The 125,305-nt window shown below is 48.1% G+C and overlaps 3 protein-coding genes and 1 pseudogene across 5 annotated transcripts; 2 read left to right on the forward strand and 2 right to left on the reverse strand.

Moving 5' to 3' along the window:
• Positions 1 to 2,820: 2,820 nt before the first annotated feature.
• Positions 2,821 to 12,903, reverse strand: Dyrk3 (dual specificity tyrosine phosphorylation regulated kinase 3). Its single transcript, XM_051147340.1, has 3 exons — positions 12,698 to 12,903; positions 10,809 to 10,920; positions 2,821 to 4,671 (listed from the first exon to the last, which is right to left on the reverse strand). The coding sequence occupies exons 1-3, from the start codon at positions 12,772 to 12,774 to the stop codon at positions 3,094 to 3,096; spliced, it is 1,767 nt and encodes a 588-aa protein (XP_051003297.1). The 5' UTR covers positions 12,775 to 12,903; the 3' UTR covers positions 2,821 to 3,093.
• An 11,365-nt stretch (positions 12,904 to 24,268) lies between these two features.
• Eif2d (eukaryotic translation initiation factor 2D) lies at positions 24,269 to 44,839 on the forward strand. The gene is made up of 15 exons (XM_051147342.1): positions 24,269 to 24,523; positions 25,427 to 25,617; positions 27,120 to 27,203; positions 27,782 to 27,872; positions 29,553 to 29,660; positions 31,289 to 31,509; positions 32,156 to 32,273; positions 35,550 to 35,595; positions 36,197 to 36,300; positions 36,402 to 36,551; positions 36,881 to 36,970; positions 38,056 to 38,151; positions 39,727 to 39,847; positions 42,546 to 42,720; positions 44,689 to 44,839. The coding sequence occupies exons 1-15, from the start codon at positions 24,468 to 24,470 to the stop codon at positions 44,754 to 44,756; spliced, it is 1,719 nt and encodes a 572-aa protein (XP_051003299.1). The 5' UTR covers positions 24,269 to 24,467; the 3' UTR covers positions 44,757 to 44,839.
• LOC127190374 (E3 ubiquitin-protein ligase RNF5-like) lies at positions 32,293 to 33,296 on the forward strand (annotated as a pseudogene).
• Positions 44,840 to 51,880: 7,041 nt separating the features above from the next.
• Positions 51,881 to 117,676, reverse strand: Rassf5 (Ras association domain family member 5). Of its 3 annotated transcripts, XM_051147343.1 has the most exons (6): positions 117,185 to 117,676; positions 86,185 to 86,306; positions 55,224 to 55,334; positions 54,082 to 54,379; positions 53,491 to 53,606; positions 51,881 to 52,248 (listed from the first exon to the last, which is right to left on the reverse strand). In XM_051147343.1, the coding sequence occupies exons 1-6, from the start codon at positions 117,627 to 117,629 to the stop codon at positions 52,096 to 52,098; spliced, it is 1,245 nt and encodes a 414-aa protein (XP_051003300.1). In that variant the 5' UTR covers positions 117,630 to 117,676; the 3' UTR covers positions 51,881 to 52,095. The 3 variants fall into 3 exon arrangements, with proteins under 3 accessions (XP_051003300.1, XP_051003301.1, XP_051003302.1); XM_051147344.1 differs by lacking the exons at positions 86,185 to 86,306; positions 117,185 to 117,676 and adding an exon at positions 70,367 to 70,681; XM_051147345.1 differs by lacking the exon at positions 51,881 to 52,248 and having other exon boundaries at positions 53,517 to 53,606; positions 54,179 to 54,379.
• Positions 117,677 to 125,305: the final 7,629 nt, after the last annotated feature.

The raw sequence follows: 125,305 nt of genomic DNA on the forward strand, positions 1-125,305 counted from the left end.
TCACCAAGGAGTAGGCGAATTAGCTAAGTCCCCAACGTGAGACAAAAAAAAAAAAAGTATTTCGGTAATAGTGAAACAAAAATTTTGACTGGACTCTTACTATGTCGATAACAGTTAGGAGATTCAGTTGATTTTTGTCAATTTAGAAATTAGCAAGGCAACCAACTTGATCTGTTTAGCTGAAATGGCTGTAATGAAAATTGCCAGAGAACAATGTGACAAAGTGAAGACACAGCCCGTCGCCGCTGTGGCTGAGCAGGTCTGGGGGCAGAGTAACAGCTTCTAAAAACACCTTCGGACCTCCTCAAATTCATCAGTACAGCCAGCTTTGTGTTTGAGAAACGACCTACTTTCCCCAAACCTGAGTCACTGCGGGAGGCAGAGCAGCCAATGCGAATGACTGTGCTGTGCGTCAGGCTTGTGGCTGCCAAGTTCAGACAGAAATGGATCTATTCACCTTTTCACAGCTTACTATACTTTTCATAATGCATGGGCCGCCTATAACCTTCCGCTCAGGACGGTTTCGGTGAGCTCACAGCCCTATTCATCATCACACAGGAAAAGTGTGTGACAGCCTTGGCCACAGCATCCTTTCTTAAAGCTCACTGTGTGCTGCCTGGTGACGACTGCCCCTGTAAACAAACATTAAAATCCACTGTGTCACTCAGGGTAGTGACCCTCGCAACTGTCTGCTCGGGAGAGCAGGTCCTCCACACTGATAACAACGGGCAAAATGACCTCAGCGTGTGCTCTGTGTAGATAACACGGGAGACTGAATTCCTCCAGCGAGTCAGAGAATCCAGCTGGAGTTACAAGGAGCTGCCTTCTGTACAGCAGGAGTAAAGTTTGCACCTAGCACCCACAGTACAAAGACTTCCTCCTTTTAAGTGGCTGTGGCCTGTCTGAGCGTTCTGTCTCTGGGACTTGGGGCTGGGAAAAGGAAAAAGTGAACTGGGACATTCCAGTACTGGCAGACAGCAACACTGTGCTCTGAGTGGTTCTCAACCTTCTTAACGCTGTGACCCTTCAGGACGGTTCCTCATGTTGTAGTGACCCCTGGCCATAAAATAATTTTCACTGCTTCTTCGTAACTGTAATGTTGCTACTGCTAAGAATTGTAATATAAACATCTGATATGCAGGATATCTGTTATGTGACCCCTGCGAAAGCCATTTCACCCACAAAGGGGTCTCGACCCCCAAATTGAGAACCAATGCTCTGAGGCCTAATGTTCACAGACATCAGATGCGTATGTTCCCAAAGGCACAAAAATAGAGAGTGTGGAAAAACTAAAACAAAAAAAACAGTAGCAGTAAATTACTTAGCTCCTGTCCCTGTTACGCCTTTCCAGTGAGATGCGTGGCACTACCAGCTCCTGCCACTTAACTTTAAATCAAAGAGAGAAAGGAAGGTCGCTGAAGGGAAGACAGACTTTTGAATCGTCGTCATCTTCCTATAACGAGCGTTCACTGAGAGTCCAGGCAAATATAAGAAGTTCAAAGTGAACACGTGGAACATTAAGGTGTGAGTGGCATTTTATCTGCTGTGAGCGTACCTGATGGCAACCGCCTTCATAAAGCCCAGAGTCCGTGACCTTGGAGCAAGTAGTCTGGACTTGTAAGTTTTCACGCGTGCTCTACCTTTGATGCTCTGGGCCATTTGTGACATAAAGCTAGCTTCTTTTGAGATGGCAGAGGAAGGGTGCATGGGCTGGCTTTAAAGTCAGTATAGGTTAGCTTGTTATTGGTGTAACAAACACCTTATATAGGGGGGAGCCTGATTATGGCCCTCCCTCCGTTCAGAGGGTTCAGTCTGTTGACTGACCAGCCTTGTTGACCTAAGTCTATGACATCACATCATAATGCAGTGTATCGTCGTAGGGCAGGGCCATTCCCTTGCTGGACTGGAGTTCAAAGAGGAAGAGAATGAGACCAGGGCCCCCAGTCCACTTAAGAGCACATTCACAGTGAGTGTGAACCTAACTCTGAAAGACTGCAGCCCTTCCCCACAGTGCCGGGGAGCAGCCTTTAACACACTGGCCAAAGCACAGCAGTAACTACAGGGCTATCTGGTAAAGTGTAAACAAACCACAGAGTAGCCAGGATATAAATCAGAGGCAAAATAATTAAAGACAAAAACCGTAAGACACTAAACGCTATACCCAGAGAACTAAAAACTGAGCAGCAGTGACAGCTGCCCAGGTGACAGCCACCCCATACTCCTCAGAGGAATGAGCCCACAGAATGGCTTGCTGGGGTAAGAATTCTAGCTTTGTCTTACATCCATGCCTACCACACCCCAAACTACCCTCCAGAACAGATGCTGAGGGAGAGAAGAAGTGAGAAATAGCATGGTTTTTTTTTTGTTTTTTGTTTTTTTTTTTTTTTTAAGAACATCTTCTATCTAGGGGCTGGAGAGATGGCTTAGCGGTTAAGAGAATTGAATGCTCTTCCAGAGGACCCGGGGTCCAATTCCCAGCACCCACATGGCAGCTCACGACTGTCTGTGCCTCCAAGAGCTTACACCCTCACCCAGACATACCAAGGCACATAAAACAAAACAAAAAAACACACACACACACACACACATGGGCGGGCCTGGCATGGTGGCACACACCTTTAATTCCAATACTCTGGATGCAGAGGCAGGTGAATCACTGTGAGTTCCAAGGCCAGTCTGGTCTACAAAGTTGAGTCCAGGGCAGCAAAGCTACACAGAGAAACCCTGTCTTGAAAAAGCAAACAAACAAACCAAAAAAAACCAACACACACACACACACACACACACACACACACAATCTTCTATCTTGAAATAGATTTTAACCGAGAGAGAAATACATGGGTTGACGAGAATGACAAAGATGCATTGACCTATAAAAAGTCATTTAATGTACACTCCAGATGGCCAATACAAGCCGGTTAGACAATTAGCCCTTGAAGAGTTCTTTTATAGTCTTATAAAAATGCTCTGCCTTGTTAAAAAAAGTTTAGTCTAACAAAAACATATCCATCGGTGAATGGGCTTCATTTTTTTCCCATTTGCATGTTTTTAAGGTAATCAAAAATACATGCATATGCATCTCTGAGCAGTCCATTAGCTAATTAGCTTTGGCAGCACACTGCACAGAGGTATACTACCACTGGTTTCTGATATTAGGTTAGCTTTAAGCTTACTGGCTATCCCTACGACTGGTGGCAGCTTGGAGCCCAGTTCCTGGAAAGGGTTTGTAGGATTAACTACCCGTTTCCCTGACACCTTGTCCATGGTGAGAGGTCGGGGCGCAGACTTGCTAATCCAAGGGTGTCTCAATGCTTGAGCTGGGGTGAGGCGGGCAGCAGGGTCCCACTGAAGGCATCTTTTCAGAAACTCTATGAATAAGTAGTCATCGCAGCCCTTTAGTGCTGTTGCCCAGTCTTTGCTGCCTGGGGGGCCACGCTTCTTACCCCTGCGTGAGCGACCCCCAAGAAGCACAACCCTCCCATCTGCCTGAGTAGTCACAGAGCAGTATCGGGGAAAGCCCTTGGAGTTAATAAAGTACTTGGCACGTTTGGATTGCTCCAGGAGTTTTGGTGGTGGCATCCCTAGCAACTCCATCATACAGGCCAGCTGGTCTCCTTCGTCCTCTCCAGGGAACAGGGGCTGTCCTGTGAGAAGTTCTGCAAGGATGCAACCGAAACTCCATATGTCGATCGGCGTGCTGTAGCGGCAGCCCAGGATGATCTCTGGGGCTCTGTAGAAGCGTGACTGGATGTACGTGTAAAGCTTCTGATACTCGAAACAGCTGGACCCAAAGTCAATGACCTTGGTTGCGCTGCGCCCGTGATGTTTCAGGAGAATGTTTTCCGGCTTCAGGTCACAGTGAATGATCTTGTTTTTGTGGAGGGCATCCAGGGACTGCAGGATGGATTGGGCAAACTTTCGAACCAACTGGACGCTGAAACCCTGAAACTTGTTTTTTTTAATGAGCTCATACAGGTCGATGCTCAGCAGCTCAAAGGCCATGCACACATGGTTCCGGAAGGTGAAGCTCTCCAGCATGTGGATGACGTTCATGCTGCCAGTTTTGTCCTGCTTTTTAAGATGCTCCAAGATCCGGATCTCCTCGGCTGCCTGGCGGTGAAAGCGCTTCTCGTTGCGGACCATTTTCAGGGCCACGTACTGGCGAAGCTTGTGATCGTAGACTCGGGCCACCTGTCCAAAACTCCCCTTACCGATAATTTTCAGCACCTCGTAGCGGTAAGCTAGGTGGTCTCGGGGTACATGAATATAGGCTCCGTCTGCGTCGTCGTACCCTCCGTTATTGGGACCACCAATAACTCCTTGTCGCTTTTTGGCATTTGGACCCACGAAGTAGATTTCTGGGTAGCTGACGATCTCCAGCTTCTCATAGGCAGTGAGGTGGTGCTTGTATTGCTTCAGGGCTTGCTCAGGAGTCAGCGGCAGAACTTTCGATGGTTTGGATGAACTGCTGGGTTTCACAGTATTGAGGCTTTCTGAGCTTTTCCCCTGAGACACAGGAGGAGAGGACTTCTCGGAGTTGTTGGTGCCATCGGACTGAAGATTACTGGACCTTCTGTTGTTGCCAAATTCTTGAAACAGCTGTTCTACCTTCATCTCAGGGCCACTCACCAAGTGCTGAGTGGAGTCTCTGGTTAACGGCTCAGCAGTAATCTACAAAAGAGAAACACGCACACGTTAAGCCTGGTTAACGGCACTAGAAACACTAGGAGGGCAGACGGGCCTTCTTTCTGACTTAATGATACCAACACACTTCAGTTGCATTTGTCTTACTTAAAGTTTAAAAAAAAAAACAAAAACCCAAACAAGGGACTAGAGAGACGGCTCAGTGCGCTTGCTATGTAAGAAGGGGGACTTAAGTTCAGATCTTAGCACCTAGGTAACACATTGCCCTTGTGCCTGTAAGCCCAGTGCTGCGGGGATAGAGACAGAAAGCCAGACTAGCTCTGGGTTCAGTGAGGAAATGTGTCTCAAAGGAATATGGAGGAGAATACAAGAGCAGGACAGGTGACTTCCTCCTCTGGCCTCTGAGAGTGTATGCACACAGGCTCATATGCTCACAGGTATACACACGTACATATGCACATACGTACACACCATACACACACACACCCTACTCCATACACATACATGCAGAGAGAGGGGAGGGAGGAAAGTAAAGCCCCAAACAGGAAATAAAAAAGTCACAGTCCCTGGAGATGCACTTCATTGATCCTTGGAGTCACTGGATGCACTCGCCCCAGCTCCTACATGTGGCCAGCTTTGTTCAAGGTAGCGTGACTTTCTATTGCCCTTCAATATGCTACACTCCTTCTCGTAAGTCTTTGAACTGAGACCCCTTTAGACTTTGCCGCATCGGTTCACATCCGATGTGCCTTCAAGAACCAATTTCAGTCTTCTCTCTGCAGTGCCCTCCTGATTAGTCTCACACTTTTATTATCTTTTCTATTTCTCGGGGAAAGGAGGGCATGTGCCCCGACACACATGTGGAGGTCAGAGAACAACCTCCCGGTTCTCTCCTTCTACCACACGGCTCCCAGGGGCTGAGAAGGGTTGGTGGTGAGCGCCTTTACCCACAGAGCCAGTTCACTTTTAGAAATGAAAAACCCTAAGTGTAGCCAGGTAGTGGTGTGGGCCTTTAATCCCAACACTCAAGAGGCAGAGGCAGGTGGATTTTTGTAAGTTCGAGGCCAGCCTGGTCTATAGACAGATTCCAGGACAGCCAGCACTACACAAAGAAACCCTGTTTCAAAAAACTAAAAACAAACAAACAAACAAAAGACCAAAACCGAATTCTATCCATCGATCCAATATTCACCAGAATACCTACTGCTCACTACTTGGCCCCTGCACTAAAATACAAGTACTCTTAAGAAGTTTAGTTCACCTAAAAGGCTGAGCCAGGCAAAGAATAATGGCTTGGCGATGGTTAAATGAACATCTGTATGCAACCTGGTCAATTTTTTTTTCTTTTTCTTTTTTTTTTCTGAGACAGGGTTTCTCTGTGTAGCCTTGGCTGTCCTAGATTCACTTTGTAAACCAGGCTGGCCTCAAACGCACAGCAATCCGCCTGCCTCTGCCTCCTGAGTGCTGGGATTAAAGGCGTGCGCCACCACACCCGGCTCAAATTTTCTTAAATCATTTACAATCTAATTTTAATACACCTAAATAGTTACTGCTAAACTCTTTGACTTGGGACTGTCACTTGAAACCCGTTTTCTTGGTCTATAAAATGTGGACGATACCTACTTGCAGCATGTTGTGGGAACCAAACCGTAATCAAAACATGAAAGGCTCTCACAAGCCATAAGTGTATTTGAAACATCGGCTCTTACTAAGTAAAATTCTCAAAATGTGACTGCTTAAGCGGCCCTCCTACACATATTCTCTCTCTCTCTCTCTCTCTCTCTCCCCCCCCTCCGCCTCCCTCTCCCCCGTTGACTTTCTCTCCTTCCTGTGTGGCTTCCTCCACATTACAGGCTCCCTCTATGGACCATCTAGCTGAGCATCTGCCCGAAGAAGAGCCCAGCAGTAAGTTTTTGCGTGGAAACACTTCTTCTTCCCACAGAGCCTACCTTCTGCTTGTCCTTCTGTAGACCCCGTCCTCACTTCCTCCCGTCGCCTCACCTGGGTCTGTCAGGCTCTCTCATCTCCCTGCTCATGCTCTTCAGGGTACAAAGGATGTCCTTCTTGAAGTGTGGCTTCCAGGGCAGTGAATAGCTCAAATGTCACCACTACAGATGACCAAAGTTCAGACCCCAGCAAACCAGAGGAATCCCATCAAGGATTTTTTTCCATATGGGGAGGGGAACCTTTCCTTACTATGCTTCCCTTTCTTATACATTTAAATCTTGACAATGAATCAATTACATAGCAAGTCTTCTGTGCTATAATAAAACATTCATTCCTTCCATTTTTTCCCCCTCAAACTATAGTTGTGGTAGTTTGAATGAAAATGGCCCCCATAGGCCCATAGGGAGTGACACTATTAGGAAGTGTGGCCTTGTGGGAGGAAGTGTGCCATTAGAGGTGGGCTTTGAAGTTTCAGACGCTCAAGCCAGGCCCAGTGTCACTCTCTCTTTCTGCTGCCTCCTGATCCAGATGTAGAACTCTCAGCTACTTCTTCAGCTTCATGTCTGCCTGCCTGTCACCATATCTTCTGCCATGATGGCAATGGACTAAAGCCCTGAAATGTAAGCCAGCCCTAACTGAATGCTTTCCTTTATAAGAGTTGCCATGGTCATGGTGTCTCTTCATAGCCTTCAGACAACTGGGCACAGTGACTCACACCTGTAATCACAGCACTGCAAAAGTAGGCTGATATCTGTAAGTTCAAGGCCAGCCTAGTCTACAAAGTGAGTCCAGTATAGCCAAGGCTACAGAGAAATCCTTTCTTAATAAACCATGGGGGGGGGGGGCAGAAAAGAAACCCAAGGACAACAGTATTCCTATATAAGATGTTAACAGTTATAAAATATTATATATTTCTAGCCTAGGGTTATAATCATGATAATCAGAAAAGTATACAAGCCAGGTGATGCTGGTATACAACCCTAACCCCAGTACTCGGAAGGCAGAGGCAGGCAGATCACTGTAAGAGGCCAGCCTGGTCTATGTAGCAAGTTCTAAGACAGCCAGGGCTACACAGAGAAACACTGTCTCAAAGACAAACAAACCGACAACAAAACCAAAAGAAATGTATACAATGGACTCAACCAAATATTTTGTTAACTAGAGTTACTGTGTTTTACTTAAGAATGCTTCGTGCAACATCATTATTGTGAAAAAGCATATTGTGCTTTAAATAAAATGTGCTGTATTAGTTGAGTCCTAAAAATCCTGCTAGGAAATTCAGAATGAATAATCTACTAATCCAGATATAAAAACCTACCCCTGGGGGGCTGGAGAGATGGTTCAGAGGTTAAAAGGATTGACTGCTCCCTGCTCCTGCAGAGGTCCTGGGTTCAAATCCCAGAAACCACATGGTGGCTCACAACCATCTATAATGTAATCTGATGCCCTCTTCTGGCCTGCAGGTGTACATGTAGCCCACTGCATAAATAATAAATAAATAAATCTTTAAAAAAGGGGGGGCTGGGTGTGGTGGCGCACACTTTTTAATCCCAGCACTCGAGAGGCAAAGGCAGGCAGATCTCTGTGAGATCACAGCCAGCCTGGTCTACAAAGTGAGTCCAGGACAGTCAAGGCTACACAGAGAAACCCTGTCTCAGATAAAAACAAAAAAAACAAAACAAACAACAACAACAAACAAACCTACCCCTGGAAGCAGAGGATGTGCCTCAGTTGGTAGAGTGTCTGCCTAGCATGCATGAGGTCGTGAGTTCAATCCCCACCCACCACTGCCAAAACAAGAAACTCCTATCCTCTACCAGCTCCAGACCCTAAATCTCCGCAATGAGGAATTCAGTCTAATAAAGGCCTTTAGGCAGACGATGTGCAGTTTAGATGTGCGTGTGAAAGTGCCCTGCAAAGCTCTGAGGCTGACTGTGTGGAGCCTAATGGGCACTCTGGGTGGAATCACAGCATTACAGACTTTATGTGTTCCCAGGGGGGTCAAAAAGCACATGTCCAGCCAAGTTTGCAAATAACAGGGGCTGCTGGTTCCAGTGTTTGCATGAGGACCAAAGCTTAGAGCCCATGCCAGCACTGGGTGGGCATAGAGCCCGCCTCTCATTCCAGCTTCGGAAGGCAGAAGCCGAGCAAGCTGGCTAGCAAGGCTAGCCATTTCTGAGCGCTCTTCATCAAGAGACCTCGCCCAAAGAATACGACAGAAGAACATACATGTGTGTCACACAAACAAGAAAAGTGGATAAAGGGGTTAAAAAAAAAATCCTTGCAAATGACATGTTGGATTAGAATCTAAGATCTTAGGGCTCCCCCCCCCCCCATTATTACTCTGAACAACATGCAGTGAGATATTAACGATCCTGGAATACAGTGTGAGTGACGTACAGTACAGAGACCGGCATGGACCAATTCTGACAAAGTTAAAGGAGGTTTGTGTCAGATGCAAGAAGTTTCCAATGCTGTGGTATGCTGGTTGGCAGCAGTGAGCCAGGACATATGATGGTCACCAGAGATGATTCTGGATTTCTCAGACGTGTTCAGACACCACAGAAATAAACTCACAGGGATGGAAAGAGGTCCCCCCCGCCAACACACACACACACACACACACACACACACACACACACACACACACACACACGTTGTGCGCTCCAGAAGAGATTAAAAATAGTGTGACCAGACTTGCAAATATTTTTAGATCACGCTTTGTGATATTATTAGCCTTGAAAGTGGTTAAACAAAACAAAACAAAACAAAAACCAACTAGGGAAGAACTAAGAACAATTACAAGGCTAACAAGATGGCTCAGCTGGTAAAGGGGCTTGCCACCAAGTCTGGCAACACACACATAGACACCACACCACAGAACATGTACAAATAAATAAATGTAATTTTTTGTTTTTCCGGACAGGGTTTCTCTGTGTAGTTTTGGCTGTCCTGGACTCACTTTGTAGACCAGGCTGGCCTCCAACTCACAGATCTGCCTGCCTCTGCCTCCCAGAGTGCTGGGATCACAGGCGTGGGCCACAGCACCTAGCTACTAAATGTAATATTTTTAAAGTAAAGTTACAGAGATTAAAAAAAAAAGAAACAAACGCAGGTTGTAAGCTGAAGCAGGAACCACTAGGAGGACCAGCACAAAGCATCAGCTCAGCTAGTGGGATGATCCTTAGATGATACATCGTAGTGTGTTATCAAGTCACACATGGTGGCTCTTTGCCCTGGAGCTTGTCCAGACTCTGCTCTGCTACTCTACACACACCCTGTGAACTCGTTTCACTATTACCTTAAACAAAAACAGTGTCGCAAGCTAAGGGTCTGAAGTTCGTAAAGGAATTTGAATGCATCAAAACCCAAACTTAATTGATGAGTTTAAAAAAAAAAAAAAAAAAAGCTGGGTGGTGGAGAATGCCTTTAATCCCAGCACTCTGGAGGCAGAGGCAGGTGGATTGCTGTGAGTTTGAGGCCAGCCTGGTCTACAAAGTAAGTCCAGGACAGCCAAGGCTACACAGAGAAACCCTGTCTCAACCCCCCCCCCCCCGCAAAAAAAAGAGCTGTCTTTTCATGCACTAACCTACCAGGACTGCAGGGGAAACTGAGCTGATTGTGAATTCTGACATTTCCCCCCTGTTGCTTCTGTTAAAAGGAGCCTTTGTAATATTCTATGTATATCATCTGCTATAAAAAGAAACATCCTCTAAACAAAAGTACCCACACACACATCAGGTACCATATCTACCCCAGCAAAAAGTATAAGGAAAGGGGGAAAGAGGGTTCAAATCAAAATTCTCCCAAAAATCTGAACTCAAACCACAGGAACTGTTTTTCCCAAATCAGGCGAAAGCAAAAGCAAAGCAGGCAGGCCGTGCTGGCATACCATTTAACATCAGCAGTGTGGAGACAGAGGCAGGTGCATCTCTGAGTTTCAATGCAGCCTGGTTCTATATAGAGTTCCAGGCCAGCCAGGACTACATACTGAGACTGTCCAAAAACAAAACAAAAAACAGTAACTTAAAAATCAAACAAAAGAAATCACTCAAAAACAAGACACCCCCCCCCCCAAAAAAACCCCAAAAACGAATAACCCAGACCAACAAAAGGAAGCACGTGCTGCCAGCGATTCAGAACGGGCGCCTGCGCACGAAGCAGGCACTTCCTCTTTCTCAAGACAATCTTAAGCAAGGACTCCTCCCTTGACTTACGTTCAGCCTTCTGGAGACAGGAGCTTCAGAGGGATTGCAGAGTGTGTTTGAACAGGGTGGGCACTTGGTTTCATCTATCATCATGAAGGTATCATAGACACCATCCCCCAACCTAGGAGAAAGGGTTACAGATAAAACCAGTCAGTGACTGAATAAGATGAACTTGCGGGTTCAAACCACCCTAGGCCTTAACTGTTTCTTACCCAGTCTGACACTGCACGCAGACAAGTGGGGCATTCATTGGGCAGCGAAAGAGGTTTCCAGCCTTTCTTTTCCATCTTTAAAAATTAACTAATTCATTTTTAGAGACAGGGTCTCTTACGTAGCCCTGGCTGTCCTGGAACTATGTAGACCAGACGGGCCTTCAACTCACACAGATCCGCCTACCTCCACTTCTGCATCACCACACCTGTCTCCTTTTTCTTTTTCGAGAAAGGAAAATATTTCTAGACTCAAAATCTAAAATAGTGACAACAGGCTGGTGTGGAGGCACACTCCTTTAATCCCAGCATCCGAGAGGCAGAGGCAGGTGCATTTCTATGAGTCCAAGACCAGCCTGGTCTACAAAGCGAGTTCCAGGACAGCCAAGAGCAAGGTAATAAAGAGAACCTGTCTCTCACAAACAAACAAATTAAAAGCAAAAACAATTCCAACAAATCTTACTTTCTGAAGGTTGTTCCAAAAAAGGAGGGGCCATCAATTAACATATTACTTGAAAATGAAGGCTTATTTGAATAGGAAACCTGATGTCAGAAGGGAATAAACAAAACAGAGGTGTTTGTTTTCCTCACGTCTGGGACCTGGATTCTATTTTCAGCTCCACCTGGCTGTGCTGTCTTTCCCTCTAAGCTGGCTCATAGGTAAATGGGAAAAGAAGGTCCAGTCTACACTCTAACAGAAGACCTTTCAGAGCTCTTTTCTCTTCGTTTACTTATGTACCTACTTAACAGCTAACTTGTGCGTGGGGCGGGGGAAGGCAGCCAAACAGGAACCCGGTGCTGTAAAATTACAAAATGTACCCAATCTCTCTTCTGTTTCCTCTTCATTTCCTAGTAGATGGGGGATGTTTAACGTGCTAATGCAGTACAGCTTGAGTCTGTTCTTAAACTGTGGGTCTTCCCCCTCCCCACCCCCCACCCCCACACACTGTGAAGGCACGCAAACAATAGGCAGGATTGACTAAATCCACAAAATGGCCCTGAATAATGCATTTCATGTGCTATTGAGACTACACATTTCCCTGACGGACACAGTTTCACGCTACCATCTCAGACGATACAATATGAACACAACTATGACTAGGTAACATTTCTTTTTATTGTTTTTAAAGATATCTTGGATTATTTCAGTCACTTTTGAGATCTGTCTTATAAAATTAGTTCTGGAGTTTAACAGAAGTGCTGAAGGAATAAAAGGAGGCTTTAAAAACATACACACAAAGAAACTGAAATATCTTCTAAAAGAGAACATGTTGATGTTCAGACAATATTTCAATAACAGAAGCCAATTTTCTGGATGGGACCCGCCTCTGCCACAGCACGATAAAACACAGGGACCGGCACCGCATCTGCAGAGCAACAGCCAGACACGAATGACCCAAGAGGGTTCCCTTAGCTAGGGCTCGGTGCGGAAAAAGGGACCCCCCCACAAAGCCAGGCGGCTTTGGAGAAGCAAGCTCCCCGGGCTCTGCTCTCTCACTCCAGGGGCAGGACTCGCTCCGCACACTCTCGGAGCAACAGGGCGCGGTTCACAGGTCTTGCGCACAGGTCCCGGCTCCCCGGTGGCCCCGCCGCCTGCTCGCCTTCCCCCGCCCTTCCCGCTCACTGCGCTGATGGACAAGCAGCTCAGACCCGCAAGGAGTCCTGCCGCTCCTACCCGGGCACCGTTACCTCCGCTGCTGCGGCGGGAGCCCGGCCCCCGGCAGCGCCGCGTCCTTCCTCCCGCGCTCGCGGGCTGCACCTCCCATCGCGAGCTCGCCCCGCGGGCACAGCGGCGGCGGTTGGCTGGGACGGTCGCCTCCAGCACCGCACCTCCTTGCTGCGCTACAAGCCGCCGCACCGCTCTCTGCTCGAGACGCCCGCAGGGACACCGCGCGGGAGCGGCCGCGTCGCCTAGCAACCGTGCTGCGCCTGCGCAACGCCGCGGCCGCCGAAGAGGGGGCGGGGAAGGGGCGGAGTGAGGGGCGGGCGTTGCTCACTGTAGTGCTCTCAGATCCTTTTTGCAGAAAGGGAAACTGAGGCCCAAGATGCTGGGCTTCTTCGTACTCATCTAGCACTGAAGCAATGCCTGGGAGTATCAGCAGCGCAGCCTTTCTGTTCGGCAGACCCCTTGGAAAGCTCTGCCCATCTTTAATGTGTGAAAGCGTACCTCACACGTTCAGAAAAGTTCAGTGTGTTAAGCCTATTTCGACAGTTGGAATGGAAGTGAAAAGGAAGGCGGTGAAGCCACAGAAGAGGTAGTGCTTGCGGTGCTGAGCGTGGTACCAGTACCCTAAGATTTCCTAAGGGTGCAAAACGGTAAGTCTGTTGGATCCACTCGAAAAGCCAAAGGTTCATTCACACGTCGGACGCACACGCCACCTAGTGTACACTGGTAGTTATTTCAAAGAGCATAATTCCATAAATCTGCAAAATTTCAACCAAAGAGCCTTTCTGTGTTCCTAAAAGTCGGAGTCCCCTGGACTCGTCTCTGAAGATTCACACTCTCTTCACAGCTGAGAATCTGTCCGTTTAGAACACTTTACTTTCTTATGATCAGTGTTGCTTTAGCCTCTCTGTGATATAAACAACAAAAAAAAATGTTTTCTTCCATGTTGACCTTTTTAGAAGTTTCTAAATAGCTGTTTCTGTCTGCCTCCCCTTCACCCACAACCACTGCAATCTTGCTTTCGTAAGGGTTTTTATTTGGGCTCTTTGAATCTTTTGTTTGAAAAGAGAGTTCCATGGCAACAAAAGGCACCTCCCAGCCCCAGGATTACAACATTCTACTAAAGGATCCTGCACTTAGGACTTCTAAAAGGTGAACACCTCAGGCTACTTGACTTCAGCAAAGAGTTGAATGGGACTAGCCTGCGCATGTTTAATTTGGAATCACTGCATTTTCCCTTCTGTCTTTCTGACAGATCTTCCAGAGCCAAGCTGATGAATTCTTGCTCTGCTTCTTACCCCTAAGGGGGTTGGAAGAGTAGATACAGAGGCTGCCTTTGTATTTAGCCCGTTATTTCCATGGCCAAGGGAGGGAGAACTCCTTGAGGGCTCTAGATCTCATGAGTTTCTGACCTTGGGGACCTAAGTACTTTTCAACATTTCTTCAAAGAACCCCTGTTTTGTTACAACAGCCATACCCTCGCTAAGCAAACTGCCTTGTGCCTTCCAGCTCTTGAGAAGCCCCACTGAAGTGTAGGTCAGTGTCACTTCGGAAGAGCCTGGGCAGAATTTGAAACAAGACAAAGAGAAATCGAGGCTTCCAGGTTTTCACACATGTGAAGAATATTTGACAAGTGTTAACATATGTAAAAAGAGACCTGAAGATAAGAGGACAGAGTTTTGATAGAGTAGGGAGCCGCAAGAGGGGTTTGGGTGGGATAGGATCAGATATAATACATAGGGGCTGGAGAGGTGGCTAAGTGGTTAAGCACACTAGTTCAGAGGACTGGGTTTGAGTCCCAACTGTCCTGACATCTGAGGGTACCAGGCACACATGTGGTGCAGTGACAAACACCCATATACATAAGATAAAGCTAAACTTCTTTATCTAATGGTACATTGGATATATGTGTGAATTTACTGAATAATGAATTAAAGTATTTTTAAATAAATGGAGTGGTTCATAATCACCATTATCAAACTCTGAAAATGTAAAACAAGAATCTTACCAAGTACCAGCCAAGTCATCTGAGATGTCTTCCTGTCTTTTAAAGCCAGTTCTAGTATACAGGAAAACTGAAGGGCCTGCAATAAATGTTTTAAATGCAACTACCCCAGGATCTTAGGGGGAAAAAAATACAAGGACTTGGAATGTTGCTCACTAGTACAATATCTGCACAGCACACAGGCTGCCCTGATTTAGATTTCTGGTGCCACAAAAACAAACAAAGCAAGTGGACATTCAGTAAATGACCACAGTCCTTTCAGAAGGGCATGAAAATGCTCCTGCAATCACTCAGTGGTAATGTCTTGATGAAACTGCTGTTGGAGGGTTGGCTTCAGTTTGAGATCCTTTTGTGGCTCTGAGTTTCTTTGTAGTGGTGCATCTGATAATACATGCATCACAGAACTGAAACAACCCATTCATTCGATACCTGTGACCTTCATTCTGTGAGACTTGGTGTTTCCTGCATTGAGAATGCCTGGACTTGTGTCTCCTAGTCCTTAAGGCTGCTTTAGTACTCCCAATCCCCTTTCCTGAAATTTCCTCCTACTTCTTTTCACATTTTTTGTCCTGTCTACAGCCCTAAGGGGTCTGAGACATTGTGTGTGTGTGTGTGTGTGTGTGTGTGTCTGTGGGTCTGTGTGTGACTGTGTGTGTGTGTGTGTGTATGTGTGGTGTAGGTCTGTGTCTGTAAATGTGGGCATATTTGGGCATCAGTGTGGAGACCAGAGGACAGCCAGTGGAAGTCAGTTCTTTCCACTGTGGGTTCTAGGGACTGAACTCAGAATGTAAGGCTCGCTTGTGTGGAAAGGGCTTTTAGCTGCTGAGCCATCTTGCCGTCCCTTGAGTACAGTTATTGACTTGAAAAGTCCAATATATAGAGAGGCATAGTATAACTCCTTAAAGATACTCCCAAAGTGGGAGGAAATGGATGCACACAGTTGTTGCTGACCTGAGTTTGTATGAAACCCAGCAGGGCCAGTTCCTTGATTACAGGGAAAGGCTGTGAATGATTATTTATGGCTCAGTTCTCTGGGTTCCTGTGGCTTCTGTACTCTGAATCACACTTCCTTTTCAAATGAAAAAGATAGCTTTTGTTAGCATGTGGATTTCTTCTCTCTCTCTCTCTCTCTCTCTCTCTCTCTCTCTCTCTCTCTCTCTCTCTCTCTCTCTGAGACAGGGTTTCTCTGTGTAGCCTTTGCTGTCCTGGACTTGCTTTGTAGACCAGGCTGGCCTCGAACTCACAGTGATCCACCTACCTCTGCCTCCCCAGAGCTGGAATTAAAGGTGTGCGCCATCACACCCAGCATGGATTTTGTTGTTGTTGTTGATGTTTCTTTATAGAGGTTTGGGAACCTAAAGTTTTGTTTGTTGTTTTCAGTTTTTCTAGTGTTTTTGTACTTTTTGGTCCAAATTGGTTACATTTCAATAATATAACTTAAAAACTTTGCAGTTCTTCTGTGAATCTTATTTGGATTTGTATTAGACAAAGCCATGCATACAAATCTCTTCAAAGTAAGCCTTTCTCTACTTTGTGCTTCTGAGGCTCCCGGGGGCAATTGCTGAGGACAATGCCCTTACGATTCTCAGGGGTCCTGTGATACAATGGAGAGTATTGCTGGGACGTACCTTTGTTTGTGGGTTTTTTGTTTTTTGTTTTTAATCTGACTGAGATGCCACTTCAGAGCTTTCTGTTGTATTTCAACAGTCTTTAAGTTCACTGGGCGGTGGTGGCGCATGCCTATAATCCCAGCACTCAGGAGGCAGAGGCAGGCGGATCGCTATGAGTTTGAGGACAGCCTGTTTTACAATGTGAGTCCAGGACAGCCAAGGGTACACAGAGAAACCCTGTCTTGAAAATAAAAACAAAAACAAAAACAAAAAAACAGTCTTTAAATTCATCCTTTATTTTAAATAAAAATTTAGTTGGTGTTTTGTTTTTATGTGTACGAGTGTTTTGTCTGCATTTATGTGTGTGCACCACAAGTGTGCCAGGCGCCACAGGGGCCAGAAGAAAGCTGTGGATTCCCTAAACTGGAGTTATGGATGTTTGGTGAGTTGAACACGGGCTCTCTCTCCATAAGCAGCCAGTGCTCTTAACTACCTTGTCATCTCTCCAGCCTAATGTCATTCACTTTAATGTAACATTTATTAAGACAGGATCTCACTTCGCAGACGGGGCTGATCTGATACCTTATATGTAGCCCAGGCTGAGCTACTTTATAGCAATATTTCTTTAGAGTTTACAGGAATGGGTCACCATGTCCTATAAGTTTTTTAAAATCTCTTTTAAAAATTATATTTATAGGTAGTAAAATTAACTATCCCTTTTCTTCTTATTTTTTTGTAGTTCTGAGAGTTCAGTCCAGAGCCTCATAAATACTGCACAAGCTTATTACCACTGAAGTATTTCCCTAACCCCTAAATTCACTACAGTTCACAGTTGTGTGGGTTGCAACAGATTCACACAGATTATAACTGCCAGTGCTGTCATAGGTAGCGTATTAGGGTTCTTTAGCATAACAGAACTTATAGAATGTCTGTCTACCTATCTGGTTTCAATGGCTCCCATAGATGCATACGGAGTGTATTATTGGAGGCGTGGCCTTGTTGGAGGAAGTGTGTCACTCTGGGTAGGGACAGACTTTGAGGTCTCAGAAGCTCAAGCCAGGCCTAGTGGCTAACTGTCTCTTCCTGCTGCCTGTGGCTCCAAGTGTAGACCTCTCAGCTCCTTCTCCAGCACCGTGTCTGCCTGTGTGCCACCATGCGTCCCACCAAAATGATAATAGACTGAGCCTCGGGAGTGTAAGCCAGTCCCAGTTAAATGCCTTTTCTTTATAAAACTTGCTATGGTCATGGTGTTTCTTCGCAGCAATAGAATCCCTAACTAAGAAGACTATCTCTACCTGTACACGGGGATTTATTAGAATGACTTACAGGCTGTAGTCCAGCTAATCCAACAATGGCTGCCCATGAACAGAAGATCCAAGAATCCAGTTATCATTCAGTCCATGAGGCTGGATGTCTCAGCTGGTCTTCAGGATGTGCAGGGATTCTGAAGAAGTAGGCTCCCATGCCAGTGAAGGAATGACTTGCCAGTGTGTGTGTGTGTGTGGGGGGGGGGCGGGCAAGCATGCAAAGAGCAAAAGCTTACTTCTTCCTTGTTCTTGTATAGATTAAAAGTAGATCTTCAAACTAAGATGGAAAAAAAAAAGCCTTCATGGGCGTGTCCTTCCATTTTGGGGGTATGGGGGGTTCCAGATGTAGTCAAGTTGACAACCAAGAATAGCCATCACAGGTCGAAAAGTCCCATCATCTCCAAACGTCTCCTGTCACCCTTTGTAGTAATCATTTAAACTTACTCATACCACTGACATCCACTGCTGTTTTCTGTTCTCACAGCGTTGCTCACATGCAGTCTTATATAAATATAGTTAGCCTCCAGTCTGGCTTCTTTCACTTAGCTCAGAGATTTAAAAATCTTCCACATTTGTTGTTCAGCATCCGGCAGGCTGGGGGTGGTGGCCTGGGTTCTGCTCCTGGTGGACCAGTCCAGGATGAATCTCAAGGTCAAAGGTCCCGTTTCTCCCTCAGTGGTGACTTAGAGCTCGCAGGGCGAGGCCTTTGCGATAGGCCAAGCTGTGGAAATAGTTTTCCACTGGAGAGTTATTACAGTTTGCCTCTTTTAGGGTGAAATTGCTTGTGTCAGACCGCAGTGGGAACTTGGGAGCTCCAAAGGCCTGTGACGGTATGGCAGTGTTATGGCTGTTTGCTTAAGCTGCTGTGCTGAGCTTGGCAGAGGATGTGGGTGGATGTCCCTGAAGACAGGTTCAGTGAGACACAGGCCCTGTGGGTGCTTCATGGGAGGTCAGCACTGACCTAGTGGTGATGGGGCAGGCTTCACTGGCTGCCAAGGCAGCTCCACCATCACTGCCCCAAATGGGGTTTCCAACCGCGGTAGAGAAATAAGAGCATGAGAGCAAGCCAGCCAACCTTTATTCATGAACCAGGGATTTATAAAGCTTGGGCAGTGGGGAGGGGTTTGAGGGTGAATGTGTCTGATTCCCTGGGGCCAGAGGTTCTAGGATATTTGATTTACATGTAGTGGTACAGTACCTCATTTATGTGCAGTAGCTGGGGGTTTCTTATCACAAGAAGAACACAGTACTTAATTATCCTATGGGTGGGGGAAGAACTTCCAGGTATGGTTAAAGGTCATTTGCTGAAGGCTAGGATCTCCTTAGCATAGGGTGGGGTATCTCCAGCAACCCCCAGGTGCTTGCCGAACAGGTTCTATCAGGAAAAGGTTGGGCCTGTAATCTTCCCTTCTGGCTATGTGATGTCCCTTAGAGTTTCTAGGATTCAGAGGAGACCTCCCTGAGAAAGGGAGTCTGTTACTGTATACTGAACTCAGAGGCTATCTGGAAACACCAGACTATAACCTCTCCAGCAGAGCCTTGCACATATTAGAAATGACTTCTTTTTGTTGTTGATTTTTTTTTTTTTTTTTTTTTTTTTGGTTTTTCGAGACAGGGTCTCTCTGTGTAGCCTTGGCTGCCCTGGACTCACTTTGTAGACCATCTGCTTCTGCCTCCTGAGTGCTGGGATTAAAGGTATGCACCACCACGCCCTGCTCTGTTGAATATTCTATATTTTAGAAGTAGTACATTTTGGGTTTTTGGTCTCTCAATTGAGGGACATTTAACTAATTTCTTGGTTTTAGAAATTACAAAAAGGACTATATCTAGATTTGTATGAATTTCAGTCTTTAGTTCACCAGGTAAATTATTTTTCGGAGACAGACTTTCTCTGTGTAGGCCTGGCTATCTTGGAACTAGCACTGTAGGCCAGGGTGGCCTTGAACTCAGAGATCTGCCTGCCTCTATTTCCCAAGTGCTTGGATTAAAGGTGTGTGCCATCATGTCCAGCTAGCTGGGTAAATTCTTAATTCTGGGAAGTACTGGTTCATAAGGTAAACATGTGTTGACTTTACACAAACTACCACAGAGTTTGCAGAGTATATATAATGTTTTGCACGCCTATGATACACTTTGGCTTTTTATTTTCACCTTTGTAATAAATATAGTTTCTCATTGTGGTAGTGCTTTTTAGAGGTTTATATTTATTTAATTGTGTGTGTGTGTGTGTGTGTGTGTGTGTGTGTGTGTGTGTGTGAAGGTACTCCAGGAAGTCAGAAGAAGGTACCAGATCCCATAGAGCTGGAGTTATAGGTGGTTGTGAACTGGTTAACCTGATATAAGTTCTGGGAACCAAATTCTAGACCTCTAAAGAACAGGAAATGGTCCCCAACTGCTGAGCCATCTCTCCAGCCCCTTATTGCAGTTTTAATTTATATCTCCCTAATAACTAATGATGTTAAGAATCTTCTCATGTGTCTAAAAACCATTTGGATTGTTTTCTTGGAAAAGACGTGTGGTTTAGAAGAGAAATGTTGACCCTATATAAAGGGATGCGTGTTTTTCCTCCAAGCCCCAAGTTCCTGGAGTTATAACTCATGAGACTCAAAATATATTTACAAATACCTAGGCCATATAGCTAGGCTCTTATCTAACTAGTCCATAACTTAAAATAACCCTTTTATTTTATTCTAATTTTATTTATTCTAATCTACATTCTCCCATGTGGCTGGTTACCTCTGCTCAGGTACTATGCGTCTGTCACATCTTCCTGTATCATCTACCGCTGGCTCTTTCCCAGAATCCTTTCTGCCTCCTGGATGTCCCACCTACTATTCTATTCTTTCCTATTGGCTATAGGTTTTTTTAATGGCAGGCAATGCATCCATATAATGCACAAGATAGTCTCTCTACGATTACATAACACATTCTCTCTTCACCTATAGGCTCTCTTATTTAAAAACTTGGTCTCCAATTAGTGGCACTGTTTGGGAGGTTACAGAACCTGTGAGGCGGAGTCTTGTGGGCAGAAGTACATCAGTGGGCATGGGTTTGAGTATTTATAGTCTCATTCCATTTCCTCTTTACTTTCTGCTTCTTGCTTGTGTTTGACCATGTGAGCTCTCAGCTTCCATCCCTATAGCTTGCTGTCCTGTTTTCCTCCCATGATGGACTTTTATCCTGATGGAAACATAAGCCTAAACAAACTCTTCTAAAAGTTGCTTTGTTATGGTATTTTATTATGCAGCAGAAAAGTAACTAACCCAGGGAGATAATCAAATCTTTTGTCCAGATCTTGAGTTATTTATTTTCTTAATATTGAGTGTTTTAAAAAATATTTATTATTCATACAGTATCTGCCTGCATGTGTGCCTGCCGGCCAGAAGAGGGCACCAGATCTCATTATAGATGGTTTTCAGGCACCTTGTAGTTGCTGGGAATTGAACTTAGGACCTCTGGAAGAGCAGCCAATGCTCTTAAACTCTGAACCATCTCTCTAGCCCAATATTGAGTTTTGAGAGTACTTTATATATTGTAGATATAATTATTTTTCTCAGCTTATGGTTTATCTTTTCATTATTTTAATGTGTTTTTAATCCTAAAAATTCTTTCTCCTTTTAATTAACAAAATAAAATGGTACAAATGTTTTGTGTACTAATGTATAAAATGGCTAAATTGGGCTTCCAGGATTTAAAATATTTTTGTGTGTCTGTAGTCCCAGATCCAGCTACTTCTTCTGGGTCGGGGCTATTAGACTGTAGTGCCTGAGATTCAGTCCCAGATTCCTTCTTTCTGGCGGAAATCCTGCCTCCCTCTCTTGTCTTGCCCTGGCTATTAGCCAGTCAGCTCTTTATTTAACCAATAAGAAGGTGAGTGAAGTGTATCTTTCCAAAATATGGTGCAGCCAACGAATAACAATACCAAAATCCGACCTGTAAAATCCGACCAAAATCTGACCTCTGCCATTACAGAAATCAGCATTTGAATAATACATGGACCATCTTTTTACATGGTGCACAAGATCGCTCCAACATCACAATTCAAACTGCCAGTACCCGTTGCTTGGAAAAGAAACTTTGCTCTGCTACAGGATGTCTGTACTGTTTTGTTTGTGTGACTCCAGATGCACCACATACACACACACCACCAGGCAGCCTTTCTTTATGTTAGTTTCCTTTCAGCTTGTTGAAAGTCTGTAACTTTGACCCAAGAGTAGATAATAATCTGGGAGCTCTTCTTTTTTTTTTTTTTTTTTTTTTTGTTTTTTTGTTTTTTTGTTTTTTGTTTTTCGAGACAGGGTCTCTCTGTTATGTTAGCTTTGGCTGTCCTGAACTTGCTTTGTAGACCAGGCTGGCCTCGAACTCACAGTGATCCACCTGCCTCTGCCTCTCGAGTGCTGGGATTAAAGGCGTATGCCACCATGTCCAGCTTAATCTGGGAGCTCTTTGAGGCACACTGGGGTGGCTAAGGGATGTGGATTGTTGGTTTGTTTTCAGCCTGTTGTCCCACCTTAGAGTCATCATAGGCAGACAGCAGAGAATGTGGTATGGTACCCACCTAGGTAAATTAGATACTTTGTGTCACTATGTAAAAACACTGGTAAAGGAGAGATAAACCTGTTTTTTAGGATCCCAAGAGTGGGATCTTAATGGTCTCGTGAGAGAACAGGTGAGGTTAATCCACTAGAAGACCAATCACCTCATGCAGGAGCTTGATTGTTGCCAGCTGAAAAGATCCCGTGAACAGACTCTGGGAGGAGATATATAAATGAGCCCAACACTGGAGGTGGGACTTTTTGGAGACTGGATAATTTTGGCTGTTTATTGCTGCACTTCCAGACGCTCCTAGAGAGAATGCCTGGAGGACGGCTTCAGGGTTCCGGGTTCTGGTTACTCCAGGTTCCAGCAGAAGAAATCCTGCTGATTACGCCAGGAGAATCGCTCCTTGGAACTGATATCCTTATGGTTTTGTTGTTGTGTTCCTTAATCCTTTTTTCCTATTGCTTTGGTTAGTTGGGTTATAAGTGACGTACGCTCGGTTACTAAATTGTTAATAAAATATATTGGTTAAAAAAATTGAGCCTACACACTAGCCAAAAGCAACTTTTGAGAAGAGAGGGTTTATTTGGCTTAACACGTTTCAGTTCACAGTGCAAAGCTGAGAGAAGTCGCAGCAGGAACTGAAGCAGAGCCCATGGGGGAACTGCTAAATACTGGTTTTGATTGGCTTGCTTTCTAACACAACTTGTATTAGAAAGGGAGCTGCACAATCCACAGTGGGCTGGGCCTTTCCACACCAATCATTAATCAATAAAATGCCCTGCAGACCAGTCTGATGGAGGTGTTTTCTCAATTGAGGTTCTCATTCTGCAGATGACTCTAGCTTTTGTTGAATTGGCAGAAGAACTAACCAGCACATAAGCATTTGTGCCCTTCATCTATTTTTTTTTTTCCTTCATCTATTAAGAGGGAGGCTGGATGTGGCAGTGCCTAATTCCCTGAATCTTGGCTCCTACTTATTAACCATTACTTGACTTTTAGGATTACAGTTGACATCTTCAGATCCATTCTACAATAGTTTACCTGGCTTGAAATTTCTAGTATTCCCTTAAAACTTCAGTTCTTCAGACCACAAACATTTGGTACATATCCTAAGTGTGGCTACATAGCAGGTCTAGGGAAGGAGTCTGCAGGGCGTGCCCTCTCAGGCTCCTCTGCCGTTGGTTTGGGGTGGGATGCTTCCAATAAAGCCTAGAGCGTCAGAGGGGTGGAATGTGGGGCTAGCAACTAGGCCTCAGTATATGACAGAGATTGCCAGGTGTATCTTTGGACCACGAATGTGGACTTAGTTAAGAAACTAGGCAGCTGATGATAATGATGGTGGGCGGTGAGAGAGCACCCTGCCCTAAGATTTGAGCGGCCCACGGTAGTTTAACCGAAGCTAATGAATCCAGGTGTTTAAATCCGTGCCCTCACAGTAGCTAGTTTTTCGCTGGGAAGCCCCATCTTTGTTATCTTGACTTCGTGACTAGTCGCGTAGGCAAACCTGGATACAGAGTGGAGTGTATCCCGCTACTATTAGCACCACGTGTAAATGAAACTTCAAGAAGGAGAAAATCCTAGCTGAAGCCTTTAGTTTAGAACAATGTCATATGAAGATATGAATAAATTAAAGCCGCTAAGCATTCTTTTTGTTGTTGTTGTTGTTGTTTTTTCCGAGACAAGGGTTCTCTGCGTAGCCTTGGTTGTCCTGGACTCACTTTGTAGACCAGGTTGACCTCAAACTCACAGAGATCTACCTGCCTCTGCCTTCCCGAGTTCTGGGAATACAGAAGCGCACCACTTCGCCCAGCTTATTAAGCATTCTTTTAAAAAAAAGAAAGAAAGGAAAAACACCCCAGGATTCAATAAAACCTGCAATTTAATAAAACATGAATTCAATTAATATCGGAGGGCTTGAAGCACGCAGAACAGATTGTAAGCTGACAGTTTCTTCTCAGCGCCGAATCTAAAGCAGACAAGACAAAAGGATAGAATTAGGACGCTATTAGCACAACTGGAGACCCTTACTGCAGACAAGCCAGACGCCCAGCTGCACCGGAAAGGGAGTGGCAGACTGAGAGCGGAAGTTCCGGAGTCCGCCCCGCCCCGCCCCGCTCGGCACTGCGTCAGTTCCAGGAGTAGGGCACGTCAGCGCTTCTGCTAGGGCTGTAAAACTACGCTTTGGTTTCCTAGCCGGCTGCTTTTTGGCGCCGGGTCTTCAGCATGGCTGCCTCCAGGGTTGAGGGCCGGCCAGCTGCCACACCTTCGTTTTGCTGACTGTCTCTGGAGTCTGTGCTCTTCTTGTCTTTCCTGGGCTATTCCCGCAGACATGTTCGCTAAGGCCTTCCGGGTCAGATCCAACACAGCCATCAAGGGATCCGACAGGTGAGGGAGAAAATGCTTTTGCTTAGCCTATCGAGGCCCCTGCTCATCTAGGCGTGCACATGGACCAGGGAGCCAAGCAGGGATGGTAGAAACATTTTGAAGATGAGGTGTGGGGGTGTCTCTTTTATCTTCCAGGTGATCTTTTGTACCATAAAGTTTAGTCAGCGTGTAGTGGCCTCAAACTAGGTTTTATGGAGGCTGTAAAAGGAAGGAATGGTGTTATCAAAAACTAAAGTATAGGGAGGAAAGTGCCTTACGGATTACTCCTGATGGAGACCGCTGGAGTCGGGCAGCAGAGCACAAGCAAGCTGTGGTAAGAGCTGTTATCTTTTCAGTCGGTGTCGCAGACACAGGTGCCTCCTCTGGAATTTTGGAACCAGCCTTTTCTATGTATCATTCTTGGTGCCATAGTAGAGCCTTTTATTTTATTTTATTTATTTATTTATTTTTTGAGACAGAGTTTCTGTGTGTGGCCTTGGCTGTCCTAGACGTATTTGGTTAACCAGGCTGGCCTCGAACTCACAGCAGTCCACCTGCCTTTGCCTCCTGAGTGCTGGGGTTAAAGATATGCACCACCATGCCCCGCTAGCCTTTTAATCATAAATTGACAGATTTTCCAACCAGTCTAAGAAAGGAGTAGGAAAGACGTGGGAGGTCAGATGGGTTTCCTATGATTTTTCCAAAGACTAACTCTTGATTGTTCGGATGGAGCAATACGTCCAGGAAGTTGTGAAAACAGGTGAGATAACGAATAAGAAAGATAATCGGAAAGCTGAGAACAGGGCGCCATGAGTCAGGCAGTCTGTCTTCAACCGGTGTGAGTTTTGCTGTTGTTCTGAATTGCTGTACTTATTAATGTCTATCAAGACGTTCATAGGCGTGGTGCTGGTGTTCTCTTTGCAGGAGAAAGCTTCGGGCAGACGTGACAGCTGCTTTCCCCACCCTTGGAACAGATCAGGTCTCTGAATTGGTACCTGCAAAGGAAGAGCTGAACGTTGTGAAGTTGTATGCTCACAAAGGGGATGCAGTGACTGTGTACATGAGCGGGGGTAACCCCATCCTATTTGAACTGGAGAAAAATTTGTATCCAACAGGTATGGCAATGACATAAAATGCCCAGACTGCAGCCTTTATGTAACACTTATATATACTCTCTGTTTATTTAGTTTAGTACTTGTTTTGTTTTTCCCCTATTCACATGCCTTTTCTGATAAAATAAACAGTTTCCCAATGCTATTCCTAAAGCTCTTTTCAGGCCTAGCGTTCTGAGAACTGAGCCTTTCAAAACCAGAAATTGCTGTAAGAGGAAAAAAAAAAAAAAATCAAACAAACAAACAAACAAAAAAACCGTAGAAAGAATGAGAATTGCAAATTTTTGAGACAAAGAAGCTTGGAGTATTGGGAGAGACCTGAGGGGTTAAAGAACAAATTTTACGGCACATAAAGAAAATATCCTAGCAGAGCATGGTGGCACACACCTGTAACCCCAGCATTTGGGGAGCTGAGGCAGGTCTGTGCTCTTCTTGTCTTTCCTGGGCTAAAAAAAAAAAAAAAAAAGAAAGAAAGGAAAATATCTTGTAAACTGTCTGTAAAAGGATTTTTCTTTTTTCTTTTTGGTTTTCTGAGACAGGGTTTCTCTGTGTAGCCTTGGCTGTCCTGGACTCACTTTGTAGACCAGGCTGGCCTCGAACTCACAGAGATTCCCCTGCCTCTGCCTCCCAAGGGCTGGGATTAAAGGAGCACACCACCATGCCTGGCTAGGCTCTGATTCTTTAACTAACACTCTTGCTTTTTTATCTTTGTCACAGATCTCCTTTCTCTTTTCCATAGCAGCTGACATCTACTGTGTCACTTGGGGCTTTTCCTCCAAGATTGTCTGGGTGTAGCGCTTTAGTGCCGTCCACTTAGGCCGCTCCCACTCTCTCCCTCCAGTTTACTTCTGGACCTGAAGACACTTAGGACAAATACCTTTTTTTTTTTTTTCCCCTTTAGGAATTTTACTGGTTGGGGCTGGAGAGATGGCTCAGTGGTTAAGAGCACTGCCTGCTCTTCCAAAGGACCTGGGTTCAATTCCCAGCACCCATATGGCAGCTCACAACTGTCTGTAACTCTAAGATCTGACACCCGCACACCAACACACATAAATTAAAATTAAAAAAAAAAAAAAAAAGAATTTTACTGCTCAATCACTATGAAAATAGGGACTCAAAATATAAATATGAGAAAGTTTCAAATTTTCTTACACACTGGCTGTCTGTTCGGGGCCATTTGCTTCTGAAGTTATGCATTGAAGTCTCTTGCATTGAAGTCTCTTTGGTTTGTGTCCCGAATTTTACCTCATTGTGGCCATTTTCTGCTTGCCGTCCCAAGGAGCAACAGGTGCTGCCAAGTCTCAGTTAGAAACCAGTTCCCAGGTGTCAGTAGATCTCTACTTTCATCCTGAAGGCAGTCTCCCTGGTGAGGCTCTTTTGACCTCTTTAACCTTGGACCGAACGTTTGTTTGTTTCTGAATTCTAATTAAAGTGAATGCATGTTTGGTGGTTCTCCAGCAGGCAGCGCTTGCTAGTAAGCGTCTCCTGGGTCTCTTTTGGTACAGTGTACACGTTGTGGTCCTACCCTGACCTTCTACCAGCCTTTATAACATGGCCCCTGGTACTCGAAAAACTGGTCGGTGGAGCAGGTAAGAGACCTTTTCTGTATTCGAGCTATTGCTTGAAATCTCTTCAGTAATTATCAGTCACCTTAATAAGGCTACTTATGTGTTAAAAATTGTTTCTACCCACTTTGTGTGCATGTGTGCATGCATGTGTATTATTCCTTCCACTTAGCTGATTTCATGAGCTCTCTGGACACCTGATTCTGTTGTAAACCTTTTATAAGTAATAGGAAAGCAGTTTGTGAACTGCCACATGCTATACTTTAAATCAATATGGAAAATAGCAGCCGCTCATGGTGGCGTGCGTCTTTAATCCCAGCACTTGAGAGGTAGAGGCAGGCGGATCTCTGTGAGTTCAAGGCAGCCTGGTCTACAAAGTGAGTCCAAGACAGCCATGGGTACACAGAGAGACCCTGTCTCGAAAAAATAAAATAAAATAAAATAGCGCCTTGGTAGTCTTGTTGTAGAGGGCTGATTCTCAAGTTGTCATTTTCACACGAATAAGGTAGTTGATACTTGTTTCTTTGTCAAGTGGATGGGTGTATGATAAAGTAAAACATGGAAATGACATTAAGTAAGCTGTTCTGTTTTATTTGCTACAGATTTGATGTTGCCAGGGGTAGTGGTACCCCCTACTGGTCTGCCTCAGGTACAGAAAGGTGACCTCTGTGCCATTGCCTTGGTGGGGAACAGGTAGCGTGTCAGACAGCAGTGCCTTTTGTGTGGATGGGGGAGGTGCCGTGCAGAGGAACAGAGGTACAAGGGAGGTGGGGGAAAATGACAACTCCCAAAGCACAGGGACCAAGAACTGAAAGAAAAAAAAAAAAGGTTTTTCTGGAAGAACCGGATAGTAGGCCATTGGTAGATGGCAGCAAGCCTGTGAAGAGCCTACAGATCTGGGTAGGAGATGTTTGCTGCTGTTGAACTTTTAAAACTTGCTTTATATTGGGGCTGGAGAGATGGCTCAGCAGTTAAGAGCACCGACTGTTCTTCCAGAGGGCATGAGTTCAATTCCCAGCAACCGCATCCATCTATAATGTGATCTGATACCCTCCTCTGGCCTACAGATATACATGCAGGCAGAGCCCTGTATACATAATAGTAAATAAATAAATCTTTTTTAAAATTGCTTTATAGATAACTTTAGATTTGTAGAAGAATGTAAGAGTTGGCAGAATTTTTATACATTCTCCAAAGGCCACATTTATGTAACCCATTGTAGTTTCACAGCTAAGGAGCATTGTCCTATACTGGGACAATGCTGTGAACACACTCAAGCCTTTATTTGTATCTCTGCAGTTTTGATTGTTGGGTTTTTTTGTTTGTTTTTGTTTTTCTGTGAGTATCTTTTTCTGTTCAAGGATCCAGTCTAAGATACTAATATTCACTTAGCTTTCCCTTCTGGATCCAGTCTAAGATACTAATATTCACTTAGCTTTCCCTTCTTTGAGCTTCTTCTTTTCTTTTTCTCTTAATTTATTTATTATAATTTATTCCCGTTACATCCTGATTGTTATCCCCTTGCTCTTATCTTACCATTCCCACCCTCCCTCCCTCTTCCACCTTATTCCCCTTCCCTAGGCTGGGGGTGGGGGAGGGGCGGGGGGTGCCTCCCACCACCAAAATCTGATCCCAGTCTATGAGGTCTCATCAGGGTAACCTGCATCCTCTTCCTCTGTGTGCCTGAAAGGCCGCCACGCCAAGGGGCAGTGGTCAAACTGCAGGCACTAGAGTTCATGTCGAGGCCGTCCCCTCTTTCCCGCAGCGTGAGCTGTCCATCAGCTGCATCTGAACAGGGGTCTAGGCACTCTGCATGAATGGTCCCTGGTTGGTGCATCAGTTTGTGCAGGCCCCCTGGGTCCAGAACCCCTGGCCTTTGTGGTCTTCCTGTGGAGCTCCTAACCCCCTGGGTCCTTACATCCCCCACTCGCCCCACCTCCACTCTTCCATACAACCCTTAGCTCTCCACCCAGAGTCGGGCTGCAAGTCCCAGTAACCGAAGCCCTACTGGGTGGGGCCTCTTCTGTCTGTGGCATTCTTTTGTCTTTCCTTGTCTTTCATCATCTTCAGCCCCCCCCCACTGCATTATTACCTATATTTTTAATAACTTTATGGAAACATGGTTTATATACATAAAAAACTTGCCTATCTTAGGTCTGCCGTCAGATGGTTTTGCCCGTTTCCATAGTTACTGAGCCATCATAAGCTTGCTTCTTTTTGATCCCAGGGTGTCATCCATGCCAGGCAGTACTTTACCACTGACTTGCTCCCCCAGCTCCTACGGCTTCTTTAAAAAAGAAACCGAGAGTCATTGTATGGACAGTTCTGAAAATGGAGACTCTGCCTGACCTCCACCTCTGGCTTCCTTCCTAGAGCTCCTGTAGCAGTCGGAGTGGCTGCTATGTCCACAGCTCAGATGCTGGCTTCAGGCCTGAAGGGAAAAGGCTTCACTGTGCTGCACTCTTTCCAGGACCACTTGTGGTAGGTGCATCATTTCTTCTGCATATGGGGAGGAGGGGGAGGTGAATGGACAGAGGATGAACCTGGCATTCAGAAGGACAAGTTTTTGTCTAGGTGCATCCTCATGCGACCTGTTGACCCAGGCTTCCATCCGCTTGCCAGATGTGCGGGAAATACCATTTTATTTGTCCAGAGAAGAAATTAGAGACAACTTTGGTTAGAAGCTCACACCAGCAGATCTCAAGTTCCAGTCAGCCTGAAGTTCGTAATCAGACCCTCTCTCAACCTTCCCCTCCCTCAACCCTCCCAAAACAAGCAAGCAAACAAGCAAACACCTTCAAAAATCCTAGTCCTACTTCTTTTGAGAAAAACGCTATTTACTCTTTGGGAAAAGTGAGATTAAGCAGAGGAGGAGCACTTATGTGGCTCTGAATGCATTGTTACAGCTAGAGTGTGTGTTCACTAAGGAGGTATATCAGTAGCTTCCTTACTCACCAACCTCCACTTAAAAACATTTACCCAGTCAGGACAGCCAACACATACTGTTAAAAATATTAATAAGCCTCGCTGCAACGATTTGTCAAAACTTAGTTTAACTGATGTGATCTTGGGTAAATGACAAACTTTGACGTGTGCTCTGCTGTATGGCACCACCTTTTTCCTGTCTTAAGGTTGAGGAGTAAGCCATGGTAATCTTGACTGCACTCATTTGATTGCATTTGCTTTAACCCAGGATCCATGGGCTTTGTAGTCCAGGTATTTGTATTTTGTTAATAGGCTAAGCCCTAGGTTTGTATTTCACCCAACTGGTAGAATCTTAATCACGCTTTCCTTTCTTTTCATTTCCTTTTTCTTCTTCCTTTCTTTTCCCTCCTTTCTTCCTCTCCCCTTCCCCTTCCCTTTCTTCCTTCCTTCCTTCATTCCTTTACTATAGCCCAGGTTAGCCTCAAATTCACTATGTAGCCAATGATGTTTGAATTTTTGGTCCTCCTCCCTTTACCTGCTGAGAACTGAGATTATAGACATGGGCTTATTTGTTTGTTTTGTTTTTTCGTGTATTGTTTTTTTGAGTCAGGGTTTTTCTGTGTAGCCCTGGCTGTCCTCGAACTTGCTCTGTAGACTAGGTTGGCCTCAAACTTACAGAAATCTGCCTTTTTCTGCCTCCCGAGTGCTGGGATTGAAGGTGTGTGCCACTACCACCCACCTCATACCTGGCTCTCAATCGTGCTATTTAAATCAAGATGGTTTAGTGGTTTTTTGCGCCTATGGGCATTTTCAGTGGTTTTATCTTTAGCTGCCTTCTTTTTCTTTTATATGTTATATGGAGAATTGACTCATGACTTTGCCTGTTAGCAAGCATTTTGTTGCTAAGCAGGCGTGTGTGTGTGTGTGTGTGTGTGTGTGTGTGTGCGCGCGCGCGTGCGTGTGTGTTTGAAGCAGGATCTTTCCTGCTCTGCAGTTCAAGCACAGGCTGGCCTGGACTCAGTGTGGGCTCAGAGTAATTAAATAGAGTTGAGATGAGCACACACTGATAGGCTGTTCTGGTTACTCCTGCCTGTTGGCTTTAAACACCAGACTGACTCTCCCCCGATCAGGGAGGGTGAGTGTTGTAGCTACTGCTTGGTGTTTCTGACATCAGACTTTTCCAGGAAATCTGGAGACAAGTCCTCTCCACCTGCCATTGCCCCACTGGCAGTGGATCCCACAGATAGCAGTGAGGAGAAGGTAGACGTTGGTCTGCATGGAAACCTGAGGAGCCTGACCCTGGAGAGAGAGGAGCAGAGTGAGAAAGGTCCTCACCCAGAAGCCTCTGAAGACACCAGCCCTGGGGCCCTGAGCCAGGATTCCTTGGATGGCAAGCCCCTTCAAGGTATTGCTCTGCAGTGTAAAGCCCAAGCCTGCCTTTTAGATTAGAATGGGTTGATGCTCTGGGAGAGGAGGGAGAACCCTGAGTTGGACTGTGCAGTAATTCAGTACGCCTCCTTACATAAAGCACACCCCTGTTTGCCTGCCTGCCTGCCTGCCTGTCATTTGGATAGTTTCCAGCTATGAGCCCTTGGGCTCTGGTTCTAACTTCTCTGAATGAATGTCCCTGGCTTGGTGGCACTGTGGGTTTGGTCCTTCCTGTGGGCTAGCCCATACAGCATCAGTGCTCAAGAGTCTGGAAGAGGGCAGTGAGATGGCTCAACAAGCAGCAGGTAAAAGCACCTGCTGTGCAAGTCTGACCACCTGACTTCAGTCCCTAGAGCTCACGGGGAAGGGAAGAGCTGACTGCTGAAACCTATTTTCAGACTTCCACACACACTCTAGCACATACACTTGAAATTGCAAGTACACACGTAGGCACGCATGCACGCACACACACACTAAAAAAGTGTGCAGCCTGGGAGCTTCAGTGCCTCGGGATGGCTCCATTTGAGCCAAGGTGATGAGAGGCACAGAGAGTTTGCCGTGCACCAGGCAGCATGTGAGCGAGCGAGCCTCAGGGAGGATGTGGTTCTTTCCTTTCCTTGCAGAGCAAATGGATGAGCTGTTACAGCAGTGCTTCCTGCATGCCTTGAAGAGTCGAATCAAGAAAGCCGACCTCCCTTTGCTCACCAGCACGCTCCTGGGCAGTCACATGTTCTCCTGCTGGTACGGGGGGCCTGCTGGGCGGGACTGCAGACACGGCCTCACTATTGTGATTGGTGGTAAAACAAGATGGGTGCTGGGGGCTTGCTGGGCTGAAAGTTGGTCTAGCAGGTAAATAGGTTCTTGGCTTTAAAACTTTCAGTTTTATACAGTAAAGGGACACTAAGATTAAAATCCCCAAGATCCTCTGACTGCTATTTCTGCCAAGGTGTTTCTGGGCTCTCTCTCATGAATCAGGTTCCATGGTTTGCATTATAAGAATCCCAGAACAACAATGTGGGGACTGCGGGGTACATGAGGGAAGCAGAACTGGCTGTGGCAGCAGCAGAGGAAGAGGACCCCTGCAAGGGCCAAACCTCAAGTGGGGTGGGGTGGGCGAGACCTTTGAATGTAGTATATATGTCTGTAGACCACTCAGGAAGCTTTGGTCAGTGTGTGTGGCCCTGTCTTCATCAGTGGTTGGAGACATGGCTAGACCAGAAAGTGTGCCCGGTGTGTAAAGCTGGCATCAGCCGGGAGAAGATTGTCCCTCTTAATGGGTGAGGGAGCCAGAAACCTCAGGACCCCAGATTGAAAACTCCACCATGCCCTCAGGGCCAAGGGCCACCAGCCAGCTGTAGAGAGCAGAGGGGGGTTCCAGCCATTCAGTTACATGGGGGTGTTCATTTCTCATGTGCTGCTGGTGCTTTCCCCTTTGCCTTTCCTGCCACAGTGTTCAGTGTCCATGAGCCTTTCCGACAGGGGAGCAGATGGGGATCTGGGACAGGGTCACCCGGCCTCCATCTGACAAGATTCCCTCTTCCTGTTTCTCGCCATCTTATTCTTTTTCTGGCTATTCAGTATTTGAGCTGTGTCTCCTCCCTGCACACCTCTAGCTAGAGCAGAATCAGTATTGGGGGTCCCTGCTGGCCCTTCCTCGCTTTTGGACCACCCCCTCACTTCCGAGACCCATCTCTGTTTGCTCAGGCCTCCTTCAGGAGGCTGTGGGGAGGAGTAACCAGTCTGCTTATGACAGGAGTGCCTGGGGCTCTGTCTTCCTGGCCCAGGAGTGAGGTCACTCCCCGCCCTGGATGAAGACAGACTAGACAGGTGTCCAGTCCTCTCTCCAGTCCTTTGCTTTCTCTCAGATGTCTTGATTTGATGTTTAATGGTAGGCTCTCCCACAATGCCTCTACTTGTTGATTTAATTTAATTTTTCTCTCCCCACTGTCTTGAGTTCTGACTCAAGTGTCTCCTTTCCATTCCTCAATATCTCCTTTATTACAAACTCAAAAGAAAAGGAAAAAAGTCCTGGAACAGCTTTTGTCATGGAGTGTTCTGGACCGCTCTACCCTTCCCACTTGTGCTGTGCTGGGAGGAGAATAGGTAGGAAACCCCGCCCACTGAGAGTGTAGCCATTAGGAAAGGGAGTGCTGACTTTAAAGATGGAGCCAGCAAGGCTCAGCTGCCACCTTCTTAGCATATTTAACCAGGGCAAAGTTCAAGTAGTCACAGGGTGTTTCTAAGCCCAAATTTCCGATACTTGTAGGACTGCTGTAAAGTTGCACAGCTGGCATATATCACACTATACTGTGAGAGCAGGGTCTTCTCTGCATAGCACACAACCTGGTACTGTGGCTCACGTCTATAATGCCAGTACTTAAGAGGCTGAGGGAAGCATTTTTGGGTGGCAGAGGCAGGCGGATCACTGTGAGTTCAACCAAGTCCAGGACTGCCAAGGCTAACACAAACCCTTTCTCAAAAACAAACAAACAAACAAACAAACAAAGAGGCTAAGTTAAGAGGATAGCAGTGAATCTAAGGATAGCATGAATTGTTCAGTGAGTTTCAGATCAGCCTGGGTTCAGTGGGACTCTGTCTTTAAAATGAATTGTATGAATGCATGAACTTCCCTCCCCCAGACTCTGCCTTTAATATCAATAAATAAATCAATGCAAAACAAGCCCACCCTACACACACACACACACACACACACACACACACACACACACACACACACACACACACACACACACATCTTCCTGTCTGCGCATGACCTTAGGGCACCCAGGGCAGCTGTGGTTTTCAGATCCTTGGTAATTTGTCTTGCCTATGCCAAGTTGCATGTGACTGGGAAATGGGCTTCTGGAACTTTTTCTTGGGCAGGCTTTAGCCTGGAATGGGTTCTGGGATGGTCTCCCTGACAGTCCTGTTGTTACTGAACGTTAGGTTTTTAGAGAAGAGAGGGAGGAGTCACAGCTTTCATTAGGAACCTCTATCCTTTAACTGCCCTAAAGCTGCTTTATGGCAGGCGTCAGTAGACTGTTTCTTTCTTTTTCTTTATTTCTTTTTTTTCTTTCACTTTCTTTTTTGGTTTTTTGAGACAGGGTCTCTCTGTGTAGCCTTGGCTGTTCTAGACTTGCTTTGTAGACCAGGCTGCCCTCAGACCCACAGCGACCCACTTGCCTCTGCCTCCTGAGTGCTGGGATTAAAGCCGTGCGCCACCACGCCTGGCCAGTAGACTGTTTCCATAATTCAATTTTTTCAGATCATGTGGCTGCAGTTTCAGGTCCACTGCCATTGCACACTGATGTGACCAAAGACAAGAGATAATGATGGGCTGGGTTAGTTAGGCTCCAGGGTGCAGTTTGCTGAGCTCTGGTGTAGACTGGCTCCCCTCGTTGCGAGTTTGCTGCTGGTAACCGTCACTTTGAAGTGGGATTTCTCAGGCCACAGGAGGTTCTCTGCCTTGAGACAACTCTAAAGCTGTGTCTGATTGCAGTAGACACTAATCACATGTGGCCAATGAAATTTAAATTAAAGTTTAAACTCAGGTCCCTGATCACAGTAGGCACTTTTTTTTTTTTTTTTTTTTTTGAGACAGGGTTTCTCTGTGTAGCCTTGACTGTCCTGGACTCGCTTTGTAGACCAGGCTGGCCTCAAACTCACAGAGATCCACCTCCCTCTGCCTCCCGAGTGCTGGGATTAAAGATGTGCGCCACCAACGCCCGGCTCAGTAGGCACATTTTAAGTGTTTTCTGGCCACATAGTCACTAGTAGCTACCATATTAGACACCACAGACAGAGACATCCCATTGCCACAGAAGTGCTATTGGATGTTCTGACTCAGAGTAACCTGTAATCCCTGTCTGTCTCTGATAGCTGGGCAGAGAGCTCTAGACTGGAGACCTCTTGACTGTGGGGGAGGGGACGGTGGCTTGAAGAAATGGTTACTTTGTGCTAGGCAGGTACCAAAATTTATTGTTTTGGTTTACTGTTTTACCTTTTCATCTGTCCTAGCCCTGAAGGACAGCAACTGGATATGAAGAAGTCAAGCTATAAAAAGGTAACCCTTCCTTGCATGTCTACAGAGCCCTGTAGAAGTGCGTGATATGAACGGGAAGCCCTGTAGGCAGGCTCGGCTAGAACTAATGAGCCTTTTGACTCGAGCTGTAATGGGAAATAGTGAAACGCTGTTTGCGTCAAGGCACCCACTCCTTTCTCCTTTGGCCCTTTTCTATCTGATTAGAGTCACCAGTTAGTTTAGCAGCTTCTTTTTAAAATTAGTTTTATATTTTAATTATGTGTAGATGCATGAGTTCTGGGACTCCAGGAAGCCCCTGGAGCTGGAGTTACATGCAGTTGTGAGACACTGAACACGGGTGCTGGGATCCAGACTTGGGTCCTCAGTAAGAGCAGCGCGAGCTCTTGGCCACTGAGCCATCTCTCCAGCCCCCAGTGCGAGCTTGTGACTGTCGAGCCATCTCTCTAGCCCTCTAGTACCTTCTTGCTCCCCAACTTGCAAGAGTTTTGGTCTCTTTGGTTCCTAGTCTAATGACAGTAAAAAGTGGGTCACAGTTCTTCAGTCCCCACCTCGCCCTGACCTGGCCCTCGCAGGTGCTCCATGGTGGAGTCCACAAGTCCCCTATCTTGGCCTCTCTCCCCAGCTCTCTAAGTTCCTGCAGCACATGCAGCGGGAACAGATTGTCCAGGTCAAGGAGCTGAGCAAAGGGGTGGAGAGCATCGTGGCCGTGGACTGGAGGCACCCGAGGTAAGCGTAGTGCCATTGGTTTGGGAGCACTGGACCATATACTGGGGACTGCCAGGGCTCTGGTATAACACATGCCTTTTCTTTTCTTTGCTGGGTTTTAGGATCACATCTTTCGTCATCCCTGAACCTTCCCTGACTGCACAGACTCTGCAGGAAGGTAGCAGGGAACAGCCCTATCACCCTCCAGATATAAAACCCCTCTACTGTGTCCCAGCCAGCATGACCCAGCTCTTCCTGGGCTCTGGCCACAAGTGAGTTTCGGAGAACAGCCCCTGTCTGCCTACATGGTCCGCCTGCACTTCCCCACATGCTGAGGAGCACTTTCCTGTGACTGACAAGCCTGCTCTGCCCGTCTCCCTGCTTCTAAGTGCAGTATCATACCTCCCTTCCGGGGGGCTGGGCAGAGGTGGTAGCCTTTTGGGTCAGGTAAATGAGAGTAGGCCTCTCCATCTGCAGTTGCACTCCATGTAGCCCTGCTTCCCTCCCATAGGGAAAGAAAAAGGCGAGAGCCAAGGACAGTGCTGAGCAGGGAGTCTGAATGTTTGCAGCTGGAACTAATCTCTAGTTACGTGTCTCCTAGGAAGGGGAGCACCCTTGAGGGCAGTGAGGTCCGAAGGATCGTCACTGACTATGCCAAGAGAAACAACCTGGTGGATGCAGACAACAGGAAGTAAGTGGGCACCAAGGATGGAGTCTGTCTTGTCAAGTCTTCGTTTTTATCAGATAGACACTAAAAGACGATGGGAATGGGCTGGCAAGATAGCTCAGTGAGTAAAGGTGCTTTCTGCCAAGCCTGTGCCTGAGTTCAACCGTCAAGGCCCACATGGTAGAGAACCAACTGCAAATTGTCCCACATGTCCACTTAGCATTGTGTCCTTGAGACACACAGAGACAGGTAAATAAGTGCAAGAACTTTAAACACTAGGGCTGGGAAACACTCTGGAATGGAGAGTAGAGCACCACAGCAGCTTAGAAACAGGCAAGCCCAGTGTTGCAGACCATGGCCTCTGCCTGGGGTTCAGGCCAGTTGCATGGTGTCAGCGTGGTCCATAAGCTGAGTACATATATCTCACATATGCCCACCGCAGTTGTTCAAGTGCATATGGCTGTTGTCAGGAAAATGCAGCCTTAAAAAAACTACCTAATCAAGTCATTGTGGACGTTTGCTGTAATTTTTCTTATAAATGGATACAAATGGAACGTTACTAATGATTTTCAGAGAGAGAGAGAGAGAGAGATTGATTGATTGATTAATTTACAAACTAATATAGTGCCTTACTTTAAAAAAAATTGTTTATTTAAAATTACTATTATTTTGCAGTATAGGGACCAGAACCCAGGGCTTCTAGAAAGCTAAGTATGTGCTCTGACACCACACCTACAGCCCTGTTACCCCTCTAACTATGTGGATCTCTGGGATATTATGTAACAGCTCAGTCCATGCACACATTTAATGACCATAGCATTTCGTATTTACATCATTCCTTCCTTGCCAGCTTGTTGACTGAAGTCAAGCTTTGAAAGCTATGTTCACATAGCAGGACTGGGCCAAGAATCCTGGTGCTCCTTCCCACATTTCCCAGCCTTTTGCTTCTCTTCTTCGCCCTCCCATCAGTGGGCTTTCCTGACTGATGGCCTCTGGTCCCGCACAGCTCAGTGACCTGGACGGCAGAGAAGGCACAGGCTGTGGATGCTCCCGGTTTGGTTGGAATGGTCGAGTCTTAAGTTGCCCTTATGCCTCTTGTTTCCCTTTAGTCTTGTGAAGTTGGATCCTATCTTATGTGACTGCATCTTAGAGAAAAACGAACAGCATGTGGTCATGACGCTTCCATGGGACTGTCTCCTGACCAGGTAACAGGGACTGGTAGTCCTTTTCAGCTTGCCTACAGCACTGCCCTTAGTATCTACTGCAGAGCTTCAGAATGGTCACTGTCTTTAGCCTGGACCCGTGGCAGGGACATGAGTGCTTGAGTTCAGGTCTCCGGTACCCACATAAAAGCCAGGTTGCGTCACACATCTCTAACCGCATGTTGGGGAACGGAGTTCATCGGCCTGCCAGCCCAGCCAGGTGGTGAGCTTCAGGTGCAATGACAGTGTCTGTCTCAAAAACTAAGGCAGAGGGAGATTGAGGACCCCAAAACTGACCTCTGGATGCCACAGGCATCTGCATGCACCACACCAACAAGCACATACCCTCCCTCACATTCAGATCGTCACTATTTTAGTCTGTGACTTTGTCTTCATAAGCATAAGCTTGGATGATTCTGATAAGGAGAACTTTGGTAACAGTTTGAGCCACTATAACATAGAGGAACTTGACAGAGAAAAGAAACATCAACTAGAAACAAGATCTTTAATAAAAGAGCCACTTAAGGCTGGGGAGCTGCCTTCAAAGGAAAGATTCTTGGTACTTTTTTTCTATAGAACCATACCTGAAAAGAATTGCTTTTGGGGTCCAGCAAACTGTATGGCTCATGCCGACTATCCTGTCTCGGGTTCTTGTGAGTTTATTTGGATGGAGCACAGCCCTGTGTATTAAGGTTTGTCTGGGTGTGTTCTGGGCTATGATGGCAGAGCTGAGTTGGCTTTCCTCAGTTGTTTTGTTTTGAGACAAGCTTCACTATGCACCTTAGGCTGTCCATGAATTTACACCTCCGGGTGCCATAGAGTTGAGTACGCTATAAGATACATTAATATTACTGCAGGGTGCTGGGAGGCGCTCAGTAGGTAAAACCACTTACCTTGCAAGCACCTGAGTATCTGGGTGAATCCCCAGAACCAGACGATGCCAGGTGCACCTCTGGAATCTCCATCCTCCTATGACGAGACGGAGACGGACACAAGAATCCCTGCAAGGTCAGATAACCTAGTGTATGCAGCTGTCAAAGGCGAAGGGACTGGGTTCCAATTGGTGGAAGTTGAGGACTGAGTCCTGAGACTGTTCTTTGACCTCCACACATGCACCATGCCGTGCAGATGCCTGCACTTACTCACACAAGCACATGCACTCACTCCACACACACACAAAAATTAAAGTAAGTAAAAAAAAATGCATTGCTGGAACACGTGAGAAACGTGAAACAGCACACGGAGGCAGTAAGCTGGTAAGGCACATTTTTGAGACAGGTAGACAAAGCAGACGGCAGATTCCCAGGAGGCCAAGCAAGTGGAGGGTTCCCAGGCACTCACCATTGTTCCCATCTCTGCATCAGAGAATGTCAGCCTTGTCCACAGCGTAGGGAGTTTTGAGACGTTGAGTTCATTGGTCTGTGGTTTAGTTCCCCAGGTGATCTCAGTGCATCTAACGTGCAGCCAGGCTGCAAATCAGTGTGCTACAAATGCTTGCACTCAGTGCTGATGGCAGCAGGACGCAGAGAGCAGCTGTCTGCTGCCTTGATCTGTTTATAGCGCAAACTCTCATTTTAGGTGTTTGAAAAATCTGCAGCCTGCCTACCAAGTGACGTTTCCTGGACAGGAACCCATTCTGAAGAAAGGGAAACTCTGTCCAGTTGATATCACCCTTGCACAGAAGACTTATAATAAAAAGGTAATTTTTAAACCCCCGGGGCTGGAGCTGTGCCGCTGAGTGGTGGAGCATTTGCTTCATGTATGCTTAGGCCCTGGGCTCCATCCCGACCACCACCCGAAAGAGGAGGATCCAGGGTTGGAGAATGGCGACTTAGTTTCCCTGCCAAGGGCTGGTTTCCTGATATGGGGAGGCTTTTGGATTGGAAGCACCCGTGCTGTGTGCCTGCACTGGCCTGGGTGGGAGGTGTCATTAAACCACTCCCTCCTGCCCTCTGGGATTCTGTGCTAAGAAACTTGCTAGAGCCTGTTTCAAAAGTGAATAATACTTTAGTTTAGTTTGAGTTTTCCCATGGTACTACTTTGTAGGCTTTCATCTCTTACACAATCTACCTCTTTTTCTTTGCCCTTGCTCAATGAAAATAGCTTGTAAAACTTTGAGCTTGGCAACACAAGTTCTGAGGGAAACACTGTAACTGCCCTCAACATGGGTGAATGCTGTTACCTGCTGCATCTGGAGGAAAAAGACAGAGAGAGAAATCCTGAGCGCCCAGGGGGCTCAAAATGTGTGGTTCTCTGCTGAAGCTTTGGAATTCCAGTGTGGCCTTTTCTCATTTCTTGATCTTGAGCACCTTACTGACCTTCCTGGAGCCTCAGTTTTCTTCTGTGAAGAATGGGTTAATACCGCCATGTGACTGACTTCAGTGACCAAATGAAGGCTGTGCGTCTGCTAAGCACTTATAGCAGGAAGCTGTCCCGAAATGAGAACCTGCCAGGCATTATACCAAACACCCTCTCGTATATTAAGCATGAATCTTTTTTTTTTTTTTTCCTTTCTTTTTCTTTTTTTTGTTTTTTGAGACAGGGTTTCTCTGTGTAGCCTTAGCTGTCCTGGACTCACTTTGTAGACCAGGCTGGCCTCGAACTCACAGCAATCTACCAACCTCTGCCTCCCAAGTGCTGGAATTACAGGTGTGCGCCCCACACCTGGTTCTGTTTTTTTTTTTTTTTTTTTTTTCTTTCTTTCTTTCTATTTTTTGTATGTGGGTTGTTTATTTGTTTTTTAACTCTAAACGTGTGACTGGGGACCACGCGTGTGCAGTTCCCATGGAGGCCAGTGAGGGCATTAGATCTCCCAGAACCGAGTTACAGGAGTTGTAAACTGCCCCATGGGTGCTGGGAATGAACATAAGGTTCTCTGGAAGAGCAGCAAGTGCTGTTAACCACTGAGCCATCTAACCCTGACAGTGATTTTTAAAATCCTTTTTTTGTCCAGAAGTAACAGTCTTCTCATTTGTTGCTAATAATGGAAAAGTACCATGTTATTGACTAGTGTGATCTTAAGGAACTATTGTCAAGTACAAAATATTTTATTATTATCAACATCATCATTATTTTTGGGATTGGGAACAGGGTGTTTGCATGATACAGTGCATGTCTGGAGGTCAGAGGTCAACTCTGTAGGTTTATTCTCTCCATCTTCCATTAAGTGCGACCCAGCACTGAGCTCAGGTTGTCAGGCTTGTGCAGCAAGCATCTGCACTCACAGAGCCATCTTACCGGCTTGCCAGGTTCTTTTTTAGTTGTGATAATGACTTTGCTTTTATGTTTAAATTAGTACTTACCTCACAGGGCCTAGTGGTACCTGCTTCTAATCCTAGCACTCAGGAAGAAGAGGCAGGGGAATCTGAGTTAGAGGCCAGCCTGCTCTATACAGAGAGTTTGAAGCCAACCGAGAGGCATAGTAGAAAATCTGTCTCTAAAAAAAAAAAAAAAGGAAGAAAAAGCCAGGCATGGTGGCACATGCCTGTAATCCCAGCACTCGGGAGGCAGAGGCAGGCAGATCACTGTGAGTTCAAGGCCAGCCTGGTCTACAAAGCATGTCCAGGACAGCCGAGGCTAACACAGAGAGACCCTGTCTTGAAAAATACAAACAAACAAACAAACAAACAAAAGGAAAGAGAGAAAGAATAACCAATTCTTAACCATTTGAAATATATATATTGAGCTGAAGTGTAGGAGGCTTTATTGTAACATACTGTAGGAGCAGATGGGGTGCCGGTAAACCTAGACTGCCCATGTGTTGACAGCTGTTGAAATCGGTAATGAGTATGTAGGAGTCCATCATGCCGCTCTATTGTTTTGAGACTGCGTCTCATGATGAAGTCTTGGCTGGCCTGTAACTTGCTATGTAGAACAGGCTGGCCTATCTACAGTTAGAGTTTGAGCTCTAACTCACAGAGATCCATCTGCCTCTGCCTCCTGAATGCTGAGATTAAAGGTGTATATCACCATGCTTGGCACCATATTATAGTCCTTATGTTTTAAATTCTCCATGGTTAAAAAACCCTTAAACATATCTTATAGGTAGGATGCATATATTGGATGAGGTAGAGGTGGTCATTTTGGAAGCATGAAGTATAAACTATTTGGACAGAAGGGCACTAGTTACAGGGGTAGAGAACCATCAGGGAACATGGGTGAGGTGGCTGCCAAAAGACCCTTTAGTTTTTAAATTTTTTTATTTTGAGACAAGGTTTCTCTGTGTAGTTTTGGCTGTCCTGGACTCACTTTTGTAGACTAGGATGGCCTCGAACTCCCAGAGATCCACCTGCCTCTGCTTCCCGAGGGCTTGGATTAAAGGCGTGCACCACCCTGCCCGGCCCAAAAGACCCTTTAGAGGAAAGAGCAAACACCCACTGTGAGCTTGCCATCCCCAGGTGACTGTGGTCCGGAACTTGGAGATCTATGGTCTAGATCCATACTCAGTGGCTGCCATTCTCCAGCAGCGATGTCAGGCCAGCACCGTCGTCTCTCCTGCCCCTGGGGCCAAAGACAGTCTACAGGTGCAGGTCCAGGGGAACCAGATCCACCACCTTGGACAGCTACTGCTTGGTGAGTAGCCCTTCTGAGAAGACCTTAGGCTGGCTCAGCAAAGACCTTGCTGCTGACTCCCGTGGGTCTAGTCATCTTACCTGTATCTATGTATACAGTATTTATAGACGTTCCACCCCACAGTGGTGCAGAAGAGATAGACATCCCATAGAAGCTGTAATTCAGGCTTTGAAGTTTGAACTCTTTCAGAACTGACATTGGCTAGACTGTTGAAATGCTAGGTAGTAGCCAGAGCTGCCCCCGCCGCCAACAGACATGTGACCATGGTGGGGAAACAACCACAGCGCCATACTGTGCTGAGCCACTTAGCTAAGGTGCACTGCAGCTTAGCTGGACTGTGTGCCTTCTCAGTTTCCCATATTTTATCTTTCTCTCTTTTTTAATTAAAATAATTTTATATGAATTTGGGTGTTTTGCCTGCATGTATGTCTATGCATTGTGTGTGCCTGGTGCCCTTAGTGGCCAGAAGAGGGTGTCGAATGCCCTGAAACTGGAGTTGTGGATGGGAGCTGCAGTTCTGAGCTGCCGTGCGGATTCTGGGAACTGAGTCTGGCTCCTCTGGAAGAGCAGCAAATGCCCTTAACTGCTGAGCCCTCTCTGCAGCCCCTCATTTTACCTCATGCAACTCAGAATGCGTGTGTAAGGAGACACAGCCCCATCAAGGAGCAGTAGTCCTGCATTCATGTGTGCCCAGCTGTGCTCTGACGGGCATCTCCTCCCTTATAACGAGGCTGCAGGACTGCTGCCTTTTCTGCAGATGGGGAAACTGAGGTCCAGAGAAACTCAGTGCCTGCCTGGAGCTCCCCTGACTTTGAATACTGTAGCTTAGCTCTGAGTTTTTTTATTCTTTAGAGCCAAAGTTCTTCTGATTGTCTTTGGGTCTCTCGCTCTACTCTGTCCTTCTCTTAGCCCTCCTCCCCAGTGCTGCCTGAGTCACCTCCCTAAAATAAATATACTTCTGTCACTCCCCCTACAAGGCCAGGCCCTTTGTCCTATCTGCCATGAGGAACAAGCCCCTACCTGCCCTGGGTTTCCTACAGGGTCTCTCCATAGCTCCCTGACACATCCTCACTACCCTAGCCAGTGTCTACTGTTCACTAGTACACTGGGCACTTGACGTCTACCTGCGTTTACCTAGCTATCCCCTGGCCTTGTGTGCCCTCCCTTGGGCCTGGGCTTGTCTGTCCTCACAGGCTCACTGGCTCGGCTCAGGGGTAGTGCCCATTTCTCTTTGAACATGATAGAAATGACCAGCATCAGTGCTTCTCTGACTGGTATTTGGGGCTTGGCTAGTCTTTAATGTCTGAACCCTCTGCAAAATAGTCTGCTTCACAGTTGACGCATATAGCACATGCGTAGTAAGTAGAGTTATCTCGTGGCCTATGGCATCCACAGCACTTAACTTCCAGCGTTGAGCCCTATGGTGAAATGGGACTAAAGGGATAGAAGAAAACAGACGAGGACACACCTGAACAGACACACACCTTCTTAGTACATCTAGATCAGCGGCTCTCAGCCTGGGCGTGGTGACTCCTTTGGTGGGTTGACTGACCCTGTAACACGAGCTGGCTAAGACCATCAGAGAGAGCATGTTTACATTATGATTCCTAACAGGAGAAAAATTAGTTATGAAGTGGCAATGAAAGTTTTCTGGTTGGGGGTGACCACAACATGAGGACCTCTATGAAAGGGTCGCCGCAGTAGGAAGGTTGAGAACCACAGATCTAGATGGTAGCTAGCAGGGCGTAAACAACCAAACACAGCCTTCAGCCTCAGTGCGTGGTGAATGAAGAGGATGTAGACGGTGGGCCATGTGCTGCAATGATGGGCCCCCGACAGCAGGGATGAGCACACGGGGCTTAGTGGACAGCGAGGGGCAGGAGGTCACAGGGTCCAAGGGACATGGGAAGCAGGGAGGGCAGTAGGGACTGGAGACCAAGGGCTGAAGATTTTCTGTTTGGATTGTAGAAGAGTATCGGCTCCCTGGAAAATACATCCAAGGCCTAGAAAAGGCCCCCAAGCCTGGCAAGAAGTGACAGACTCATTTTATGCAGTGGATCCCATGGGAACCCAGGTTCTGAGCTGGTAACTGATATGAGCATTTTTGACTTTTACAAATAAAAACTGTAATTCTTTACCGGAAGCTTTTATTCTAATCTAAATGTGAATCCCCTCCTGTCTTTCACTTAGTGAAAGTGTTCACTGGTTTCTGTGATTTAGCTCATGCTCCGTGTTAAGAGGCAGGGCAGCTGGCCGAACCCACCAGTTTCTAATGCCCTCTACCAGCTTCCTACTTACTGCTCCGGAGACCCGATTACCCTCCTAGGCCTGCCAGTCTCTGTAGTGTTAGTCTCATAGAAAACAGCCTGGCTGTTCTTTGCCATCAGTCACAGCAAGAGAAAGAGTTAACTCTAAGCTGCAGCAGAACTTAAGCCAATGGACATCAAACGATAGCAACCAACGCACAGCATGGGCTCTGTGCGGCCATGCTTCTTTCCCGGCTGTACATGGCACCCGGCACTGACGGCTCACTCTGTGTATGAAGGAAATGCCTGCCTGCCTTAGCCCCAGCTCCCTAAGCTTGGGCTCATGGCGGGGCTCTTCAGTCAGTCTGCGGAGGATTCAACTCCCTAAAGGAACTGCACAGGGAGGGGCTGTGTGTTCTGACTACAAAGGAGTCATGGAGCTGGGCGTGGTGGCACACACCTGTAATCTCAGCACACGGGAGGCAGAGGCAGGTGGGTCGCTGTGAGTTCAAGGCCAAGCCTGGTCTACAATGTGAGTCCAGGACAGCCAAGGCTACACAGAGAAACCCTGTCTTGAAAAACCAAAACAACAGCAGCAATAATAACAACAACAACAAAAAAACCCAAAGGAGTCACCGGATGCCTGAAATGTTCAAAACCATCCCTTATGCCGCCTTGGTTTGTGCAGGTCAGCTCTCTATCTAGGGCTGTCAGTGGAGATAGCAGTAAGAGCTGTGTGATAATTCCTTAAGAGTTCTTGGGTGGTACCATTAAGAAAGAATTACTTATGTGTGTGTTAACTCCCACTTTTTGCTGTGAAACCAAGAACAAATCTTTTCACTGGGAAGTAAATTTTTTCCTTTTCCCCTCCTGAGACAGGGTTTCTCTGTGTAACAGCCCAGGCTGGCCTTGAACTCACAGAAATCCACCTGCCTCTGCCTGCTGGGATAAAAAGCACATACCACTGCCCTGACTGGAAGTAGCCTCCTTAACCTTACTCATCCTGTCTGTACCGAAATGCACTTATGGAACCTGACGTGCTGCCTTCTAGACCTGACTCCAGTGGGGTCCAGTGAAGCCTTTGCACAGGCACGTCTGCTTCTGAGGAGTGGAGCATGGGCGGTACTCACGAGTGTCCTCGCATGCACACAGACAGCGTGCAGCGCTGTGCTGTGTTCTCACAGGGTTCTCACAGGCCTCATCTGTTTGGCACGCTCTTTGAATGGTTGGTACTGAATAAGCTATGACTCCCTCCTAAACACACAGAGCCTGTGAAGGGCATGTGTTCCCCACCGTGGCTCAGCTGGCACTCTGCTCTTCTGGTGTGCTGTCCAGGCCTGTGCTGCAGTGTTTTTTCCAGGAACATTGATACATTTGCACTGAATCATCTTCCTCTCCCCGCTGTGAGTGGTGTGGGGGTGTGGAAAAGGGTGGAGCAGAGTCAGACGGAATGGATTCTCTCTCTATGCTAAGCCAGGTAAGTGTAGATCAAGGTGAGACTTTGAGCTGTGAACTTACTAATGCTGCGCTACAGTGAAGTGAGTCCAGTGAAAAGCAGAACCTACTTTGTTTGCATGCACCTTCTGATAGGTAGACAGAAGTTACAGACTTACATAGTGATTACTGAGTTCTCTTAATTTCTGGGGGCTGGAGGGTGGGGCATCTACCTGCTTTCCTTCCTCTAAGGTCTTCTTTAACTCGCCTTCCTCTCAAATTCATGGCCTTTTTCTTTCTGTGTGTGTGTGTGTGTGTTCGCATGCATGTTTACTGTATGTATGCATACACACACTTGCACATTTATGCAAATACTATAACAAGTGTAAATTCAATGTGCTCAGCTTGTTTAGTGTTACTTGAATGTATGAGCTCAGGGCTGACCACTTGGTATTGGATAGTCAGTTAAGGGGCCCATGCCTGCGGAGGACTATCTTCCACTCTCCACATTCCTAAATTGCTCTAGTTCTGTCTAGCAGTGGGGCCCCATACAATTCCCTCTTCCATGTTAGCAGGACTAGTGGTGGTGTGCTTGTTTAGGCCGCCATATTGTTGAGCTATCATGAGGTGAGTGAAGCTTCTGTCATTTCTAGGAGACACAATCTTACAGCAGATTTCTTGGTCCTCTGGCTCTTGGCATATTTCTTTTTTTCTTTTTAATTTGTTCACTTTACATCCCAATTGTAGCCACCTCCCTCCTGTTGCCACCCTCTTGGTGTATTTCTGCCTCCCTCTTCTATAATGATTCCTGAGCCTTTTTATTTCTTGACTTTTGTAGTTTGTTTTGAGACAAGGTCTCACTACGTAGCCCTGGTTGGCCTGGAACTTGTTTTGTAGACCAAGGTGGCTTTGAATTCAGAGATCCACCTGCTCTGCCTCCCAATTAATTAAAGGTATGTGCCACTACCCCGGGGTAGGTGCAGGAGTTTTGTTTAGATTCACCCATTGGGGATGGGCAGCCCAGGATCAGTTCCTCTCTGCATTTTGACCGGCTGTGGTTTTCTGCAGAGGTCTGTTTCAAAGAGACATTTCTTTGATGATGGGTCTTGGGAACTACGCTGGTTTAGTAAAGTGGTGATAGTAGTTTCTCCTTTAAGACCCAGACCTCACAAGTGCTGGGGAGTTGATGGGGTTTGCAACACCAGACATGATTTCCCTCTTGTTGAGTGGGCCGTAAGTCAAATTAATCATTGGTTATTGCCAAGATAAAAGAGTGCTACTACTGTACCCTTAGGGATATTCCACCATACTGTTCCTTGTGGCTCATAGGCGCTGGCACTGGGTAGGGCTGTGGGCTGCCTCCCTCCTTTGGAAGCTTGAGTTAGCCGCCCCGCCCAGCCTGTCCACCTTCACTTTCCTGGTTTTTGGTTTCTGCAATTGTTCCAGATCAGGTAATCACATCTGAAGATTTGGAGCTGGGAACCCTGAGTGAGAGAGAAAGAACACGTGACGCTTGTCTTGCTGGATATGGGTTGCCAGTCAATGTGACCTTTTCTCAGTCTACCCATTTCCCTCAAATTTCCTTTTTCTTTACAGCTGAATAATATACATAGTGGATTAGAGTATATGTTTTACTTATCCATTGATCAGTTGAAAAACAGTTAAGTTGTTTCCATTTCCTAGCTATTGTGAGGACCCCCAGTGAACATGGCTGAGCATGGATCTGTGTCATAGGATGTTGAGTCCTTTGGGCAAATGCCAAGGATTGCTATAGCTGGACAATATGGTAGACTGACATGTGTTTTTTTTTTAAATAATTTATTTATTTTTATTTTTTATGTGCACTGATGTTTTGCCTGCATGTATGTCTGTATGAGGGTATCAGATCTTGGAATTGTAGACAGTTGTGAGCTGCCATGTGGGTGCTGGGAGTTGAACCTGGATCCTTTGGAAGAACAGTCAGTGCTCTTAACCGCTGAACCACCTCTCTAGCCCCCCTGACTTGTGTTTTTAAAAAAGTTCTCCACACTGATTTTCAGAGTGGCTGTACCAGTTCGTAATCCATCAACAATGAATGGAGAGTCCCTTTCCCCTACATGCTCTCCAGTATTTGTTGCCTGCCTGACTGGGTAAGTGGTTTTGACTTTTATTTCCCTAAATGTTAGCAATAATAAAACATGTTTTTGACATATTTCTTAGCTTTTTTTTTTTAGAAATCTCTAGTTTTTTAGTTAATTGTTTTTGTTGTTGTTTGTTTTGTTTTGGAGTGGGTTGTTTGCTTGTTTAACTTTTTGCTTTTTGAGTTCTTTGTATATTCTGGATGTTAGTCCTCTGAGGAATAGCTAGCAAAGATTCTCTCCCATTCTGTGGGCTTCCTCTTCACTTGATTTGTTTCCTTAGCTGTCGGCCCTAATTTCTGGACATATGTCCTTATTCAGGAAGTCCTTTCCCTATACCTAGCTCTTCTAGGCTCTGGCCTATGTTTCTTCTAGCAGTTTCAGTGTTTCAGGTTTCACATTTAGGTCTTTGGTCCATTTAGGTTAGCTTTTGTGCAAGAGGATGGAGTCAGGTAATAGGAAGCAAGTCTGGGCAGGTAGACAAGATGTCTATCCTCAGCAAAGCCAGGAGGCTGGAGGATGTATGGCTGGGATGACCAAACTAGGCTGGTACATGGGATGTGGGGCCCAGGCTAGATCTGGGGACTGGTACATTAAGTTGGGGACAAGGCAGACCTACTTGGTTGGACCCTAGTACAAGATATGCAGGACCAGGCTAGGCAGTTTGGATGCCAGCTAATTCATGAGTATAATCCAGGTGAAATGGCAGACATCTTTAATCTCAACACATAGGAGGCAGAGGCAGGTGAATTTCTGATTTGAGGGTAGCTTGGTCTACATAGTGAGTTAGTTCCAGGACAGTCATGGCTACATAAAGAGCCTCTCTGCCTTCTTCCCTCCCCTCCTCCCCTCTGCATAGGTGCATATTTGCCATAGACTCAGGTTGACAGGCTTGGCAGCAAGCACCTTTACCCACTAAGCCATCTCATCAGCCCTGGGATTGGCTAATTTAAGGGTTCCTGGTGGAGAGGGGCAGAATTGGATAGACTTTGGAGAGCCCATGAGGGCCCCATGCATTGAATGGTACATGAGCAACACTGGAAGGTAGGCAGTGTTCTCCCTGGCAAACTTTATGAGGCTATGTCTGTGACTTTAAAGATATTTCTTTGTTAGAAATCAGAGGGTGCCAAATGAGGGCTGCTTGGGTACCCGCTCATCCCTGTCTGCAGTTGAAATCAGCAATGACATCTTAGTTGTAAGTAATTCCGGAGTAAAGTGTTTACCTTTGTATCCAGAAAGCCCTGGCCTTTCCTAACTCAGCATGTGGCTTGCTGTGAGTCCTCCCCGCTCTCCAGCACTGCGGATGGAGAAGAGGCAGTCCCCTCGGTGTTTGCACAGGTTTCTCAAAAGCATTTGAATGGTAGCCTTCATTCCCAAGCCTACTGTAGAAGAAAACTCTCTCCCCCCCACTCTCCATTAAGATGGTGACGCTCAGGGAGGATGTTTCCACTGTGAACTGTTTTTACAGTGAGCTTTTATTACTCATTTAAAAAAAAAACATATAAGACATTTAGAAAGAAAATAGCCTCAAAACAAACACCCACACACAAAGCAGTACAACCATAGAAGGCACTACCAGCAGTTACACCCAGCGCTGAGACACACTTTCCAGACACTCAGCCTCAGTAGAGGTCCCGGGTCTAACTGTGCTTTAAAGTCAGAATTTTACCATAATTTTCTGAATAAACACCTTTTCTTTATATATAGCTATATGCCTCTATGTGTATATACACATGTATATATTTGTATATATATATACATATACACATGACTTTTTTTCTTCTCAAAAATAAAAGAGTCCCCCATGGAGGGAGGTTCTCAGCAGCATTCACAGTGTTTACAGCAGGAGCCATGCCTTCTCCTAATGCTACAGACATGCAGGATGAAGGGAATGACTTTCCACGTGCCCCTGTAATACACAGCAGGAGGGGGCTTCTTAGGTGAGGGCAGTGCTAAGGCTGAGCAGGAGATGACAGCCAGCCAGGGGTTTGATGGATGCACAACTGCATAGACTCGCTAGCTCACGTTGCTTTTGCAGCTCTGAGGAAGATGACACACAGTGTGAATGACAAGGACTTGGCATTCTTCTGGGACAGCAGCAGTGCAGACTCAGCTTGAGCTGGGGAGGGAACTCTTGAGGCTACACAAGCAAGTTTGGGCTTCAAACAACCCGAGGGGTATGGTAAGGCGAGGGCAACAAGAAAGAGGTCTCTTCTGGGCGCTAGACTGGAACACTGGCCCTCTTTGAAAAGGGCAAGTTTTCTTCCTCTGTATGGAGTGTCTTTGCAGTCCTGGCTCTGGTTGGTATGGTCTGGCTAATTGGCTTTCAGTTTGAACTAGTCAAGAGCTGGAGTCCTAGTCTGACACTGTCAGTGTGGTCTAATGATATCACATCTCCAAAGTAAAAGCCTGATTTAGAAGCTTGATGGGAAAGCGGTGTGAGAGCATCACCCCATGCTTTGGGGAATCGCCTGTCCTTGGCTCTGTACCATCATTGTCCACTTTCTACCAGGGGCAAGCCAGCAGGAGAGCTTCAGGCGAACATGTCCTGCTCTTACCTCTGAGGTCAGCAGGAAGGCCAGGCCCACAAGTTTGCCCAGTGCTGTGCTGCAAGCAGACCAGGCCTCGCACCAGCAAGGACTCAAGTTGTAGGACCTGTTGCTGTAATCAAGGCCTGTGCTCAGGGAGCAGCTGCAGAGCCCCAAGCCTCGGTGCGAGGATTGAGGTGGAGCTGAAGGCCGAAGAGTCAACAAGGCTGTCCAGGCCCCACTGCTTTCTCCATAGACGCAGGCTGGAAGACAGCTTGGATGTGTGGCTGTGCAACACTGCCTGCTGACTTGGCAGGAAACTAAAGTTGCTAGGTGGCGGGTTTCTCTCTGGTAGAAACCCATGAGGGTGACAACAACATTAAATTCAAAATGTAACAGCAAACATTGGACAGAGTTGGGCTGAAATACCACACAAATGGACGTATATGCCTTTGGGTTTGCATGCACACAGCCTGTTGGGTGATGGGAGACTTCTCGGTCAGGCTGTAGCCTCTGGAAATCTCAGGCTGACCCTGAGTGTCTAGGACTAGTGAAGAGGAGGCACCTTGGGGCAAAGAGGACAGTCCTTTCATGAGCATTTTCTTGCTGTCGAGGACTTAGCTAAATGAATATGGCAGTTGACCCATAAATAAAGATACTATAGGTGGGAAAAGGACGGCCTGAAGAACTAGACCCAGAGAAAGAACACAGGCTCTAAAAGCTCTCCGTTGCAGGCTGGAGTGATTGGTTGCAGTTTGGTGGCCAGAGAGGCAACTATTTGGTTTGTGAAAGGCCAGCAGATTGAGCAGGACAAACACTGGTCGTTCCACACACGACTTGATCGCAGGGGAATCTCTCCAGAGCCATGGTGCGGTGGGTGGCAGGAATCGAACCCTGCACAGACACTTTGGAAGGAGACTTTGTTCCATATCTGTTAACTGCTGGGCAGGCACAAGTGGACCCACCAGAGGTGTCTTGAGAATAACTGTCCATCGCAAAATAATTAACAAAATAAATCGGAGGGCACTGAGAGGGCAGGAAGTACGCTGGTTACCCAGGCTTCCCTTGGGACTCTCGCAATGCTTCCTCCAGTTTCTGTCGGAATTTGTTGTACTTGTTCTGCAGCTGGTGGATTTTGTCCTGCTCCTCTTTTTCCAGGATAGTTAAGAAGTTCTGGAGTTCAGGGATGGAAAAGGCATCCCACTGTGAGGCATGGAGGAGGAGGTGGAGAAAACAAGGGGAAATGGTTAGAACTTGACATCACTCAAGGGCTCTGCTGCCGCCTCCACAGCTTATATCAGTGAGGAGCCACACAGTTTTCAACTGAACAGGCAGGTGCCATGAATGACATTTGCACTGTACATAAGTCACATCAGCCACAGGCGGTCAAGCTCCCAGCCTGTGTACCCAGTTTTCATGGGGAGAGTCAGCAGCAGCTGAGGTCTTCATTCTGGGGCTGGATGTATTCTCTGACACCTCTCACCAGCTGTGCGACAACAGGTACCAAACTCCACCCTGTTGCCCATCTTCCCATGACGGTGCACTATGCATGCCCTGGACACCTCTCCGTTGGCTCTGGCTGGTCAGGCCAACGGCTCCACATGGGAGAAAGGAAAAGGACCCTAAGCTCCCTAAGCTCCTTGAGCACGAGGGGATGTCTTAGGGTGTGTCTGCTTTAATCCCCATGCTCGATAGAAATAAACCTGTGGTCCACAAGAGAGACTGTGAGAAAAGCAGTCGTGGAGCTGACAGAGGCAGAGTGCAGCCTCGAACGGCTCCAGCCCCCTACCCCCATGCCCAAGGCCGGCAGTGGCCTCAACTCAAGACCATACTGAGTGGTCCTGACTGAAATGAGTGCAGAGCCCTGTCTGCTTCTGTCTGCTCAGATCCTCCAAATCTCCACTGACTCCACCAAAACAACAAACACAACTCTGCTCTGAACTGTGTGACAGCACTCGGCCCTCTTTCTATCACTCCTCAAAGACCACATCCCAAGTGTTCTAGGCTTGGAGGATTACTGCCTGATTTGACCCCATTTTTGCCAGGAGACCGACCCTGGTTAGTCCCCCTTGGAGAAAGGAAGTCAGTATTTTAGGAGAGAAGAATGTTTCAGAAATATCTACCCACTACCTAGAGCTTGCTGGGCCTTAGGGCAAAACCAGATGGGGCCTGAACACAGTTTCTCAGTATGACCCCACACCATACCCTCTACCCCATTTTCACAAACGAAGCAAATGAAATCCTTTCCATAGGCTTTGCCATGTGTGGGTTGTAACATGCTTTGCTGTGATGTGCCCAGCTGACGAGCCTGGGTTAAACACAGAGCCTCTGGCAGTCCTGCTGCCCCCACCTACACTCTGCAGTTAGGACACAGCACCGTCTGTCCTCGCCCAGTTGGTTCTGCCTGCCCACCCAGGGCTGGTGTTGCAAAGGGTGCAGACATACCTCAACCTCTCCAGTTTCATTCTCCTTCAGCACAAAGCTGAGGACGTCAGTGTCAGGCCCAGCGAGCAGGCGCAGGTGGAGAGGGCACTCCGCAATGGAGAGTTTCTGGAAGAGCACTGCAAACACAGAATGGAGGGCTGGGTGCTCATCTCGGAAGACAAGGGCGGGACATGGTTCTAGGGGCCGTGAACCTGACCAGACAGTGGCAGCTCAGAGCCTCCCACTCATTCCTGCCATTCAGAAAGCCCTGTCTCCATTTCCAGGATAGCAGAGTTTAGCCATGTTTCCATTTACATCATCTTCCAAAGGAAGAGGAGCAGTGGGTGGACTCCTTCCCATTGTACAGATGAGGAGCCCAGAGCCCAGGGTGTGTCTCTCCTGTGCATGCATGGCGCTGGCCACAGTGGTAGGCGTGAGCTGCCTAGTCAGGCGCTCTGCTGGTTTTCCTGCTCAGGTCCCATGCCTGGCTCTTCCATGAATCCTAACACCATAGATGGCTATAGCCCTGCTGCCTGGAACATCCGGGGCTGACAGGGAAGATTAATGACAGTGTGGATATTGGCAGACTGGGGAAAGTTTGGAAACCCATACCTTGTCCATCTTTGTATATCCGCTTAAAAAGTGCAAACTTCTGTGGGTTGTCCACAACCATGAATTTCTTGAGCAGCCCCTGGATGACCTCACTGACGGTGGTGGTGCTACTGATATGCAGCTGCTTGATGGCATCGAGTGGCAGGTAGAAGGATGTCCGCTTATCTGTGGTGGCTGCGGGGTTCACTTCCTTGATGGCATCATAGATAGACTGGGGCCGAATCCCAGCAGGCACCGTCACTGGCCGTCGGAGTTTCAAATGCACTTTGATGAAACCTGTGTAGGTGCCGTCTTCACTCTGCAAGGAGGAGGCGCATCTTGCACGGTTCTGTCTGCCACTGTAGGTTGTGAACTACAGAGGATCTGACAGGGGCCTCTCCAGTCAGCCTGCCTGAGTCCCTTCCTGGATCCCATGTCTAGAGGTGTTGGAGATAATACACTCTCCTTATTGCCCAGGAGCTCTGGCACCCAGTTACCAGAAAAGATTGGTGGGGCTACTCACAGGAAATTTAGACCGGCTGCCCCATCCCTCTACCAGACAGGTATTATTACCAATTGCCATGCTGGGCCCTCACACTAAAGGCAGAGTCTGAAGTCACCCCTCTACCTCTGAACATCAAGGTCCTCAGAGATCCAGCCCAACAAACCTGACCTGACTGGCTTCTGCATTTTCTGAGGCCCCTGTGTGACTTGGAAGCTCCAGAGAGCCAGTTGCTGCCAGTCACCAGCAGGGGGCAGGGCTCTCCTACCATCGCCCCTTAAAGACAGACACCTTAGTGCTTAGTGTGAGCACTAAGGAACAGGAGTTGCAAATTCCCCTGGTCAAGGGCTTCCCGGGGATCAAGCTCCCAAACCCTCCATCAGTCACTGTCATATAATTCCCCCAAGATCTCTTATATATCAATATGGAGATCTCTATTTTACACTGAAGCAAGGAGAGGTTAAACTTTCCCAAAGTTGCCAGAGTAAATGGAACACATTGTACTTGGAGTCTCTTCTAAAGCCCACTGTATTTCTCTGAGTCTCTGAGGCCACAGAAAGCTGGGCCTGAACAAATGAGTATGAACTGCAAGGGAGTGGCTGCTTCTGTGGAGAGCAGGGACAGAAGGGATGCTGGGTAGGGATGGATAGGCCCTGCTTACCAACTTCATGCCCAGGCAGTGCTTCTCCCGGCTGTTATAACTGTCGATCTTCTGCTTGATCTCCTGTAGCGTGGGTGGGTGCTGTGTCGCCTCCACTTCCTTACAGACATTCTGCAACAGAGAAGTGGGAGTGTGTACAGTGGCTCTCGGGGCATGAAGGGCCGTGAGCATACCTCCACAGCTGCTGCTTCGGCTAAGAAATAAATGCCAACATAAGAGGCCAGGTGTGGTGGCGTACGCCTTTATTCCCAGCACTCGGGAGGCAGAGGCAGGCAGATCGCTGTGGGTTTGAGGCCAGCCTGGTCTACAGAGTGAGTCCAGGACAGGCAAGGCAGAGACACCTTGTCTAGAAAAACAAAATAAAGAGGCCAGCCACTCAAACTCTTCTCAGCCTTGGGCTTCCTCACCTCTGAAATGGGAATAATGCTGCCCCCCCCACACTGGCCGAGACCCCAGCGTCGGAGTGCCCCACACTGACCGAAACCAAGGTCGGAATGCCCCCACAGTGGCCAAGACACCAGCGTTGGAATGCCCCACATCAGAGCACTGAAGATGAAGTTGGTGAGTGGGTAGGACTCATGTAATCATGGTTTGCTGTGGAAAAGGTGCTCTCACACATGAAGCCATGGTCTGTCCATCTCAAAGAAATAATGATAAAGTTACAAAGGTGTAAGTGCATGCTAGCAGAAGCTGATAACACTCGGAACCAAAGAACAAGGGCACATGCCCACCAGCTGGAGCTCATGTCACTGACAATAAGCTGTGCTCATCTCAAGTGAGGATATATCTGTCAAATAAATGAACTGGTAGGGACAGGGGTCCTGTAGTCCCCTCTGCTAGGGACAGTCTGCATTTGCTGAGCACCTCCTCTGTACAGTAAGGATTCAGCTGTCTCCGCACCTCAGACCTGAACTGTGATGACTCATTACCCCTGCTTTGCAGGTGAGAAACATGGAGACTAAGAGGCACTTACCAGCTTGCCTGAAATACCCTCATCATCACGTGCGGAGGGAACCAGAAACCTCACACCTGCCTGCCACGTTCTCCCTGCATCACCAAGAGTCCTCCTCCTCACATAGTCCCCGGATGTCCCCTCTGCAGCCCCCAGGAAAACAGAATGATGTGAAAGTGGATGTCAGTTTCCCTGGCAGCATGGTACACTGTGGTCCTGAGATCTACACAGTTCTTTTTTACAGTAGATTTCTCTTATGTTCATGGTCACTTCCTGATTTTGTATTCATGTTGTCCTGAGCGGCTTGGAGTATAGGAGCTGCTAGGTAGAAATTCTCCCAGAAGTTCCTGATCTTAGCAATCCGGCAGCTGTAGAGCAGATGCACAGGGAGGGGTGATATGACACCGCTTGTGGGTTTGGTTTGGTTTTTTTGTTTGTTTGTTTGTTTTTTGGGTTTTGTTTTGTTTTGTTTTGTTTCGAGACAGGATCTCTCTATGTTAGCCTTGGCTGTCCTGGACTCGCTTTGTAGACCAGGCTGGCCTTGAACTCACAGCGATCCACCTGTCTGCCTCCCAAGTGCTGGGATTAAAGGCATGTGCCACCATGCCCAGCAGTTTGGGGGTTTTTACAACAGGTCCCACATCACATTGCCACCGCCACCAAGTGAAGCGCAGTCGAGCACCTACCAACAGAGCTCACCCCTGACCTCTCCCTTCGACCTACCCATTTTGGGGACTTCATCACACTGACAGCATGCCAATGCTTCCTCCTCCCACTCCAGTCCTACAGAGCACAGGGAAAGTGCGATTCCATGACTGTCAGGAGGAGTGGACATTGCGGGTCTGTAGAGCCCCTCCTTCCCTGACCACCACAGAGACGAGATAACATCCTCTTTCATTGGAGGTTCTTGCCGGGGTCTGCTCCCTGTGCACTTTTCACCCACAGCTCCTGATGGGATCATCACTGTGTTGGTGTTTCAGATGCCTTCTCCAACATACTACCTATGTCATTTCTATCGTAAAATAGCAAACATAAAAAAAATAATAAAAATACTGTGCCGGTATCCCACTCGTAGTGAGTGGCCAAGTAGGAGTGAGAAGGAAGTCCACTAAGCCTGGAGCCCAGTTCTCAATGGACCATGTGGTCACCCTAGGGTAGCCTCTTCTGCTGCAGTACCCCACCACACCAGTAGTGGTCCTCGAATTTTAACATCTCAGGCCTGAGATGAACAGCTCGTTAAACAAGACCCAACCTGTGGAACATGCATCGAAAATGGCCTAATGTCCAGCTCTAGGGTCACAGTGGGCCTTGCATTGTCTGTGAAGCTGACACTGAAGGGCTCCCAACATCTGCAGTGGGAGGCAGCGGGTAGCACGTAGGAGCCTACCAGGATGCCCTCTTAGATTCCTGAGTTGGACCTTAAGAAAACTGTTGTTAGGACATCTCCTGTTTGCTGGAGGTTTTTAAAAAAAAAAAAGTGATGTGCGCCTCACCGGCTGGCTTCATTTGCTATTGACTCATGAATCTGGGGACTTTCAAATGGCCCTCTTGTTTGTCTTCACGTCTGGGACTCTCCCTCCCAGTCTCCATAGGCTGGATAGATCTCTGTGGATCAGATGTGCCTGGCTATGGCCTTGCCTTGCTTCCTGGCCATTTCCAGTCAGAATGAGCAGCATGGCTGCTCTTTTATACTTCCTTCTGCCCATCTCTAAGGCAGGCTGACTGTCGTTCCTGGGACAGTCTCATGTTCATCTACCAAAAAAAAAAAAAAAAAAACAGAGTTTTAAGTTGTAGAAAACTCTAGACGTCCCTGGAAGATCTCACTTTCCAGTCAAACTCTAGCCATTTCCTTGTTGAAAAAGCAGCTATGTTTTGGCTGGCGAAGGCCTGTTTCCACGCCTACTTTGAGCCACAGTGAGTCACAGCTGCCTTGGCCTTAGGTTTCTTCCTGTTCCACTTTTTTATTCATTACATCAACCCATCTCTTCCCTCCCCACAAGCCTGGGAAATGATGCAAGTAGCCATGGGTACCTTCCAGACAGAGGCAGAAGACGGTGTCCCTGACCTCAACATTGGAAGGGCTGGTCTTCCAGGTGCATAGGTGAGCTCCATTTACCTAGGAGTGTCAACAGCCTGTGTGTGGCCAACACCGTGAACCTTGCTTCCATAGAATGTCAGCGCCAAATGTCAGCACCCAGCACCCAGTTGAGTCTGGCTGCTGCCCACACTGAACCTGCCAGGCAAGATCTAACCTACAAATGAAATGAGTCACTCACCAAAGTAGGCCAACCAGCAAGCCCTATCCAAGAGCTCAGAGTCCACCATCAGCCTGGGCAGCACCATAGGATCTAGACTATGGGATCTTAAACTTCCAAGCACATTGGAGTCATCTGGGGATTTTCTAGAAATATGGTTTCCTGAACTTTCTCCTCAGAGGGTGCCAATTTCATTGATCAGGGATGCAGCCTGGGGAACAGGAATTGTAGAAATCTCCAAGATGATTTCACCACGTTGAAGAATTTAGACCCTGAGCGAGACCCTTGTAACAATTCCATCCAGATACAGAGCTAATATTTTGGGGCGAACAGGTAAAAGCTGCCCCCATGCTTCACCTAAAAGGCAGTATTCACCGTGTGAACAAGTCAGGAACGCAGTAACCTTCCCAAGGGTGAAGCAGACTCTGGTTTCTGTTCACCTGGTAGATTCTCAAGCCCTCAAAGTGAAAGATTTGTCTCTCTGATGACAGGCACAAAGTTAGAAGCCAGGAAGATAGCATTTGTGCCTTGGGGTGCCCTGATGTCCAGACAGGATGGGGGTTGGGCTCTTATGATTTAGGTACATCTAGTATCCTGTCAGGTGTCTCTCTGAGAGCTTGCCCTCCTCAGGCCATGTGACAAGGAACTAATTGGCTCTGCTGAGAGATCTACTGGTGGCTGAGGTATTGTCAGCATGCCTGGCTCCTCCCGGCACTGCTGAACAGCTGGTTTGTCTCCTGTCCTAAACCACATGAAAGGCTGTAACCACTCTGAGCTCTGGAGATAATGGCAGTTACGAAGTTATAAAGTGGGGCCATGACAGCCAAGTGAAAGGCTGTGTGTGAGCAGGTAGTGAGAGCACAGGTGCCCCTCCCTAAAATGATTCTCTAATTTCTTTATTAAACTGCCCTTAATGGGCTGGGGGTGGTGTCATGCACCTATCATCGTAGCTCAGGAGACAGAGGCAGGAGGACCACTGCCAATTCAAGGCCAGCTTGGTCTATATGAGCTAGCAAGACTATTACCTCAAAAAACTAAGTAAAATAAAAATACCTTTAATAACCCCAACACAGAACAGCTTTATGCCATGTCAGATTTTGCTGTATGACACCACCACACTGGCCAGTTCTGCATGGTAATCAATGACATATAGGAAGTCTTCATTTTGGCTGTTCCACTCTACAAAAGACAGCTCTGAGTGACACCTGTAGCTTCTAATCCCCAAATGGGCCGGCGGGGGGGGGGGGGGTAGGGGTGCGGGGGCAGAACAAGAAATCTCCAGCAAGGTTTGCAGAGTGACAAGTAGGCAAAAGACAGTGTCCCCACCCTCAGCGTTGGCTTTGTCTTGACCTAAATCACACAACCCTCAGCTCTGCTAAAAAACATGTCACTCTCCTTCTAAAATATGTCAGCATGTTCTCCTCACTCAGGACTTTCATCGTCTCACTCCTGTCTTCTTCCCACCTGCAGTCTCTTCACCTGGCAAGGCTTCCCTAACCAGTCTCACTCCTGTCTTCCCACCTGCAGTCTCTTCACCTGGCAAGGCTTCCCTAACCACTCAACCCTGGGTGATGGTGGTGGTGATGGCACTCCTTCAGCACTGCCTCTTCCACACCGTGTACTGTTCTCAGCATTTCTCAGCTCACTGACCCCACAGCACACACATGAAGAAAGTCACCATCTTTGCGCCCACCTACAGTTGAAGAAAGCGAATCACAGCCAGACCAAAGCTAAGCTTAGGGAAAGCCAGCCTTATGTCATTTTGAGTTTATCTACAACCCTGCTTCCACCCACCTCCCAGGAAGCTATCAGTGCTGGCTTCCCCTCTCTCCCGGATAGAAGCTCAGTCATGACCAGAGCCACATGACCTTCTATTTCTTCTGTGTCCATCATCAGCACTGGGCATGAAGAAGATAATGGACACTTGCTCAACAACTGTCACTGACCCCTCCCTGACGGCAGGGGGAAGGGGTCTCAGCTTCTCAAAGGAGCTGTGGTGGGCCTTGGGTTTAAATGTGAGTGAAGTAACTATGCCTGTCTCATCCAAGGCATAGAGGTATCCTGGAGCCTCGCTCCTACTTAGCACCCAGTAGGGCTCAGTAAATACTGGGGAAATGGGCAGCATGTACTTGGCTTTTGACCCCACTACTAGTTGTATGACCTTGAGAGAATCAGAGAACCTCCAAACCTTGGTTTCTTCTATAAAATTGGGATCAAATTTCATCACTGATTGATGTAAAAGTAAAAATAAGCGAGACAATGGGTTCAAAGGTATTTTAGAGATAAACCGAACCAGAGGTTTCCCAGGAAAACCCAGCCCTACCCCTCTAAACCAGCTTCATTTCTCACTGTCCTTGTTCACTTGTTGTAGATTAGACAAACAGCCTTAAAGTCCATCCATCCCCTTCTCAACACAGGCAGCGGGCAGACTTTCTGTGAAGGTTCGGGTAGTAAAGGCTAGGCTTCCGAGGCCACAGTCTGTTGCATCTCCTCACCTCCATCCTATAACACAGAGGCAGCCACAGAGTGGGGGTAGCTGTGGCCCAATAAAACGTGTTTGTGCAATGTACCCATGAGCAGTGAAACTGGCTTTGTGCAATGTGCCCATGGGTAGCAGTTTGCTCCACGGTGGTGTTTGTGCAATTTCCCTGCCTAGAGTTCACATGCCTCTTCCCTCAGCTCCAGCTCCTCCATATGGGGCCTAGAGAAACTCAGCCCACAGTCGTCTCCCATCCTCGGGACCCTCCCTGTATCAGTTGTGTGGCATTGTAATTCTCAAAGGAAGGAAGGGGTATACACTTCTATCCAGTCTCTTTCTCCCAAGTCACACTTTGCATTTTAGTGTTTTCTTCCTGCTCCTGTGATAAAACAGCCAGACAAAAGCAACTTAGGGAAAAAAGAGTCTGTTTTGGCTTGAAGTTCCAGGTTACAGTGGGTCACAGTGGGAAGTCATGGTGGCAGGAGTTTGAGGGACATAAGCGTGTTGCAGCATCCATGATGGAAACAGAGCAATGAATGCAGGCTTACTGCTCAGCTGGCTTTCTCTATCATCATCATCACTGTTATTGTTGTTGTTGTTATTATTATTATTAATTAGTAGTAGTGGTTGTTGTTGTATTGAGAAAGGGTAGCCCTGGCTAGGCTGGAACTCACTATGTTGACTAGGCTGACCTCAAACTCACAGAAATCCACCTGCTTCTGCCTCCTGGGTTTAGGATTCAAGGTGTGCACTTCCCAGAGACCCCAGAGTCCTTTGATAAGGGAATAATGCCACCCAGTGATGGGTCTTAAGGTGATCAAGATATAGAGCCCCCCCTACCCCAGGTATGCCCCAAAGCTCATCTCCCAGGTGATGCTCACTTCTGTCAAGTTCATGCTGCCCCACGGTTTCTGTGTTTCCTCCCACCACCGGCTAGCGGGCTGTTGTAAGTCCACTCACAGTGAATGGGAACGCCGAAGGCAAAGGCTTGGCCATGTCTCCGGAGTTGTTCTCTCTCCCTCCCTGACAGGAGGCAACACAGTTGGCTGACGCTAGGATGAGAGTGGGTGGCTGGACCCACGGGCTCAGGGGAGTCCTCTTGCAGCAAAGCTGCACATTACCACACATCATAGACCCCTGCAGCTGCTTGTGAACATTAAATCCATGCTGCAAGGACCAGTGGAGGAACATTCTGAGCCTGTATGGCTTCATCTAGCCCTTGACTAAGTCCTCTGTTGTCTAAAGATGATCTCACATCTATTAACCCAGCATCCCCAGGTAGATTTTCCCTGGATAGAACAGACTCTATGTTGGATGCCTAAGCTTCTTTGGTAACCACTGCTGGGCGCAGCTAACATGGCTCAGCTAACTAGCTCAGCTAACATGGCCTCTAAGGAGGTATCAGGAAAATTCCTGTTGGTTAGTTGTCAGGGAGGGTAAAGCAGCTGGGGTAGATTCCCAGCACAGAGCTCACTCTCCCTGGATCCCACTCAGCCAGGTCCAAGAGCACCTGCCTTGTACCCTAAGGGTTCACAGCCAGGAACACATGGCTGTATGGAACTTGGGCTGGCCTACTTTTTGGTTGTCTTTTGTTTGGGTTTCTCTGTGTTGCCTTGGACTTGCTTTGTAGACCAGGCTGGTGTCAGATCCTCCTGCCTCTGCCTCCCAGGGTGCTGGGATCATAGGTGTGCACCACTGCGCTGCTGGCTGGCCTGCTTCTTTCTTGCTTGCTGATAAGAATGACTGCATGCCATCGAATGACCTGTGACCTATGGCAAGTCACTTCCTCTCTCAGACTCTTAGTTTCCTCATCTGTCAAATCATGAAGTGACACCAGAGAAACTCTAAGGCCCACCACAGGGCTAAGATTGGACACAAAAGGCAAGGCTTTCATCACTACTTCCCCCTCTCTTTCAGAGAACTGGGTGTGGAGCTGAGGACCTGGGGCACAGCTGGGCCCATCTGAATTGTGTCAGTAACCATGGCCCAGAGGAGCAAGAGCTACCCCTCCCGTCTCTGCTTTGCTCAGTGCTTGCCACCTGCTTTCCCTTTGTGTCAGCAAGACTTTGCCTCAGCCAGGCTCAAGTAGGTCATGATTTCCTTTCTCGCTCTTAGCACATCTGTCAGCGGCAATTTTCAGGCCCCTTGAGTGGAAGCTTTCTGTAAGCCCAAGCCAGAGAGAGCCGCAGCCATGTACTCAACAAATGACTATGCAGGGGCCCTCCAGGCCCCAACTCCTTCTGTTGGGCTTGCCGTCCTAGCTCCAAAGTGCCCGTGTTCTGGGATGGCTCCTCTGTGCTACCCAATGGCAGTGAAAGGGTTCATTCTCATCCATTTGTGACATGTCTATGGGTCCCCAAATAACAGGACTAGAACTTCCTAAATGATGTTCTCCAGTTGTCACCTACAGCAGAGTGGGAAGGGACTCTGTCACAGAGCCACGTGGGACCCGAGTGGATCTAGAGTGCTCAGTGGAGATACAGCATAAAGAAAGTGGGTGAGAAACTGGAAAGAGACGACGTCCCCAGAGACAAAAATGCAGAGCAGACGGTTAGTGGCAACAGGCAGTCAGTCAACAGGAACTGACTGAGATGGGTTGAAGACTATGAGAGGTACCTTGGGAGATGAAACAGACCGATGTAGCCCCTATCCCCGGGAGCCCACAGGTCACCCGAGGAAGACAGGCGGAAGTACATGCACTATGACACAAACAGGCTCAGAATGATTAGTCATCAATGACTGGCTTTCAGGCAGCATCATGTGATGGAGGTCATCTTGGTGAAGACCCCAGAGCACAGTGTTCTCCCTTGACTCATTTTTTTTTTTTTTTTTTTTTTTAACTTTCGAGTCTGTAGGAACAACTTAGCTGCTTGTTCAGGACCAGAGGACAGTATCTCTATACAGGGGCCCAGGGAACCCTAGCCCCAGGCACTGTTCTGAGGGCTTTGTGGTATCACTGACCCCTCAAAATAACTAGACTTGGGACATGGTGTTATACCCAAAGCACCTGAGCTTTGCCACTGGGTCACACTGTCCACGTTATGCCGCAGACTGGCCTTTGCTTTCAGCTCCATGGATACCACAAAGTCAGTCTCATGGAGGCTGACGGCATGCAGTTTGTGCCTTTGTTGAGCAGAGTAATGGAGAGGCGTGCCTTGAAAAGCCTCAGCTGGTCTGTGGCCACAGAACCCGCTGTAGCAATAGTTACTGTCTGGCAAGGTAAGAGAATGCTGGGTCAGTGGGGACTGGCCCAATATGAGAGTTCTCTTTCCTTTAACCTGGACCCCTGACAGGCTATATTATGATTTTTTCAAAAGTCCTAAGTACTTTTGCCACAGGTCCTATCTGTCGTAAAAATCTGTTGAAAGCTATAATTTATGATTTTATCAGCGTAACAACTCGGTTAATATCTTGTGTTAAAATGGCCTGGGCTGGAAGATGGCTTGATCGGTAAAGTGCCTGCTGTGCAAGCATGAGATCACCCAGCACCTGCAGATCACCTGCAGAGACAGGCGATGCCTGGAGCTCAGAGTGGCCAGCCCCGCCACTGACCTGACCTCCACATGCACACATTCGCATGTGTACTTATACATGCATGTACACACACCTACATCAGTCAGTCAGTTAATTAATCAGTTAATTGATTAATTAAATCATAATGGGGAACATGAGACCCCATTGCAAAATAAGTAAGAAATAATCCACTGTAGGTGACTGATCAAGGTTGGAATGCAGATACATAAAGAACTCCAGTAACTCAACAAACACATGAACAATCTGGCCAGAAATGGAAAAGGCTTGAATAGGCATGTCCTCAAGAAAATATAAATGTTGAGTAAGATGTCCAGTATCATTGTGGGTATCTTTTAGTTATGGAAAGCCATAGAAATCACAACAAAACTCCACTTAATTCCCATTTAACTGTTTGGGATATGCATTGTTGGCTGTGGAGGGCATCCAGTATTAAATAGGTGTCTTTGCTTACTTTCTGTTACTGTAATAAAGCACTGACCAAAACAACTTGGGGAGGAAAGGGTTTATTTTGTCTTACAGGTTACAGCCCATCATTGAGGCACCCAAGACAGAGGAGGAAACAGAAACCACAGAGGAACACTGTTGATTGGGTTCTTTCTAGGCTCGTGCTCAGTGGCCCTCCTTATATAGCCTAGACCCACCTGCCTAGAGACGGCACCACCCACAGTGGGCAACGTCAATAGCAATGAAGGAAATGCCCCACAGCCATGTCTGCAGCCAATCTGACGGGGGCAGTTCTTCATCTGGGGGGGTCCCTCTTCCCAGGTGGGTCAGGTTGACAAATAAGATCAGCGCTGTCACTGGCCAGTATAAACTGGTGAATGTTTCATAGCGAGAGTATGCTGATTCTTCACAAGATTAACCTGGACTAACCTAGGATTTAGCAGTTCCAATTCTGGACACACATCCAAAATAATGAAAGCGGGCTACACAGCGTAGGAAGAAGCAACCCGAGTGTCCACTGATGGGAGAATGGGTCTGTAAACTGTGGTGCATACCTACAGTGCAATACTGTTTAGCCTTGAAAAGGAAAAAAAAAAAAAAAAAAACCTCTGGCAATGCTGTTCCCTTGAAAACACTATGCATTGGAGTAGGATGGACCCAAGGACACATGCGCTGGGAGAGTCCACACTTACTTGGTCCCTGGAGTAATTAAACAGGCAAGGAGTTTCAGTTTGGGAAAGTGAAAAAGTCCTAGGGATTGGGACTGCAGACCCAGCAGCAAAGCACCTGCTTATCATGCCCAAGGCCCTAGGTTCAAACCCCAGTGCCCCCAAGTTCTAGAAATGAGTGTGGTTATGGTTGGACAACAGTATATCATATGTCTTGCTTCAGAACTGGATGTACACTTAGTAACAGTTGAAATGGTAAGTTGTGTGTGTGTGTAACTTCCTGGTAGAGTTCCTGCCTTGTGCGCACAGGCGCTGGGTTTGCTGTCTCAAAATATGGCTACCTGAATAAGACCTGTACAACTGCAAAGCCAACTGATGTGCCAACATGAATGGGGGAAATATTACAAGGCCCCATCCCTACGTGAAGGCAATTAGTGGTTGTTGAGAGAAGAAAAAACTGTCTTCTCCAGGCACAAGCTCCCATAGGCTAGCCAATCCCAAGTGGTCAGGCCTAAGCAAATACACATATGAACAATACTAAATGGACTCAGCAGGCTATATTAGTGTGTGTGTGTGTGTGTGTGTGTGTGTGTGTGTGTGTGACAACAAAGAAGAGGTCATGAATTTGAGAGGGAATGGGCAATTACAGGAGGAGTAAGAGGAGGGTGCAGGGAAGGGTAAAAACTGAAAGTTATATACATATAGTGCTCATGTATGAAATTATTATTTTTTAAATAAAACATTATCAGACCTGGCTCACAAGAACTTCCCATGTGCTATTCTGAGTCCCCCAGTCCCTTGACTGCTACCACTTTAGTTCTCTGTAAAGGGAAATAAACTTATACTCAGTGACTAAAGTGTCACAAGAGTTAATCCTTCCTGATTTCACTAGATGAGAGAAGATGTAGCAACTACAGTCAGCTACTGGTAGTCTACACCTGCCTCTGTAACCAAGGCCACACCACTGCCTTGGCCTGAAGGGCAAATCCCTGGTCTCACAGGACTGGCATCCTCTCAGGGAAAAGCACAGCTGGCACAGGCTGGAGGAGGCCACAACCTGAAGGGTTAGAGCAGAGGCCACATTCCTAAACACCAGTATCAAGAACCATTTGCGGCTGGCCCTGGCCAGGGCGAGCCTCTGGGACAGAGTCCCTGGGAGCAGCTGAGTGTTTTCTCAAATGCCAAGATGCTCAAGGGCAGCTACTGTGCCTGAGGCTGCTGATGGCAGGGAGACGGGCATCTCTCTGACTGGTCTCAGGGTTGTCAGGGATGCCTGCTGTTCTTGGAGTACCACAGACCCTGTTGCAGGCAACGAGCAATGGAAGAAAGCAGGCATGGAACCAGGAGTTATATACAGCCCTGTACCGTACCATGTACCCTGCTTCCTTCTGGTGTTTTCCTTAAACAAAAAGAATTTAAGGGCTTCAAGGCAGTCCAGAGAAAGCCCGGTATGGGGGCACTGGGGAGCAGTGTGTGCTCAAATATAGTCCTGATCATACAGAGAGCCCGCCTTCTGCTCTCCATGTCCGCAGAGAAAAACACACGAGGAGAGTTTTTCAGCAAGTAAGGTCTTCCCATTAAAGGATAAAACCGGGCGATGGTGGCGCACACCTTTAATCCCAGCACTCGGGAGGCAGAGGTAGGCAGATCGCTGTGAGTTCGAGGCCAGCCTGGTCTACAGAATGAGTCCAGGACAGCCAAAGCTACACAGAGAAACCCTGTCTTGAAAAACAAACAAACAAACAAAAAGGACGAAACCCGAAAGTAAGTTTTAAACAATAGATTGCAGTGACCTCCTGCCACTGTGCATAGAGTCAAGGTCCACTGGGCTAGAGTGCCTCAGGTGCCCTGGGGAGATGGCAAAGGTCTTTCAGTGCTGTGTCCAGCCAATGGCTGTTTAGGACTTTTCAGAGAAGACAAAGCCTAACTGTTCTAGTCACCCACCCAGCAGGAAGAGTGTTTGGACAGGAGTCTGAGATGGTTAGTGCAAGCCCCACCTCACCAGATACACGCTGGTGAAGCCCTCCCACCTTTCTCTCTTCATTTTCTCCATCTGCCAAGCGCGGCACTGTTCAAGAAGAGGCCCTAGGTCTCCCCAGAACCCCCACCTTGATGCCCTGCTGGGGTCCCAGAGTCCTGAGGACCTAGATCTGTTGACCATGCAGACACTCCAGCATCCCAAATACTGCAAACTCCCTGAATTCTCAGGCCAGTTCTCCTTCAACCCATCAGAAGTTCCATTTAACATGTATGACCCAGAAAACATGGGGGTATCCATGAAGTACCACTTCAGCACCCTGAGACTTGACTAGTGTGACTCAAAAGGTCCCCAGCCTGATTGAGATCTAACACGTTGCCGCAGGAAGCCACCATCTCTGCAGAGGAAAGAGCAGGTGGGCCCAGGGCTGGCCCCTTCCCTCCTTGCTGTGCTTTTCCCACTCCCACCAAAGAGGCTGAAAAAACTCCCGGGGGATGGCACCAAATTGTAGTGGCTTTTCCCTGCAGTTCTGTTCCACCAGGCACAGACTGAGCAGCTGACACAGGTAGTCCTGACAGGGCTATTTATAGAAGAATCTTGGCCTTTCCCAAGGGGATCCAAGTCTCCAACTGTCAAGGAAACACGCACCCCTTCCCTTTGAGACAAAGGGAACAATTCTCGTAGGAGCTCAAATGCAATTTCTCTTCAAGCAGGAGAGAAAGATTGCTTAGGGGGGTCACAGTGGGGTCAGGATATGGCAGTCAACTCTGAAATCCTTTCCAGAATGACTCCAAGAGAGAAGGCAGAGCTGAGAAATTTAGTAAAGGAAAAAAACAGAATACCACTGAGATAAGAAAAAAAAAAATCATAAAGTTTGGAGGAAGCAGTCTCCGCTGTAAGTTGGCCCCACACACCTCTTCAGAGCCAGGGGGCCACTTTAGATCCCAGTCACCTCGCCACTGGGTGCGCTGGGAGCGAAAGGCAAGGCTAGTATTGAGCAAAGCTGTCCCTTACCACAGTCCTGACTGCTCAAGGATAAGTTGGGTCATGCCCTCTCCCCTCCCTTCCATAGGCTAGTTACCCCTGACTGTCTTGTCTAGCATCGTGTTTCCTATCAAATGAGTTTCTTAGAGGAGATTCCTATCCTTATGAAGAATACAGACACTGACAAAATGGTAAAGGAACATTCAAAGGACCCAAGACACATAATGGAGTCAAGGTACAAAGTTAAGGAGAGCCTCTTCTGGGAAATTGCTACAAAGGGATGGAGACTGGAAAGAGGAGGATGTCTGGGCTTGGAACAGGCCATCTCCCCACAGGGAGAGGTGGGAGGAATGGGGAGAGAAAACCAGTGCCCTTCCTAGACCCTTCTCAGTAGTAAGGCTATTTCCATTTCTCCCCAAGAATACCAGAAACAATCGCCCTTTCCAACGTCCAAGGAGAAAGACACTCTTGCAGTGCCCCCTTTTCTCACACCAGTTATGCAAAACTTTCACCCTCCGGGACCAGCCTGGTAGTGAGAAGCAAGCCAGCAGCTAAACTTTGTTTTAAAAACAGGAACCATTTCTTCCCAGGCAGCAACAAAACTTGCTAAAGCAATGAAACGTCAGTTGTACATTAGAATGGCCTAGAAAGCTTTTCAAATTCCCCATGCCCTCGTCAGTATTTCCCATGACTCCTCACAATTCCACTTGTAGTTACAATTGTGGACATATTCAAGACTGGAGAAGGGGTTCACAAGCCAGAACCCCAAGAGAGGGTGGGACACTTCCCCTCTGCAATGATGTTTTTCTGTCTAGGACCTACCTATCCATAGCAGGAACTACTGTCTCCCTGGTCCTCTACCCACAAAAGCAAGTACTTGGCTCTATGTGTCTGAGTTGCTTACTTTAAATATAGAATCACAAGCCATCTTTGGGTTCGGGGGCACCATCTCATCAAGGGAAGGCTCAGTGCATTTACCTAAACTCAGAACTCGGCAAATGCAGGGCTTCCAGGCAAGATGAATTATTCACAAAGGAGGCTCCCAGATAGGCTTGGGGAAGTTTTGGGGGAGGGTAAGTCTAAGTGATAAAGGCCCACTCGCCCTAATGATGAGCTTGCTATACACCTGTGAAACTCAGCCATTCACGTCTGTCTACAAATGGGCCCTAGTAGGAGGCCTCTCGAGTGCTGAGTCCTGGCTTGGATCTGGCTGCCTAAGCAGTCCAGTAAACTTGACACTTGCCCCTGCCAATACATGTGGCAGTGAGTGAGGCTCTGTGGGCATCCATGAGAGAACAGCCAGAGGGCCAGCCTGGCTGGCTATCTTAAGGCCAGCATGTTTAAGAAACACACAACCCCTTTTAATTGCCCAAGCCTACTCAGGAGCTAAAACGGTAGTGTGACGGCAGCCTAGGCAAGAAGGCTGTTTCTCAAAACACAGCCCGGACTTCTGCAAAGTTGCTAGACTAGGCTTTAAAAATGGTTTCTAGCCACACACAACACGGAAGTCTCAACTTGTATCTGCTGAGGGCCTGGGCGCCATCTCCTTCACATGTACAAGTGGTAAACTCAAACTGGGAGGGGACTGAGACAGAGAAGGTGCCCAGTTACCCATTAAGTACAAACGAGCTCGCAGCCTTCCACGGATCAGTGTGGTGCCCAGCTCCTAGAGAGCCATTCCGACCCGTCTAAGGGTTTATCAGGGTACTGCGGGCCATTCTGCGCAACACCCCCCAAACCACTTTGCTGGCACATGGCTCTGCCTGGGGGAGGGAGGATGCCACAGTTTTCCAGATAGACCACAGAGCTTATTTCCTCCCTTGAAGGCGCTTGTAATCATCCGGTTTACCTTTGAAGGCTGTTTGCTCTGGAGGTTCCTGAAAAAGGTGGTCTTGGCCGTAAAGAAGCAATCTTCCAGTTCCTCGTCCAGGCTGCAGTACCCACTGCTCATGCTGCTGTCCACAGTCATTGGGCCCCGCCCGAGTCTGAGCTCATCGGCATGCAGGGATAGAGCTGTGCCAGGGACCCTTCCGGTTCTGTGCTCAGATGCTGGTGCTAGTGGGCAATGGCCAGACAGGCAGCCTGCGCTTCCTTCCCTGGGGCTCCTGGCACCTGCAGAGCTTGGGGCCCCGGGTCCATGCGCTCCTCCCTCTAGCACCGCTGCATCTGCGGTCCTGAGCTGTTGTGCCTGCCTGCTGGCTCCCCGCCCTGTGTGCTGACGACTGAGCCACCCCTACACCTCCCTCCTAGCTCCTTTCCTGTACTGCTTGGTGCAGCTCTAAAGCCACTTCCTCTCGCAAGGTTCCCCAAAACCTTGCTAGCTGTCAATCATCCCACTCCCCCAGCTGAGTGCCAAGGATCCCTGGTACGGATGCCAGGATAGGGACCGACCAGCATAGACCTGAGGGGGACAGTTCCCTCTGCCTTTTCCTCCTCCTTCGGGAAGCAGCCTTTCTTACTTGCTGTGGTGACAGCTATGGAGTGAAGGTGCATCCCTCCACTGTCTTTCTTTCCCATCTACTCCCCCCCCCTCCCGCCTCCACCTCACTGTCCTCCCCCCACCTCCCCTTTCCGGGAGCTAGGACAGCCAGTGGTTGGAGAAGCAACTGGAGAGGGAAATCATTATCTGGCCTGCCTGGAGAAGAAGTAATATTTTAACTTGAAAAGGCCAGAGGAAACCGCACGGGCTAATAAGCACTTGCAAGTCCCAAGCGAAGTGATGCTGCGTGGAGCAGACCCAGCCTTCCATCTGTAGAACCCCACCTTCAAAGAGGCGGCAGACAGCACCAGGTTATTTACACATTTTCCTGGCAGTCTGGTGAAGGAGGCTCTTTGCCAGGTCAAGTCATTCCTATATTTAATTCTCCAGTGACTAGGAGGGCTGAAGGAACACTTTTTTTAAATTTGGGACTGGATCCTTCCAGGCCACAGTGGTCTGACAGCAGTTTGGGTTACCATTGTCTGAGCAACAACTAAATGTGCTGGGTGATGGCACACAGTCTGCCATTAATTTTAAACATTAACTAGAGACCGTTACTTTTATTTCATGGATGAGGAAACCAAAGCTTAGAGCCATACAAATAGGCCATGTATGATAAGGTCAGATCAGATTTGTGACCCTATGATCTATTTGCTCTGAGTCACCGTGATATTCCATCCATCAGCTGTGATGAGACTGGCTGGTGGGCATTCTGCCATCTTTAAATGCAGAGGAATCTGAAGCCACAGCAAATGAAAGCACAGCCTTTGGAAGCAGATGCTTTGAAGAGCACCAACCACGCTTAAGGATCTGATGGTCTGTGGACCCCAGGGATGGCCTGGAGAGGGATAGAGGGATAGAGGAGGCTATCAGGACCCTAGACTCTGTGGCTGTTCTTAGAGTTCTGAAATAATACAGTGTTCAGGAAGCTCAGGCCTGCAGAGGGCTAGACTCCCCCACCTCAGATGCAGAGCTGCAGACTCTGCTTTAAGCAGTGGTTACTTTGTGAGGAGCCTTCTTCCCCATCCCTAGCCTCATCTGTAGGTGCTCAGGGCTTCAACCCTGCAGCCTAGTTAGGTTCTGTCCTCCCGTAGAGAAGCCAGTAGATAAACAGCACCCTGGGCTGGTGCCGTCAACCCAGAACCTTCAATGTTACTAGCTCCCTCTCCCTCGAAAGAAGATAAAGTAAAGGCAGACAGACAGAAGGCTAGGGAGTGGGGTAGGGTGAGGGGACTAAGGAAAAGTTGCTAGGAGTCAGAGGAGGCCCCTCCCCCTGGAATGGGCTGGAAGGTAGGCTTGGCTCTGCTCACAAAGATCTTCACGGGGCTGGGAGGCTTTTGCCAGAGACAGTGAGTGGTTCAAGCCAAGGAGGTCGGGATCCACTTCCAAGTCTGATGTTGGCAGGATGAAGGCTCAGAGGGCTCCTTCCTTCTTTGCCCAGCTAGAAAACACCTCACAGTTTTTAATAAGCCAATCCCCAGGTTCAACGGAGCAACCTAACACTCGCGGGGAGACACAGGCCTCAGATCCTCTGTGACCCACATGGTGTCCTCCGGGTCCCCTCAGAGAGCTCTGCAGTACCACTGTGGAGGCACAACATTCACACGGCGTGATCTCAAACACAGCTAATAACAAGGTTCTCAAATAGCAGGTGCAAGCCTCCCAGGAGCCGGCACAAGCCCCTTCTTGTGCACAGTGCTGCATGGGATGGCAGAGCTGAGGGGAAATGCTCAGTCAGCGGACGCTGGCTTCTTAGACAGTGTTGCTCCATGCGGCTCCATAGGCTGTGAAAGCTGAGGTTCACTGGGCCGTCAGAGGACCTTTGATACCCACACTTCCCACTTAGGCTGCTCTATAATCTTGAGAGCAGGTAGTGCGCCCATGTTACAGGTGAAAAGAAATGGAAGCACTTTGTCCATTCACAGCGCACTTTACTTCCAAACCCTCCTGACTCCTAGTTACACTATTGATCCCATTTGCCCACTCCTCTTCACCCCCCCGCCCCAGCAGACCCAGGCTTGGAAGGAGGCCAGGAGTAAGAAGTCAGCAAAGGAGAGACTGAAGGCAGGCTCCCAGGGGATGAAAAGAAACCTGCAATGATCATACCAAATAGAGCATGCTGAGCAGCTTCTACCGCAGGCGGGGTGAGGGAATCGTGATGGAGGCCTTAGAGTCTGAAAGGGAGGAAGCCTGTCTGTTGTGAGCATCTAGTTGGAGCCATGACATCGAATGATGAACCGTAGTGACATCGATTGGCTCTGGGAACAGAAGGGACGTGAAAGAGCTTGGGTGGCAGGATTTAAGCTTCTAATGGGCTAGCCACAAAGCATGGAAACTGCCTGCTCTTGCCCCCAGGGCCAGGAACAGGGCCTGGACCCAAAGTGTTCTGTACAGAGCCCCCACTGCACCGTGCAGGTTATGAAAGTCTCAGTGAAGTGATGAACGGCCCCACTTCCCTGACTCAGTGTCAGGTGATGAGCGACATGATGCTAAGCTTTCCTCACGTCTCACCTGTCACCCTGACAGGAGGCCAGAGCCCTTGGCAGCTCCACGCTGCAGTTCTGCATGTTCTAGAAAAGCAAGGGCACTAGGAGGCAGGAACTGGCGTGCTCTGGGTGTGTTGGGTGTGCACACTACCTACACGCCTGGAAGAGCCTTCTCTCTAGCCCCAGGAGCTGGTATTTTTTTTTCCCTAGCCCCAACTCCACTTGATAAAGCATCTTGAACTGTGGGCCTCCAGTTTCTGCCCAGGTGAGGGGTATGAGAGCTATTTAAGACCCACCATTGCCAACAGAAGCCAGGAACTGGGGTAATGTGCTCTCACGCCCCAAACGCACACTTTGAAGTGAACGTTTTATTAATACTGCACCTGCGAGATGTACATCATTTCACTGAGTCCCTCCAACGAACACACAAGGGAGCTCTGCTAGTAGCTGGTTTACGGAGGGGAGGAGAATCAGGCAGTTTAATAATTTGCCATTTAGTCATATATGCTGGTTAGCTAATGGTGGAGACAAATCAACCCTCTGGAGTTCGGTGCCACCCTCTGCCCTCCAACTCTACACTCCACCCTGTGGGCTAGCCCCACGATTATTGTCATGGTAGCAGCACTGACTGAAACTGTCCCTCATGAACAAGGTGGGGCTGCTGTCCCCATCGGCCTATCTTACCTTCCACTGTGTCTCTTCAGTTGTCTCTTCGCTCCCAGTGTGTGTGGGGGAGTGTACTAGTGTCTCATCTATGCCAATGGTTTCAATCACCTTTTTTTTTTTTTTTTAAGATTTATTTATTATTTATACAATGTTCTGCCTGCATGTGAGCTTGCACGCCAGGCCAGAAGAGGGCACCAGATCTCAGTATAGGTGGTTGTGAGCCACATGTGGTTGCTGGGAATTGAACTCAGGACCTTTGGAAGAGCAGACAGGGCTCTTAAACCACTGAGCCATCTCTCCAGCCCTCAATCACCTTTGACAGACATATCACTTGTACTTTTCTCTCCCAAGCAGCTCTGGGCAGAAACATGCAGCAGCCTTGTGTATACCCAGAAATACCTATTTATCTTAGTTGCCTTTCTACTATTGTGACAAGACACCAACAACCAGAGCAACTTTGGAAGAAAGCATTTATAGCTTTATAGCCCATCGCAGAGGGAGCCAGGACAGAACCTGGAGGCAGGGACCGGGAGGCAGGGACCTAGAGACAGGGACCTAAAGGCAGGGACCTAGAGACAGGGACCTGGAGACAGGGACCTAAAGGCAGGGACCTGGAGGCAGGAACTTGGAGGGAGGGACCTAAAGGCAGGGACTTGAAGGTGGAAACCTAGAGGCGGGGACCTGGAGGCAGGAACTGAAGCATAGATCACGAAGGAGCACTGCTTACTGGCTTGCCTTCATTAGTTTGCTCAGCCCTTTATTTTAAACAACCTAGGCCCAGTGTGACACCATCCACAGTGGGCGGGGCTCTCCCATGTCAATCATTAATCAAGAAAACAGCCCCACAGATTTGCCAACAGGCCAATCTGATGAAGGCATTTTCTCAGTTGAGGGTTCCTCTTCCTTAAGTGACTCCAATTTGTGTCAGGTTGACAAAGAACTAACCAGCCCATCACTGGAGGGTTTCTCTGTGTAGCTTTGGTTGTCTTGGACTCACTTTGTAGACCAGGCTGGCCTTGATCTCAGAGATCCATCTGCCTCTGCCTCCTGAGTGCTGGGATTACAGGCGTGCGCCACTGCTCCTGGCTTTGTAGCCTTACTCTTGGTTTTTGTTTGTTTGTTTGTTTGTTTGTGACAATGTCTCTCTGTGTAGCCTTGGCTGTCCTAGACTCGCTTTATAGACCAGGCTGTCCTCGAACTAACAGCGATCCACTTGCTTCTGCCTACTGAGTGCTGGGATTACAGGCGTGCGCCACCGCTCCTGGCTTTGTAGCCTCACTTTTAACAAGGCTGAAACTGAGCTCATTATTTCTTACTTGACCCTCCACCTGCTCATCTCTTCCACCCTGCATAGTTTCACAGCCTTCTAAAAGTTTCCTTGGTCACCACCCCCTCCTCCTCCACACTCCCCACCCCTCCTTACTGTCACAGTTGCTCTCTCAAGATCAAGCTCAACCCACCGTGTTCTCCATCACGAAACCTTCCACTCAAACATCAACTCCCGGTGAGTCCATTCATGCATTTAACAACGATTTCTCCCAAGTGTCTGGGTTTGGACATAAATTAGATGGGTCCTGCTTCTAGCAGTAAAATCTAGGAAGAGTGCTATGTGTCATGTTACTGTGTCCTTACACATCTTGTGGTCTCGCTTAATCCTTGCTGCTCTAAAGGTTTTCCAAGACAAGCTTTCCCTGTGGAGCCCTGGCTGTCCTGGACTCACTTTGTAGACCAGGCTGGCCTCAAACTCACAGAGATCCACCTGCCTCTGCTTCCCAAGTGCTGGGGTCAAAGGTGTGTGCCACCACGCCCGACTCCTCTAAAGTATTTTAAAGACACATAAACTGAGGCGGAGATTTCAAACCTAGTAACATCCTGTTACCATTGCTGTCTTCCCTCCACCGATGACACTGTATTCCGAACTCTAGAGTGGGTCCCTCAAGGCCCTTCCCGCTGATGCCTGGCCTGCAAGTTATCTGCAGCCACAGCCAAGTTCCCTCATCACAGCCGTGCAAAATTTGACTTGCAGCCATCCCTCCCTCTCATCCTTTCACTTTTGCTATTTTATCTATTTGTCAACATCTTCTTCTAGGGGCTGGAGAGACAGTTCAGTCAATGAAGGGCTTGCCACATGAGCACGAGAGCCTATGTTCAAACTCCAACACCCAAAGAACAAGTCAGGTGTGATGTCATGCACCTGTGATTCCTGAGCTGGAGAGACAGAACCAGGAGGGTCTCTGGGGCTTGCTGGCCAGCCGGTCCACTGAATCAGTGAGCTCCGGGTTTAGTGAGAGACCTTGTCTCAAAATTTAAGGTAGAAAATGACCTTAAGAGATCTGATGCCGTCCCCAGACTTCCAAGTACACGCACACACATGCATGGGCTCTCCACATACCGTTCTACACATGTCATCCCCAACACACAGAAATAAGGCAAATAGCATTCTTGAAGAATGGCCCTTGGGACTGGAGAGATGGCTCAGAGGTTAAGAGCACTGCTTCCTGTTCCAGAGGTCCTCAGTTCAATTCCCAGCAACCACATGATGGCTCACAACCATCTATAATGTGATCTGATGCCCTCTTCTGGCCTGCAGCTATACATGCAGGCAGAGAACTGTATATATAATAATAAATAAATCTTTAAAAAAAGAATGGCCCTTGAAGCTGTCCTCTGGCCACCACATGAATGCATATATAGGTGTATGTATTAAACACACACACACACACACACACACACACACACCCCTCTTCCTCTGTTCTCTACTTCCTGTTCCCCAGTGATGACCGCACATCCCACACCTTCCTCAGAAGCATCATTTCCCAGATGTCTTATTTAGGTTGAATCTTAAGACCACTATCTACGGTCCCCGGGGTGGCATTTCTGAGCATGACATGGCTGTGTAAGGCAGAGAGCTCAGTTTTTTCCACAGATGACTTCCTGTCTTACAAGATAAGCATCTGTACACCATTTAGCTTAGACTCACACGAGATTCACTTTCTCAGAGACACTAGCCCACACCACACTTCTCTTACTTGACTGCCGGGCTAACAGCTCTGACAGAGCCTGGATGCATATCAACACTGAGTATGGTTGTGTTAACTTAGTCACCCATACCAAGAGGCAGACACCCTGAAGAATTCAAGATCAGGTTGGGGTCAGGTCTAAGGTCTGTGCCCTCTGCTGTCCTTTTATGAGACTAGAGACCAGTGGCTATTTCTCTTCAGCAAACTTCTCCCTCAGGTGCCTCTCAGGTGCAGCGCTAATCTTTTAGCATCTGGGGTGATGTGGCTTTCTGTGAGACAACAACTCTCATGGTGCTATCTCTGACCCACAGGAAGGTCCTGCTGCCGTGCACCTCAGCACTTGCGGAATGACCTGCCATCTTGAAAATGCATTGTTCAGAGGCTGCGAGGAGAAAATGCCTCCAGGGCTCCCAAGCTTTGAGGGAAGCAGAACTGGAGTTCCATCCTGCTCTAGAGGCAGGCTCCTGGCACAGGCACAGCGGCCTTGGGAAGTCCTCGAGGGAAGGCTCTGGGTGCAGGTGAATTGCTGACAGGCTAGGTAGCGCTTCTTCTTCTGAAGTGGCAGGGGATCTATACAGGCGCCACGGCACAGGGTATGCCAAATGCAGCCAGAGTGGGGTAGAGAGAATTGGCTTTCCTTCAGCACACGGATGGGCTGGCACTCAGTGGCTATTTCTGAAACTCCCTTGGAGAAGCACTCACTTCCTTCTCTAGGAAAGGAGTCAGGACAGAAACTGAGGCTAAATTATGAACATGGAGACCAAGGAAACAGTTGCTGAAAGAACAGGTAGGTCTAACATACCCTGCTCCCTCATTTTCCAAGTCTGCCAGGAGAGACTGGGTTGGATCTTGGACCCCACTCTCTCCATTTTCCAACAGTCATGCTAGTGTCCACAAACTACAGGTGGTGAACCACCTCCATCCTATGGTGGACAGGGCATGGCAGAAGATGCCATCTATATCAACTTATTGCTTGGTCACTAACTCATTAAGCTACTCTAGTCAGGTTATAGGACATTAACTCGTTCCAAGATGAATCACTTTCCCCTAATTTCAGAATGAACTAGAGAGGAGCATTAAGGATTGGGCACAGATGGAGGTGCTGGGTCTCTCACTACTATTTCCCCCGTGTGTTCAAGTATGTATGATAAGGTATGCAGTGTGTGTGTGTGTGTGTGTGTGTGTGTGCATGCCACAGTGCATGTGTGGAGGTCAACCTCCGGTGTCTATCCTGTCCTCCCAAACTCTTTGAGACAGGGTCTCTCTGATCCACTGCTGCATGTGATGCTTGCTGTCAGCTTCTGCGGACTCGCTGCCTCACCATAGGTGCACAGGATTACACTACCATGTCCATCTTTCTGTGGCCTCTATGGATTTAAACTCAAATCTTCAAGCTTGTGCAACAAACACTCGACCCACTAGGCTATCTCTCCAGCATGACACACTGGACTTTAAAGCAAGACCCAAAAGGGTCAAGCTATTTTCAAGTGCCCAGAGTACATACATACCGGGACAAAGCTCAAAAATATTTATGAGTATATGAAAATATCACTTTTAGCTAAGGTCAAGCATAGAAACACAGCGCTATGAAAATATCAGCACCCAACAAAGCATAATTTGACATGTCTGGTATCCAATAAGACATTACTAGAAGTACAAACAAGCAGTGTGGTATTTTCTTTAATGGAGAGGAAATGCAATCAGTTGAAACCAATCTATACCTTAGATGCTAGGATTAGTCAAAAACACTAAAAACCACTATATGTTTTTGTATTTATTCATAAAATTAAGTAGAGACATGAAATATATCTAAAAATACCAAGTCTATCTTCTTTTTTTTTTTTTTAAGATTTATTTATTGTATTTTTTATTGTATATGAGAGCTTTATCTGCAGAAGAGGGCATCAGATAACATTACAGATGGTTATGAGCCACCATGTGGTTGCTGGGAATTGAACTCAGGACCTCTGGAAGAGCAGGTGGTGCCCTTAACCACTGAGCCATTTCTTCAGCCCCCAAGTCTATCTTCTAGCAATGATATTTATAGTAACTTGGATGAGGAAAATACTGAATGGAATTAATGAAAGCTAGATATTGTTAAAGAAAAGATTGGTGAACTTGAGGACACGGCAGTAGCAACTGCCCTAAGGAAATGGACAGAAAAAGAAATCCAAAAAGACCAAGGCAGTAAGTTGTAGGACAAACACGAAAAGCCAAATGATGCATATGTAACTGGAATCCTCCAGGGAAAAGGAGTCAAAGCGCACAAAAAACCCCGAAGAATTAATGCCTGCACTTTCCCCAACTTTGATGAAGACATGAGCCCACACAACCAACAATGTGAATGAGCCTCAGGCAAAAGAAACACACAGCAACAAAGGGCACATTATATTCAAATCATTCAAAAGTTAAAGAGCTAGCCAGGTGGTGGCGGTGGTGCACACCTTTAGTCCCAGCACTTGGGAGACAGAGGCAGGTGGATCCCTGAGTTCGAGTCTAGCCTGGTCTACAAAGCAAATTCCAGGACAGCCAGAGCTACACAGAGAGACCCTGTCTCAAAAACCAAAACAACAAAACCAAAACAAGAGAGAACCATGCACACAGCAAGAGAAGGCGAGTGTGTCACATACAGATGTCTCAGGACACAGAACAGAAGGTTTACAGGTGAAACCCACAAGAGAGAAAATAGTGGCATAATGTCACTGAAGTAATAAAAGAAAAACACCTTTCAGTTTAGAATTTTCAACTGAAAAACAAAGATGAAATATGGACTTTTTCAGACATGGGACGCAGAAGGAATGTGTATACACATACACACACACACACACACACACACACACACACACACACACACACACACACACCACAAGCCAAGCTACGCCAACAAGGTTTGAGTCAGCACAGACCATGACCTTGACAGACTTACAAGTCCCTTTTCTCAAAACATGTCCTTCTTGCTATACAATGCATGGCTGTGGAAGACACAAGCAGTGTTAAGATGGCTCAGTGGGTAAGAATACTGGCCCTGCAAGCATAAGGGGCTGAGTCTGAACCCCCAGCATGAGTGGAAAAAGCTAGGCATATCTGTGCACACTAGAACCGCAGCATTAAAAAGTGGAGGCCAATAGATCCCCCTGATCAGTCACCCCAGCATCCATGGCTAGCTTCAGGTGGAGAGTGGGAAAGGAAGCTACCAAACACCCTACACTAGCCTCATATGTATGCATGGGTGTGGACCCAGACACTCTAGCTCATGCAGCACACACATACACACACACACACACACCCCACATATGCATGCATGCGCACACTCATGCACAAAAAGTAAACAGCTTAAAAAAAGTAAACAGTTAAAAAAATTACTAAGCTTACAGTAATTCAAAGAAAGTGTACGGCTGGGAATATTAGCTCAGAGGTAAAGCACTTGCCTGCTCTGTGGGAGGCCCTAAGTTCAATTTCCAGCACCTTACAACAAAACAACAACAAAGGTTTCGTAACTATGTAGTATCAGAAAGTATTTCAGTTTACAGATTGTTACCTGGGTCATGGTGATTAAGTGGCCAATTATAAGGACATAATAACCTAAAAATATATGCACCCAGCAATGGGGCTTCAAAACACAGTAGTATAGCCAGGTAAGGTGCCACAGTCAATTGTTCCAGGACTCAGGAGGCTGAGGCAGGAGGATTTTGAGTTTCAGGTCAGTGGGATTCTGTATCAAGGCCCTGCCTCAAAAACAAACAAACAAATCAAGGGTTGGGTGTGTAGCTCAGTGATGGAGCCATTGCCCAGCATGCTTAAGGCCCATTACTTGCACAGAAAGACACCAGGAAAAACATGCACGCACACACACACACACACACACACACACACACACACACACACACACACACACTCCAATTGATTGAGAAAATCCACGAGGTATCTTTGTGACAGAGCCAAGACCTTAAGTAGGACACACAAGTTTGGAGGAAGACAAAGAATATAATCAAAATCTATTGTATGAAAAAAAAAAATTAGCTGAGCAGTGGTGGCGCAAGCCTTTAATCCCAGCACTCGGGAGGCAGAGGCAGGTGGATCTCTTGAGTTTGAGGCCAGCCTGCTCTACAGAGTGATTCAGGATAGCTAAGGCTACACAGAGAAACCCTGACTCAAAAAAAAGAAAAGAAAAGAAAGAAATCTAAAAAATAAAATAAATTAAATAACCTCAAACAAAAACAAAAAACTGTTGTCCTTTCAGACACTTTTCCTCCTCCTCTCTGGCTCCCCCGTGTGGTAGTCCTGAGCTCAACACAGACAGCGGCACCTGCTCTTCAGAAGAGCCTGGGAAGGCAAGGCCTGGAATGGAGACAGCATGCTATGGGAGGTAGTTTAAACCCAGGAGTCAGGAGATTGGGGACTCCCACAAACAAAGTCGGCTCTCAGCTGCTGCAGGGCGCTAATAAGGAACGACAGTGGTGAGGGGTATGTCTGTCAGTGTTTGCAGTTGGAATGGAAGCAGAAAGGGAACAGAAGCCTGCTAGGTTGAAAGGCCATCAGGCAGGTCGATCCACTCTGGAGATTTGAAAGGCATTTGTCTGTTGGGTGAAAGGGAACAGGGTCACCTACACAGAGGCACAATGACTTAGGCCTCTTTGGCTAATCAAATGAATGCAAGTGTTTGCGTGGAGATAGCTCAGCTGTATTTATGCACCCAACAATGGAGTTTGCCACACAAACATGAGAACATGAGCTATGGTTTTTGTCTTGGATCTAATACTTGGGATCTCTGTGTACCTTCCTCTAGAACAGCAGGTCACCAAAGGACGCGATTTACCCCATCCCTTAGGACATCTGACTATATCTAGGTATAGTTTTGGTTGTCATAAGAGTGGGTGGACTTTTACCCACTTGAAAGGTTTGATCCCCAAAACCCATGTAAGTAGCCGGGTGTGGCGGCACGTGCTTGTGATCGCACCACTGAGGATGTGGACCCCTGGAGCTCACAGGCCAGCCGGCCAGCCTAGCGTAGCCAGCGAGCCTCAGGTTCCAGTGAAACTGTCTCAGAAAGCAAGGTGGACAGCTCCTGAGAAGCAATGCTCAAAGTTGCCTCCACTTATGCACGTTATGTACCTGTGTGCACATACACATGCACACACACATGCACATATATGGCACACATACATTTGCACATATATGGTACACAAGCACACACACACAAATAAATAGGAAGAAATGTTAAAATGCTTTTATGCAAAGAGAACTGTGAAATAAACAGCAGTCATGTGGAACAGCGCTGGGGCCAGGAAAAGCCCCAGCAGGAATGTACCAAGAGAGGTCCTGTGGCTTGGGAGCTGCCGCGGGAGGGGCTGGCCTCTGCAGAAGGGGACTCGGGAGTCTATTGGGTAGAAGAAATGAGGAAAGGGATTTGAGTGACGGGGGCGGGGGTGCTTAGATTTGTCTCTTTAATGTGTGTATTCTGCACCCAAGAAAAGTGTGTCAACAGCCAGAGGGCCAGAGCTGTCTGGTTCTGGAGAGCACGGTAGGATGAAAATCAAAGCGTATCCAAGCACAGCGTTTTCTCTTGAGCCTTTCACAGAAGCAATGGAGGGGTTAGGATGCTTCATTGTGGGCACACTGGGGTGCCCCTGAGGGCTTTCATCTCCAGGGTTACATAGTGAGAACACTTTTAAAGCCACCAGAAATATAGAACACTACAGGGCACACCCCCTCCCCCCAAATGAAAGAACTGCAGCTGCTCCAGCAATGTGCCCTGCTCCTCATCGGGCAGCATTTGGCATTCTCTGGCAAACAGGCTGAGTCTGAAGCCAGGACCTGGGTAGGCATGCAGGAGGGGTGTCTGCTCACACTGAGGTGCCCAAGGAAAAGGCACCCAAGGCTTCACGATTCCCCAAGAAAGACTTGGAAACTACTAACTTTTTGGCTGGCAAAGGCAGGCCTTTACCATGCCTTCCCAGGGAGGGATGGGGACCACACGGCCTCAGGAGTTTGCAGGCGAGGGCAGTGAGCCATCCCGCCCCTCCCGCCTCTGCCTTCCCTTCTTCCTTTCTCTGCTGCGGTAGTCAGAAACTGGCCATTACTGCTCTTAAAAGGCGAAGGCCAAATACTATCTGTAGGATGCTCTCAGTCATATTTTGAAAACTGAAGGAAGGGTTGGGAGTTGCAGCTTCGAGGTGGATTGTGAGTGCCTGTGTGAGTACACAAAGCTTCAATTATCAGTACCACACATGCACACGCACACACACACACACATATACACACACACATGTACACGCACACACACACACATACACACACACATGCACAAACATATACATCTGTACATGTGTGTACAGGGGGATACATGAAAATTCATGTAAGACTGCCTTTCTCCAGCTGTTGAAAAACCTATGCACTTTTCCCCCTTACATAGCAAAAAGGAGAAATGCCACCAGGATGAGACCTCACAATAGACACAGCCCCCACCCCACCACCCCACCTCATTGGACTCAGGCCCAGGCCTCTGCCTCAATAAATCCTTCGGAAGATGGCAAGAAGTTAGTTTGGCCAGGTGACAACAGCCAGGTGAAGAAAAGCCCCATGCCACCCTCATATGTAACAGAATCCAAGCCAAGGCAGCGTGAACAGGCATCTTAGAAGGGGCAGAGAACCCGGATCAGGGCCTGGCTCTCCCCACAGAGCCTGGCTCTCCCCACAGAGCCTGATGGGGGTACTCTACTGAAGGCTAGGGCCACGCCAGCCAAGGCACATGCCACAGCTCCCAGCAACCTGGACCCACACAAGCTGTTTGCTGCTGGTACCGCGAGGTTTCCTACGGCTCTGTGACATTGCAGGGCTGTTTCTGTGATACACAGATGTGACTCCGTTAGCCAGACGAGGACAGAGCTCTGCTGTCTGGTGCACCACTGGGAAGTGCCCTTCCTGGTCATCGTTCTAAGAAAGAGACTGTGTGTGTGCTGTAAACCCAGGCCTTTCCCAGCCTTCTGTCCACAGCCCTGGGAGTTGGCCCACAGCCTACAGAGGCTTTCCCGCCTCAGCAGAGCTGACATTTGGAGCCAGCTGCAGTCATACTGCCTTTCTGTGGGTCATACTGCAACATGCAGAACGCTTAGCAGAACCCCTGGCCTCTATGCACTACATCCTAGCTGATGAGCCAAACCATCTCCAGATATGGCCAGATGTCTTGGGGGAGGGGCGCAAATCACTTTCTTCTGCAGCTTGGATTCTATTACATATGAAGACAGCATGGGGCTTTCCTTCACCTGGCTGTTGTCGCCTGGATAAACTAACTAACTTCTTGCCATCTTCCTAAGGATCTATTAAGGCAGAGGCCTGGGCCTGAGCTCAGCCATGTGGGGGCTGTGTCTATTAAGTGTCTACCTAGGTGAAGTCATGAGAGACCCCTAAAAGCAGATCCAGGTAGTGGGGAACTGGAGTTCAGGATGGGGTGCGGTCAGGGCTGGGAGTAAAATGAAGAGATTTGACAGTGCCCAAAGAGAAAGGAAAAACTGCAGTAAATAGTTGTTTAAACGTGTTTTTAGGGTAGGGCGGTGATGGCACATACCTTTAATCCTAGCACTAAGGAGGCAGAGACAGGCAGATCTCTGAGGTCAAGGCTAGCTTGGTCTACAGGGTGAGTTCTAGGACAGCCAGGGCTACACAGAGAAACCCTGTCTCAAAAAACAAAAACAAAAACAATCCAAAAAAATACTCTTTTAGAAATATTGCACTATTCGCCCTGTCCACCGCCTTTTAAGAGTGTCATCCCTTGACTGCCTAGGGTAGGGCACAGTCAAAGCGCTGGCCTAGCAAATGTCAGGTTCCATTGCCAACACCAGAAAAAAACCACAAGACAGAAATCTGCACCACTCATTGCTTCCCAAGTCTCACGTGTAGACCTGGTGGTACCCAGAGGCCTGACTACAGGCTATGCTGGACTAGCCAAGATTCCAAAGACTGAGGGTGGAATCTCAATTTTTTTCAGTGTACAACTTAGCACTGGTTTGTGAAAGCACATAGCATGCTTGTTTCCTAGGAATGCTTCTCATGGAGAAGGCACGGAGACAACAAGGGGACCGGGAACGCCGCATTTTGGAGCACCGTGGAGCACACGCAGGGAGACCGTGGGGACGTGAGACCGCTCACGAGTTCTCCATAATGCCTGGGTGCCTTCTCTCTTTGGATTCAGAGTTCGTCCCTTCCTTTTGCTGTAAGCACAGGACAGGAAAGAGCCATATTTTTTAGCTATATCACTCGGTCACCAGTGTTCCTGGGCCTGGATGGGTAATGTCCTAGGATGCTCTTTACTTCCCTGACCAGCAAGCCCTCAACCAGCAGGAAAAGGCTCATGTCAAATGTCACCTCCTTGATTTTCTTTTTCTCTTGACAGAAACAATGACATACCTGTCCCAGTATCTACCAGTCAGTTGTGTTTTGGTGGCCCTTGACAGAATGTAAGCCCTCTGTAGATCATTTTGATGTTATCATTTATTATGCCTCCCCTCAATGGCACTTGATACATAATAGATAGTCTATAAACATTTAATGCAATAATCGATCCGCAGCCCTCTGTTTGCATCCCGCACTCTAAACACTATAGTTCAGATCCACTGTCATCTGTGTGCTTTGCAAAGCTCAGAATCATGAGCCTCCGAGGACTCCACACTCCCAGTGGTTCAAGCAGAGAAAGAACCACACCCAGCCCCTCTGAAGGTTGGTCTGAGAAGTCTGGAAGGATCTATGGTCTAAAGGCAAGACGACGCATGGAGCTTCAGGCCCATCAAGGCCGTTCAGACCTCCTAGAAGCTTCTCTAGGATTCATCACATTCCCACCGTTCCTGGATCAGAGCCCAGGGCCAAACAGACTGCATGGAGAAATCTACAGGGCAGACTTTCCCCAGAGCCCCGTGGAAGGGTGTGTCTGAGGCTCCGGCCGGCCAGGAAACAGCTGTGTACATGGAATTGTGTCACCCACAGGGGCTGCTCTGCAGCCTGGCCCATGAGCTCCCCTGTTTACCTGGTTGAAGGTCGGGGTGAGGGTGCTTTCTGGAGAGCGTCTATCCAGGGCAGGGCCCTCCTTCTGTCTGCAGTCCAGCTGGATCAGGCTGCGGCACTCTGGATGGCAGGTGAATTTACAGTCTAGAGGGAGAATCAAAGGGATGGGGCGTCAGGCGAGTGTCTACTCCTTCTACCCAGAGAAGTTAGGGGTTGCATTTAGCTCTGACAGGAAGAGAGAGGGGCAGGGGACTGTGACGCATGATCTTTGTGGCAGCAAGTGCTTCACACCTGTGCAAATTGCTTCCACCTGCATTATCTGCGTAACCCTACATTCAAGTATTGGGATCTGGAGTCTTCAGTGATTTTGCCACAGTCAGACCATCTGGCTATATACTGTGCCCCAGTCTACCAACTCATATTGATAACCAGAGGCCACATATCCCAAGGAGGGCCTTGCTTTGTCAGTCTATAAAACAGGTATCACCCAGCCTGTGGGGCAAGAGGGTATGCCTGGAAGGACTAAAAGCACTCCAAAGGCAGAGTCATCATCATAACCATCACCTTTCTAGCCCTGTCCAGACCAGAAATGTTGCGGAGGTTCTTTGACCCCATTGGAATAGTCTACTGACAATATCCCAAATTGGGGGAAAGGCACACATTCCAGAGGTGGCGTTCTCTTCCATGGCAGTAGAGACATAACGTCCAGAATTGAAAGAAACCTTTAGACTTTGAACTAGGGACTTCCTTAGAGATGGGAAACTCCCAGAGATTGAAAGCGCAGCATCCAGTGATACACATCTCGAGTGGCAGTGCACAGGCTGCTCTGTCTCCTACATCTGGGGCTTCCTTGGCAAAAGGGAAGGGAAGTCAAAGCAGCCAGGAAGCAGAGAGACTCAGCCAGGGGGCAGGAGGAGAAAAGGACAGGAGGGTAGGGCTGCGGGAAGAGAGGGTAGAAACAAAAGAAATGAATGCCAGTGATCAGCAGACAGGACAGTTGCCACAGATGGTTGCTGGGCCAGCTGAGGTCCCTTGTCCTGGAGATGCCACAGCTCAGTCAGAGCATAGCCTTCCACATAATGGCTTCCCTGACTGGGAAGCCAGGTGCCTGAGGTGACCGAGAGCAGGTGAGTTTTGTGGCAGGGACCTTTGCATGGATAATTTGGAGGTTGGAGGATCTCTTTTGGAGGATAATGGTTCAGGCATCCCGAGAATCCCCTTCCATCTAACAAACTTCAAAAGTTGGCACATTTGGCCTCTTTTTCTCCACGCTGCCAAGCGGTATACTCTATCCTGGGGTCCCAAGGCAGCTGCTTTTCTTCCCACTCACTTGAGGAATTCCAGAACATTATTCCCCCATCCCCCTGCCTCTGCCTCCTTAAATCTCCCCAGATGAGCCGCCAGGCTAGCCCTTATATAGAGATCCTGACAAAGACAGGGATGCAGAGATTACAGAACCTTGTATCCTCCTTCCTCCATGATCTAACTTCCTGTCCTCCTTTCTGGGGTGGCAGTTAGAACCTTAGTGTGCACATCTCTCAGGCCTGGAGGTAAAGCCGCCAGCATGCCATTCTTTTAGGCCCGAGTTCTTGCCTGGAGTCATCCTAGTTTGCTTTGCATTGGTGTGATTAAACACCAGAAGCAGCTTGGGGAGGAAAGAGTTTATTTTAGTTTATAGTTTATAGTCTATCAGGAAGGGAAGTCAAGGCAGGAACCTGGAGCCAAGGACCGAAGCAGACATCATAGAGGAATGCTGCTTACTGGGCTTGCTCCCTGTGTCAGTACGATTGGCAGTGACCTCCACAGATGCACATATTTGCATGCTTGGTACTCAGTCAATGAGCCCTTTGGAAGGACTAGGGGGTGTGGCCATGTTGGAGTGGATGTGGCCTTGTTGGAGGAGGTGTATCATTGGTCTTCCAGGTTTAAAAAGCCCATGACAGGCCAGGTGCCTCCCTCTCTCTGCAGATCAGGATGCCAAGCTCTCAGCTACCACTCCAGTACAATGCCTTCCTGATCGCTGCCACACTCCCTGTCATGATGATAGTGGACTAACCCTCTGAAACTGTAAGCAAACCCCTAACTAAATGCTTTCCTTTACAAGGTTGAAAAGGACGATGTCTTGGTCATGGTGTGTTTTCATAGCAATAGAACGCTAGCCAAGGCTCTCTCCACAGCTTACTCGTCTTGCTTTGTTATACAACCCTGGACCACCTGCCCTGAGGTGAGGTGGCACCACACAGAACTGGGCTAGGCTCTCCCACATCAATCATCAACCAAAAAAAAAAAATACCCCGACAGACTTGCCCACAGACCAATCTAATGCAGGCATTTCTCTCAAATTGAAGTTCCAGCTGGGTGTGGTGGCGCAGGCCTTTAATCCCAGCACTTGGGAAGCAGAGGCAGGTGGATTGATGTGAGTTTGAGGCCAGCCTGGTCTACAAAGGGAGTGCAGGACAACCAAAAATAAAAAAATAAAAAATAAAAATTCAAGTTCCCTCTTCCCAGATGACCCTAGCTTATGTCAACCAACAGAAGTTGTACTGGGTAAGGTCAGTCCTCTAAGGCCACATCATGTACCTACAAGGTCTGTCCCAAAGGTATCTTAGAGCTCCAGTGGCCGACACACAGCTCAATGGAGATAGCTCACCCTCAGTGGGTAAACGGTACAGAGGGCTGTATGGACCAAGTTCCTCCACAGCTTCTAGAAATGTCAGGATTCTCTGATAATACGACACTGAGAACAGAGCCCATAAAGGGTGGCGCTGTTTTGGGCTCAGCTCTGGAACACACCTGTGTGGCTCCTGGTCACGCTCTGAATGTCAAAGAATGCTCCAGAGCCAAGAACTGGGGACATGGAGACAAGGGAAAGCTAGAAGCTTTGCCAGCTCCAAGGCAGGTGAGAGCCACCATCTTCACAGGGGGAGATCTCTGGAGACCACAAGGTTTCCACTCTTCCCTTTGCAGTAGCTTGCATAGTCGGCACATTCTGCCCATCTATGCACTCAGGCTGCTCTCTTTTACAGCCTCTCTTGGACACACACACACAACCTCAGAAAGATCTTTTTATAGTCCTGGAATGGAACTGGTCAATCTGGGAATGGAAGACTCCAGAGCAGGTTTGGAATTTCAGAAAACATGTATACCACCCACCACACCTTTTAGAAAAGTGTGTGATGGCACATACCTTTAATCCTAGCACTCAGAAGGTAGACTGCCTAGCATGTCTACATAGTGAGCTCCAGACCAATCGGAGTTACACATAAGACCCTTTCTCAAAAAACAAAAAAACAAAACAACAACAACAACAACAAAAAACAGAGCAACAACAAAAGAAAAACAAGAAATGCACAAGAGTGCCAACAGCTTTATCTAATAAGACCATGTAGTCATGGCTGCAGCGAAGCTCCTGGAATAATTCATACTTCCCAGCCCCTGGAAATAGCAAGTGCAGGAATTCCAGGCCAGCACTGGTGACATCTTAACCCCTGTACCACTAGTACACACTGGAAGTGTCCTGCATGACTAGGGTAGGATAACGCTTCATGTTACAAAGCCTTGGCCGTGTCCCACGGGACTCCTAGGACTAACACCACAGGCTTCCTTCTCTCAGGGCAGCTCATCACTGCTACTCAGCCCCTGGCCCTCGTATCCTATTATATCTTATAACCTTCACCTGGTGTTCATTTTGGACACAGGAAGACAGATCCTGGCTAGAACCGGGCCACGTAGATGCCACCATCTCTGCTAAAGCAACCGTGTGCTAGGCCTGAACTGTGACATATATACTCTGTGCTAGCCTGTGGGTAAGTACAAGTAAGACAGGATGCTCAGCCGGGTATGGTAGTATTACAACTTGAATCCCAGCACTTGGGAGGCAGAGGCAGGCAGGTCTCTGAGTTCAAGACCAGCCTGGTCTACAGAGTGAATTTCAGGACAGCCAGGGCTATGCACGCTATATTGAAAACAAACAAACAAACAAACAAACAAGCACAGGATTCTAAGGAACCAGGGAGCAGTCAGGAGACAGGAAAACAACTAATGAGAAAAACAGCTGAAAGCCAGGCCCCACTTGGCACAGATCTAGGAAGCTGGTTCAGACAGATACCTGTGAGCCAGGGAAGCCAAGGCAGGCTTGGGATGAAGGAGCCTACAAGATATGGAAAGAAAAGGGTGACTACAGCCAGCTCAGCTACCCTCATTAGAGGGAACAGGGGAGCCTGGGGCCTGCCATCACTGAATAGCTAGGACAAAGGTCTCACCACCAAGAGGCAACACAAGATTAGGGAGCAACATTCCCCAGCTCTAGCCAGTTTCTTGGCGTCTTAAGTAGTGTATATTGGTTGTACAAAATGAAGGATTTTATTGCAACGCTTTCATACACGCCCATCACGTTCTGTCTTCTTGCTCCCTCTGGAGAATCCTTCCCCCTTATTTCTTCCCACTTTCTTCTCTGTGTGAGCTAGACTCTACCCATGACAGAGAACACGATATTTATTTGAGATGGACTCAGTTCACTCAGAGTGATTTCCAGTTCCATCCATTTTCTTACAAATGACATCATTTTGTTCTTCCTTGAAGCTGAGTAAAACCCCCCTTGTGTGCAGACACCACCCATCTGTTGATTGGCATCTACGTTGAATCCGTTACCTGCCTACTGAGAGCAGAGGAGCAATAAACATGGAGGTGCTGGCATTTCTGACATCAGTGTTATCAGCCGTAAAACAGTGGTTATTGTTAGAGCCAGTGAGATGGCTCATTGGGGCAAAAGGCCCAGAACCCACATGGTGTAAGAGCACTGATGGGCAGGTTTTCTCTTATCTCCACAAGCTCACCATTGCCTACAGAAGGAATTGATCTCCCCCTCAAATTGTTCATGGGGATCTTGCTCCCTCTGATGTCTGAATGGGGAGCTTGCCTTTTCTGGGCTTCTGAGGTCTCGTAGACAGTCGAACATTTGGCGGCTTCTAGCTGTACACTTCTAAAGTCTGTTGGTGTCTTCTTATGGGACCCTTCTCATGTTTCTTTCCTCTTTAAAATAATTCTGCTGAATCGGCAGAAGGACCCTCATCATCATGAATTAGACCCACAACGGCCCTGTTTCCACATAGGGCCTCATTCTGATGTCCTGGGAGTTAGGTGTTTGGCAGAAAGTATGGATCAACCCTGACACAGATCCCAGGCCATCCTGGGAAAACAGAGTGCGTAAGCCCAAACAGATGGAGGTTCCCACAGACACCAGCTTCAGAGATCAGCAGCAGGCTAGAAGGCCAGGGGCCATGTGCTGCCGCCCAGTGTCTTCTTCCCCCTTGGGGTAGCCTGGTCTATTGAGCGCCACACTGGGCTGGAGGGAGGGGAGCTCATGAGAATTGGACTGACTGGGCCCACCTACCTACCCCAAGAGCAGCCAGTGGCCCAGCTCTTGGATTTGGCACACAGGTTACCATCCCAAACAACTGAGTCAGGCTCAGATGCCATCAGACACCTGTGTGTAGCAACAGCGTTCCATTTACTAACTGAACTTAGGAGGAGGAAAAGTCAGCAGAAGAGAACATACACTAGGAGACAAGTTTCCCCAAATGACGGGACTGCAAATGTCCTCTTAATCCCCAGAGCCCCTCCCCAGTTTTCTTTTTTTTTTTCTTTTTCTTTCTTTCTTCTTTCTTCTTCTTCCTCCTCCTCCTCATTATTATTATTATTATTATTATTATTATTATTATTATTATTATTATTTTGGTTTTTCGAGACAGGGTTTCTCTGTGTAGCCTTGGCTGTCCTGGACTCTTTTTGTAGACCAGGCTGGCCTCGAACTCACATCGATCCACTTGTCTCTGCCTCCCGAGTGCTGGGATTAAAGGTGTATGCCACCACACCCGGCTCCTCCAAGTTTTCAAATGCACAATATGTGAAGTGCTCACACACACACACACACACACACACACTGCTGTGTAATGGCGAGACCCAAGTGGCTCATTTTTCCGAACCAGATGTGCTGCATTGAGAAGACTGCCTCCCACAAAGGAGCTGTACACTAGATGCAGACAGAGGTGATACAGTGCTCTCTCTTTAGCCCTCAGCTCCTGCTGGCCAGGCAGAGACATGGAGTGAGGGACTGGCGGGGCCCTGAAGAGCCTCCTCTCACCTGTGTGGACAGCCTCTGACTTCAGAAGCCACTGCCAACCTCCCAGCATCCTGGGCCTTCTGAGAGATCAACCACACTGTCCCCTACTTTCTACTCTATATGTCAGGACCGGCCCTACCTGGCCTATACATGGCATACCAGAGCCAGAAGAGACTTTTGTGGCCTCTGGTCTCTCCTCAATAGCTCTGTGACAGGGCGTAAGCTGAAATTCTCTGAGCATTAACCTCAACTATAAAATAAGAACCACCATAGGCCGTTCACAGAGCCATCCTGAGGATTAAAGGGAGTTCTGATGTCTAGAATTAGCCCGGATGCTGGAGAGATGGCTCAGTGGTTAAGAGCACCGACTGCTCTTCCAGAGGTCCTGAGTTCAATTCCCAACAACCACATGGTGGCTCACAACCATCTGTAATGTGATCGGATGTGCACTGTACACATAATAAATAAACAAATCTTAAAAAAAAAAAAGAAAAAAAAAATAGAATTAGCCCGGAACCTGAAAGGCCCAACCTAAATATCCCCTCCCCACCCCCACCCCACCCCCACCCAGCTCCTCCTTCCTCTGCTCCGCTGTGTGAACTTCCTTCTCACCCTACCAGGCTATGGGTGGGCAATCCAGCCTGACCAACACTTCGCCAGACACACGGGGAGCTTTTAGTTTTAAAATAATGTATCCGGCACTCCAGGGAAACCTGAAGAAATAGCAGGCTGCGGGAACTCTGAGTTACAGAAGGTCTTAAGTGAGCGAGGGTTGTCTTGGTTCCCTGAACAGGTCGGGGTGGCTGTCTTGGCTACCACGCCCGGCCGCAAAGGAGTCTTATATAAATTGGTAGTGCCAGCAGAGGAATGGAATGCTTTGCTCTTAGCTGGAGTGGAGAGCCTAGAGTGCCAGCTTCTGTGCTAACTCCTGCATGCCTCAGTTTCCCTATCTGTTAAGCGGTGGTGGCAGCAGTACTTACCTCATAGCGTGGCTGAACTCGGTGAGACTGTACGTGAGTAGCACCCTACCAATATACACCGAGGCTCTATAAATGCCAGCTGTCCTTATTAGCAGGCTAAAACCCGAGGCCAGTGTGGCCAGCGGCCATGGCATCCATCCAAAAGCCTGTCTATACATATCCCATCAGTGTTGCCAACCTCCAGGCCTCTACTGAGGCCTGAAGCAACAGGTCCTGACGCCTCCTCAGAGCCCCTGCCGTTCCCCCACCCCCAAGTCTAGGCAAGCTGCCCAGGTCTCAGCTCCTCAGGAGGATACATCAGGTGCCTGCTAAAGCCAGATGAGGTCACCTTCCTGGAGAGGCACCTCTGCTGTCCTGGGGCTGCCTTTCTAATCTCTCACCCCCACCCACCCCCCTGTGGACTTTATTTTCTAAAATTCTGTTCTAGTTTTGAAAAAGAAAGTTGTTGGTCACAGTCACGATCACAGGAGAGGTGCTATTTCCTCTGAATTGAAACGTTCCCTCCAGGAGGGAGGGCTGCGGTGCCCATGAGACTTAGCAGGATCTTGCCCCTGTGTTATAGAAGCAGAAAACTGGCCAGGGCAGGAGACTGATCACCCTCTGACAGAGAGGAGATTCCTAGCCAGCTGGCTGCCTGGAAGCTGGACCCAGAGTTTAAGGACGCAGCTTTCTTAACCTGTCACCTGCGTCAGGGGAGGCTTCTCAGCGAGCCTGCTGCATCTGAGTCATCACCGCTCCTGTTAAAGCAGCCCCCCATCCATATTCTTACTAGTGGCCCCAATAAAAACTCAGTGGTCCACCAAGCTTGCCTCTGGTGATGCTGTCATGCTGTGGGTTCCCTTTCTGGGGTGCTAGACTGTCGTATCTCCCCAGGAAATGTCGCAAAAACTGGTGTGGGGATGTGAGGGAACATTCTATTGGCATGGGAGGTACCAGCTCCTGCAATGCTCCTGGGAGCACCAATGTCTTTGCACCCACAGATAGCTTTAGGAAACCAGGAATCTTAAACACACAGGTTGTCTTTCCAAGGGAAAAGATGTGCTACATGTTTTCCCACCCAGGAGGTTGGGGATGGCCATGGCTAATAGCCTGGCGGATGTGTGCTATCTGTAGGGCCAGGCTATAGCAAGCTCCCACAACCAGGACCGGAGATACCTGATAGTCTAGATGACCGCTATGCTCTCTGTATACCAAGACCACACCAGACCCTCCCCTGGGCCTTTAAGAAAACACATGCAACCTGCTTCTAGAACCCAATCTTCATAGAAGAAGCGACATGCAGTTTGAGAAGAGTTTCGATGTAATTATACCTCCTTGTGCACATGGGATTGTATTTCACCCCCAAATTTTACCGTACTTAAATATGCCTAAAATAAACTGTCTGGTATCAGACTCTAGAAGTTTGAACCAGCACCAGTTACTAAGTTGTGCTGAACTAATTTTCCTTCTTCTTCTTTTTTTTTTTTTAAAGCCTTATTTTAAGTATACAGTATTTCCCTTTCTTGTATGCCTGCCCACCAGAAGAGGGCACCATATCTCACTGTAGATGGTTGTGAGCCACCATGTGGTTGCTGGGAATTGAACTCAGGACGTTTGGAAGAGCAGGCAGCGCTCTTAACCACTGAGCCATCTCTCCAGCACCCAGTTTCCCTTCTTGCCTCATGCAGATGTTACTCTGCCAGCTGTGGCTTTTGCAGAGCACAACCCCTGCCCCTGCCCACCCCACAAAAAGTGACCCTAACCAGGACACCGGGAAGAAGGAAAAACCAGGTGGCCACAACGTAGTGATGGCTGGTACCACTACTCACTGCCAGAGAGTGCTTCTGTACAACCTACACAGTCCATACTGTGCTGCACAATGTACTTTCCGTAGTTTTAAAAGCAGGGTATCTTGGAGCAGTTGTAGGTTTGTGGTAAAGTTAAATGGGAAGTACGGCTTCTTTATAACCCTCCCCTGCATATGCATGGCCTCCTCATGATGAATACCTCCCCCCCCCCCACCACACACACACACATAGGGCGTTTGTTACATCTGATGAACCTACACTCATATTTCTCACCACCCAGAGGCCCCGTTCATGCTGCCCATTCTGTGGCTCTGGACATGCACTCATGGTTATGGCAAAGTAGTTTTTCTGCCCCAAATTTCTATGCTCTGACTATTTACCCATCCCCTAATTTCTAACAGTCTTGTCTTTTCCAGACGGTCACAAAATTGTCATAATATGTAAACCCATCAGATTGGCTTTTTTTTTTTTTCCCCACAAGCTGCATTTAAGTCTCCTCTGTTTATATGGCCTTGACAGCTGCATGTCTTTTACTGTCTAATGATAGACACTCCATCATCTGGATGTACCATGTTTATTTTTCACCTGCTTGAAGAATATCTTCGTTGCTTCCAAGTTCTAGTAGTTCTAAGTAAAGCTGCTAGAAGCTTCCATGTTCAGGTTTTTGTACAGACATGAGTTTTCAGCTCCTTTGGTCAACCCCTACTTTCAAGTTAGAGCAACTGTGAAGCAAAGAGTGTCACAGTCACACGCTGTCAGCCTCACTGGCAGCAGGTGACAGCTGGGGTGTACAGATCCATCATGCGTGGCTTCTGTGCGGCAGTCCTGTTCGGTCATGCGGTAATATACTCATCATTATCACTTCCTCCACATTCCTCTCCTCCTGGAGGCCAGGGGTGGGATCCATCCTGCATGGGACCGTACAGGGAGGGGTGGCTGGGGGAAAGGCAAGGAGTCAGGAGTGCTTTGTAGTCTGGCCTAACAGGAGGTAGCCCTCTGCACCCTGCCTCTAGTGGCATCAGGATGGACGGGTGGGGGGGGGCTCCCCAGTGCAATCACTCATCCGCTGTTGATCGGGTGGAAGCCTTTGGAACACTTAGGGGGTGGATGTGACTGGAGTTGCCCTTGGAGTCACGTGAGTCAGATTTGAACTTGAAGCCTACCTCTACCCGGGTATGAGATGTCTGCACAGTTCCTCTTAAAATTTAACTCACTTAGCCTCAATATCCTTGTGAGAAATTAGGATAATAGCTTCTTTGCTGGGAAATTTTCTGAAAAAGTAGAGAAAGTTTAAATAAAACACCCAATGGCACCTGGTACTTACTAGGTGCTCAATAAACCACAGGAGGTGTTATCAGCTCTGTAGAAGGCTGTATACTCAGATTTTTACATATTTTGGTATGTAGTCCATGCTGGGCCTGATTGAACTCACACTATCCCTGCTTCAGCTTGCTCGGTGCTGAGATTACAGACATGTGTAACCATGTCCAGCTCTAACTATGACTTCCTTGGGTGTCAGGTCCTCTTCTGCTAAATTAAAGTGTTCAGAGGAGTTTTGCTAACTCCCCATTCATCAGTGTACACTAACTAACTCCCCATTCATCAGTGTACACTAACTAACTAACTAACTCCCATTCATCAGTGTACACTAACTAACTAACTCCCCTTCATCAGCGTACACTAACTAAACTACCCCCATTCATCAGTGTACACTAACTAACTACTCCCCATTCATCAGTGTACACTAACTAACTAACTCCCCATTCATCAGTGTACACTAACTAACTAACTCCCCATTCATCAGTGTACACTAACTAACTAACTCCCCATTCATCAGTGTACACTAACTAACTAACTAACTCCCCATTCATCAGTGTACACTAACTAACTAACTAACTCCCCATTCATCAGTGTACACTAACTAACTAACTAACTCCCCATTCATCAGTGTACACTAACTAACTAACTCCCCATTCATCAGTGTACACTAACTAACTAACTCCCCATTCATCAGTGTACACTAACTAACTAACTAACTCCTCATTCATCAGTGTACACTAACTAACTAACTAACTCCTCATTCATCAGTGTACACTAACTAACTACTCCCCATTCATCAGTGTACACTAACTAACCAACTACCCATTCATCAGTGTACACTACTAACTAACTCCCCATTCATCAGTGTACACTAACTAACTAACGAACTCCCATTCCATCAGTGTACACTAACTAACTAACTAACTCCTCATTCATCAGTGTACACTAACTAAACTAACTAACGCCTCATTCATCAGTGTACACGAACTAACTAAACTCCCATTCATCAGTGTACACTACTAACCAACTCCCCATTCATCAGTGTACACTAACGTAACTAACTCCCCATTCATCAGTGTACACTAACTAACTAACTCCCCATTCATCAGTGTACACTACTAACTAACTAACTCCTCATTCATCAGTGTACACTAACTAACTAACTAACTCCTCATTCATCAGTGTACACTAACTAACTAACTCCCATTCATCAGTGTACACTAACTAACTAACTCCCCATTCATCAGTGTACACTAACTAACTAACTCCCCATTCATCAGTGTACACTAACTAACTAACTCCCCATTCATCAGTGTACACTAACTAACTAACTCCCCATTCATCAGTGTACACTAACTAACCAACTCCCCATTCATCAGTGTACACTAACTAACTAACCAACTCCCCATTCATCAGTGTACACTAACTAACCAACTCCCCATTCATCAGTGTACACTAACTAACTAACTCCCCATTCATCAGTGTACACTAACTAACTAACTAACTCCCCATTCATCAGTGTACACTAACTAACTAACTCCCCATTCATCAGTGTACACTAACTAACTAACTCCCCATTCATCAGTGTACACTAACTAACTAACCAACTCCCCATTCATCAGTGTACACTAACTAACCAACTCCCCATTCATCAGTGTACACTAACTAACTAACTCCCCATTCATCAGTGTACACTAACTAACTAACTAACTCCCCATTCATCAGTGTACACTAACTAACTAAACTCCCCATTCATCAGTGTACACTACTAACTAACTCCTCATTCATCAGTGTACACTAACTAACTAACTAACTTCCCCATTCATCAGTGTACACTAACTAACTCCCCATTCATCAGTGTACACTAACTAACTAACTCCCCATTCATCAGTGTACACTAACTAACCAACTCCCCATTCATCAGTGTACACTAACTAACCAACTCCCCATTCATCAGTGTACACTAACTAACTAACTCCCCATTCATCAGTGTACACTAACTAACTAACTCCCCATTCATCAGTGTACACTAACTAACTAACTCCCCATTCATCAGTGTACACTAACTAACTAACTAACTCCCCATTCATCAGTGTACACTAACTAACTAACTCCCCATTCATCAGTGTACACTAACTAACCAACTCCCCATTCATCAGTGTACACTAACTAACTAACTCCCCATTCATCAGTGTACACTAACTAACTCCCCATTCATCATGGTATACTGTCTGCTCCTTCTGTCTGTGGCTGGTCAAAAGGAGTGAGGCAGGAGGATAGAAGAATCGGTCTTTTGGGTGAGTAGAAAGGTAGGCATGCTACAGCGGCCAGGCCTGGAGTGTCTGCAACCCCAGCCAAAATCAACAGAGCCTCTATACATTTTTCACATACCTAGTTAAAGTCCTCATGAGGTCAGCAACAAGAGGATGGAATCTTCCTACTCCCAGGGTCAGACAGCTAGTCTGGGACACCTACATCTCAGCCTTTCCAGGAAGGAGCATGAGGCCCCGTCTTCCACATACTGTACCTCCTTGTTTCGGAAGACAGATCACCCCCAACAAGCCCATTAAATACCCCAAGCATGGGACAGACTGACAGACGGACATATCACACACATACACACACACACACATGCATGCACACATGGTAGGGATATGGGGGTCAGGGATCCCACAGTAAACATTAGTTGCTGAATGTCTCACAGATAGGCAAGACGGCAACTGGCTGAAGAGCCATGCTATCTCTGTAAATAAGCAAGGCCTGGTTCAGCTCTGCTGCCCAGCGGCTATGTAAAGCAGAAAGACTGTGGACTTTGTTGAAGCAGATCATAAGGACCACGCTTTAGGAGGGAGAGTAAGCAGGGTGCTGCTGGGGAGCATGTGGAAACTAAGGCACAAAGAGGGCTCCAAGGCCTCCTCCAAGACCATGGCTGCTATTCACTCCCAATGACTCCATTTTGCTTGGGCAGCACTAGGTGAGGTTGACATGTATACTCTTTCGTAAGGAACCTTTTTGCATAAAAAAGCAGAGGCAAAAGATCTCCTGGGTTGTTGCTCAGCAGATATTAAAGCAGATATCTGGGCCGGCTGTGGTGCTGTTAGCCTCTAATCCTAAAAAGGGCGATGTGTAGAGGCCAGCCCTGGGCTATGTGGTGAATTCAGACAGCTTTGGTTATACATACAGTAAGACGCGTCTCAAAAAAAAAACAAAACAAAACAAAAAACTAGATATCAAGATTCCTCAGACACTGTCCTACATTTGACATCTGTTCCTAACTCCTCGTGAGGGCCTCTTGCCACACTGCCAGGCATGCTGGATGTATCTCTCCTGTACCTTTGTCCCAGATACACACAATTGGCCTGGCAGAAGCCGGCTTCGCAGGCAGGCCTACAGAGGCAGAGTCTTGCCCTGCTGGTGGGTGTGAGTGGGTGTGGGCGAATGGGTGTGCCTCTCAGCCTGCGCATTCATCATCTATCACCAACGCAACTGCATGTTCCCAGACTGACACCACCAATAGAGGGCAGGCACCACCTTAGGCCAGGCTGGAGATGGGGGGGGGGGTTGGTAGGATGGACTAAAAAAGAGGAGAGAGCTCAGCCCACAGCAAGTTCAGACAGGAGATGCAAAGAGCTGAAGGGACTCAGCAGTATCTACCGTGTGTCAGTGACTTGCGGGCAGAGGGACCACAGGTCACCTTGACTTCACTCCAGTCCTGTGCTCCTTTGCTACCGAGTACTCTACCCTGAAGCATGCCGTGTGTGTGTGTGTGTGTTTTCATGTGTATGTATGTATGTATGTATGCATGTGCACATGTGTGTGCATGTATGTGTGTGTGCACATGTATGTGCATGCCTATGTGCATGTGTGTGTAGGTATGTATATGCCTGTGAATATGTGTGTGTACAATTATAAACAGATTTGGTAGAGTAGATAACTTTCTGGTGATCCAGGTGTCCTACTTCAGAGAGTCCTAACTGCTAGGAGAATTCCAGGAGTCTCATTCTCATCCCCTGATTTTTTTCTGTATTTTATGGGTGCTTCTAAATTTCATAACATTGACACAGATTTAACTGTAATGCTCACAAGTTGTCTAAAATTAGCTCCAGCTTTAGCTCATGGGTCGAGTGCTTGGGCTTAATGCATAGACTCAAAGTAAAGCAGACAAATCAATCTGTAATGGAGTCAGCCCTCTTAGAGTTGCTAAACTATTTCCAATTTTACTTAATCTCTGAATTGGCTATATGTGGGGAGTATATTTATATTTTTCACATGCTGCTGCAGTGTTTCCTAATGGAATCTTAAAGAGACGTGACCCTATTCACTGGTCTCCCGATGCTGTGGCGCTGTGGCCTCATGAAGTGCACTGTTGTGACAGTGGCCATTAGATGCAGTGCTGGGGTAAGGACAGGTAGGTCTGAAGGTCCAGATGTTTATAGTGCGATCATGCGGAGAGAAGGGCAGCGATATAGAACAGTGCTTGAACAAGGCAGCGCCAGTGCGCACCCATCAGGACACACGTCCTCAGGAAGAATATTAAGCCTTTTTATGCAGTTCTGTCTTCCGTGTTCCCAACCTGACTAGTTTTTTAACCTGCTTTCCGTTTGTGTGTCTACTTACTGACAGCCTGCCACAGACCAAGGCTGCCACAGAAGGCAGCGCATGACATCCAAAGATTCTGTGTAACAGGAAGAAGTGTATGAAAAGGTTTCATAGAGAGAGAGAGAGAACAAAAGAAAGAGTTCAGTACAGACACATCCTGCTTGGGTTGTCATACAAAAAGGAGATCCAGTTACCAGAGCACCTTGAAAAGAAAATATTTTTGCACTGCAGTAGACAAGTTTAAAGAACAGAGCAAAAAGTAACCAGTGCATGGTCTCTAAAGCCAGTGTGGAGCGGGTTAGCTGTTCTCTCAGTCTATGGACTACAACCTCTTCGGGGGTCAAGCAAGCCTTTCACAGGGGTTGCATACCAGATATCCTGCATGTAAGATATTAACAACTCATAACAGTGGCAAAATTTCAGTTATGTAGTGGCAACAAAAATAACTTTATGGTTGAGGGCTCAGTACAACATGAGGAGCTGTAATTAGGGGTATCACGGCGTTAAAAAGGTTGAGAACCACTGCTCTAGCTGCTCTCTCTGCCCCGGCCCCTCCCAGGGCCTCCCTTGTTCTAGTATATGTCACCCTACTGCAGGTGTAAGTGAGACAAAGCAGCAGAGGTCCCACCCAAGCTCTGGATCCTCACTGCCTTCCCCGGGGCCCCCAAGAAGACAGAGGGGATGCATGGGGGAGTTGAGAGAGAAGGAGTGAGGGGTATGAATGGAAAGAGGAAAAAAGCAAGGGGCATTTTGTTCTACTTTGTCTTTCTCTCTAAAGCAGATACCATCTCTGAGAGGGAGCAGAGGGTAGCCTAACCCTCCGGTAACCTGCAGCACATTTTTGGTAGTGACCCACCAACCTCAGCCAACCAAGTTTGATTTGAAAGGAATCTGGTCTGGTACATGCAGCTTTCAGGACACCAGAAGAAACAGGTACAGATGTGCAGGCATTGAGTGTCCCCAGAAGCACATGTGTACAGGCAAGCCTGGCCTGAGAGTCAGGGGGCTACTCATAGTCAGGAACAGACAGAGCCAGTCCCTTTATGGGACAGCCAAGTTACTATACCCAACTGGCTTTTCTTCCTTCCTTCTTTCCTTCCTTCCTTTCTTTCTTAAAAGATTTCTTTATTATGTATATAGTGTTTTACTTGCATGTACACCTGCATACTCTAAGAGGGCACTCAAACTCGCTATAAATGGTTGTGAGTGACCATGTGGTTGCTGGGAATTGAACTCGGGACCTTTGGAAGAGCAGGCAATGCTCTTAACCTCTGAGCCATCTTTCCAGTCCCAACTGTTTTTTTTTCTTTTTCCATGCCTGCTTTTATGTCACTTATAGACACTCAAGTGCTGATTGCCAGAGGGTGCCGCACACTTCTGCAGTGAAGAGAAAAGTAAATAGATGGCATCTGTGGCCAGCCTCTCTGCTGGAGACAGAAGCTTCCTTGCAGCTACTCACTGTAGCCAGGACCACAAGGGCTTCTACAGAGACCAGGCTCTGCTCCTCTCTAGCCCCTCACTCAACCCCCCCCCCACTTTAGCAGGCCATTCAAATGATAGATTTGTTGCACACTGACACACTTGCTCAGTTTCTGATCTTGCACCACGGGCCCGTCTAGTTCTGTCTGTTGATTCTCTGCTGTAGTTAACACACCAACAGGAATTTTTCTAGAAAAGATGCCTTCGGATTTTGCTGCCACTCTTGCAATTCTGCCGGGGCAACCTTCAAAATGCTATGCCTACTACCCCTGAGACGCAGATGTCCACACTGACCTGTATGCAAAGACAGAGCAGACAGCCATGTCGGAGGCTTGTCCAGAGTGCTTGTCTGAGAACATTAATGACAGGAGTGCCCAAGGAGACTTGGAAAAACCAAAGCTCAGGGAAATCACTTTGCTTAAGAAAAGGCCTGACAGCCAGGAAGTGGCTTTAGCAACTACGTGTGAGTTCACCTGAGTCTGTATCTGTTTTCTTCAGTGCTAAAGCCCCAGCTGCTCAGGAAGTCCTGTGAGGAAGGCAGAGACAGAAGTCCACGGCTCCCACATCTCTAAGCACCCTTCTCTCAACAGTCAAGTAGAAATGCTGACAAAAATGAAAGCAGATCATTATGGGTGAGGTGTAACACTGGCGCTGAACTTCATGCTGCCATGATAACCCTGAATGATTTTTATTCAGTTGGTAATTCCCTGGGCTGAATAACAAAGAAACAAGGGAACAAGGGTGTGTGTATGTGTGTGTGTGTGTGTGTGTGTGTGTGTGTGTGTGTGTGTGTAAGGAGAGAGAGAGAGAGAGAGAGAGAGAGAGAGAGAGAGAGAGAGAGACTGCTCATTGAAGTCAAGAAACTCAGTAGCCATTTTTCTTATCACAGAGTATGTATTTGGCTGTTGATGAGGATAAAATTCCCATTTCTCAAAAGATAAAGCCTTAGCCAGAAAAATTGTTTGCCATGGTCAAGACCATATTACTTAAACAATTTTGATTTCAAAATTTTGGTCCTGATATGGCATTTAGTTTTAGTTCCACTTCTAAGATATGCTGTGACTACCTGGAATCTCCACTTATCTCTGAACATATTGAGAAATATAGAGAAATGGGGCAGGGCGCCCTGAGGAAAGGCAGTGTACTCCACAGGCTTCCAACCACCGAAGGAAACCGCTACAGAGCAGTGCAACCAGCAGAATCCAGGGGCAAAGGGTCCCAGCCACAGCCAACAGGCCATTACCTTTGACAAGGGCCTTACTTCTCTGTACTGCCTCACTCTGAAAGACTAATTCGTCTGCCATTCCTTCAAACAGGGATCTGGAGCAAGTGACAGATACAATAAAATAAAATAAAATAAAATAAAATAAAATAAAATAAACGTGAATGCTTCTGCTTTTCTGCAGATGGCCCCCACAACAGTATCAGATGCTAGAGAAAATGTGACCTAGCAGGAAGAGGCTTGGCTAGAAAGCGGAGCCTCCATCAGATCCATCCCTGGTCCTCTGCTGCCACAGACAGCCTTTGTGGGCCCCAGAAAATAGTGGAGGGTGAATGAATTACTATTGCCTCTCTTGCTCACCTTCATCCACTTCTCTATCCCTCTATTCCAGCTAAGGACTATTCTCATCCTAATTAGTAGTCAGGAAAGGAAAGGAACTGACCAGTCACTGCCTGAAGGCAGGCTTTTTCCAGAACAGCTCCACCCAGCAGCTTCCAGCCCAGCACACCATTCACTGGCTGCGGTTTCACTAGCCACACAGGTGGGAAAAGCTTGGCCCAGGACCAGTTCCTACCCTTAGGTCCTCACTCCTGCTTCACAATTTACCCTACAAACTACAAGACAGGCAGAATGGGAGACAGCAGCCCTCCAAGGAGCCAGGCTCTGCTGGATCAGGAATCCTGGTCCCAATGGCTACTCAGGCCTAATTCAAAGCCGCACTAAAACCCACAGCTGAAACAGGGCCTCTGAACCAGGATGACTGTGCCCATCCGGCATGCCTGCTAAGCTTCCTTCAGGCAAGGTGACAGCACCCCTTGCTCTCTGCAGAGTCGGGGGAGCAAGAAATGGTGCTGAGCTCGGTAATAAGGGCCAGGCTGCCTGAAGGATCCCACATTCCTTTTCCATGAGAAAAGCCACTCGACAGAGGCCTGGAAACCCAAATATCTATTCCTTTCTGGTCTGGAGTGTCTCCAGATAGAGGGGCAGGCACCTACCGTGAGCCAAGGTCTTGCTGCAGAGCCTCTGTGGAGTCTGGAGCTTTTCTGACAGCTCGTGGCTCCTCGGGAGCCTTTGGAAGAGCCGCTGGAGACACACGGTGACTGTGCTGAAGCAGGCAGCCACCACCTCCTCATCTGGGCCCTCCCTCATTCTAAGATGTCTGCAGATCAATAGCTCTTTTCTAGGTCTGGCGCCAAGGTGGGGTTGCCAAGAGAGGGAGTCACTGGTCCAGTGGAAGGCTCTAGGCTTCCTGTGACCAGAAACAGGCAGGTACCATGAGACCTCATGGATGTCGCCTCCTTAGCTGAGATCCTGTCCCCGCCACCTCCTCCAATGGAAAACTTTCTATTCCTGGGCTTTTAGCTTGATAAGATAAAAGTGCCCCCACCAACCAGGCTGCAGGAGAGCCTGCCCCAGCCTCACTCATGCCTGCGAGTCTGAGAAATCAATGTCTTCAAAGTTCCTAGCGACGACCAAAGTCATCGGTTACCTCATACCACATGCCCAGCCTAGGATCTCACTAATGGATTGCTTTTGGGGGTGGTGGGTTAATAGTGCTTTACCAGCTGAATATCAGGGCTCCCAAGGGACCACCCAAAGCTAATTCATATTGCTAAATTCATATCGCTTAGCAGAGGGTGGGGAGGGAGGTCGTGAGAGAGCTGTGTGGCTTTGAGGAGGTCAGAGCGTTTATCTTAGACCAGATACCTGGGAAGAGGGAAAAGACAGGCAGAAAAATGTGGTCCTGTGAGCTACGGGGGGGGGGGGGGGATTGGGGGGTGAAGCGAAAGAGAAAACGATGGGTTCCCACTTAAGGACAGAAATGTTCCCTGGGCCTACAATGGAGCTCAAGGGATATCCCTCACTCTGACCCAAAAGAAACCAAAACTCATGAAGGAGTTTCTGAAGACCTAGCTGCCCAGGTCAAGTCAGAGAGCTGGTACCAGGGTGGCAGCAGTCTTCTGGGAAGCCCACTGGACCCATCCTCCCCAGGCAGAGGCAGGGAAAGACAAAGACTTGTCCTTTAGTCAGAGAATGAACTTCAGAAGATTGGGCCTGTGTGGAACCACCCTGGTCATCTTGTGCTAGGCCAGGCAGCGGGCACTGGGCTCCAGGTGTCCTCTATGGTTCAACTTCTTTGTACTGTCATCTCCCCCAACGTGACACACATAGGTCATAGGCCAAAGGTCATATCCTCTGACCTACTCAAAGAAGAAAACCTTGACTCTGAACCTTAAGGAACCTGCCCATCCTCCACCATCCTCACAGAAATCCAGCTAGGAGGGTCTGTCTGGCCCACGTGTCCTACAGAGGGCCTCCGTACTCTGCACAGAACAGCAGCAGGTAGTTACAAGTCCTTATTTAATATAGAAACCCCATGCCGCATGCCTGCAATCGCCGCTACTCAGGAGGCTGGGCCAGGAGGATCTAAGTTCAAGGCCAGCCTAGGCAATTAAGCAAGACGGTCTTCCTGGGACCCAGAGTGTGGCTCTGTGGCAGAATATTTGACTAACATTCAGGGGCTCTGAAATCAATCTTTAATAACTCCAAGAAAGTATTTTTCCCAGACTTTGAGTTCGTTGGTTTTGAACAAACACCAACCCTTGTTTTATGTGTCTCCTCGTGGTTTTAATGCTCTCTGGGGAGGGGGGTCTGCGTTCCTCCCTTCTGAAGCCTGCCTCATTCTGTCTTTCATCATTTTGTATGGCTTGAGGAAGAATACAGAAAATTAACAATTGTATATACTTTAAGGAAAATATATTTTTGTCCCTTCTTAAGAGAGAAGAGCTTGGACTAACTGCTCATCCAGTCAAGCTTCCTTAATCTAGCTAAAGCCTGTGGCAAAGGGCTGCCCTTTTCTGGCTGCTCTGAGATGCAGCCAAGCGCTGTTGTACACAGGTATGCAGTATGTGGGAGGGGCTAAGTATCCTTGTTAAGTTTGGGGGGATCATTTTTTTGTTTTGATTTGTTTTGTTGAGACAGGGTTTCTCTGTGGAGCCTCAGCTGTCCTGGACTCACTTTGTAGACCAAGCTGGGCTTGAACTCACAGCGATCCACCTACCTCTGCCTCATGAGTGCTGGGAGAGGGGGATTGTGGGGAGTGCGGGGATCACCCAGCAGGGGTGTCTCTTCCATGAAATTTTGGAAATTGTGTTTTAAAGAACAACCTTGGAAATAATTAGAGTTTCGCCCGTGTTTGGATGGTGTGTACTAAGACTTACTTTGGCACTTCCCCTCACATGGGCACCCTTCCTCAGGCCTGGACACTGAGCCTTTTTCTCTGTTAGCAGGTCAAGCAGTCTCTGTACCAGAAAAAGGCTGTGAGTCCAGGTCTTCTGTGACATCTCAAGATATCACTTGGGACCATCAAGAGCTGGTTCTGAGGCCCTCTATCCCTCTGGAGGGTCTGGGAACTCTGGCCTTGGCCAGCACAGTGAGGGCAGCATTGCCACTACTGAGCTGGGAAAGGTGGGCACCTGAGGCTGGGAGTTTTAATATATGTAAAAGGAGAAGTCCTTCCCATTCTGCTTTAGGATGGCTTCACTTCTCTTAGCACAAAGTTTTGTTTTGGTTTGGGATTTTCTTTTGCTGCTTTCAGCATTCTGGATGAAATCTGGGGCCCACACACAAGTTCTAAAATCTTTATGCCTGGTCCTTTGGAAATGAGACAGGTGTCCTACAGCTGGCCTGGGAGGTCTACCTGGAGCAGGGGAGTGTCTATGATGACCTCTTGCTGCCCCTAACGTCCAAGCTTGGGCTAAAGATCTCCATCCACGCTGAAAGTAAAGTCCAGCCAAGGGTCAACAAAAGTAGGCACAACAGCCTACACCGTCTTACAGGTTTAGGGTAGGGTGTAGCCGCCCCTGAAACAGCTACTTATATAAAAAGGGATTGCTCTCGAAGCAGTCATCGCCAGAGCAGGCAGACACTCTGGGAGAGCACCCGAGCTCTCAGGTTACAGCAGGAGCCTGTGGTTGGACAAGGCAGCACAGAGGCTCTCTGGGTTTTTAATACTTTCCACTGTTACAGAAAGGACATGATTACGACAACAGAAACCACCAAACCTCCAGCTTCTACTGAGCTTGCATGGAAAACTCATCCAAGTGAATGAGGAAAGTGGGCGGCAGACCCGCTGTCTGGGGTTCAAGCCAGAGGTCTGCATAGCAGCCATGGCTAACTTTCCAGTCTTTATTCAGCCCTGTTCTGCTGCCACTGTCTCTACAGGATTCTGTTTGCATAATTTCACCTTGGTTATTGGCTGGTCTGTGTCATGAACTCCGACAGCTACAACACACAAAAGATGTGCCTGTGTGCCCACACCCACCCCATGCACATGCCTATGTGTGTCCACACCCACCCCATGTACATGCCTATGTGTGTCCACACCCACCCCATGCACATGCCTATGTGTGTCCACACCCACCCCATGCACATGCCTATGTGTGTCCACACCCACCCCATGCACATGCCTATGTGTGTCCACACCCACCCCATGTACATGCCTATGTGTGTCTATATCCATCAAATGCACATGCCTATGTGTGTCTATACCCACCCCATGCACATGCCTATGTGTGTTCACACCCACCCCATGCACATGCCTATGTGTGTCCACACCCACCCATTCACACGCCTCTGTGTCCACACCCACCCCATGCACATGCCTATGTGTGTCCACACCCACCCCATGTACATGCCTATGTGTGTCCACACCCACCCCATGTACATTCCTATGTGTGTCCACACCCACCCCATGTACATGCCTATGTGTGTCCACACTCACCCCATGTATATGCCTATGTGTGTCCACACCCACCCCATGTACATGCCTATGTGTGTCTATGCCATCCCATGCACACACCTATCACCACATGTGTGCTGGAGTGGGAGGACACTCGTCTCTACTCTAGGATTTAAAGATCTCATGATTTGCACATGATAAAGACCAACTTAGAAACTAAGTGGGAAGACAGGCTGTGTACAGCCAACCCTCAACTACCCAGGCACCGATGGAAACTGCAGCTTGCGCATAGTTTACTCTCCTTTTATTTTTTAAACCTCCTGTAGCTATTACTAGAAATAGTGTTTTGGACATGTCAACATTTATTAAGAAAGAGAGACACACAAATAAGAAAACTTAATAAACTATGTGACCAATGATACTAGTTTGGAAGTCAAAAGGCTGTGTTAGATTCTGGGTCATCCTGTAGAATGTCATGGCCCTTCATTTGTGAGATAGCCTCCTCACAGCAGAACTTAGCGCCCAACACAGGCTGAACATGAACAGCCTTCAGACACAGCCAAGTTCGACTCAAGTCCCTTCTGCTCCTGAACTCTCCGCCACCTTCTCTAAGATAGGTTCCCCGAACTCATGTCACGATTCGGCAAATTCAGTGAGGATGGCTTCCCAGGGCCAGCTCGCAGCAGACAACCCTGGGAGGACCTAAGTTTTCCTGTTCTTTTGCAGGGCTAAGGCTCTTGGCTTCCAGGTGTGCGCATACTGCAGTACTGTTGTGGCAGTGGTGACAATCCATCTAATTCACGGCCCTATATGTGTTAGGCAAGCCCTCTACCACAACTCTTCAAAAATTTTGGTTTTGTTTTTATTTTTTAAACCACCAGCTGGAAAGATGGCTCAGAGGTTAAGAGCACTGCCTGCTCTTCCAAAGGACCCAGGTACAATTCCCAGCACCCACATGGCAGCTCACAACTGTCTGTAACTCCAAGATCTGACACCCTTACACCAATGCACATAAATTAAAATTAAATAAAATATTTAAAATTTTAATTTAATTATTTAATTTCAAAAACCACAAACAACACTGCTTTAGTTTTAGAGCCATCTTTTCTGAGCCTGTTTCATCAAAGTTCGTGTACGATCAGTTTTCATTCTCTTTTCTTCATGTGTGTGTTTGTATGTGTCATATACATGTATGTCTATGTTTCTGTGTATGTAAGCACATGTGCACGTGCATATAGAAGCCAAAGAACAACCTTAGGCATTGTTCCTTAGGAACCATCCACCTTGTCTTTTGAGACAGGGTCTCACACTGAGACCCAGGATTCACCGATTAGGCTCTGCTGGCTGGCCAGCATCTCCAGGACTCTGCCTGTCTCTGTCCCCACAGTGCTGGAATTACAAACATGTGCCACCTGGGGCCTGGAGTGAAGGCTCAGTGGTTAAGAGCTGTAAACACTCTTCCAGAGGTCTTGAGTTCACTTCCCAGCAACCACATGGCGGCTCACAACCGTCTGTAATGGGATCTGATTCGTCTGGTGTGCATGAAGACAGAGCACTCATATACATAAAATACATACATAAATAAATCTTTGAGAAAAAAAAAAAAAGCCACGCCTGGTGGCACACGCCTTTAATCCCAGCACTTTGTGAGGCAGAAGCAGGTGGATCTCTGTGAGTTCGAGGCCAGTCTGGTCTACAAAGCAAGTCCAGGACAGCCGAAGGCTACACAGAGAAACCATGTCTAACAAAACCAATAAAACCATACCAAAACAACAACAAAAACAAATGTGTGCCCCATGCCTAGCTTTTTCTGTGGGTTCCAGAAATCAAACTCTCATCAGCATGCTCGTAGAACAAATAGTTTACATAGTAAACTATCTGACCAGCTCCAAGCTTTCATTTTTCTCCAGCCAACATCCACTGAAGACCTGGAAATGTGTTCATTCAAGAAACAGGGAGTTGGGAATGGCAGAGGTCACCTACCAAAGAATAACTATGACCTAGCCTCCTGTCACTGTTGAGTGTCATACATACACCACCCACCTGTCCAGTGACCCATGGAAATGCATAGCCTAAATATTAAACACCCCTTGACCGGCCCTCTGTGTAATGCTACCTCATGCTTTTTCTGTTGATGTCCTCAACTGCAGCCAAGGCATTGGATATAGGTATGAACATCCTTATGAAAACATGTGACACTTCAACTCCATCGGTCACCCAGACCCCGAGCCTCAGCCCATCATTCTGCATTGAGAATGTGCCATGGTTCCAAGAGACACCTCACTGTACTTCCTCCTTCCCCAACTAAAGTGAAAAAAGGAGACACAACTTCAGATTTCCCAGCGGATGCGTCTCCTGACCTTCCTCCACTCCAGCAGCCACAAGCAGGCTAGGACAGGCCCAGCACAAACCGTGCTGCCCACTCTGCCAATGAACATACCATGAAGAGGTCTTGAGATAGGCCAGGCTCTGCCTATGTCTCCTCAGCACAGTGTCTGTATGCTTCAGAGAAGACCCACATAGTACTGGCATGGGTCTGAGATAAGAAACCCTTGGCCTTGGGGCAAGGCATGCTGGACTATTCCCAGCACAGACTTGATTCCACTGGACCAGTGCCACCAGGGAAAGTAGCCCGTGACAAACCTGGCATCATCTCCTTAGTCACCTCCTTCTCTCCCCAAAGTCCCAAGTCTGGCTCCGCTCCCCTCTCAACCTGGAGCTCCTACTCAGAACATGAGGGGAGAGAGGAACTTGCCAGAATGCCTGGAAAAAAATCGAATATGACTAAATATAAAGCCATCTCCCAAGTCGGGGCTGGCCTTTGCAGAGTCAGCCGCAGCGAGCACTTCCTGACCCAGTGGGGGAGAGCTGGAACAGAGCCCTGTGGGAGGGCTGGGTGGCTCCAGACAGCAGGGACCAAGAGTAAGACCGTGCATCTGAGAAGGCAGAAGTAGCCTGCAGCAGTACAGACCAGGATCTGTCAACTGGGAAGAGGCGCCTGTCACTGACTAAAGCCAGGGCCAAGAACAGAATGGCCAGGGCGTTTACATGCTTTGCACACCCACAACTACTCACCCTCCAAAGAGCCTTGCCATTTCTGGAATGCGAACAGGAAGGGCTTGAGATGTTTACAGGCCCATCACCAGTCTAAATGATACCCCAGGCAGGGCAAGAGAGGCAAGCAGCCACCCTCTATGGGAAACTGAGGAGTGAGGACTTAGTATGGAGAGCCAGTGAGGTTCCTGGGAGGCGGGGTAGGACACACACACCACCTTGTCATGTCTGGTGGCTGCCTGTGAGAGAGGTGCTAGGCACTGGGCCCAAAGTGGGGGACCGCGTTGAGGGCCTGAGATGGTCTCAAAGCCTTGGAGGCCGGTCAGGTTCTTGCTAGCAGGCTGGCCAAGAAAGCCCCAGGCAGGTAACTGCTTGGCAGAAACATCCCACATTCCAGCCTCGTGAGGCTATTTTGAGGATGAGTGTGGCAGCAGGCATGGAAGTGAGGTTCCTCAGGACAGAGGCATTGCTGGCACGTGAAACGTCCTGTGTGCATTCTCAGACCTCAGCTGGCCTGGCCCAAGCCTGACCAGCACACCCTCCCAGGATTCAGTCTGCCAGCCAGGCAGGGTCCTTCCGGCTGGCTGAGGCTGGTTTTCCTTGTCACTCAGGGCTTACCTGCCAAGCTTGGCACTGGCTGGCTCAAGAGTGAGTCTGGAGAAAGGGAAAGATCCCAGCCCCAGACCTCATCAAATCCCTGCCATTCGAATAACCCACGGCTTCGGCAGACGAATGCACACATTCATTACCAAGTCTAATTAGGCTGTAGACAAGCGCCATTAATCATCTTTGACTATACCTGGAATTCAAGCCCCTGTATTCCATAATTATTGAATTTCATGCTCTGATGAATGGGGGTTGAAACTGGCCCACATTTAATCCCCTTGTTTTCATCTTTGGAGAAAGCGGGAAGAATGGAAAACTAGGGGTGCCGGCTGGAGGAGTCAGGGTACCCTGTTGCCCGCTCCCAGTCTTTTAACACGCACTCCAAAAGGGCCTTTCCTAGGAAGACTTTAATTCGAGCCAGGATGGGAGAAAACTGGGTGTTTTCCTTGTCATCTTCAACAACAAAACATCAATTTTAGTGCCTAAGCTTCTTAGCTCCCCAAACAAAATATGAGTCTAAACTAAGGAAAACACAAGCTACTTCCAAGCACCACTGAGTACCCTGGCAAACAGCCGCCATGTACCCTGAGGAGACACGGAAGCCATCAGCAAGGGGCACTTGTGAAGATGCTTTCTACGAAGATCTTTATCCGCCACAGTGGGGTAGGGGTGGGTGGGGGTGGCCAAAGACAGGGTCCTAGGAGTCTGGCAAAGAGTCCCAGGGAGGGCCCCCCTTTCAGACCTATCATCCCAGTGACTTTACACTCATGGCCACCCATCCCCTTTTTCAGAGGGTCTCTTTCCTGGATGCAGCAGTGTAGTAGAGATTCCGGTGTCTTTAAAACCTCAGTTATGTTATGTAAACCTGTCTTTGTTTTATTTATTTATTTTTAGTTTTTCGAGACAGCGTTTCTCTTTTGTTATCTTGGCTGTCCTGGACTCACTTTGTAGACCAGGCTGGCCTTGAACTCACAGCGATCCGCCTGCCTCCGCCCTCCCTGAGTGCTGGGATTAAAGGCCATGTTTTTGTTTTAATCCCAGGTGTAGGATACGGGGCTGCTTTAGGCCTGTCCACAGCAGTTCTGAGAAGGGGCATGATCTTTTCCAGATGCAGATAGTTTAATTCTAAGGATTCCGGAGAAGGACTAAATGCCAGAACCTAGGCAGGGTGGGCGTGGGGGGGGGGGTTTAGGTGCTCCGAGAGAGAAGATGGCAGCTGACACTTCCTCACCTGCTGCTGCTGGTTGCTGTGTTACATGTGATGAGAAGCTGGAGATATTTTGACTATAAAGATTGGACTTGCCCCAAGGAACCTGACAACCCTAGCCAGCAGGAAGTAGCTAATGAGATCTAGGCCCTCTCTACCCACTAACCTTCTTTCTCTCCTACCTGGTATTTAGGGTCGGAAGGGAGGTAGAGACTTAAGAACCAAATAAAATAGATTAAAAAGTAGCGCTAACAAACCAGGGGCACCCATGTATCAACAGCTTTCAGCAGACCCCTAAAATCTCTCCTCCCTGGCTGAGAATTACATTTGGTTTCTCCAACTGCCAGGCCAGGCCCTGGCCCAGGATGGTTCACACACCCACTCAAATGAGACAAGTGGCAGAAGGCCATCTTTATGTGCCTTCTACACAAGAAAGGGCAAGAGGCGGCTGGAGAAATTCCCAGGTTATTTGCTGTTGACGGTTCTCTCTGGGAATGTTGGAGTTAGTGCCTCACCATTACCACCCCACCCCAAAAACAAAGCACCTCCGTTCTGCAGACTCTTACCTCTGCTGTTTCCCTCTGTTTGCACCTTCTCTATCTGACAAATTTGATTTTGTGTGTGCATGTGTTGTGGGTGTTAAGCCAGGGGTCAACACAGGGTCTCTTCCCGACTGCTCACTATTTTTTTTTTTTTTTTTTTTTTTTGAGACAGGATCTCTCACTGATCCTAGAATTTATCAATACAGCTAGAGTGGCTGGCCAGCGAGGCACCTCCCCAGCACTGCCTTACCAGTGAGCACTATAGGGTTAGGCTTTTTACGTGAATGCCGGGGATCTGAACTCACGTCCTTAGGCTTGCTTGCTTGCTTGCTCGGCAAGCACTTTATCAGCTGAGCCATCTTTCCATCCCTCAGACTTAATCTTGAGAGTCAGCTTTGATTTTTGCAGTGTTAACCAGCTGCAGACCCTGAAGTGGGACTAAGCTTAAGCTAGGCAATGCAATTCTCTAAAACGTCCCTTATCGAAGCCTGTTTGCCACGCAGGCTCCCACCCAGTGTCAGCCTCCTGAGCATACATGCCATTCACAGCCCCACTGCCCTCTGTGTCTTATTAACATCATAGACAAACCTCTGTTTCCAACCACTGTCGACGGAAACCATCATGGCGCTCTGCTACCCGGAAAGCGACCTCTGAGCCAGGTACAGGAGAGACTCAGCCAGTGGACTGTGGGTTTCATCAAAGCTGACTCCCCCCCGCCCCCCGCCACACACACACAAAGATGCTAGGCAGAGGTGTCACCACCTCTAGAGGACACTTCATACCGGAACTTCCAAGATGTGCTACCAACTTCCCCCTTTTGGCTCCAAAACCAAGCAAAGCTGGAAAACTATACTCCACACTATGAGGTATAGTGAGCCCCAGCTAGCCATTAAAACTCTTAAAGGGGAGGAGACAATAGCAACACTTATATTTAATTGGATGTTCATTGTGCACCCTGCCAAGCACTTTTCTAATCAGCTTACATGTCTATGATTAATACATTGGATTCTCACATTAACACAATGCAGTAGATGAGATTGTTATGATTAATATATTGGATTCTCACATTAACACGATGCAGTAGATGAGATTGTTATCCCCAATTGTTTTAAAGAGAAGTAAAGGCAACACACACATTCATGGGGCCACACAGAGACTAACAGCTTGGATTCAGCTTTGGTTCCAATATGAGTGTGTGTGTGTGTGTGTGTGTGTGTGCGTGCGCCTGCATGTGTGTCTATGTGTACAGTAGGCAAAAGTTGGCCACCAAAGGCCAGGAATCTGCCTGTCTCCACTCCCCGCCCAGCACAGAGATTACAAGCATGTACCATGGGTTCTAAGGACCAAGTTCAGGTCCTCACGCTTGCTTTGCCAGTTGAGCCACGTCCCCCAGCTGGAGGGCCCCTTTTAAAAGTTCCTTCTCCGACCTGTGCTTTTCAAAATAAAAATGAAACAAACAAACCGATCTCAGGGACCTGGACCGCAGCTTCACGGCAGATGCCTGGTGAATCTGTCCTGCACACCAAAAATTTCTCAACCTTCTCCTGGTCAGCCGAACACTCACAGTTAGTTAAATATTAAAAACGACAAACAGAGATTCCTTTCTGTGGCTTCTTGACTCCAGTTAGGCAGCCTCTCTAGTGTTCAGACATCTCTGGCTGGCACAAAACCACAGCACAGGGGCCACAGAAACCCAAGAGGGTGAGAGCACCTCAGCAAGGCGCAGGTCAGAGGTCCTGCCTGTGGTCTCTATTTTCCAACTGCTGGAAACTATTTAGGGACGGAGCAAGGGAAGTAAACAATGCTAATGAGGCCTGAGGATGCTCATTTAGTCATGGATTACTGCACAGACACCCGCCACCACACCATTGTGGCTAGCTAGGAGAAAATCACAAACTCGGTGGAGAACTCGTGGTCCGGCAAAGGCTAAACACAAAGCAAGAAAGTGCAGCAAGCTCATTTTCACAGACAGTGCAGCTTCTGGAATTTGAGCAGAAGTAAATCCATAACAAGGAAGGCACTGCCTCTCTCCCTGTGTACAGAGTTAGTGGGTCCTGCAAGGCACCCAGGAACACTGTGGGAGGGAACACTAGCCGCATAGCCAAAGGTAAGTTGCATTGGCTTTTCCTGCAGGTCAGCAGCACCTACAAGGGACAGCAGCGCATCCATGCAGGGCCGCAGGGCTGTATGCGCCCAGCTCTCTCCTGAACAGGCACCTGAATGTGGGAGGGGGAGGGGTGCTGATGGTGGGAAGACCACACCCACTTTTCCCTTTCAGTCTTGGCAGCTGCTGAGAGGGGGTCTGCTGTGGAGTGCAGTAAGAGAAAAGGTAGGGAGAGCTAGCTGCTGCTGTCCAGGGGTGCACTCTGTGGGCCTTACAGTTGGGGAAGGCCCGTCACCAAGAGATGTGACCAGAACCACCATCCACTTCCACAGATGATTGCTGCAGACTGTCATGGTGCTGTGTGCTTCACATGTTTAAAGAAGCTACACACATGCATGGCTGTGAGTATCCATACTCTCGCAACAGCAAGATACATGGGCAAGGACATATTAAAGGAATACACACAGTCGCATCGTTGGAGAGAAGTAGTAATAGGCTAAGAGTGTGAATTCGCTCAGAAACGCTATACTGGCGCCCAGTGTTTCAGTCAGGATTGAGAGAAACCAGCAGGTAACTAGGGATGCCTTGGGGAAGGAGCCAGCAGGAAGGTTAGTGATTTTAGCGATGGAAGACTGACACAGCGGCCCAGGAGAAGGAAGAGGAGGAGGAGGAGGCTGGGTGAAGCCAACCACTGAAAGCAGAGTGCCAAGGGTTAAGGGGCCAGGTGTGGAGGGCAGAAGGGGCCTCAGGTGCAGGTGTTCTTGGCATCTTTCAACCTCACAGCCTGCTCCCATTCAAAGCCCTAACCCGGCTTCCTGTGCTAACATCTACCCTAGGAGGAAGGGCCCGGGCAAAACCAGAGGTGACCAACAAGCCGTTTCCCCCATCGACTCGAAGTAAGGGTCACATATTAACTTCATTATCAACATCCCTACCCAATTCTAACAACTTACAACTAAAGGAAGAAGAAAGTGTAAGGAAGACGACCGAATGACCTTGTGGAGACCCATCAATACTAACCTGCAAACAAGCTTGCCTGCACTCAGGGGAGAAGGCACAACCACACACCCCCACTCCAAGATATTCAACTGTACACGTATAACTACATCTGGTCAGTGGGCACCTACTAAAGGATACCAGGCGGTGGACAGCAGCTGTCCCCAAAGGTTGCCTGCCTAAAGTTGGCTACAAGAGAGGCAATGGCCTCCTCTCCCAGGCTCAGAGCTCTTCACCCCGCGCACCTCCCCTGCCCTCACTCACTAGCACAGCGCAGCGCCTGCCTCAGCACCTCTCGTCCGCACAGGTCACACCAGCCGGGGCCACCCCGCAGCGCCAGTTCCACGAAACGGTGCCCCTCGCCTCTCTCGGCCAGGACGCGGGGATCCTGCGGCTGCTCGAAGATGCTCCGCACGTCGCGGGGTCGGTGCGACCCAGGCCGCCGCCGCAGTCTCTGCTGCAGACCCGGCCGGACAGGGCGAGCGGGTCGGCAGTCCCGGGGCGTAGGCTCGGGGTCCCCCCGGGCACTCCTCCGGCCGCCGCGACCGTCGGACGCCCCGGCCGCAGAGACCAGGGCCGTGGGGATGTAGCGGCGCGGCCGGGCGGGCGGTGGCGGTGGCTCGGTTCCACCCAGGCTCTGCAGATATCTCGGCGGCTCGGGATCTAGGAGCAGCGGGTAGGGACGCTGCCCGATGGCCGGGGACGCCATGGCCAAGGCTGGCAGGAGGCTGCAGCTCCCGAGCCTGGCGGACAGAAGGGGCGGCTCCCGCGGAGAGCGCTTTTAAAGGGCCCGCAGCGGGAGGGGCGGGGCGGGGCGGGGCCCACGGAGAGGCCGGAAGGGCAACACGCGTGACTGCGGGCCGGAGCCGAGTGGATTTACCGGCTACTCCGTGACTGGGGCGGCGAAGGTCCCAGCGTCCGTGAGGCTTCGCGAGGCTCCTGGGCCTCTGCCTCTAGCTCTGCCTCGTCCACTCCTGCGTCTCCCACGCCCTGACACCGGCAGGGCGGGGAGCAGGTGGGAGGGGGAGGGCTTTGGAACCCGGGTGGGGTCCGGGGGGCGGGAGCTAGCCAGCCGCTGTCACTAAGGCGCACCGAGGACTCTAGGAGCTGGCTGTGGGAAGCTGGCTAGATCCCTTCGCACCCCTGCGGCATAGGCTGCCCATCCCCGAAGACTGGGGTTAGAGCGGCTGGTGATCTGGATGACCCTTGGTGATGCGTGATCGTGAGAGAGATCTGTGCCCCATGGGTGGAGGAGAGCTTTCCTCCCGAACTAAACCCCCTTCTTAGGGCCGGAGTAATCGCCTGCGGAAATGCCAATCCCCTAAACACCTCCTTTATTCCTGGCATGGAAGGTTCACCTGAGCGGGGTTAGGAGGTAGAGACGCCCGCATCCTACCAGCACCAAGGGCTGCTCCATAGGTTCCTGTGTGGCTTAAGGTTCTGCTGCCACCATCTTGAAAGTCGTAATGAGAGAGAGAGAGAGAGAGAGAGAGAGAGAGAGAGAGAGAGAGAGAGAGAGAGAGAGAGAGAGAGAGATGGGGAGGGAGGGAGACAGACAGACAGACCTAATTCTTGAACAAGTGACCAGACCTATTCCTCCCCTCCCCGCTCCGCGCCCCCCCCCCCAAACACACTGGGTCTGGTGGCAGGGCTGGAGAGAGGAGAGATAGTGGTAGGGCTCAGTGGTTAAGAGCACTGGCTGTTCTTCCAGAGGTCCTGAGTTCAATTTCCAGCAACCACATGGTGGTTCACAACCATCTAATGCCCTCTTCTGGTGTGCATGAAGACAGTGCACTCATATACATAAACAAATAAATCTTTAAAAAAAAAAAAAAAGAAAGTTATGTGGTATAATGACTAGTGGGCCTGTCCATAGCCCTATCTCAAGGGAGAGACAGCAGGTGGGGCTGTGGGCTTTTTGGGTTTTTGAACCTGTGTCCTATGGAAGGCTAGCAAGGGTCCTTGGCCCTCTACAGTCTGTGTTTGTAGCTGCAGGTGCCATTGTATTATCCAGTCCAGCCGTTCTGACTGAGGCCTCACACTTTCCCACTTAAATAACAGGTTTGAACTAGTTGATTTAGCGGCAGTCCCCAGCAGGCAACTTTGGGGATAGAGTCACCGCACCATATCCCAAAATTCTGTATTTTGGGTTTCAACAAACCACTGATAGACATATCTGAGGGAAATGCACGACCATGTCTGTACAGAACAGGTACACATTTTTCTTGTTATTACTCATTAAATAATACTGGCTAGCAATGATTCATATGCACTTACACAATACCGGCGTTATAATATAGACATGATTGAAAATGCATAAGTTCTTTGTGCACACTAAGCTGCTTTTAAGAAGGGACGACCGTCCTTAGGTTGCAGTATTAGGGGCAGTGGGGTGTGTGGGGATTCTGAAACCAGACCTGGAATTGTCTATAAACTCGGCAGGGCCTTAATCCTCAGGGTTCTTTCCAAGTCAGAGATGGGTCTCCCCCTAGTGTCTGGCTGGGGAATCCTCACTTTCGCTTTCCCCCTTGAAGGTAATTTTCTGGGCAATTCCTAAAAGTCTGGCGGCCAGGGAATTCCCAGCCTTCCTTGCTCCACAGCCTCTCTCACCCAAGGTAGTGGTAATCAGAATCCTCTTCCCTCCAAGTTGGTGGCAGGGGACAAGGTCCTGGTCTGTGGGCCTCGCCTCATTCATTGGTTCCTGGGTAGTGTTAAGGACTACTTACTGCCAAACAGGGAGAGGGAAGATGGGGCAGGTTGGCCACAGCGGTCCCGGCTCCACTCTTCCGCCCTTGCTCTTGCTCTCACTATACCAGTGCTTCAGGCTTGGAGGCCACCCAACCCTAGAGGGCTTGTTAAATCACAGCTTGCTGGCTGCACCCAGATTCCTGGGTCGGTAGGTCGGGGCTAGGATACTACAGTTGTATTTCTAGCACGGTCCTGCACGGTGTTGGCACTGATGGTTCACGCTGAGAAGTGCTGCTCCAGGACGGTGGTAGCACAGAGGAAATGGACCTCTCTGTTCCATGTGCCAGCATCTTTGGGGGTTGGATGGTTGTAACTGAGAGAACCCCAGCAGGGGCTGTTTCTTGCCACTTTCTGTGGATGCGTGGAAGAGGAAGTACAACCTGCCTCTATGGCCTCTTCTTCTTCCTCCTCTCCAGGGTTTCTGCAGGCAGCTCGAAGCAGAAACCTGTATTGCATATAAATATTTGCTTGTTTCCACACAGTGCATCTCCCTCTCAGGCAGACTATGTTCTGGGTGAGATCCAGGACAAAGACCCAGCTTGAGTTTGGGGTGACAGTTTAGTGTGTAATTAACATGATTCTGGTAAGAAATGCAGATTAGAAGGCCAGTTTTGAAACACTATTTATGAATAATTTCCAACAACTGTCATCTCTGACTTCCCTGTGCCAAGGCCCTCCAAGGGTGGTTTGGGACTGACCTCAATTCCCTGTGTTGACTGTGAGTGACTGAGGCTGGGTGGGACAGTCAGGTGTGCAGTCTTCCCAGCTGGGACAGTCAGGTGTGCAGTCTTCCCAGCTGGGGCAGTCAGGTGTGCAGCCTTCCTTCCCAGCTGGGACAGTCAGGTGTGCAACCTTCCCGGATGCCAGGCTACATGGAAGACATTCTGGTCTTGTTTTCCTGTGGCTCTGATTTGGTGAGGTAATGCTGACTGCCTCCAGAGCTGGTGGGTAAGTTATATGAGATGGAGATAGTATCACTTCATGTGACCCACCCAAAACTTTATCTAGTTTATATTCAGATTCATCTCCCTGAGAGCCCCCCAAAAATGAGGTCAAGTAGGGTAGTAGCCATACCCAACCTTAATAGGTGTGGGACTCACTTCCTCAATCTTTCCCAATCCAGTCCCCTTCGATGTCCCAATAAAGATCATCCTCTCCTTCCAAACAACAACAACAACAACAACAACACACACACACACACACACACACACACACACACATTCCTCTTTCCATTCCTCCTTCTCCAGTGGAAAAAAAAGACCCTCTAGTTCTAGGGGAGGGACGTCACCTGGGGTGTTGGGTGCCTGGGCAGCAGAATTGTTTACTTTGTCACTGGTCACCAGGCTGCAAGGTCTCACCACATCTGCTGAAACATCTACTGGTTAGGGTTTTGTGTGTGTGTGTGTGTGTGTGTGTGTGTGTGTGTGTGTGTGTGTGTTTTGTTTTTCCTGCTTAGCAGATCATCTTGGCTCAGAGCTTGTCACTTTCCCCAGCTGTGACTCATTCCAGCAGAGAGGACACACTGCTCTTCATTTTTTTTTTACCAAGGGGAAGGATTGTGGTGAATTGGAGTGTGGTCAAGGCCGCCTCAGAGGTGATCCCAAAACATGATGCTTCCCCTACTGGGTGAGATATTTCAAGACTATCCCCCAATCCCCACCATCCCACCCCACCCATCCACTAGCAGGAAAGGAAAGGGAAGAGCAGATGTGGCCTGATTTTCTGAAGGGATTTTATCTGACTTTGAGGTGTTTGAAGTTTCTTTAAAAATCTCTGAAGGTTTTGGGGAACTCTGGGGATGTTGGTAGTGGTGCATAGGATTGTTATGCCAGTCAAGATAAGTTATGTTGCAAATATAGCCCCATATTTTGGTGCATTTAAACAATAGAGACTTCTTTCTCACTCATGCTACATGCTCTGCGCAGGGTGGCAGGGCACTCACACAAGTGTCACTCAGAGGCTCATGCAGATGCCAGACACTGTATCTAATCTGGCCAGTCACTGTGCCAGTAGGAATTCAAGAAAGCCCCAGTGATCCTCACTGGCACTTAAAAATCTTAGTCACTTCCATTCAGAAGTCACAGAGCAGCCTGCACAAGGAGAGACAGTGGCACAGGCTCACCATGAGCTCAGAGTCGCAGAAGAGCTGGGGAGCAGCTGGCAGTCAGCACTGATGACCACTGTACTCCTCAAGGACACAGAACAGTGGTTAATTTCTAAAACCACGTACTCCTCTCACAGAGATACACATATTCACCAAGCTCGCATTTTAGTACGAAAGGCACACAGCAAACCATATGTGTAAGATATACATCATGTCTGCAGTGCTTTGAAAACAAACCCAGCATTTTTTAGGAGAGATAAAGGGAGGAGGTTTTGTATTAGATTAGACCAGTGGTGCTCAACCTTCCTAATGCTGCAACCCTTTAATACAGTTCCTCATGCTATGGTGACTCCCCAACCATAAAATTATTATTTATTTTTGTTTGTTTCAGTTTTGCTTTTTTTTTTTTGAGGTAGGGCTTCTCTATGTAGCCTTGGCGGTCCTGGACTTGCTTTGTAGACCAGGCTGGCCTCAAACTTACAGAGATCTGCCTGCCTTTGCCTCTGAGAGAGCCATAAAATTATTTTTGTTGCTACCTCATAACTGTAATTTTGCTACTGTTATGAATGTAATGTAAATATGCACATTTTTCTGACAGTCGCTGGATTGATTAGACAGAAAGGATCTTTCCTAGATTCACTTAAACATAACTAAATGGAGAGAAACCTGCATCTGCAAACAACATTTCAGGATAAGGAAGCAACAGGCACAATGGGCCCTAAACAGTCCCAATAATCCACGAATACAAATTTGTTCAAATGCTCCCAGGCCCTACCAGCACAATATCTTACCGTTGGGCTATAATTTTATATGAGATTTTAATTAATGTGACACCTGGACCACAGAAAATGGGTCTGAAGGAGTAGCAAGTAAAATTGTGTGATCCCTCTGTACCATGTGAGGGAAATGCCTACAGTCTCCCTCTCCCTGTTTTTTTTTTTTTTTTTTTTTATGCTTCACTGCATGGGAGACTCAGTCTCCACAGGAAGAGGGTCACACCGGTGACATCTCATCATTACCAGAGAATAATGGGTCTGGGAAGGGCTCTTGTGAAATGTGAGATGGCCAGTGTGCCTATTTTACAGATTAGAAACCTGAGGCACAGGATCATGTGACTGGCATAGGCAGAGGTCCTGGTCTGGATGTGGGTGGTAAGGGGCGGTGAATAATACTCTAACCTGAGTCCAGACATACTGTAAAGAGTCAGATTCCTTATCTAGTTTTCTTCCCATTTTGATATCACTCTACATCCTTGGTCAGATCCAATTGTCAGGCCCTGCATCTCAAGGTCATCCCAGGGTCACCTGCCTATCACTCCACCTGTATGTCCACCATTACCATCATCCTAGTAGAGTTGCAGGTGACCTTTGACTTGCCTTGGGTCTTGTTGGTCTTTCTAACCTCCTTCTCTGTGCAGGGCAAATCGGAGGTGCTGGTGTCCCGTGGGATGAGCTCAGGTGTGGGCTCATAACCAATGTCTGGTCCAAGACATGTTTTGTTGCGTGGCCCCTGTGCCCAGAGAGTAGGAAATAAAGACCATGAACTATAATGGAAGGCACCTGAAGACCTTTGGGGTCAGGGGGAAAGAGGAGGGGACCTAGCAGCTTGGGTACGTCCTCCAAGTAGCTGCTTCTGACCCGTCAGGAGTAAGGGATGGACAAGCACCATGTCCACTCTCAGGCATGGCTTTAAAAAAAAAAAGTGCTTATTCTGTGTGTGAGCAGAGGCCATAGGGCAGCTTGCAGAGGTAGGGAGTGGCTTCTCTCCTTCCCCCAAACATGCCACCAAATGCTTGTGCTCTACAGAGCGTTTTCTCTGTCCTTGCCAGTACTCAGGGACAAGAAGGTGTGCGTAGGGGTGCTCCTGAAAACTGTTGCCGTTAGGCTGGGCCACCAGCTTCATGGCACCTCCTCCCTTTGCGTGTCAAATGTGCAGTTTTTCCACCCTGTGCCACAGCCAAGCTTGTGATAGGCTGGCTGGTGTGCACACACATGCATTTTTTTTCCCCCTGCACTGGAAAAACTCAGATATTCCAGACCTATTTGTCAGCAGCTTTTATCCCTCAGCTAAGGGGAAGGACTGCAAGCCACAAGCCCTTTTATCCCAGCATTAGGCCAGCTTGTGGGCTTGGAATGGAGGCAGTGAGCCCCAGACTGGGGTTAGGATGGATTAATGAGCACAGAGTGGCCTGGATGACATCATGGGCTGTGCCCACCTCACATTGGCTCCTGCTGTGTCTCTGATGCCCTCCTCTCCGCTCCCCTCAGTGTGCCTCTGTTTTCTCTGTCCTTCCCTCCCTCCTATCTCTTCTGCCTCCCCCGACCACATCTCTCTGATGAGGGAGGTATAGAAAGCCAAGGCTCTAAAAGGCAGTTCTGACTGGTCAGCCTAGGAACATGAAATGCCTTTGGGTCACCCTGGCCCAGACCACAGCCTTGCCCACTGTGATGCTTTAAGAGAGTGGCCCCCATAGGCTCCTGTGTATTGGGAAGGTTTGGGAGGTGGGGCCTAGTGGGAGGAGGTGTGTCACAGAGGGTGGGCTTGGAGGTCTCACAAGCCCATACCAACACCCTCCTCTGTGCCCGCCTGGGGACCAAGATGCAAAGCTCTCAGTGCTTCTCCAGCGCCATGCCTGCCACCACCATGATGCCTAATTATGAGATGCCTTGGTCACAGTGTCTCTTCACAGCAGCAGACCGCAACTAAGATACTCAGGATCCTTCCTGTCTGGTGACATAAGTGAGTGACAATCTGATCGGGCTGTACAGACTCCATCTCAAAACAAAACAACAAAACCTTTAACTTTAAAAACAGGAAGGAAATTGTTGAAATATTTCAGAAAGGCTTTTATTTATTTATTTTATTTTTTTTCCTTTTTTTCCCTCTGTGTATCCTTGACTGTCCTGGCTCTGGGTATACTTTGTAGACTGGGCTGGCCTTGAACTCATATCAACCCACCTGTCTCTGCCTCCTGAGTGCTGGGATCGAATGCATGCTGCACCGGCGCCCAGCTAGAAGGCTTTCCTAAGCAGCTAAGAACAGCATCTTTTAAGGCATCAGTGCTGAAGAGTGGAGCCAATGTACAAGCTAAAGGCAGATGGTGAAGGAGCAGGGCCAAGCCACTAGGTCTAACCTGCCTTAGACTAGCTTCCTAGAGTCAGCTGCCCAGAAGGGGCAGGATGAGGTGTCCCATCCAGGGGCTGTTCCTGGGTCATCATAAACTCTGCCTCAGCAAGGAGGCATACCGGCAATGCAGATTCCCGGGCCACACCCTTTCCCTGCCGCTTGGATTCAGATTCTGGGCGGGGCCCTGGAATTGCATTTCCAGGAGACACCAGTCTCCAAGAGCAACCTGTGAAGTCTAAAGACCTGCTACAGGGCCCTTACAGCACCAGTGCATGAAGAGAAGCTCTAGTCTCCCCACCCCCACCCCCGCCACACTCCATCTGCCTGTGCTCTGGCATGTGAGCTGGGACTGCCCTTCACGCTCCCAAGTAGGACCTTAACATGAGTTAGTCTGTTCTCGAGGATGC

The sequence above is a fragment of the Acomys russatus genome, chromosome 6 (genome assembly GCF_903995435.1).
Source record: "Acomys russatus chromosome 6, mAcoRus1.1, whole genome shotgun sequence".
Lineage (NCBI taxonomy): Eukaryota > Metazoa > Chordata > Mammalia > Rodentia > Muridae > Acomys > Acomys russatus.

Excerpts from the sequence above, each read along its gene's own strand:
- Eif2d (XM_051147342.1), top strand. The coding sequence starts at position 24,468 with ATGTTCGCTAAGGCCTTCCGGGTCAGATCCAACACAGCCATCAAGGGA. Across the intron at positions 27,873-29,552 it reads ATTGCCTTGGTGGGGAACAG|AGCTCCTGTAGCAGTCGGAG; the intron begins GTAGCGTGTCAG and ends CTTCCTTCCTAG. Across the intron at positions 31,510-32,155 it reads GGATGGCAAGCCCCTTCAAG|AGCAAATGGATGAGCTGTTA; the intron begins GTATTGCTCTGC and ends CTTTCCTTGCAG.
- Dyrk3 (XM_051147340.1), bottom strand. The coding sequence starts at position 12,774 with ATGGGAGGTGCAGCCCGCGAGCGCGGGAGGAAGGACGCGGCGCTGCCG. Across the intron at positions 10,921-12,697 it reads CTCCCGCCGCAGCAGCGGAG|GTTGGGGGATGGTGTCTATG; the intron begins GTAACGGTGCCC and ends CCTTTCTCCTAG. Across the intron at positions 4,672-10,808 it reads CTGTCTCCAGAAGGCTGAAC|ATTACTGCTGAGCCGTTAAC; the intron begins GTAAGTCAAGGG and ends TCTCTTTTGTAG.
- Rassf5 (XM_051147343.1), bottom strand. The coding sequence starts at position 117,629 with ATGGCGTCCCCGGCCATCGGGCAGCGTCCCTACCCGCTGCTCCTAGAT. Across the intron at positions 55,335-86,184 it reads TCACCCCGACCTTCAACCAG|AATGTCTGTAAGGAAGTGGA; the intron begins GTAAACAGGGGA and ends TCTCTGTTGCAG. Across the intron at positions 54,380-55,223 it reads ACTGCCTGGGCATGAAGTTG|AGTGAAGACGGCACCTACAC; the intron begins GTAAGCAGGGCC and ends TCCTCCTTGCAG.